This window comes from Elephas maximus, chromosome 13, assembly GCF_024166365.1.
Source record: "Elephas maximus indicus isolate mEleMax1 chromosome 13, mEleMax1 primary haplotype, whole genome shotgun sequence".
NCBI classification, from domain to species: Eukaryota; Metazoa; Chordata; class Mammalia; order Proboscidea; family Elephantidae; genus Elephas; species Elephas maximus.
In genome coordinates, this window is record NC_064831.1 from 59348250 (window position 1) to 59470145 (window position 121896).

Below are 121896 nucleotides of genomic sequence, written 5' to 3' on the forward strand. Positions count from 1 at the left end.
CTTTTGTTTTTGCGCCAAGGAAGTCTACAGGGGTGGATGACTCCTGGTCAGTAATAATGATTCAATATCGCTGTTCAATAAAACTTCTGAACGTTGCTAATGAACTCTCTGTTCCAGGTAGTTCTAGAGAAATGTCAGAAGAAGAGTAGTGGCTTCTGCAAGCGAAGCCTCAGAGGTGGAAGGTCAGCACAGAACTGGTGCTGGGCCTCAAACCTGCAGGCACAGAAATGCGATATCCACCCACTGCTATGGGCCTACTATTCTCACAAGGTTCTCTCCCTGCCCATTCCCCAGACTCCCGGTCCTCCTGGGGAAAAGCAGATGTCTTCTTCATCAAAGCTTAAAAGCTAGGCCAAAGTCCTGGCCTGTAGCTCCAGGGACCAGCTGGATCGCAAGCCATGAACCAGGCACCCCAAGGACTTTTGGAAGGTCTATTTGTGCTTTCTACTATGCTTTCCTTGCCCTGTTCATACTTTCCATTACACGGCATGTGTGGGCTCAGGGAGAAAAGAGCCAATTTGCTTGCCTGAAATAGAAACCAAGTCTTGATAAAATTATGAGGCTTGTTTCTTCTGTGCTTTTATTCCTTCCTACAAATATTTTTGTGCACGCACTATGGTATTCTCTCTGGTGCCTCCATTGTTCCTTTTGTGGACCCCTTTTCCCACTCTGTGACTTTGCTTCTTCCTGCTTTGGGTATCAGATACCCTCCTGCCCTTCACCTCTTCGTGACCTCAAAACCTGCTCTCAGGAAAGTTTGGCTGTCCATTGTTTGCACCTTAGTGCAAGTGTAATTTGCTGTGTTGCTTTTCCTAGAGAAACTGCCATTTGACATTTGATATCTCATTGTGGTATCAAATGATTCCCTGTTCAAAGAATTTTAGACATTAGTTTGCAAGCAGAGGAGATATTTTTGAAATAAGAGATCTTCTCTGAAACCTCAGGGTCACAGCATTCGGTGACCACCTACCTGAAACATCCATCAGGTTGGTCCCTTCCTTGGTTTATCCTTGGGAACTGAACTTGCATACAAAGTCTTCTCGGGAAGCCCAGCTGCCTCACAAAACCTGGAAGGGCAGGTATTGCTCCTCACGTGATCAAATTAGAGAATGAATTGCCTAGTCTCAGAAATAAATGCTAACATTGCGCTTAGGATAAACTCCCAAATCATTTCATGGCATACAAGACCCTGCATGATCTGCCCTTCTCTTTAGACTCTGTCTACACCAACTGGAGGAAAGCCACATTGGAATTTTATCAGATCTTTACTGGAAACCCTGGTGGCGTAGTGGCTAAGTGCTACGGCTGCTAACCAAGAGGTCAGCAGTTCAAATCCGCCGGGCTCTCCTTGGAAACTCTGTGGGGGCAGTTCTACTCTGTCCTATAGGGTCACTATGAGTTGATTTGACAGCAGTAGGTTTGGTTTTGGTTTTTTGATCAAACTGCTATCTCAGGATGCTTCTACTTAGAATGTTCTATTCTTTCACTCCCTTTACCATACTAACTCCTACCCCTGCTTCAGGTGTCATCTTAAATGTTACTTCTTCTGGAAGCCTTCTCTGACTCCCAGGGACCTGACCTCATAGCAAACAACAGTCTTTCACAGCCCGTATCATGACTGTGTTGTTTCATGGAAATATACATAGACTTTAGGTTTTATAGCTGTCTTGTCTATTATGTAGCAAACATCTAGCAGAGTACCGAGATGCTCAGAAAATATCTGTGGAATGCATACACGACCAATTTTAAGTACTGTCTTGCTAAGTCAAAACTTCATCAAGAACTCCCTTATTATTTGGCAATAAAAACTGATTAGTTCTGCCCTGCAGAAAGGTCGCCTACTGTTGAGGTGATCTCTCCTCAGACAGAATGTATATTTGGGTTCTGCCCTCATTGTCTCATGCCTAGACTTCCCGCCCATCAATCCAACCTGTGAGATTCTACTGGATTAATCTTCCTCTAATACCCTGGTTTAGTGGGGTTTTTTTTGATACCCTGGTGGAAACCCTGGTGGTGTAGTGGTTAAGTGCTATGCTGCTAACCAAAAGGCCAGCAGTTCAAATCTACCAGGTGCTCATTAGAAACTCTGTGGGGCAGTTCTACTCTGTCCTAGAGGGTTGCTATGAGTTGGAATTGACTCAATGGCAACGGGTTTGGTTTGGTTTTTTTTAATACCCTGGTGGTATAATGGTTAAGCACTTGGCTGCTAACTGAAAAGTCGTTGGTTCAAACCCACCAGTGGCTCCATGGGAGAAAGATGTGGCAGTCTGCTTCCATAAGGATTTACAGCCTTGGAAATACTGTGGGGCAATTCTACTCTGTTGCTATGAATCGGAATCCGACTAGATGGCATTAGGTTTGGAATACCGGTTTGACCAGGTCACACTTCTGCTTAAAGCTTCTGATAGATTGGAGTTAACTACAGAATAAAGTTCAGACTCCACTTGTCCTTCAAGTCCTTCTGTAATCTGAGCCTGACCTATATATCTGTATCTACTTACATTCCAATGTGAATTGTTTGTTCAACCAAACTTCTTTACTCACTGACTCTAGACTTTTGAATACATTAGTTACTCTGTCTGGAAAGTTCCCCCATTACCATCTTCTGCTTATCCAACTTCTACCCATCTTCAGAGTCTAGCTCATAACCCACTTTCTCTGTACAATAGTCCTTGGCCACTTGCGTTAGGTCTCTTTCGGTTAAAAGTGATGAGGATTATCTCAAATTGGCTTAAGTAAAAAAAGAATTTCTTGACTCATAATTGATACGTCTCAGGATTTAGGGAGGAAATCATCAGTAAGTTTTCTTTCTCTCCTTTATTTCTGATTTCCTGTTAATTTCTTTTTGAGTCACCTTTACCAGGAAGTAGGTGTCAATAAGGTTCATGCGGTAACCCTGAAAATGCAAGGATTACATCCTATCAGCTTAGCAACTTCAGGAAAAACTAACTTGTCTTTTTTAAAAGTTCCAGTGGGAGTCCCAGAGGAGGGTCTCGTTGGCCCAGCTTGGGTCACATGCCCATCCTGAACTCATTGCTATCACTAGGAAACATGGCGCTCTGATTGACTTAGTCTGAGTCATGTGTTCACTTCCGGAACCCATGGTGGGATCAGCCTCACAGAACTGTATGAACTGATAGAAGGGATTAAGTGACCCCCAAAGGAATACTGAGATACTATTACTAGAAGAAGAGGGAATGGGTGCCATGCAGGCAGAAACAACATATACCCATGTACCACTCCAAATGTAAGTGGTTGCTCTTGGCCCTGACTTTCTGTTGCTCTTTTTTTTTTTTTAATTTTATTTATTTTGTTGTTGTTGAGAATATACACAGCAAAGCCCACACCAATTCAAAAGTTTCTACGTATACCATTTAGTGACATTGGTTACATTCTTCCAGTTGTGCAACCATTCTCACTCTCCTTGTCTGAGTTGTTCCTCCCCCATTAACGTAAATTCACTGCCCCTAAGGTTTCTATCTAATCTTTACAGTTACTATTATCAATATGACCCCATATAGGTAGTTCTTAAAAGAAACAGAGGAGGAGAAAAATATAGAGCAAAAAAAAAAAAATCAAATTCACAGAAAAAAGACCAGACTTACTGGTCTGACAGAGACTCGAGGAATCCCTAAGACTATGGCCTTAAGACACCCTTTTGACCTGGAACTGAAGCCATTCCTGGAGACCACCTTCTAGCCAAACAATAGACAAGCCCATAAAATAGTAACACTCGAGAAGAATGTGCTCTTTAGAACAATCAATTATACAAGATCGAAAGGGCAATATTTGTCCAAAACCAAAGATGAGAAAGCAAGAAGGAGCAGAAATTAGGACCAAAGGAAATAGGGAACACAGGGTGGAAATGGGGAGAGTGCTGACACACTGTGGGGAATGAAACCAAGGCCATGAAACACTTTATGTATAAGCTATGGAATGGGAATCTAATTTGCTCTGTGAACTTTCATCTAATTCACAATTAAAAAAAAAAAAAAGAACATAATACTCAAAGGAGACATGTTTCATTAGTTAAGTTAAACTATCATTTGGTTTTAAAGAACTTCAGAGGATATTTTTGGCTTAAGATTTAAAGATTCTCAGGGCAGTAGTTTCAGGGGTTCATCTAATTTTCACAGCTCCAGGAAGTCTGAAGTCCATAAAAACTTGAAATTCTGTTCTGCATTTTTCCACTTTTGATCAGGATTCTTCTGTAGAATCTTTGGTCAAAATGTTCGGTATTGGTAGCTGGGCACCATTCAGTTCTTCTGGGTCTCATGACAAAAGAGACAGTTGTTCATGGAGGCAATTAGCCACACATTCATTCATCCCTCTATTCCTGGCTCTCCTTCTTCTGCTGCTGCTCCAGGCAAATAGAGAACAATTGTTGTGCATTGGCTGGCCACTTGAAAACTTTTAAGACCCCAGGCACTACACAACGAACCAGGAGGTAGTTCTGCTGCTCTTTTTGTCTATACTATTCTTTTATCACTTGCCATTAGTGGTCTATTTTCCCATGGTCATTAGATGGCTGACATAGCTCCAAACACCACATCTTTACGCACTATTCCAAGCAGAAGGAAGAAGGGTGCTGGTGGAAAGGAGATTTTCCCAAAGAAAGTGGCCCTAGAAGTCACCCAAAAAACTTGAATAACCCAGAGAAGAAGCAGGTAAGAATAAATATATGGCAAATGGAATGGAATAGCTGTGACTGGGTCAGTTCAAACAAGATTCATTCCTGGGACTGGGCACATTGCTGAACAAAATCAGGGTTCCGTTAGCAAAGAAGGGGGCGGGGGGGATTCTTGCTGTTGGCTAGGTAACCAAGAGTAACTGCCCTGTATGATTTTTCACCAACTCATTTGCTAGTGGTTGAAAACTTACTACATGCTAGGCACTGTACACTTATGATTTTCGTCTAGTCTCTAAAGCTTTTTTTACAGTAGGAATTATAACTTATACTTTGCATTCTTCACAATGCCTTATATTTAGTAGCCATCCAATAAGTATTTGCTGATTTTTTTTTTGAAACTTGCTGGTGAGACTGAGAGAAGGGTGTCAAATTCAGAGTTGCCCTGGGGTCTTGCGGCTCAAAGGCCTCATTTTTGCCCTCACTGCTAAGGGAAAAGGAAGACCAAAGTATGTGCGTTAGGAATGGCCACCTGAATCAGGGAGAGGCAAATATAACTCAAATGTATGTTCTTAGCTGGAAGCTATCTCTTGGTCAGCTTGTAAATTATTTGACTCTTTTTTATGTATGGCCTATCTAAAGGGTTCTTACATATATAAAATGAATTTCAACAGGCAATGAATGTAATTCAGCTAACTGGTCTCCTTTTTATGTGGCCCTTCTTCACTTTCGATTTAATACAGAATTCCTCCCCCACTGAATCTGAATTCACATTGTTAAGACTTCAGAAATATAGTATTATATTCAGAAAAAAAAAAAAATTCGACCTTCTTGCTGTCAAACACACACTGCTCTGATACGGGCACATTAAGTATCAGTATGTCGATTTTATTTTGACAGGACTCCTATAGAAGAAATTGTCAACTCTTATGCTTAATCTGGATGGAGAAGAGGATGTTTGAATTTTTTTCCTCTCTCTATTTTCATGGAAACACATACTTTCTTACAAGATTGGATCAAAGCAGTATGTTTGTAAAGCACTCTAAGCTTATGGTAGGGAAAGGCTCCCCTGCTGTTCAAGACCTACTATTAAAAAAAAAAAAATTTTTTTTTTTAAATTTTTATTTATTTATTTATTTATTTATTTATTTAACTGCCTCCAAATGACTCTACAGTTGTTATCTCCAATTGCTGTGATGCTGTTAACAGTCAAAGGCACTGGAATCCTTGTTCCCACCCTTCCCCTTTCTTTGGGGCATCACCATTCGAATTTGAGAGGTAGCAAGCTATGACTACAATCCATTGTGTGTGGCTCTGTAGATAATGCTAGAGCCTGCTCATCAGTAAGTTGTGAGTGTTTAAATGTTTGTCCAGCAGTGGGGGGTGGACTGAACCACTCTCGACACTCTTGTATTAGCGATCTATTACTGCATATCACAAGATCCCAAAATGAAGTAGCTTAAAATAACAGATGGGTATTGTCTTTCACAGTTTCCATGGGCAGGATACGGGAGAGGCTTAGGTGGGTGGTTCTGGCTCAGGATCTCTCATGAGGCTGCAGTCAAGATGTTGGTTTGGGGCTGCAGTCATCTGAAGGCTTGACTGGGGCTGTACTGGGGCTTCCAAGATGGCTCAGTCCCATAGCTGTTGGAATTTCTTACCATATGGACCTCTGTTTGAATGTCCTCATGGCATGGTAGCTGGTTTCCACCACAGTGAGTGATCAAAGAGAGAGACAAAGGAAGAACCTATAATACCTCTTCTACACTAGTATCAGAAGTCACATGTTGTCACCTCTGCCATGTTCTATTTTTTAGAACTGAGTCACTAGGTTCTGCCTACAACTTAAAAAAAAAAAAAAAAAAGAAGGGGAATTAAGCTCCACCTATTGAAGGGAGGAAGGAGCCCTGGTAGTGCAGTGGTTAAAGTGATTGACTGCTAACTGAAAGGTTGGTGGTTCAAACCCACCAGCAGCTCCGCAAGAGAAAGATGTGGCAGTCTGCTTGCATAGAGATTTATAGCCTTGGAAACCCTCTGGGGTCACTATGAGTCAGAATTGACTTGATGGCATTAGGTTTGGTATTGAAGGGAGGATTATCAAATAATTTGCAGTTATATTTTAAAACCACCACAGCTCTCTTAATGTGTCCCTTTTGTGACTGGGTGTCTACAAAAAGGAGTCCCAGGGTGGTGCAAATAGTTAATGTGCTCAGCCACTAACTGAAAGGTTGGCGGTTCTAGTCCACCCAGAGGTTCCTCAAAAGAAAGGCCTGGTGATCTGCTTCTGAAAAATCAGCCCCTGGGAACCTCATAGAGCACAGTTCTACTCCGACACCCGTGGGGTCACCACGAGTCAGAATCGATTCGATGGCAACTGGTTTTATCTGCAAAAAACAAAGTCAGGGGTCTAGTCTCCTCAGCAAGTGGGCGAATGGATTGCACCCTCCCCCAAATCTTGGGGCAATTCACATAGAATTTCAGCCTTCCACCCTAAACAAATAGGAGCTCCCAAGGACTCTAAAAGGATAGAGGGGAAGTTGGGTCTGAGATAGCCAGGTTTCCGCTTCCAGCTTTTCACGCAATACTTTCTTCTTCGATGGTCATGAATATGCAGGCCCCAGGAGGTACTTTTCCTAGGGTGTGCTCAGAGAGTAGGATGCCAATAAGAATGGGTTCTGAGCAGGAACAGGAGAGTTTGGTTGTTACTGACCTAGATTCATAGGTCAGAACATAGGCAGCAGATGGTAAGGCCTGAGTAAGGAATTAGCTGGTTCTGTTCTGCTGCTGGTTGGCAAGGACCAGTCACAGATGGTGAGAGTGAAGCTAGGACTAGACCCAGTTTTGGGATCAAGCAAGTGCCAGAGCCTGACACTAAAATCATCTGCAGCACCACTGAGGGATGTGCAGGACCCGCAGGCAGGATTCTAGGCTGGGGTCTCTAAAACAGAGATTATGGTGGCGCTGGGTCCTTTTTTTTTGGGTCCTTGGTGGCTTCTTAGCCTAAGACAGGAGGAAGGGAGAACTTGGTACCAGATGGAGAGGTTGCAAGAACAGAGTGTGACTGTCAGGCCATAGAGTGAAGCGTCGTGCCATGAAGACAGATGGTGAGAGGGATGCCCCCCGCCGTCTGCGGTGGCTTACTGCCTTTCAGTACTCTTCCTGCCCATGTGCCCTTCAGATGGGGCCTCTTCAAGAGTTTCTCCTTCCAAAGTACTTTTATTTAGAAGTCAAATGTAAGTGTTCCAACCTTTATTCCAGACTGAGAGCTCTTCATAGCTTTTCTATTTTCTCACATTTAGAAGCACCCAGCTTTCTGATACACTAATAAGAGAATCATGCCAAAAACAAAAACCAAGCCCGTTGCTATCGACTCGATTCTGACTCATAGCGACCCTATAGGACAGAGTAGAACTGCCCTGTACGGTTTCCAAGGAATGGCTGGTGGATTCGAGCTGCTGACCTTTTGGTTAGCAGCCCAGCTCTTAAGCACTGAGCCTCCAGGGCTCCAAGAGAATCACAGAACAATATGATTCATGATTTGGGGTATTTGAGAAGATGCCACATTAGAGGCAGGAATAGAATTTGCTGTCCTGTACATTCCTGCCATTAAGATACCAACGTGAGAGCAGAGGCATGGGAAACAGAAACACATATTGCCTATACACGTCATGGTCCTACTAAAGGAATTTAGTGGCTCTGCTAGTATCACCTTTAGACGCAGGCAGGCAGGGTCTATGCTTTAAAGGGTTCCACTCTGTCTGTTGCCAACCACACCCCAATGTATGGAGCAGGAATCCATGGAGCCAAAGAAATATGCCCACCTGAGCAGACTTTACCCCTCCAGACCTCACTTCAGGTACTCAGTAGGCAGAACTCTGTGCCCAAATGGCCCTGAGCCCATTTCTCAGGCCTGTGCTGGCCTTTCCTCTGGATCCTGAGATATGCACCCCTGGGCCTGAGGAGTGGCCAAGGGGTGATTGTTTATGGGGAGAAAGGCGGAATTGGAGCTTGGACATGTGGGCTGGAGTGTCCATGGAAGATGGTGAGGTACCTTGCAGTGTGGGCCTGTGACAAAAGAAATGGGAAGGGTGGGCTCTTGTTCCAGCAGGAAACTCTGAGAAGCCCTGGAATTCTAAATTTAAACCTGGTCTTCCAAGTTGTTATGAAAGTACATTTTTCAAGGTAAAAGGATATGATTTTTTTATTTCACACTTTGTTAGCTTGCTTTATACCTTTTATATATTTAGACACTTGATGTGTGAACTTCCATGCGTATGTAGCCTTTTCCTGGGCCCGACACATATAAAGGTCAGTCTTGGCCTTCCATTTGATACAGAATCAAGTTGAATCAGCTTGGTCCGGTCTTCAAGTCCTTTTGTTATATGGCTCCTCTGTAATCTTACTCCCCACTGCTCTTTCACAGGAATCTTCTGTGTACCAAAACTGGTCATCCCATAGCCAGGTTCAGCCCACATCCTTTCTTCTGTGCTTGGGCTCATATTATCTCCCCCACCCCCTACCCCAAGGCCTCAGCTTCTGCTCTGCACTTATATGGGTCCAACCTACCGTCTTAAGACCCAGCTCAAATCTCAGTCATTTCTCCTCCCTTTGGACTCCTCTAAAAGCTTTTGTCTGAGTCACTTATTATCACTCAAAGTGTGCAACTCCGTGTGGCTGTTTTTCTTATTCTGCACAAGGCGGCTATAAGATAAAGAGACATCAATACGCAACAGTTTTCAAACCAGGAAAGAGACCAAAAACAAAGAAGAAATCCATAAAGTGGGAAGAGAATCAGGAGAATGTAGGGCAGGTACCAAAGGAGGAGATGATCAGCATTGTTAAAAGGTGCAGAGAGGCTGATGGGAAAGATGCTCAAAAATAGAATCTCTGTCCATTAGGAAAAATGTCTTTTGTGACTGTTGAGAGAACAGTAGATTGTGTGGGCGAAAGCAACATTGTAGTGGGAAAATGAGAGATGAGAAAGTGGAGACAGCAAATATACTTTAATGTTTCTCTCAAGAAGTTTGATTTTGAGAAGAAAGGAGATAGGGTAGCTTGAGGGGGTAGAAGGTAAGGTGGTATTGTTCTGTTCAAAGGATGGGGGAGAATGAGCGTCTTTAGGGGGAAGAAGAAGCTAGGTTAGAAGGAGAAAGTGATAATGGGGAAAGAAGGAATAGTTAATTAAACAAAATCTGGGAACGGCTGGAATCCAGTGCACAAGTGGAGGAGTTAGCCTTCATGATGAGAAAGGCTACGTCTTGCTATATGGTTACAGGAGTGAGGGAGGGAAGATGAAGGCAACCTACAGGATAGGTATAATAATAAGAGACTGGATTTAAGCAAGAAGCAATTGGCTGTCATTATAGAAGAAGGGCCAGCAGAGCCCACGTTTTCTGGGGTGGGTCCAGATTTCATATATTTAAATATCATATTTACCATTCATTCCTTTTACCTTTATTCAATGCCCTACGTGTGCCAGACACTACTAGCCACCACAATCTACGGAGATAGAACTTTTCAAGTAATTTTGTAATTTGTTATGTTGTTGATTCAAGTGAGATTTACTTTTTATCCTTCTGGAAGGCTTAATCTGCAGAAATAAATGTACGAATCAGAAAAGAGTCCTTTGTCAGACCAGATGTCCCAAGTTGGGGTTTGGGAAACATGGCATCTTAACAATGGCCCCTTGTTTGAGGTGGAGAGCAGGCAGAGAGGTGGGGGGAAGGGGGGTCTGCATTAAACGGAGATTTAATTTAACGATATATTCTGGGAACCCCAGGCAGATGCGCCTTAAATCGAGAGAACCCCTTGCGTCATTTCAGGCCACGGTGTAACCAAAGGTAACAACGCCTCAGCCTATACCACCAGTGTGAAGACCGGCCTCTCTCCCAAACCAGGTGTATCTACGGCGGCTGAGCAGGACCAGAAACAGGCCAAGCCACGTTACCCAAGTTACCTTCCCGCGAAAGTCTACTTTCTGGGGCTACTACCTTTACCCTAGGTTTTTTGGTAAGGGGCGGGGGGAGTGGGGAAGCAGTGGGCGGGGCGACTCGCCTTTCCTTTTTTCAATTGGCCATAGTGGTCGCTGAGTCCCGCCTCTGGCGCCGCCTCCGACAGGCTGTCAGGGCCGTCACTCGAGGAGCCGCCGCTACCGCCCCCGGCCGTGGCCACGCCCCTCGCGGTGGCTGGGATCTCGCGGGAAGAGCGGCGCGCGCGGCTGTGGCTCGATCTCCTGGCTGCGCGCGGAGCGGGCGGGCTCGCCTCACACAAGCGCTTCTTCGCCGAGAGCTTGGAGCTGCGGCTGCCGCAGGCCTGGGCCGTCCCCTCTCTGCCGCCTCCTCGTCTTCCTCAGGGCTCCCCGGACCGCTCGCCCTCCGACGCTGCCCAGGTGAGGGAGCCCGGAGCGCCTCTCGGCTGAGGAGCGGCGTGGAGCGGGGACACCGGGCAGCCGGGGCAGGCGGGCTCCTGACGGGGGCGTCCCCGGGGGCGGCTCCGGGGGCGGCTGGGCTCTCCTGGTGGGCGCGAGGCTTGGTGGAGCTGGGGAGTGCGAGGGGCGAGGAGGCGGTCTGGCGGGGTCTCGGGGCGGGCGCCGGCGGGCGGCGTACAGGGTGCCGGGGCTCCTCGGGGCGAGCCGACGGTTTCTCGGGGTCCTGGGGATCTTCCGGCTGGGGGGTGGGGTGGGTGGCGGTTCGAGGGTCCTCGGGCTTCAGGCTCGGGGGAGGTTTACCAGCGCCCTGAGGTCCTCGAGGTGGTGTCGCGGGGTTCCGGGACTGGGGTCTGGGGTCTCGGGGCCCTTTGGGGGCAGAGGGCGCAGTTCAGCCAGATCCCGGGTCTCGGAGGGGGCAGATCGTTGGGATCTCGGGGATCCTTTGAGCGGGATGAGCGTGTTTCGCTTTCCTGGGATAAAGAAGCAACAGCTTCTCGGGGTTCCGGAAAGAGGGGTCTGTTCATCGGGGTCTCCGGGCGAGAGAGCCAGGTGTCTGCGTTCAGCCGGGGCCGGGGCCGCCGGGGCCGGTGTGCTGGGGGGCGGAAGGGTGCACGGCGGAGAGCGGCGTCTGTATGGGGGTTCTGCCTCGCCCAGCGGGGGGCGGGAACTTGGCAGGTCCCCAGTCTTCGGGAGCGGCTGGGCGAGTTCCCGGGGGGGTGGTCGTGGGGAGAGGGCGCGGCTCCGCGGGCGCCGGGTCTGCGGGGCCGGGAGGGGGCTTGGTGGCACCTTGTGCCGACTCGGGGGACAGTCTGCAGCTGGTGGGGAACCTGCAACCTTGCTGGTCATATCCCTCAAGGGATTTACTCATTGCTTAGAGGGCTGATCCGTGTCGTTGCCCGGTTGGAGGAATAGTGGGTTCGGTCTGCAGTTTTCTTTTCTCTGCCCCGGGATCCCCGTGGGGGCGTGATCTCGCTGGAGCTCCGGGAGCTAGAAAGTGGCCACATCAGAGGCAGGCGAGGCTAGCCTGTAGGTCCGTCGGGAGATGGGTGTCTGTAGGGTGAGCGTGGACCCAGCTCCTGAGCGTCTCGCAGCCGCGGAGGGTGGGGAAGGCTGTGCGGTTTGGCGTCCCTTCCTAGGTGGTCGGCCTTGCTGACCTGCCCTGAAGCCCTGCTTGAGTGTTAGGCAGAGTCCAGTACTGCTGCAAAGTGTGTCCCTGGCTTCTCTCTGTCCTTTGAAAAACATTTGTGGAGAGGGGTAACTTCCAGTTCAGTCTCCAAGTAACGTCTTTGAATTTGAAGTTCCAAAGCTAGAGCTCTGCAGAAGTGTAGTTTGAAACCCAGAAGGGTGGCTAATTGAGCTCTTTTAGAGAATCCTGCCTAGCACCTTCATTGTGAAGGTGTAGTTAGTCTTGGATCCTACACAAAGTTCTTGATAACTAACGCGGACTTTTGTGGAATTCAAATAAAATGGCCTGTGCGTGTGTGTATGTGGTTAAAAAAAAAAATGTGTAAGTCAGAAAGTCTCTGCGGGTGCCTGACAATTCTAGCTCAATACTCTTATCACAGAAGCCTGTAAATGAAGTCTAATATGGCAGGCAGTGGGGCCGGTATTCGTCGCAATTCTGTAAATCTGCAATTTTGGATAAACAAACAAATTTCAGTATGCCAAAGCAAAGGATTTTGCCTGCTTTGGTCTTTTTCTCTCTGAGCCCTGGTGGCGCTTTGGTTAAGGGATCTGCTGTTAACCTCAGCAACTGAAATCCAACTGTTCCTTGGAAGTTCTGTGGGGCAGCTGTACTCTATCCTATAGGGTCGCAATGAGTCGGAATCGACTGGAAGTCAATGGATTTAGGCTTTTGTGTTTGTTTGTTTGTTTTTTGGTTTAGTCTTTTTCTTACTGGCAGTTTTTTTTTTTTTTTTAAGATGACATTTCTTTTTAACTTAGAACCAGAAATATTACGGAGAATTAACTTAACCCTTGAATTTTACAATATTTTTTTTTTTTAAGGGACTCCTACATAGCAATATTGAACTTTTCGAGGAGCTTAAATTCAACACTTTCTCACGGGGTGGGGGGGGGGGTGGGGGGACACTTATCAGACAAATCAAAATGGCTGATCAGCTATTATAGTTATCAGAATTGATCAGTTGAACAGATATTTGGTTGCAACTACAGCCCAGAAAACCTAAGCAGACCTTTTTTTTTTCCTTTCTTGCTACTTTTAAGAGAAAGACAAGTGATAAATTAAGCAGGTTTTAGTAACTTTTTTTTATAAAGCAGCTTTCATAATTTCTAAGTAAGCCTAGATTGATCAGTGAGTGATAATTATCTGCTAGGTGTCACAGCACTGGTGATACAGTGATTTCAGTCCTCATGTAACCTACATCAGGAGAGGAGAAAGACAACAGGTAAAATAAACATGTAAAATCATTGTGATATTGCTGAGGGTGGGTTCTTGGGGCTCAGTTCACTTTTTTTTTTTAATAATTCCTGGATGATAGAATAATTGTCTGCCATGATAACAAGAAACCAAGCAAGATGATGAGCTACCTTGTTAATTACTAAAGAAAAATTATGATCAGTAGAGTTTGGGTGTTAAATGTATATTGCCCTTTTGAGGATTATTATTTTATGTATGTATGTTTGTGTATTCCTAAGGAGACACATCAGACTTACCAGTGTTTGGGGGCCCTTCAGGAGCGAGTTGCTGAGGCATGAAAGAGAGCTTCTACTTTACTCCTATACTTTTGTATTATTTCAGTCTATTGCAATGAGCAGACATTACTTTTTAAAAAGTGTAAATTAGAGAAGTCCAGAAATTAAAACATTTTGTTCATTATGCAAGTTTGTGAAATACACAGTATTTACAAGGTTTTTGTCAATGTTGCCACTTCTGTTTTGTGTGTACTAGTGAGAGAAAGGAGACCTCGTGGTGCAGTGGTTAAGAGCTCCGCTGCTAACCAGAAAGGTGGCAGTTCAAATCCACCAGCTGCTCCTTGGAAGCTCTGTGGGGCAGTTCTACTCTGCCCCTATAGGGTCGCTATGAGTCGGAACCAACTTGATGGCACCTAACAACAACAGCAAGTGAAGGAAAAAAGGTGTTCAAGTGTCTAAAAATTGTGGGGGCAGGGTGAGGTGGGGGGAGCATGACAAAATAAGAAAAAGACTTTAAGTAAAATGTTAAAACATACTTAGATATTGGGTATTTAATTATATAAAGATAAATGAACCTTAGGTCTTTCTTCTTTCAGATTTAATTGCTCCCTGAGTTTGAGAAAGGGAGTTTTTAGACTCCCTAGAGAAGAATAAGGAGTTCTGGTGGCACAACAGTTGAGTGCTCGGCGGTAACCTGAACCCATTCAGCCGCTCTGCTGGAGAAAGACCTGGTGATCTTCTTTTCCTAAAGATTACAGCGAAGAAGTCCTGTGAGCCAGTTCTGCTCTGTCACATGGGGTCATATTAAGTCAGAATCGACTCAATGGCACCCCACAACAAGAGAAGAACAGGATGTGTTTTTGTGGCAGAGCAGAAGCCGTTTTTATTGTAGCACAGACTTCAGGAAGATTTCTTTTTTCAAACATACACACCTCTAATAGATATGTTTTTCTTGTGAAAACAAAACAAAAAACCAAACCTGCTGCCGTTCAATCGATTCCGATTCATAGCGACTCTACAGAACAGAGTAGAACTGCCCTGTAGAGTTTCCAAAGAGTGCCTGGTGGATTCGAACTGCTGACCTCTTGGTTAGCAGCCATAGCACTTAACCACTACGCCACCAGGGTTTCTTGTGAGGCATGTAAAATATAAAGATTCTAGTTCTTTACTTTCACTGTTACACTGCCTTTTGGCTTATTCAGAATTCTAGAATCATAAACGTGATATGCTAAAGCAAGTTCTAGAAAAGATGACATAGATGTGAGCTTTAATCTTCCCTGTGCTACTGACCATGTGACTTGGTAATCCCTTAGTTTCTCAGGACCCCAGTTTCCATATGTATAACATTAGAGCAAGGGAAAAAAACAATAAATTCATTTGCTGTGGAATCAAGTCTGACTGATGGAAACCCAGTGTGTTGCAGGATAGAACTGCTCTTGATAGGATTTTAAAGGCTGTGAGCTTTTGGAAGCAGATCGCCAGGTCTTTCTTCCAAGGTGCCTCTGAGTGGGTTGAAAATGCCAACCTTTCAGTTATATGTACTGAAAAGAATAGCCGCCATAAGGAGTAGCCAGTTCTCAGGCTACAGCTGGTTACATATAATTTTTATATATCATACCAAATTTTAGAAGCCCCTTTTTAAGATGTATGAGAAATATTTAATTCTAGAATATACATGCATGGAGCTAAATGATTTCCTTTTGATAATCTAGCTTTATCTGTTTAAGCATTATTATTTTTTTTTGATCTGTGGTTCTGTAATAGAGTATCTGTATGAACATGTAATGTTCTTATTTAACTCTGGTTGTAGATTGGGATCTCTAGTGTATCCCTCCAGACTGGCCCCCTTTAATCCATCCTTCACACTACGGCCAAGGTGATCTTTCTGAAATGCAAATCTGTTCACTATTTCTTTTTCAGAACCTGTTCTTCTCCTTTACGTACAGTGTTTCTGTCGGTAGTTTCCACCATTGAGTTGATTCTGACTTGTGGCGACCCCATGTGTGCACAGTGGAACTGCTCCATAGTATTTAGTCCTAGCTCCTTTTTTTTCTGGCTTATCTAGTCTGGCCTATCTCCTGCATTTATTTCCCTCACCATAAATCCCAGTCTCTGTACTAATAGGAACAGTTTACAGAATGAGCCATGCTGTTTCCTCACTCAGAGTCACTGTATATATTCCCCCTCTGCTTAGAATACCTTTCATCTTGTCTTGCGGATAACCTACTGGTATTTCAAGGTACAACTCAAGCACTACCTGCTGCTTAAGTCTTCTGTGTCCCATAGTCCTCCTTCTTCCTAACCCTCTGCATCAGCCACCCTGTATCTTGTTCATTCATTATAATTAGTTATGTCTTTCTCTCTCTGCCTAGACTCAAAGGCAGGTTTATAGTTCTTGTTTTTTTGAATCCCTATCACGTAATTATACATAGTTGGCTCTCATTATGTGCTAGAACCTTAATGCTTTCATAATGTCTGAGATGAGTTAAACTGAAATCTCAGTATTGTCCTATTTTCCTGAAATTCTGGGCTTTCTAAATTATTTCCTTGCCCTTATGACCACAACTGATATTAGAATTGTAGTCCCTCTTTTCATATTTGAGAAGTGAGACTCCCAGCACTATAGGAGCTAAGGGTTGCTCTGCTGAATTTACGGAAAAGTCCTGTAGAATTCTCAGGCACCCACGAATCCCTATATCTAAAATCGCTAGGAGACGTACGAACTAGTTTGGATATTTTAAATCTCCTACATCAGTGTTGACTTGGTGGATATTTTACCCTGGCCGCTTCCTCTATGGGAAATAATTATTGCCAATATATGCAGGTTTTTATATTGGCTTGAAAATTCTTTACATACATTGCCTTTAATTTTCAGGACAAATCCTGAAGTTTATGGTATTTCTGTTATATGAGGAAACAGGCTCAAGGAGATATAAGTTGCTCAGGGTCATGTACCTAGTAAGAAGCAGACTGTTACTAGATCTAGGCCTGACTGTAGTGTTTGGGCTTTTGCATGATATTACATTGCTTTCTGACTGTGATTGCTTCTTCAGTGTGTTTAAAATAATTAAGGCATTTTATTCATTCTATAAACTGAAGAATTAGGTCATAAGGTTTTATCCATTCAGTTTTTCCAAAAAAAGTAATTAGAGACTTTGAGATTGATTGAACTTTAAACCTGTTGCCATTGAGTCAGTTCCAACTCATAGTGACCCTAAAGTAGAACTCAGTCAGAATAGAACTGCCCCATGGAATTTCCAAGGCTGTAATCTTTACAAAGAATCCCACCAGCTGCTCCGCAGGAAAAAGATATGGCTGTCTTCCTTAAGGAAACCTTGGTGGCGTAGTGGTTAAGTGCTACTACAGCTGCTAACCAAGAGGTTGGCAGTTCAAATCCGCCAGGTGCTCCTTGGAAACTATGGGGCAGTTCTACTCTGTCCTATAGGGTCGCTATGAGTCAGAATTGACTCGACGGCAGTGGGTTTGGGTTTTCTTTTGGGTCTTTTTTAAAGATTTACAGCTTTGGAACCCTGTGGGGGCAGTTCTGCTCTGACCTGTAGGGTTGGCATGAGTTGGAAACGACTCAGCAGCAATGGGTTTGGCTTTTGGGTTTTTAATCTTTACAGAAGCAGATTGCGACATCTTTCTCCCACATAGCAGCTGGTAGGTTCAAATCACTGACCTTTTGGTTAGCAACTGAGCACTTAACCAGTGCACCACCAAGGCTCTTTAATTGGACTTGGATGCCATCAAGTAGATTCCAGCTCACAGAGACCACATGTGACACAGTAGAACTGCCCCACAGGGTGTCTAAGGTTGTAATCTTTACGGGAGCAGGTAGCCAGGTCTTTCCCACAGAGCCATTGGTTTGAATGGACAACCTTTCAGTTAGCAGCCCAACGTATAACCATTGCACCGCAGGGCCCCTTTGAATTTTAGAGACCATTTAATCTCGCTCATTGCATATGAGAGTACGAAGAGTGGTTGAATTGCTTGTCCAAGATCACATAGTAAAGATTTTCTTTGTTAAGCTAGTTGTGAACATTGGTGATGTAAAACCATTTTTTGAAAGGAATACCAGATGCTTGATTTCCCCCCCAAGGAAAAAACACCTAGAGTGGCTTTGAGAAGAGTGATGTTGAGGATCTGGGCGTCTTAAGGGTATGGCTTAGAGAAAATCCTGACTTTGGAGCAATGACACATAGAGACGCCTCAGTGACTTTACTCATGTGGTTCCCTAGTCTTAATCTCTTTCCTTCCTCTTTTTCTTTTTTAAAAAATATCTTCCACAGCTTACTGATCTTCTGCCAGCTAACGTTGTTATTAACATCGGCCTTACCGGTGACCATTTAAGTGCCAACCATGGATGAATAAGGACGTAAAAGCCAAACCAAACTCTGCCATCAAGTCCACTCTGACTCATAGTGACCCTATAGGACAGAGTAGAACTGCCTCACCGGGTTTCCAAGGAGCGGCTGGTGGATTTGAACTACTGACCTTTTTTGGTTAGTAGTCCTAGCCCTTAACCACTGCATCATAAAATCTAGTCACCACCCTGAAGTGGCATGGTCTGTTTGGGAGTGGCAGACAGTGTATGCGTTGAAACCTGTGAGAACTGAAACTCGCTGGTGCTGCCTTGTTTTTCTGGGTCTTTCAGGTTTTCCGTGTTTGCAGTCTTATCCCTTTTCTAACACTTGTTTTAATGGAATACATTTGAGTTTTTCTTCTCTGACAAAGCTTCCACCTTACACAGGTTCTGGTTTTTGCAGGTTTTACTGTATTTAATTGTAGGGTAGTATATAAATGTGTGGCGCCCTGGTGATGCAGTTGTTATGAGCTTGGCTGCTAATCAAAAGGTCAGCAGTTTGAATCTACCAGCTGCTCCTTGAAAACCCAGTGAGGCAGTTCTACTCTGTCGGTTTGGGTTGCTGTGAGTCAGAATCAACTCAGTGACAATGAGTTTAGTTTGATTTTGGCTTATATAGAGATGCCATGAGTGTTGCAGCACTAGGAGCTCAGATTAAGTGTAGATTAGGCTGACAGTTCTAGAAGGTTTCTGTGTAGAAGAGGTTTGACTTAAGCTAGTCTCTTTTTTCTTTAGAGGTTGTTTTTTTTTTAATTGTGGTAAATATAACAAAACATCTGCTGTTTCAACATTTTTTACATATACATCTCAGTGGCATTAATTACATTCATCATGTTGTGCAGCCGTCACCACTGCGTCCAAGTTTTTCCATCAGCCTTAATAGAAGCTCAGTGCTCCCTAAGCAGAGACTCCCTCTTCCCTTCTCCCTTGGTAACCACTAGTAAACTTTGGTCTCTGTATATTTGCCTCTTCTAGATGCTTCATGTAAGTGGAATCATACAATGTTTGTCCTTTTACGTTTGATGTATTTCACTTAGCATAATGTTTTCAAGGTTCATCCACACTGGCACATGTGTCATTTTTCTTTATGGCTGCATAATATTCCATTGTATGTATATAGCACATTTTGTTTATCTGTTTGTCTTAGTCACCTTAGTGCTGCATAACAGGAATACCACAAGTGGATGGCTTTACCAAAGAGAAATTTATTCTCTCACAGTCTAGTAGGCTATAAGTCCAAATTCAGGGCACCCCAGCTCCAGGGGAAGGCTTTCTCTTTTTGTCAGGAAGGTCCTTGTCATCAGTCTTCCTTTGGTTTGGGAGCATCTCAGCACAGGAACCTCAGGTCCAAAGACGCACTTTGCTCCCAGCACTGCTTTCTTGGTGGCATGAGGTCCCCATGTCTCTCTGCTCGCTTCTCTCTTTTATATCTCAGAACAGACTGGCTTAAGACAATATCTAATCTTGTAGATCTCATCAATATAACTGCCAATCCATCTTATTACATCATCATAGTGATAGGATTTACAACACATAAGGGAATCACATCAGATGATAAAATGGTAGGCAGTCATACAATGCGGGGAATCATGACCTAGCCAAGTTGACAGATATTTTTAGGGGACACAATTCAATGCATGACAGCATTTATCTATTGATGGACATTTAGGTTGCTTCCACCTTTTGGCTATTGTGAATAGTGGTGCAGTGAACATCAGCATACAGTTCTCTGTTGGTGTTCCCGCTTTCATTGCTTTTGGGTCTGTACCTAGGTGTGGAATTGCTGGATGATGTGGTAATTCTGTTTAACTTTTTGAGGAACCTCCAAACTGTTTCCACAGTGCTGTACCATTTTACAGTGTCACCAGCAATAATCGAAGGTTCTAATTTCTCCACACCCTCACCAACACCTGTTTTCTTTTTTTAATCATAGCCATCTTAGTGGGTGTGAACTCCAACTCTTGGCAACCAATGTGTATCAGTGGAAATGTGCTCTTCAGTGTTCTCAGTAGCTGATTTTTTAGAAGTAAGTCGCCAGGGACTTCTGCCGAGACACCTCTGGGTGATCTCAAACCTCCAGCCTTTTAGTTGGCAGCCACATATGTTAACCATTTGTGTCACCCGGAGACTTCTAGTTGGGGGTAAAGCTTGTCTTTAGTGAAAAGCTGGATTGGTGTGGAAGGAGTAAGATTGGTCATCAGAAACCATTGAAATAATCTAGATATTAAATAACGAGGTCTTGGATAGACTGGTAGCAGAACAGAAAGGAAGACAGATTCTTTTGCCATGGTGAGTTAAGAAAGACCTGAAAACACTTTGGGGTGTTTATAGTATCTTTGGTTTGGGGAGAGGGAAAAGTTGAGGCTTATTCTAGAATTCTAATCATAGAAAACTTAGGAAAATGATGATACTCTTGATAGAAATTGGGAAGCCAGGATCTAAAGGCAAACATGAAGAATTATAAGTTTAGTCAAAAACTTCCTCTTTCCACAGTCTTTCTCAGCTCAGTCAGTGACAACCCCATTCTTTCACTTGGCTCAGCCCAGATTTCACGGAATCATCTTTGACTCCTCTTTCTTTCATACCCACATCTAATCTGTAGGCAAATCATACCATCTGCCTTCAGGATATACCCGGAACCCAACCACTTGCCGGAAGAGCCTGGTCCTACCACCACCACCTCCCGCTCGGCTATGAATTCAGTAGCCTTCCTGTTTCTCCACACCTGTCTCCCGCCAGCCTGTCTCAGTCCAGCACCTAGAGTGCTCCTGTTCATGCCATGCTGTTCCTCTATTCAGTCTTCCAATAGCTTCCTGCTTCATGTAGAGCAAAAACGGAAGTCCTTGTAATGCTCTGCTATACGTTACCTTCCCTCTCCCCTTTATTTTATTTTTAGATTTCGACTCTTACCACAGTACAGCCACTCTTCTTTCAGCCACACTGGTTTTCTTGCAGTTCCACGAAGCCTTTACTTCTGCTGTTTGTTCTCCCTAAAATGTTCTTCCAGATGTCCAGTGTCCCACTCTCTCACTTCCTTCAGGGCTTAATTAAAATGTCACCCTTTCTGTGAGACCTTTCGGCCCCCTTGTTTAAAATTACAACATTCCTTCCACTCGTAGTCTTTCTTTCTCTCTCTCTTCTCTGCTTTGTTTCTTTGTGCTTTTCACTAGCCTACATACTCTATATTTTTATTGTTTCTTTCCCCATTCTAATGTAAAGTTCCTGAGGACAGGGATTTTATATTTTATTCAGTGACATCCCCCCAGCACCTAGCACAGTACCTGGTACAGAGCAAGTGCTCAGGTATGTGCCGAACGGGTGAGTAAGATAATGGGATTTTACAGCAGGAGCCTGAAGCCCACCTGGTCCGATCATCTCTCTCTTTTCTGAGGTAGAGAAGAGGAACTTTCTCTTCATGTTTTATTTTGATAGGACTTTTCGAATCTGCCAGGCGCTCCTTGGAAACTCTATGGGGCAGTTCTACTCTGTCCTATAGGGTCGCTATGAGTCGGAATTGACTTGATGGCACTGGGTTTGGTTTTTTGGTTTGTTTAAAAAACTTACTGACAAATCATAAGCTCAATAAGTTTTTTTATATATGAACACGTAAGCCCCAAGCACATGAAGAAAGGGAATGTTTCCAGGGCTTCGGACACCTCACTCATGCTCTTTCCTAGTTGGTATTTTCCAACGATAGCCACTCTTCTAGCCTCCATACTGTAGATTAGTTTTATTTATTCCTGAAATTCATATAAAAGGAATCATTCCTTTATGTCAGTTTCCTTTGGTTCCTTTGTCTGTAAGATTTATCCATTTTGTTGAGTGTAGCAGTGGTTTATTCTTTTTCTATGAGTATGTATTCTATCGCTCATGGATGTTTGGGCTATTTCCAGTTTTTAGCTATTAGGAACAAAGTTGCTGTGAACATTTTGGTGGGCATAAGGATTCATTGCTTGGCTAAATAGGAGTTAACCTCATTAAAAATATGTGGGGGTGTGTGCATGTGCACACATACACACATACACATGGACGTAATTCTTAATCTCACATAGTTTTTAGCACATGTTAGATCGTTAAATGATTGAAGATGAGTTATTAACTAATCTTACACTGTCAGATTATCCTGCTGTCTGCTGCGGAGTAGATGCCGACTCTTAGCAGCCCTACAGGACAGAGAAGAACCGCCCCAGAGAGTTTCCTGGGTTATAATCTTTATGGGAATAGATCGCCAGGTCTTTTCTCCTGTGGAGTACCTGGTGGGTTTGAACCAACAACTCCTGGTTAGCAGCCAAGCACTTTAACCATTGCACAGGACTCCTTAAAATTATTCAGATTCATTACTTTCAAGGTAAATTTCAGATTGACTGTTTTCCTGTATTTTTTGCAGCAATAACAAAAGTCATTTCTTTCTGACACTTTGGTTTTACTGTACATTATACTTTTCTACTGCTCTATACAGTTTGAAATCACTTATACCAATGTATTCCTAGTACTGATAGAAAAGCCTTGAATCTGCTTCTGGTATCTGTCATGTTAATAACTTATGTTTGGGATATGTCAAGCTAAGGCTTTCTTTGATGGCCTTAAGTAACTTTAAAAATGGCTTTAGTTGGTGAAGAATGCAAATGAGAGCTCCTACAACTGGAAGAAATCCCCTTGAGAAATAGTTTTCTAGCTCTGGAAAAGTTTTCAGGTGCCTTTTGAAGTAATCTTTGAGCTAAGACTTGAAAGAGGAGCAGTAGTCGAGGTGGTGGGGGGACCCTGTAGGAAATGTGGTAAGAGAACACTATAGACAGGAAACTTCATGTTCCTTTAGAGAGAGAGCAGGGCAGATTTGGGGGCTCTGCAGGCAATTCAGTATGGCAAGGAGCCCTGGGGGCGCAATGGCTAAGTGCTTGGCTGCTAACCTAAGGGTTGGCACCTCGAACTCACCAGTTGTTCCGTGGGAGAAAAGACCTGACCATCTGCTTCTGTAAAGATTACAGCCTAGGAAACCCTATGGAGCAGTTTTACTCTGTCACACTGGGTCACTATGAGTCAGAGTGGACTTGGTGGCACATAACTACCTCAAAGAACAGTGGTTCTCAAACTGTAATGTGCATATGTGTCTCTTGGGGGGCCTGATAAAACAGTTTCCTGGTTATGTCGGTAGGGGTGGGATTCATGAATTTGGATTTCTAACATGTTCACAGGTGATAGAGATGCTGGATGGAGTACCAGGGACCACACTTTGCAAACCACTGGACTAGAGCATAGGAAGCAGGGAGGGAGGAGGGAGTGGACAGTGGAAAGCAAGGGCCAGATCATGAAGGATCTTATAACCAATGTAAGGAATTTGAAGTGAGGGCAGTGGTGACCTGTTGAAGGGTGCTAAGCAAAACAGTGATCTTGTCTGATTTGTGGTTTCTGAGTTAGCAGCAGTGGTAGAAATAATCTTTAGGGGTAAACTACATCTACAGTTGAAATTATATAGAGTAGTCACCTCGACAGCGCTGGGTAGGTAATCCTTGAGAAACAGTAATTTACCCATTTGTTAATAAGTAGTATTTTTCCCATGGCAGACCTAGTCCATTTAAAGGAAAATCTTGGTTATCCATATTAGTTTAGATGTTATATCTCTGTTAAAAACAGTTTCTTCTTGCAGGGATGTTATTTATCCTAAAAAGTATTATAATTTAACGCATAATTATATCATTAGCACTGTTTAATGGGATTTAATTTTTATCCAAATTGTACCATATGATAGCCTGAAGTTTCCTTTTTTATTGTACTGGTTTAAAATTAAGCTAGCTGCTAGTACTTATTGGATGGCAGGAATGATCTTAATGGTACATAGCAGTTTGGATTAGTTTTGGTTTATCGTCTGCTTCCATAAATGTTGTTAGAGCATTTTAATGTAATTTATTTTAGCTGTTCGTATACTACATCAGTTTGCAATGTTGTAAACTTAAAAAAACCGTTTGCACTTGACTACTAATCTAAAGATTGGCAGTTCAAACCCATCCAGTGATATACTGCAGAAGAAAAGGCCTGGCAATCTGCTTCTGTTAAGATTATAGCCAAGAAAACCCTATGGAGCAGTTCTTCTCTGTAAGACAGGAGTCAGGATCAACTCAACAGCAACTAACAACTATGTATGTGTATGTTTATATATATAAAACAAAAGACCAAACCTGTTGCCCGTTGCCATCAAGTTTATTCTGACTCAGTGACCCTATAGAACAGGATAGAGCTGCTCCAAGGAGAGGCTGGTGGATTCGGTCTACCAACCTTTTGGTGAGCAGCCAAGCCCTTAACCACTGCGCTGCCAGGGCTCTGTGTGGTGTGTGTGTGTATCTTGTATTTTTCACACTGGTTTTATAAGCTCTAGAAACTCATTTTAAAAACTTGGAAAATTTCAGAAAATAAAAATCTAATGCCTCAACCAGAACCTTGGTGGCATAGTGGTTAAGTGCTACGGCTGCTAACCAAAGGGTAGGCAGTTCTAATCCGCCAGATGCTCCTTGGAAACTCTATAGGGCAGTTCTACTCTGTCCTATAGGGTCGCTATGAGTCAGAATTGACTCTAAAAAACAAAAAACAAAAAACTCTAAGGCAGCAGATTTTTGTTTTTTTTTAATGCCTCAACCCAGTTATACCTCTATTAACATTGTGGTATACATTCCTTCTCCCACATGAGAATACTTATTCATTTGTATACTCTCCATCCCCATACCAAGCATTATATCATGAAGATTTTCCTCCTTTGTTGAAATATTTTTCAAAACGTAATTTTTAATAGCTGCATAATATTCTTTCGAATGGATGTATAATGATATGATTTCCTATTACTGAACATTTTTTTCTGTGCCAATAACTGATGAGAACCTTTATGCGTAAATCTATTTCTGCATACTTAATTATTTTTTAGGCTTAGAATAAAAAATGTTCAGTCTAAAGGCAAGACCTTTAAAATATTGTATATTGCCATATTGCTTTCTGTAAAGACTATGCCAATTTATTTGCCAATATTGAATGTTAGTTTCAAAACCCTTTTCTAGTTTGATAAGAAAAAATAGTCTTACTTTAATTTGTGTTTCTTTGCTTATAAGTGAAATAGAGCATTATAAATTGTTATAAAAATGATATTCAGTTTTTAAATGTTAAAATACGTATAAAACCAAAAAGCCCATTGCCATCAAGCCGATTCCGACTCTTAGCGACCCTATAGGACAGAGTAGAGCTGTTTCAAAGAGTTTCCAAGGAGCGGTTGGTGGATTCAGACTGCTGACATTTTGGCTAGCAGCCAAGCACTTAACCACGGTGCCACCAGGGCTCCAAAATACTTATTATAAAAAGATTTTTTAAAAGAACACCTCATGTGTTGTCATGTAAGGTAAAAGATACTTCAAGTAGAAATAATATTATTGTTTTTTTTTTCAATCAATCAATAAATTTTTTGGAATAGGTATTACAAAAACACATATTAAATTCAAAGACTCAAACAGACATTTAGTGAAAAATAAATACTCCTCCTTGCCCAGCCCGCCATGCCAGCCACCTGGTTGCCTTAGAGGCAACCACTGTCACCAGTTCCTTGTGTATATTTCCAGAGATACTGTAGATCATGCATACATACATATATAAATAAATGAGTGTATGCCTAATATATATGTGTTGTGTGCATATGGGTGTGAACACATGTGTCTGTATATACTAGTTCATCTAATGATGAATTGTGGAGAAACATTTACTAAAATACTGTCTGGTTCAGATGTAGTATTCTATATTATATTGTGTACTAAAAATTAGAAAGGGTCTAAAAATGATTTGTGTTTGGCTACTGGCCCAGAAGGAAGAAAAGCAGGGTCTGGCAGCATTTGGCAGTAATTTTCTATAAGACAAGTGGCCTTAGCTCTTTTTATTATTGGATCGATTCTTTGACAGTAGCACTTCTGTGTTCCAAAAGGCAAGCCAAGCTTTTTAAAATTAGACAGCTGATACCTGAAAGGAACTCTTTCAGTACAAAAGTACAAAAGCTAGTTAGGGGAAAGATACTTTATTCTTAGGGATTTTAAGATTTTTCTGCTCAACATTTACAGTTTTAGAAGAACTTTCATGACTTTGTTGCTTCACAGTGAAAGTTTGAGCTTGCGTAATTGCAAGTAAAAATCATTTTCCTAAACTCTTATTTACCTAATATAGAAGCAGTCAACCACAATATAAGCATTTAAAAAATATTGTACCTAAAATATATTTTTAAAAAGTTTATTTGAATAGTATAGTGGTAATTTGTCCCATACATCAAAGATCTATTTGAGCTTAGATTTGAATGCCACTGCTAAATAAGTGACTTGAGCAGTGAGTATCAGAGGTTTTAATTGGATTTTGCAGAGATTTAATGCTTTAGGGAAAAGATATTTACTTTTGGGGTAGATTTATTTAAGGCCCTTAATAAAATTTGGGATGGATATTTTTTATTGTTTACTGAATACTAATTCTTTGTGTGGCCCAGATAAATAGTGTTTTTTAAGAGTTCCTGTTTGCTCGAATTCATGCCTCATGTTCCAGGTAAATTATGAGACTGTAAAGGCTGCTGAAAGTATTTACACCTGATAATGGTTGGTAATACTTGGGGACTTTAAAGCAAGAGTTTGTCAGAGGTGAGAAAAGATCATCCTGGTTTCTTTTTTAATGTTTAATTCTGAAATAATTTTATATTTACGGAAGAATTACAAAGATACTAATTCCATGTACCCTTCACCCAGCTTCCCCTAATGTTAACATCTTATGTAATCATAATACATTTATCAAAAGTAAGAAATTCATTCTGATTTTTAAAAATTCATTACAAGTATAGTAGACATTCAGAAAATTGATTTCATTGGTGGTGGCACACACGGTTAAGTGCTCAACTATTATCTGAAAGGTTGGCGGTTTGAACCCACCCAGAGGTACCTCAGAAGACAGGCTTGGCAATCCGCTTTCGAAAGGTCATGGCCTTGATAACCATGTGGAGTAGCTCTCTGCACACATGGGGTCACCATGAGTGGGAATCAACTTGATGGCAACTATGTATAAAAGAGTGTTTTAGCTGCTAAAGTATATACAGTGTCGGCAAATAAGTAAAGGTTTCAGATAATAATAATATACAGGTGACTTTGGCATCATTCCTAATGAAATTCTCAAGTAGATTGTTGAACATATGCATTATTAGTACTTAAAAGAAGAAGGCACTGATCACTAGGAGCCAGCATGCAAACACAAAGAACAAGCCTACCACACTAGCCTCACTTCATTTTTTTATAGGGTAGGTAAACTGATAGTTTACCACCTGCCTGTCAGTTTGTCAAACTGTAGTGACTTACATGTTGCTGTATTACGGGAAGCTATGCCACCAGTATTTCAACTACTAGCAGGGCGACCCTTGGTGGACAGGTTTCAGTGGAGCTTCCAGACTAAGAAAGGCCTGGCAATCTGCTGCTAAAAATTAACCAATGAAAACCTTATGGATCACAACAGGCCATCATCCGGCTCTCTTGCTTAGTACATGTCATTAACCTAAAAAACGAACAAAAAAAACCCCCAAAACCTGCTGTTGAGTTGATTCCGACTCATAGCGACATGTCATGTCATTAGGAAGGATCAATTGCTGAAGCAGAACTTCATATTTGGTGAGGTAGAGGGTCAGTAAAGGCGAGGGAGACCCTCAGTGAGGTAGAATGGTACAATAGCCACAACGATGGACTCAAACATGCCGGCCATCGTGAGGATGACTCACGTTTGGGCAACATTTTGTTCGGTTGAACATAGGTTGCCAGGAGTTGGAGCTGACACGGTAGCAGTTCTCTCTCTCTAAGCTGGTAGGTGCATGAGGGGATACTGTGGTCATAGTATATGTAGAATTATAGTTACATCTAGTACATTTTTAATTATGTGCTGGGCACTGGATTAAATGCTTTATATAGATTGTCTAATTTAGTCCTTGTTTTACACATAAAGAAAGGGACCCTCAAGGTGTTACAGATAGTATTTGACAGCCTTTTATGTTATCTTTGTAGACAAGATAAATGTGATCTGAATAATTACTCAGGTAGGTGGGATTGTAATTGATTAAAAGGTCATACCCTAAGACTGATGATTACTGGGCTGATGTTAAAATTCAGTTGTGGTACACTCTTTGGTGTGCCTCCCGACCAGACCTTTCCCCATGTCCTGTTCAGTCGCTCTCAGCATCCTGAGAGGGAACGAGTGTGATATATAGCAGAATCAGGGTCTTCGCCTCACTTTCCTTGTTTTTAATAATCAACACAATAGGCTGTATCTAAGAAAATATTCCTTAGCAATAACATATTTTGTATTTGGTGTATCATACAAACTAAGATGAAGTAGAAAGAAAGGCACAGACCTGACAGTGTTTTGTTCCATTATGCACTGGTCAGTGGCAGCCAACTCAATGGCAGCCAACAACAACAACATTTTGTATGTAGATATTTGATAGGACAGAGTCTTATAATTGAATTTTTAAAAGTCTGCACACATACAGGGTAGAAGACTTGGAGAGCGTGGAGACCGGTAACAGCAGTAAAAACTCATTTCCGTCGAGTAGATTCCTGCCCGTGATGACACCATAGGACACAGTAGAACTGCCCCATAGGGTTTCCAAGACCGTAAATCTTTATGGAAGTAGACTGCCACATCTTTTTCTGGGGCTGGTAGGTTTGAACTACCAACTTTTTGGTTAGCAGCTGAGCACTTTAACCATTGCACCACCAGGGCTCCTTTAAAACAGCAGTTCGTGTTCAAAAAAAGAGAGAGATGTATGCCTGGATGTTTATATATCTCCTTATTTGTGTGAAATTCTTGAGTCAGTAGTTTATTGTAACTTCCTCAAAAGGCTACCGTCTACTTAAGTTACATTGTATTGAAGCATGTCAGACACACTTGATTATCCTTTTCTAGTCTGCATCTGGCCTAGTGTTTTCAGTTCTGTTTGCCACATTTTAAGGAGGAAGTTGATAAACAGTGTATCCAGAGGAGAGTAATCAGAATGAAACAGCCTCTTGAAACAGATACTTGCAAAGTAATTGAAATATTTGAGGTTGTTCAGCCTGGAAGAAAGAAGATGACTTCTTTTCAAATTGGGTAATTGGCTGATCTTTAATGTTCTTCCTGACTCAAATCTGTGATTCTGTGAATAGATGGCTTGTGGAAGAAGGATGAAACATACCTTTCACATCCCCAGAGAATTGAACTAGGAACAATGAATGAAAGCTAGAGGAAGGGAAATGTTGGTTCCTAATGAAGAAAACCTTTCTAATAATTACAGCTAAATGAAAATGGAGTGGAGGTTCTCTCACGGAGGCGTTAAAGTATGCATTGAGTAGAGTTTAATCAAGCTATCCTGTATGGACTTTTTTTCTTTAACTCCAAGCTTTATTTATTTCTTCATCGGATATAATTTCCCATGGCAAAACTTTCTCTTGGGCACATCACTTATTCTCAACACCTAAGGCCTTGTGTAGCATCAAATGGTAGGGAAAACTGTACTTTCTTGATTAGCAACCTCTGAAATAACCAACATTAGGATGTGGAACTAATTTTACTAGAGGATTTTTTTTTTTTAAGTTTATAATTTCCAAAGGAAACAGATTTTAATCAAGACAGCTTATAGAAATGTCACAGACTTATGAAGTTGCTCTTAAATATGATGGCATAAGTATCATTAAATTCAAATATTTACGTTGTGTTTATCCCTTTCACATTTCTAAAAAAAAAAAAGTGTTAGTATCAGGAACTAAAATCAAATGTTATTAACTTCTAAATGATTCAGTTATTTAAGTCTAAAATGAAACAGTAAACTATTTTATTCACTGTCCCTTGAACAAACCCAGTGCTTTTTCTACCTTTGTGTTGTTCATGTTTTTCATCCTAAGAATACCTCCTCCCTTTCTTTACCAAAAACCAAACCCAGTGCCCTCGAGTCGATTCTGACTCATAGCAACCCTATAGGACAGAGTAGAACGGCCCCATAGAGTTTCCAAGGAGCGCCTGGCAGATTCGAACTGCCAACCCTTTGGTTGGCAGCTGTAGCACTTAACCAGTGAGCCACCAGGGTTTACCTCCCTTTCTTTATGCCCATCTAAATTCTATTTTTTTTTTTTAAATTCTAATCTTCAGGACTTTCTTCCAGACCGTTAAAGTTATATCAGGTACCTCCAGTCAACACTGGTATTTTTCTTCCTTTTCTGATGACTTGGTATTTTATTAGCATTCTCTGTGTGTTATGTGCATACACATACACTGTTGTGAATTGTTTTGTAATTGTGTTGCATATGTAAGGTTTTTTTTTTTTTTTAATAGGATTATAAGCTCCTTGAGTTCCTCTTGACTGGGACTTCGAAACTATTGAATGAAATTAAAATTCAGAAACTTAGAGATTGTTTGAATTTCACCTAATATTGAAACAGTAGCAGAAATGCAAAGTCCGTGCACAACTTTTCATGTTTACTTTCTACTTTTATCTCCAGTATATAAATTTTTTTTTTACTTTTCCAATGTACTATGAAATTTATAAATAATAGCAATACATCCATTTAAAACCTGAAAAATAAGAAGAAAGAAAAAGTTTTTACTCATTCTGATATTCTAATCATCCGCCAAATTTTGGAGTTTCTCTCAAGTTCTTTTTCTATGCAAATACCAGTTTCTTTGTAATTAGTCCTCAAAAGTGGCAGGCAATTTAGAAATACTTCTTTCAAAATGAAATTTCTCATGAGAAACAAAGGAAAATTAGAAGATGTGTTCCAGTAAGCTGAAAAGTGCCAGTGGTGTGCTTTTTACTTTGTCATGTTGATATGAATATAAAAATGGTTAATGAAAAAAAGAGAATACATTTTAAAATGTTTATTCGGAAATATGGCAGTGGCAATGTCTGAGCTATAGATTAAATTACCTTATAATCATTAGCTTTATGTTTTTGTTCTCTGTTTTCCATTAAAATCTTTGTCATATCCATTGGTGTTCCAGACTTAGCACTTTTTAAAATTGAGCCAGCATGGTCATAGTTTGCTCTGATTGGCTTTTACCCCAGGGCAGCATGGGCCCATGTCAAAGATCTGTTTACATTCTTGATTGAAAGTAATGACCTCCCCTTTGATGACAGCCTTCCACTGTTTCTCCATCTGGGGGCCACTCTCCAGAATAAATTGTTATTTTTCAGTTACTATTTTACTTAAAAAAAAAAAAACTCAAGACACTTAGGAAACGTGTGAATTTATTGAGCATAACCTTAGGGCCTTTGAATAGCACAGCATCAAGGGACAGCTGGAAGAGTGGATCTCTGGCTGGGAAATCTTGTGTTGTGCAAAGAGTCATGTAGTATTGTGTTCCTCTGCTTGTTTTTAGAAGCTAAATATCCATTACATACTAATGCTACATTTCAAATAATTGTTCTAATGCAGGCTGGATAATTCATGGTCACTTTTTATTTGGCATAGGATGCAATTATATTTTCATTACCATATTTTACGGCCTAAAGAGACTTTAAATACTTATGTGTCCAGTAGTTTTCAGTGGAACCATTTAAATATATATATATATATATATGACATGTCCACATAGAATACAAATAAAAATAATATTTTGGTATAACAGTAAGAACAGATTTGTGACTTTAACTTACATAGCCAGTCAGTGACATTGAGAATAGACTGTCAAATTGCCTTTGTTTTCATAGAGTTATACTGCTTACCATTCTTGTGTGTGTGTGTGTGTGAAATAAGGTTTTAATATAGGTGAGATATTGCATGCCATTTTATCCCTAGCATTTGAAAGTGCCTGGTACATAGCAGGTTCCAAGTGTATCTTAGTGGAATAAGTGAACGAATGAGGCCATTTTGATGTACACAAGAGTTTGAAAATCGAGTAATAGATGATGGTTGTATCCTCTCAGCCTCTGAATTAAATTTATTTCTCTATATTATTTTGATTATACAATATCTACCAAACTGTGAAGTTGTTTTGATTGGTTTTTCAGGCTCAGCTTAGCATCAGGATACTCTGTTAAATTGAACCAGAACTTTGAAAGAGAAGAAGTGGGAAATATTTGTTTCAAAGCAGAATTGGTAATGATATTTCACGTTTGCCTGTGCTCTTCATGATAAATATAAATAAGGTCAAACACGAGTCACCACCATTTATGATGATTGCTAAAGCAGTTGTACAATACTATGATGCAATAAATTGAGTCTTTTTTTAAACAGCGTCATTGAGATATAATTGGCATACAATAAGCTGTACCTGTTTAAAGTATACAGTTTAGTAAGTTTTCACTATGTGTATACCTGTGAAACCATTACCACAATCATGATAGTGAACATATCCACCCCAAAGAGTTTTCTCATGCCCTTTTGTAATCTCTCTCTTATGTCCCTCCACATCCCCTCCATCTCAAAGTAACCGCTAATCTACTGGTTACTTACCTGGACGGATTGCTTGCATTTCTAGAGTTTTATATAAACAGAATCGTACAGTATGTCCTGGTTTTCTTGTCTGACTTCTTTCATTCAGCGTAATTATTTTGCGATCCATTCTTGTTGCGTGTATTAATAACTAATTCCTTTTAATTGCTGAGTAGTAATATTCCATTATATGGATATACCAAAATTTATCATTCATATGCTAATAAACATTTGGGTTTTTACAGTTTTGAGCTATTACAAATAATGCTTCTGTAAGCATTAGCGTATGAGTCTTTGAGTATACACATACATTCATTTCTCTGGGGTAAATACTTAGAGGTGGAATGGCTAGATCATATAACAGTTTATGGTTTAACTTTTGGGGGGGGAGTAACATGATAAAGGGCTAATTTTCTGTAATATACAAAAAGATCAAACAGAAAAATGGGCAGAGTACATGAGCAGGCAGCTCACACCAAAAGACGTACAGGTGGCTTCAAACATATGAAAAGATTTCTGGAAAGCTACACAAAAAAGTTAATATATTAAAATTTAGACCACTTGAGCCACATTGCTTGAGTTTTTATGTTCTCTCACTTAAAATCAGTGTAATCTTAAGTGTCAGGTTGCTTAGCTTCACCTTCCTGTGCTTCAGTTTCCTCATCAGTAAGACGGGGCTAATAATTACAATAATACCTACCTCAAGGGATCGTCGGGGGAATTAAATGAGTTAACATTGTATATGACACTCCTTAGCACAATGCCGGTCACACAGTACATGCTATATGAGAGTTGATTATTTTTATTATTATTATAAAAATGAAATCTAAACAACAGGAGCATTTTTTACTTGTCAGATTGGCAAAGATGAAAGCGTTCAATTATACATAGTGATGGCAAGGATGCACAGAGTCACTCATACACTGTCGGCAGGAAGGTAAATTTGGGCAGTTTCTCTGGAGGACAAGTTGACTTATTAACGTGATTAATGTTCATACTTTTTGACTCAGTAATTTTAAAGAATTTACCTTTGTTCATTGTAGTATTCATTACATTACCAAAAGCCCTGAATGAGTATTAACAGGGGTCTAGGCACTGGTTTTTTTTAGTTAAGTAAATGATGGTGCAGCCATACAACGAGAAGGCACAGAGCCATTAAAAAAAAAAGAAAAAAGGAGCACTTACACATGAACTCATCTCTAAGCTGCGTTATTGGGTAAAAAAAAAAGTTGCTGAACAGTGTTTGTGGTATGCTGGCATTGTTGTAAGAAAACAAGTTGTGTGTGTATGGGGGTGTATACACAGACATGTGCACAGTTTACAAACACCTTTATACTTCTATATGCAGAGACTTTTTCTAGAAGGATGTCTAAGAAAGGGAACAGTAATTGCTTCTGAAGAGGGAGTAAGGGATTGAAAGTCTGAGATCCAAATAAGACTTTGGTTCAGTTATATACATTTTTGTACTGCTTGAATTTTTTTTTTTAGTCAAGCTTGCATAAGACCTTTTATTCTGAAACAATCGTGGATTCACACGAAGTTGCAGAAATAGTGCAGAGAGGTCCCATGCACCCTTTACCCAGTTTCTCCCAGTGGCAACATCTTACATAACTATCAAAAACCAGGAAATTGGCATTGGTAAAATCCACAAGGCTTATTCACATTTCACCAGTTTTACATGTACTCATTTGTGTGTGTGTGTGTGATTCTTTGCAGTTCTACCAGGTGCGTAGATTTGTGTAATCACCATCACCATCAAGATTCAGAGCTGTTCTGTCACCATAAAGATCCCTTGTGCTGCTCCTTTGTAGTCACATCCATCCCCCTAACCCCTGGCAATGACTGATCTGTTCTTCTAGCTCTATAATTTTGTTATTTCCAGAATGTTCTATAAATGGAACCACACAGTTTGTAACCTTCGAGATTGGCTTTTTTCACTCAGCATAATTCCCTTGAAATCTGTCCAAGTTGTCCCAGGTGTCAGTAGTGCCTCTCCATTGCTGAGTGGTGTGCCACGTTATGGATATGCCACAGTTTGTGTAGTCATTCGCCCATTGAAGGACATGTGGGCTGTTTCCATTTCTGGCTATTACAAATAAAGCTGCCACGAACATTTGTGTACATGTTTTTGTATGGAAATCAGTTTTCATTTCTCTGGGATAAATGCCTAAGAGTGCGATTGCTGGGTCAAAGAAACAACCAAACTGTTTTCCAGAGTAACTGTACCATTTTATATGCCTGTCAACAATGTATGAGACATCAGTTTCTTTGCATCCTCCTCAATTTGGTATTATCACTGTTTTTTTTAGTTCTAGTAATTGTGTGGTGGTATCTTATCATGGTTTTAATTTGCATTTGCCTGATGGCTAATTGTGTTGAACATATATATTTGCCATCAGTCTTGGAGAAAGTACAGCGAGAATACTCCTTAGAAGTGAGGATGATGAGACTGTCTTGTTTACTTTAGACAGTGTCATCAGGAGGGGCCAATTGCTGGAGGACACCATGCTTGGTAAAGTAGAGGGTCAGTGAAAACGGGGAGACTGTCACTGAATTGGATTGATACAGTGGCTGCAACAGTGGGCTCAAACATAGCAATGATTGTGAGGTTGGCACAAGACCCGGCAACCTTTTATTGTGGTTACATATAAGTTTGCTATGAGACAGAGCCAGTAAGGGCACTTAACAATAACAACACTCCGCAAAGCAATCTAGAGACTCAGTGCAATTCCTATCAAAATCCCAACGGTCTTTTTTGCATAAATGGAAAAGGTGATCCCAAGAGCTTGAAGTCTATAGGGCAGGCATCCTGGAAGAGAAGATGAATATAAAGTGGGAAAAGCAACAACAAGCGGGAATCTACAAACATGAACTGGAGCTCACAGTAGATGGACTGAAACCTGAGTCCGTTTTTGATACCTCTGACCTTGATGGTATGGGTATCCTGTGGAAGCTGTGATCTACATATTCACATCTACCGGGGCCAGGGGCCAGAGAAGCCAAAGGAGCATCTAGGGGAAGGAAGAGCAGTTGCAGGCCTGGCTGCTGCCTCATGCCAACAAGGTGAGCCAGGCTACAAGCAACAACATGTGAACCAAACAACGGTCCTTGCTTCACTTCTGCCCCCCAGAGGGCAGATGATAATTGTCCTTCCTTTTCTAAACAGTATTAACATCTGTGATGCCATAATATTGACATATCTGTTGTTATGTAGAAAATATGGTATTGATATTAAACTATGATTCTATATCATTGAATTGCATGCTTTAGAGATTTTAATATTCTAGAAACAAGGTAAATCAACCTGCCATTTCTGTAAATCAATTTAGTTTTAAATGGAATGCTGTTATCAGTCATTTAATTATAAGAACTAAAAAAACTTAATTGTATTGAAAGTGTGTTCTAGATTCATTCATTGAATTTTTGAAAAGTACTGGTTCAGTTAGGACCACATTAGAAAACGATAGCCACAACTTTATTAGAAAACGATAGCCACAACTTTAGAGTGGTTTCCTGAAAAAGTTTGCTTACAATCCATTTCTTCCTAGGCTTCTTTGAGAATCTTTTACAAGTTGTGGCTCAGGAGGAAAATGTACATATACACAGTTTTTTCTATAATAATGAGATATTTACAGATTCCCCAAAAGCCTATCCGTGGACCTCAGGTTAAGAATTCATATTGTGGATTTTAGGAATATAACCTACGTATGAATATGGTCTGTTAAATCAGTCAGTCACTGTCTCTGGTTCTTGGGACTCAATGCTGACATAGCCGGAATGGAATAGTTTGCCTTCCAGCACTTGTTTTGATTTGGCTTTCATCCTTTTCTTGCCTGACTCTCACATATTTACTTCAACAAGTATTTCATCAAGTATTCTACTGAAAGGAAAGTACTGTGCTAAATCCTCAGGGTGTTAAAATCCCCAAGACTGAGTCCCTGGCTTTAAAGAGCATATAGTCTTACAGGGAGACAACAGAGAGGCAAACAATCGTGTACACAGAGCAGAGCCTGGCAGATGCCAGAAGGGCGGGACGTGCTTATTGCTCTGAGAATTCAGAGTGATCAGAAAGGTATGTATGTATAGTATTGGTCTAGTTCTGATCCTATATTGGTCAACTACTGACTGATGAACTGTGTAAAATTAAAAAGTTGAGAGAAATATTTCTCAGTGGTCCCTTTCAATATAATCTTTTTTTTCCCCCTAATAATATTTTATTGTGTGTTCAGTGAAAGCTTACACAGCCAAGTGGATTCACATCTGACAATTTCTACACAGATTGTTTGGTGACATTAGTTAGATTTTTCACAGTATATCAGCATTCTCTTTAATTGCGTTCTGGTTGTTCTGTATCCATTTCCCTTATCTTCTTATCTTTGCTTTAGAGTAATTATTGACCTTTTGGTCCTTTCAGTATAATCTTGATACTGAGGATAATTTGGCATCATCCTTGAAGGAGGGCTGTGATTTCATTCATTCAACATACATGTGTATGGCTGCTTTGTGCCAGGCACTGCTCTAGGCCCTGGGAACACATCAGTGAATAAAACAAATAAAAATCTCTCCCTGCATAGAACTTACTTTAGATGGGGGAGACAGACAGTAAGGAAGATAAATAAGTAAATATACCTGTAAACCCGTTGCTGTCGAGTCGATTCTGACTCATAGCGACCCTCCAGGACAGAGTAGAACTACCCCATACAGTTTCCAAGGAGCGCCTGGCAGATTTGAACTGCCGACCCTTAGGTTAGCAGCTGTAGCACTTAGCCACTACGCCACCAGGGTTTCCAGTAAATATACAGTGTGTTCAAAACCAAAACAGTTGCTGTTGAGTTGACTCTGACTTGTGTTGACCCCATGGGGTCGAAGTAGAACTGTGCCCCACAGGGTTTTCAGTGGCTGGTCTTTTAGAAACAGAGCATCAGGTCTTTCTTCCAAGGCGCCCCCAGGTAGACTCTGGCCAGCTGAGCGCTTAACCGTTTGTGTCACCGGGGGACTCCTGTGCTGTTAGGTAAAGGTACTAAGTAATAAATAGAGAAATAAAGCAAGGGAGGGGGGATTCGGAGCAGGGGAAGATAGTTTAGAAAAGATGGCCAGGAAACCCTATTAAAGAGGTGGCATTTAAATAACAACCTGAAAGCATTCAGGGAATGATCTATGCAGCAAATAAAGAAACATTCTACAACCAGGGAATAGCAAATGCCAAGTCCCCAAGGCTCGAACATGCCTGAGGAATTTAAAGAAGACTGTTAGGATTAGAGTGGAGTAAAGGGAAGAATAGTAGAGGATGAGGCCAGAAAGATAATTGGGGAGAGGTTGTTAGATTAAGCAGGGTCTTTTAGCTCATTTTGGTATCCCTGGGTGGTGCAAACAGTTAACAGTTAAAACACTTGGCTTCTAACTGAAGGATGGCAGTTCAAGTCTACCCAGAGGCATCTTGGAAGATGATCTACTTCTGAAAGACCAGCCATTGAGAGCCCTGTGAAGCATAGCTCTATTCTGACACACAGTGGGCTGCCATGATTCAGAATCGACATGATGGCAACTGGTTATTACTGGTTTAGGTCATTTTAAGGACTTCAGCTTTTAGTCTAAGTGATACGTGATATAGGAAGATATTGGATGGGTTTGAACAGAATAGTGATTGACAAAACCGGAGTTACCTTTTAAAGAATTATTTTGGCTGCTGTGTTGAGAAGACTGAAGGAGAATAAAGTCAGAAGCAGCAAGACCACTTAGGAGGCTGTGTCAGTAATCTAGGTGAGAGGCGTGACTTGGACCAAAGTGGTAGCAGTGGAGGCAGTAAGCAATTTGTATTTTTGAAGGTAGAGTCAACAGGATTTGTTGAGAGACAGGAGGGTATGGCTAAGAAAGAAAGGTCACGGATGACACGAAGTTTTTGGCCCGAGCAACAAGAAGGGTAGAGTTACCCATTTGCTGTGATGGGGAAAATTATGGGAGGAAAAGGTTTGGGGAGAGAGAGAGTTTGGTTTGGGGACAAGGTACATTTGAAATATGTATTAGGCATCTAAGTAAAAAGACTGCTGAATGTCTAACATTCAGGGGAGAGGTATGGGCTAGAGATTTAAATTTGAGAATCATCAATGTGTAGATGTTTTTTAAAGAAATCAGACCAAATGAATTCACAAAGGAGTAAGTGTAGAGAGAAGAGGTCCAAGGATTGAAACCTGGATCACTTCAATGTTTAGAGGTCAGGGAAATGAAGAACCAGCAAAGGAAACTTAGGAGTTCAATACCTATTATTGATTGAATTATGCCCCCCCCCCGCCCCCAATACTGTGTTGTAAATCCTAACTTCTATGCCTGTGATTATAATTCCATTTGGGAATGGGTTGTCTTTGCTATGTTAATAAGACAGGATTAGTGTAGCGTATGTCTTAAATCAATCTCTTGAGATACAAAAGAGATTAAACAAGCAAGCTAGAAAGCAGAGATGGGGTAAGATAGATGCCAAGACATGGAGATCTCCAAGGAACCAGGAAGCAAAAGCTAGAGACAAGGCCCTTCCTCCAAAGCCAACAGAGAGTGAAAGCCTTCCCTTAGAGTTGGCACCCTGAATTTAGACTTCTAGCCTCCTTCAGTCTGAGAAAATAAATTTCCGTTTTTTAAAGCGAGCAGCTAAAATCTTGAAGGAGTGAAGAGGAAGGCTTGCTGTATAACTGCAATAAGGAGAAATAATGAGTGGTTGTAGTCTGATGACAAGAGAGACCATCAGTTGGGTGTTTTTAGAGATGAATGAGAAAATGGTCTGGAAGAGACAGTGAGGAGAAAGGAGGATACTTACCCCCCTTTTCAGGCACAGTGGTATAAGTAGTTGGGAGAAAAAACACACAGCACTTGAGAAAGAAGCTTCAGGGAAAACTGTGGTCAGGGAGAGAGAGCCAAGTTGCAGTTAGATTACGAACTATTTTAACCAGTAGAGCTGGTGAAGAACATGCCAAGTAGAAAGAACACCATTAATAGAGACAAAGGAGGCACTGGCATTCGGGGAAGAGCAAAAATGGTGGTGCAGTTTGGAATTTTCAGTTTTACCCTCTCTGATGTCTTTGTAGCCTTATCCCTCCTTGGATCACTTAGAATTTATAAGCATTCACTCTATCTCAGCATCCAGAATATTTTCTTGAAAATAAATGCCAGCCGCAAGACCGAGATCAGTAGGGCATGGCTTAATATTTCCCAGGACAGATCCTGGACTGTTAATTATGATTTTTGTTACAGCTTCCCAACCACTTCCTCAATTTAGTTGTAGCTCTGGGCATGCAGTGTAGAATAATGACACCTCCCCTCCCTTACAAGCCCTTCCCCACAAGTCTCTCAGCAGTGTCCAAATCAGAGAAAAATATTAATTATAAAAAGTAAGCATAAAATCCAAACCAAATCCATTGCCTCTGAGTTGATACCGACTCATAGCGAGCCTATAAGACAGAGTAGAACTGCCCCATAGAGTTTCCAAGGAGCACCTGGTGGATTTGAACTGCCCACCGCTTGGTTAGCAGCAGTAGCACTTAACTAGTATGCCACCAGCATTTCCAAAAAAGGAAGCATAGGAGTAGTCTACTTCTTTCTCAAAGTTTGTTCTCTGATTTGTTTCATTTCTTTCAGGATGCTGCATCTGAATTGCTTCTAATGGTAAAACAGTGTTCTGAGCATTAAAAAAAAAAAAATTCAAGAGGGCATTGTGGTTCTTAGGTACCTTTTGTAGTCTGTCAGCTAGATGTGTTATCTCATTAATGTCTATATCATTAGGCCTATTTCAGTTTTAAGTATCAGAGAGCCCATTTCATACAGCCTTACACAATAAGGAAATTTATTAGTTTAATATGACTGAAAGTTTAGAAGAAAGGTAGACTTCGGGATTAGTTGGCCAGTAACTTAACGAAGACACCAAGGATTAAGAATCTTTTTGTTGCTTCACTCTGCTATTCAAAATACTGGCTTTATACCAAGGCAGGATTCTCTTCCTAGTTATACGATTGTTGCCAGTGACATGGAGCTACTCATGTGTTCTGCAAGGAAGAAAAAATCTGACTTCCTCCTGACAGAAAGGACAAAGTTAACCAGAAACCACTAGGAAACATCTTCTCATATCTCATTGGCAAGATTCCTCTTCATTTCTGAATCAATTTCTGGCAGTGAGAATGGGCCCACCCTTAAGTAGTAGTCAGTTCTCCAAGTTGCTGTCACTCAGAGTTATGGAATGGATATTGGAGAAGACAACCACAGTGTCTACTACAGTGGCTCCCTTGATTGTGTTCTGGTACTTTGAGGCTTATTAATCCATTCTTTTTCTGTTATATTTTTGTAATGAGTCAAAATACGCTTTGTCATACTTTATTGGCATAATTGTCCATGTTCAGAGCTTTCTATTACATAATCCACCCACTGCCATTGAGTCCACTCCGATTCATAGTGATCCCGTAGGGCTTCCAAGGCTAAGTCTCTAGGGAAGCAGACTGCCACATCTTTCTCCCACTGAGCTGCTGATGGTTTCAAACTGCCTACCTTTTGGTTAGCAGTCGATCGCACTTTAATCACTGCGCTACCAGGGCTCCTTCTCTGTTGCATAAAACCAAAAAAATCAAACCCGTTGCCGTCGAGTTGATTCTGACTCATAGTGACCCTATAGGACAGAGTAGAACTGTGCCATAGAGCTTCCAAGGAGTGCCTGGTTGATTCAAACTGCCAGCCTTTTGTTTAGCAGCTGTAGCGCTTAACCACTACACCACCAGGGTTTCCCTGTTACATAAAGTACCACCAAAAAACCCACTGCCATCATGTTGATTCTGTCTCATAGGAACCCTATAGGACAGAGTAGAGCTGTAATCTTTAAGGAAACAGACTGTAATCTTTACAGAAACTGTAATCCATAATCTTTAAGGAAACAGGCTGTAGTCTTTACGGAAACAGACTGCCACATCTTTCTCCCATAGAGCGGCTGGTGGGTTTGAACTGCTGACCTTTTGGTTAGCAGGCGAGTGCTTTAACTACTGTGCCACCAGGGCTCCTTTAAAGTAGTGCAGCAACTATTAAACATTCTTTTCTTGAAAAAGAGAAAAAAATGTTGGAGTAGTGAAAAGATTTGAAATAGTTGACAAATGTGAATCTGTACCTCCTTGTAACCAATAATGGTTAGCCTCCTTCACCTCTAGATAATTAATTTAGCTACCATTAATGGAGACTTTAGCGATTTGATTTGTGTTTCCTTTCCATCAGAAGTTGCCTGGAGCATTGTGGCAAAGTAGAAGGTGAAGTGGATTATGATTAATTCTAATTCTAGCTCCACTGCTTTCAAGAGTGCGTGATCACAAGCAAATCACTTAACCTCTCAGCCCTTCAACTTTCTTCTCCACACGCTGGAACTGATACTACCTACCTTCACACCAGGCGGTTTTTGTGGAAGTTAAATAAACTGATCTGAGTGACGTTTGAAAAGTATAGAGTAGCACACAGTTTAAAATTGCCTCAATTACTGTAGGGTGGGTTGTTAAAGGGAGGAAACTTAAATAATTTGGGAGATTCTAGTCCTAAAAAAGGAATAATTTAGATTCTGAGTACCTGAGGTACATCAGTAGAAGGTAGGGAAATAAGATGCTTGGTGAATAAAAGGAAGTTTTATAGTACAGCTATGTGAATGTTTAATTCTAGTAAGGGTATCCTAGTAGCTAATTTTCAAGCATTCCCCAGGATTTTTTTACCTCAAAATTTTGCCTGTTTTTTTTTTTTTTAATTAAAGCTGATTTTGACTGGAGTAGATTGCATGGCAAACTGTAGTGCTTTATGTGGCATACATGATAGGATAGATATATTATTTGTCTCAGTTATTGACTGTTTTCTCATATGTACTCTGTTCTTTTCTGTTTTGGGAACATTATTCTTTTGAACAACCCTGAAGGTTCATTCTGAAACTTGGGTGAAGTTTGGTTGTTACTAACAAGGGAGGTGTCACATTTTATTGCCGAGAGCTCTGCAGAGCAAAACTTAATATTTGGGTTTGAATGAAATTAATGTAGTTAAGGAGTTTTACTTCTTAATAACTATTAAATATATTCATTCAGGCCTTAGGTTAATGTTCATGTTGAATCTGGATATGTAAATAAACCGCAGGGCAGCTATTGTTTTCCCCAATATTGCCCACCTATTTGCTCTCGTGTCCCAGTGTTACGTACGTTAGACTGCTTCACGTTGTCCCACAGGTCACTGAGACTTCATTTTTTGAAGATACATATTTTTCTCTCTCTTTTTTTTTTTTTTTGGATAATTTTATTCCTGTGTCTTCAGATTTACTCTCTTTTCTTTTGTAGTGACTAATCTGTTGTTAACTCCATCCAGTGATATTTTTATTTCGGATATTTTCATCTTTAGAAGTTCCATTTGGTTCTTTTTTATATGTTTGCTTGCCTCCTCATTATGTTCAAGTTTTCTTTTATGCCATTGAGCATATCAAACATATTTATTATAGCTATTTTAATGTCCTCTGCTAATTCGATCGTCTCTTTCATTTTGGTTTTGTTAATATTGACTGTTTCTAGTTCATGGGTCACATTTTATTGCTTCTTCATAGGTCTGATACTTTTTTATTGGATGTTTATTATTGTGAGTTTTATATTGTTTACTGGAGTTTGTTTTATTATTTTATAAAGAATGCTGGACTTATTTCTGCTAAGTCACTAAATTACTTGCAGATAAGTTGAATTCTTTCATGACTTATTTTTAAGCTGTTTCAAGACAAATCTAGGGTAGCCTTTGCTCTAGCACTGATTAACCTCACTACAAAAAAATGAGGTTCCTAGGTGGTGCAAATAGTTTATGCTCGACTACTGACCTGAAAATGTTGGCAGTTTGTATCCACCCAGCAGTACCGCAGGAGAAAGGCCTGGTGATATGCTTCCATTAAGATTACAGCCAAGAAAGCTCTATGGGGGCAGTTCTACTCTGTAATGCGTGGGAGCACCAGGTATCGGAATTGACTTGATGGCAATAGGTATGGGTAACTAAGACATGGCCCTTTTGGAGTCACTATTGACAGCGCTATGTATTCAGCAAGATTTCTCCATTTTGAGTGGTTGGAAGCTTTAGCAATTCCTGGTCATTTGTGAGCTCTGACAATTATTCATTTTACAGCTTCCTGGTAATTTTCCCTAGAAGATGATATTGCCTGGCATCATGGGGTTTTACCCCCCATGTGTACAAATTGATATTTAGCCAAAGATCCAATGGGACCCCTATGCATTTTTCTGTATCTCTTTCTTTGGCATAGCTCTCTCATCTTAAATATTCTGTCTTCTACGTTCTAGCCATCTTGGGTCTCGCCAAACGCTGGTATGTATCTTTTCAATTTGGCCATATTGCTGGGTTCTTTGGGGGTTTGCCTTCCCTGTGCCAGATTACCTCCTTGTATGAAATTACCCCCAGACTGAAAGCTTGGGTGGTAGTAGAGCTGTCTCATTGCCCTTTTCTCTGGGGCTACAGTCTTGTGCTGCCTTTTGTTCATTGTCTGAAAATAGTTGCTTCTTATATTTTGCTCAGTTCCTAGTTGTTTAGGTAGGAAGATAACTGTAGACCCTCTTTGTTCCCATGCTCAGAAGTAGAAAACTTTTCAACCCTTCAGACTTTTCTCTTTATACTGTAAACTCCTCCTTTTTCTAAGGCAACCATCTTGTATGTGCAAAAATGTCACACCTCTCCTAATCTTCTCTTATTATGTTCAGAAGATAGCTATGATGAATGTGATCAGGGTCTCAGACTTCACATTCTGCTCAGGTATTTTATTGCTGCAGCCACAAAATCTCCTATGTCTATGATGAAAGGGGGAAAATATATATTTATATATAATAATAGTGAATCAGGACTTGAACTAGAATGAGGAAAATGGGCTCACCTAGGGTACAAAATTTAAGGAGGTACTCATTCTTAGGTGCCAACCCTACACTTATCTGAGAACAGGTGCCTCCTTAAATTTTGTGCTGTAGGTGTTTCAACTTCTCTTTACCCAGTGCCGTTGAGTCGATTCCGACTCTCAGCAACCCTATAGGACGGAGTAGAACTGCCCCATAGAGTTTCCAAGGAGCGCCTGGTGGATTCGAACTGCCGACCCTTTGGTTAGCAGCTGTAGCACTTAACCACTACACCACCAGGGTTTCCAATTTCTCTTTAGCCACCTATTTTGTGGAATGAGCTAGAACAGAGACTGCTGTAACATTCCAGTTCCTCAGTATTAGCTGAGAAAAGGAAGAAAGCAGAAAAGATTATCTGAAATAGCAGGTACTCTTCCACAGAGCCAAAACCATGTGTAATAAAGCCTTACCTGTTTTTAGGTTTGTCTGCCCTGGCCCTAGAAATGAACGGCTCTCCCCACCTAGGTAGATTCTATTCATTCCACATGGACTGTTTCCCATTGGCCTTGCGGCCATGTTTGCAGTTTGAATCTGAAGGAGGCCTGATTTGGCCTCATAAATGAATCTGTAGTTCTACTAGGAGGAATTTTAATATGGGTCAGAGACACGTAATTGAGCTCTGATGATGGGAAGAACAAAGCTTTGAATCTCACATGAAATGTACTCATTTTAAATTATTTTGGCTCTTGACCTAATTTTGAATTGCTTTAGGGTGTTCTCTCTTTGCTCCTCTTAGAATATTGAAGAAGACCATGAAGAAGGATAGATGATATGAGTCGTGGAGTTATATGCTCTGAATCTGAATTTAGGGAAGAAGGGCAAAAATAATTCATTTGTATTATTTTTCAGTCCAGTTTACTAAGATTGTTGAGACAGGAATCTAGGTATGAGTTTTAGCAGTAATAAAAAGTGGTTTTACTTAAAATGGTCTCTGTTAATATCATCCTCAGGCAATTGCAGCAGTATTAGGTATCTGGTTGATAGTTCAAAGGTTTTCAAACTTTGACCCTGTGTGCAGAGAAGCAGTTGTCAATCTCATGCTACTATTGCTTTAGATATTCAGTTTTCTTGACTCGGTTTTTATTGCCTTCTTGAGCTCCCCCCCCCTTTTTTTTTTAAATAAAAATAGCATATTTGTATCATTTGTAAACACTTAAATGGATTGGAATATGAACATCCCCAGTCCTGAAGGAAGAAGCTTATATAGTCAAATGTTTGTGGACATATGCAGTGGTGCCTTTCTTTAACCACTGGGTGAGGTAATACAGTGTAGTAGAAAAGAACTGTTATCATCCAGGTTGAACCCCTTATAGTTTAGTGGCCTTCAGTAAGTCTGTTAATTTCTTGAGAATCAGTTTTTTTCCATCTGCAAAGTATGTCCGTGTGTATGTGAGGGGGACTGTCTACCTATTCATTCTATGCCAAGATCATAATAGATGAAGAATTGAAATCACTTTGGAAAATTTGTAAAACGCTGTGTAAATACAACTGTAAAAGTGATATTTATAAAAATAGTTTATCTCAGTTTAATCAAGTCCTATTCTTTGGGAAACTGTAAATCTAGTTTCTCATATAAGTATCTTATATTTTCTATCACTAATGGTTTAGAAAAAGGTAAAGATTATATAGATTGGAAAATGTATGGAAAACACATTATCATAGGTAATTTATAACCTCTAAGATAAAAATTTTTTTTAGAGGTTATAAATTACCTACGAAAGAATTTAGAAAATCTCCTTAGAAGTTTATTTTTAAATAAAATTGAATTGAAATATTTACTTGTTTTCTACTACTAAAAAAAAAAAAAAAAACTCAGTGCTGTAGACTTGGCAAATCCTTAGGAGTTAGATTCTGTGAAATGTTGCATGTGGATTTTCCACTTTGGATTATTCATAGAAAATACTTTTTCTAAATCAATCTGGTTACTCTTTATTGCCTAGGATGCTTCTGAACTACTTTTCCTCTCCTAATTAGTATGTATTTGAATGCAAATTTAATATAAGCCCAGTATGAGTATAATTAGGGAGATAAATCTGTCAGAGTGTAAATCACAATGATTGAAATATGAATGTAATATTTTGGTATCTTAAATTATTCAAATTACTTCCGTGTATTAGAATATTGACAGAATCCCTTTGGTCGGTTCATTCATTCATTAAACAAATATTTATATAGTGTCTACTATTGACAGGAACTGTTGTATAATAATGTACAACAGTAAACAAAACAGAAATTCCTGCCTTTGTGGAGCTTAGATTTTAATGGAGGGAGACAAAAAAAATAACAGATAAAATATATGGTATGTCAGATGGCAATGAATACTGTAAAGAAAAATAAAGCAGAGGATGGCGTGGGGGGTGCTGGTAGGCATGGGAAGCACAGGCCTGAAAAAGAAGTTAACATTTGAACAAAGACTTGAAGGAACAGCCTATACAGATATTACAGGGAAGTGTGTTTCTAAGGAATAGCAAATGCAGAGGCCCTAAGGAAAGTGTGTGCACAGTGTGTTCAAGGAACAAGAATGAGGCCACTAAGACTGAAGTGGAGAGAGCCCGGAGGAGAGCAGTAGATGTGGTCACAGAGATAGTGGTGGCTAGTTGATGGAACATGTTGGGGACTTGGCCTTTTAATTTGAGAAAGGAGGTCACTGGAGAGTTTTGAGCAGAGTGACCACCTGATCTGACTTGTTCCTTAAAGCATCACCATTGGTGGGGAGGGGGAGTTCAGGGCAGGAATAGATCATTTAGGAAACTATTGCAGTAATCCAGGGGAGCTTGGTAGCTGTGGAGATAGTGAAAATGATTGGATTCTGTTTTCAAGATAAAGCCACAAGTTTTGCTGATAAGAGATACGAGAGAGGGGAGGCAGAGCCAACACAAGATTTTTGTCCTCAGCTACTGGAAGCTTAGAGATGCCATCTACTAAAATGGGGCAGACTGTGGGAGAGGAACAGATTTGTGGATGGGGTGGTGGTGGGGTTAATCAGGAGTTTGGTTTTGAACATGTTAAGAAATGAATATTAAATTTCCGCGAAAAAAAATATTGAATAGGTAGATGATTGTATTAGGAATTATGGAGAGAGAGGCAGCCTGTCTTATCTATGAATAATTTTGGGAGTTATCAATGTATAGATAGTATTTGAAGCTTTCGGACTGGAAGAGACCACCTAAGGAGTAAAGGTATGTGGAAGAAAGAAGAGGTTCAAGGTCTGAGCCCTAGAGCACTCTATTTGGACTGTAGAGAAACGAGGAGCTGGCAAAGGAGAGTAAGAAAAATGAAAACCAGGAGAGTAGAGTGTTCTGGGATCCACATATTTCAAAGAGGTAGCTACTGTCTGTCAGCTGCTGCTCGTATGTAAAGTAAGATGAAAACTGAAAATTGATGATTGTATTTAATACTATGGGAGTTATTGGTGACCTTAATAAGGCCAAGTTTGTCAGATTAAAAAAAAAAAAAAAACACCATTGCAGTCGAGTCGATTCCGATTCATAGCAACCTTATAGGACAGAGTAGAACTGCCCCATAGAGTTTCCATGGAGTGCCTAGTGGATTTGAACTGCCAGCCTTTTGGTTAGCGGCCATAATGCTTAACCACTACACCACCAGGGTTTCCAGTTTGTCACATAAAAAAAAATAGGTGGGGGAAAAGCATGACTGATGCGAATTCAAGGGAAAATGAGAGGAGGAGATACGGAGACAGTGAGCATAGATAATACTGTTGAGTTTTGTCAATTTTGCTGATCTTTTCACAGAACCAGCTTTTATTTTTTTTATTTTATGTATTGTTCTCCTGGTTTGAATTTCATTGACTTCTAATTCTTTTTTAGTATTTCTTTTATTCTGATTGTTTTCCTTGTTCTGAAGTTAATACAGTTATTCCATTTTTCTTATAATTAGTGTTAGCATGGTATATCTTTCTCCATTCCTTTACTTCTGATCTATCCGTGTCTTTATTTAAGGTGGGTTTCTTATAGACAACATACGGTTGAGACTTGTCTTTATTTATTTATTTATTTTTAAATTAACTTTTATTAAGCTTCAAGTGAACATTTACCATTCCAATCAGTCTGTCACATGTAGGTTTACATACATCTTACTCCCTTCTCCCACTTGCTCTCCCCCTATTGAGTCGGCCCTTTCAGTCTCTCGTTTCGTGCCAATTTTGCCATCTTCCCTCTCTCTCTATCTTCCCATCCCCCCTCCAGTCAAGAGTTGCCAACACACTCTCCAGTGTCCACCTGATTTAATTAGCTCACTCTTCATCGGCATCTCTCTCCCCCCCACTGACCAGTCCTTTTCATGCCTGATGATTTGTCTTCGGGGATGGTTCCTGTCCTGTGCCATCAGAAGTTCTGGGGAGCATTGTCTCTGGGATTCCTCTAGTCGCAGTCATACCATTAGGTATGGTCTTTTCATGAGAATTTGGGGTCTGTATCCCATTGGTCTCCTGCTCCCTCAGGAGTTGTCTGTTGTGCTCCCTGACAGGGCAGACATCGATTGTGGCCGGGCACCAACTAGTTCTTCTGGTCTCAGGATGATGTAGGTCCCTGGTTCGTGTGGCCCTTTCTGTCTCTTGGGTTCTTAGTTGTCGTGTGACCTTGGTGTTCTTCCTTTGCCTTTGCTCCAAGTGGGTTGAGACCAATTGGTGTATCTTAGATGACCGCTTGTTGGCATTTAGGACCCCAGGCGCCACAATTCAAAGTGGGATGCAGAATGTTTTCATAATAGAATTATTTTGCCCATTGACTTAGAAGTCCCCTCAAACCAAGTTCCCCAGACCCCAGCCCCTGCTCCGCTGACCTTTGAAGCTTTCATTTTATTCCGGAAACCTCTTTGCTTTTAGTCCAGTCCAATTAGGCTGACCTTCCTTGTATTGAGTGTTGTCTTTCCCTTCACCCAAAGCAGTTCTTACCTACAGATTGATCAATAAAAAGCCCTCTCCCTCCCTCCCTCCCTCCCCCCTTTGTAACCACAAAAGTATGTGTTCTTCTCCGTTTTTTCTATTTCTCAAGATCTTATAATAGTGGTCTTATACAGTATTTGTCCTTTTGCAACTGACTCATTTCGCTCAGCATAATGCCTTCCAGATTCCTCCATGTTATGAAATGTTTCACAGATTCGTCACTGTTCTTTATCGATGCGTAGTATTCCATTGTGTGAATATACCACAATTTATTTACCCATTCATCCGTTGACGGATATCTTGGTTGCTTCCAGCTTTTCGCTATTGTAAACAGAGCTGCAATAAACATGGGTGTGCATATATCTGTTTGTGTGAAGGCTCTTGTATCTCTAGGGTATATTCCGAGGAGTGGGATTTCTGGGTTGTATGGTAGTTCTATTTCTAACTGTTTAAGATAACGCCAGATGGATTTCCAAAGTGGTTGTACCATTTTACAATCCCACCAGCAGTGTATGAGAGTTCCAATCTCTCCGCAGCCTCTCCAACATTTATTATTTTGTGTTTTTTGGATTAATGCCAGTCTAGTTGGTGTGAGATGGAATCTCATCGTAGTTTTAATTTGCATTTCTCTAATGGCTAATGATCGGGAGCATTTTCTCATGTATCTGTTGGCTGCCTGAATATCTTTTTTAGTGAAATGTGTGTTCATATCCTTTGCCCACTTCTTGATTGGGTTGTTTTTCTTTTTGTGGTTGAGTTTTGACAGAATCATGTAGATTTTAGAGATCAGGCGCTGGTCTGAGATGTCATAGCTGAATATTCTTTCCCAGTCTGTAGGTGGTCTTTTTACTCTTTTGGTGAAGTCTTTAGATGAGCATAGGTGTTTGATTTTTAGGAGCTCCCAGTTATCTGGTTTCTCTTCATCATTTTTGGTAATGTTTTGTATTCTGTTTATGCCCTGTATTAGGGCTCCTGGGGTTGTCCCTATTTTTTCTTCCATGATCTTTATCGTTTTAGTCTTTATGTTTAGGTCTTTGATCCACTTGGAGTTAGTTTTTGTGCATGGTGTGAGGTATGGGTCCTGTTTCATTCTTTTGCAAATGGATATCCAGTTATGCCAGCACCATTTGTTAAAAAGACTATCTTTTCCCCAGTTGACTGACACTGGTCCTTTGTCAGCTGCTCATATGTGGATGGATTTATATCTGGGTTCTCAATTCTGTTCCATTGGTCTACGTGCCTGTTGTTGTACCAGTACCAGGCTGTTTTGACTACTGTAGCTGTATAATAGGTTCTGAAATCAGGTAGAGTGAGGCCTCCCACTTTCTCCTTCTTTTTCAGTAATGCTTTGCTTATCCGGGGGTTCTTTCCCTTCCATATGAAATTAGTGATTTGTTTCTCTATCCCCTTAAAGTATGACATTGGTATTTGGATTGGAAGTGCGTTATATGTATAGATGGCTTTTGGTAGAATAGACATTTTTACTATGTTAAGTCTTCCTATCCATGAGCAGGGTATGTTTTTCCACTTAAGTATGTCCTTTTGAATTTCTTGCAGCAGAGTTTTATAGTTTTCTTTGTATAGGTCTTTTACATCCTTGGTAAGATTTATTCCTAAGTATTTTATCTTCTTGGGGGCTACTGTGAATGGTATTGATTTGGTTATTTCCTCTTCGGTGTTCTTTTTGTTGATGTAGAGGAATCCAAGTGATTTTTGTATGTTTATTTTATAACCTGAGACTCTGCCAAACTATTCTATTAGTTTCAGTAGTTTTCTGGAGGATTCCTTAGGGTTTTCCATGTATACAATCATGTCATCTGCAAATAGTGATAGCTTTACTTCCTCCTTACCAATCTGGATACCCTTTATTTCTTTGTCTAGCCTAATTGCCCTGGCTAGGACTTCAAGTACAATGTTGAATAAGAGCGGTGATAAAGGGCAGTGATAAAGGGCATCCTTGTCTGGTTCCCGTTCTCAAGGGAAATGCTTTCAGGTTCTCTCCATTTAGAGTGATATTGGCTGTTGGCTTTGCATAGATGCCCTTTATTATGTTGAGGAATTTTCCTTCAATTCCTATTTTGGTAAGAGTTTTTATCATAAATGGGTGTTGAACTTTGTCAAATGCCTTTTCTGCATCTATTGATAAGATCATGTGGTTTTTATCTTTTGTTTTATTTATGTGATGGATTACATTAATGGTTTTTCTGATATTAAACCAGCCTTGCATACCTGGTATAAATCCCACTTGATCAGGGTGAATTATTTTTTTGATGTGTTGTTGGATTCTATTGACTAGAATTTTGTTGAGGATTTTTGCATCTATGTTCATGAGGGATATAGGTCTATAATTTTCTTTTTTTGTAATGTCTTTACCTGGTTTTGGTATCAGGGAGATGGTAGCTTCATAGAATGAGTTGGGTAGTATTCCGTCTTTTTCTATGCTTTGAAATACCTTCAATAGTAATGGTGTTAAGTCTTCTCTGAAGGTTTGGTAGAACTCTGCAGTGAAGCCGTCTGGGCCAGGACTTTTTTTTGTTGGAAGTTTTTTGATTACCGTTTCAATCTCTTTTTTTGTTATGGGTCTATTTAGTTGTTCTACTTCTGAATGTGTTAGTTTAGGTAGGTAGTATTGTTCCAAGAATTTATCCATTTCTTCTAGGTTTTCAAATTTGTTAGAGTACAATTTTACGTAGTAATCTGAAATGATTCTTTTAATTTCATTTGGCTCTGTTGTGATGTGGTCCTTCTCATTTCTTATTCGGGTTATTTGTTTCCTTTCCTGTTTTTCTTTAGTCAGTCTAGCCAATGGTTTATCAATTTTGTTAATTTTTTCAAAGAACCAGCTTTTGGCTTTGTTAATTCTTTCAATTGTTTTTCCGTTCTCTAATTCATTTAGTTCAGCTCTAATTTTTATTATTTGTTTTCTTCTGGTGCCTGATGGGTTCTTTTCTTGCTCACTTTCTATTTGTTCAAGTTGTCGGGACAGTTCTCTGATTCTGGCTCTTTCTTCTTTTTGTATGTGTGCATTTATCGATATAAATTGGCCTCTGAGCACTGCTTTTGCTGTGTCCCAGAGGTTTTGATAGGAAGTATTTTCATTTTCTTTGCTTTCTAAGAATTTCCTTATTCCCTCCTTGTTGTCTTCTATAACCTAGTCTTTTTTCAGGAGGGTATTGTTCATTTTCCAAGTATTTGATTTCTTTTCCCTAGTTTTTCTGTTATTGATTTCTAGCTTCATTGCCTTGTGGTCTGAGAAGATGCTTTGTAATATTTCGATGTTTTGGATTCTGCAAAGATTTGTTTTATGACCTAATATGTGGTCTATTCTAGAGAATGTTCCATGTGCACTAGAAAAAAAAGTATATTTTGCAGCAGTTGGGTGGAGAGTTCTGTATAAGTCAATGAGGTCAAGTTGGTTGATTGTTGTAAGTAGGTCTTCCGTGTCTCTATTGAGCTTCTTACTAGATGTCCTGTCCTTCTCCGAAAGTGGTGTGTTGAAGTCTCCTACTATAAATGTGGAGGTGTCTATCTCACTTTTCAATTCTGTTAAAATTGGATTTATGTATCTTGCAGCCCTGTCATTGGGTGCGTAAATATTTAATATGGTTATGTCTTCCTGATCAATTGTCTCTTTTATCATTATATAGTGTCCTTCTTTATCCTTTGTGGCGGATTTAAGTCTAAAGTCTATTTTGTCAGAAATTAATATTGCTACTCCTCTTCTTTTTTGCTTATTGTTTGCTTGATATATTTTTTTCCCTCCTTTGAGTTTTAGTTTGTTTGTGTCTCTAAGTCTAAGGTGTGTCTCTTGTAGGCAGCATATAGATGGATCGTGTTTCTTTATCCAGTCTGTGACTCTCTGTCTCTTTATTGGTGCATTTAGTCCATTTACATTCAGCGTAATTATAGATAAATAAGTTTTTAGTGCTGTCATTTTGATGCCTTTTCATGTGTGTTGTTGGCCATTTCCTTTTTCCACATGCTTTTTTGTGCTGAGACATTTTTCTTAGTAGCTTGTGAGATCCTCATTTTCATAATGTTTAACTTTGTGTTTGTTGAGTTGTTACTTTTTTCTTGGCTTTTTTCTTGAGTTATGGAATTGATATTCCTTTTTGTGGTTACCTTATTATTTACCCCTATTTTTCTAAGTAAAAACCTAACTTGTATCGTTCTATATTGCCTTGTATCACTCTCCATCTGGCAGTTCAACACCTCCTATATTTAGTCCCTCTTTTTGATTATTGTGATCGTTTATCTATTGATTTCCATGATTTCCTGTTATGTGTATTATTTTGTTTATTTATTTTTTAGAATTAGTCTTAATTTGTTTGTTTTTGTGCTTTCCCTATTTGAGTTGCGTTGATATCAGGACGTTCTGTTTTGTGACCTTGTATCGTGCTGGTACCTGATATTATTGGTCATCAGGCCAAACAATCTCCTTTAGTATTTCTTGCAGTGTTGGTTTAGTTTTTGCAAATTCTCTAAACTTGTGTTTATCTGTAAAATCTTAATTTCTCCTTCATATTTCAGAGGGAGTTTTGCTGGATATATGATCCTTGGTTGGCAGTTTTTCTCGTTCAGTGCTCTGTATACGTCGTCCCATTCCCTTCTTGCCTGCATGGTTTCTGCTGAGTAGTCTGAACTTATTCTTATTGATTCTCCCTTGAAGGAAACCTTTCTTTTCTCCCTGGCTGCTTTTAAAATTTTCTGTTTGTCTTTGGTTTTGGCAAGTTTGATGATAATATGTCTTGGTGTTTTTCTTTTTGGATCAGTATTAAATGGGGTTCGATGAGCATCTTGGATAGATATCCTTTCGTCTTTCATGATGTCAGGGAAGTTTTGTGTCAGGAGTTCTTCAACTATTTTCTCTGTGTTTTCTGTCCCCCCTCCCTGTTCTGGGACTCCAATCACTCGCGAGTTATCCTTCTTGATAGAGTCCCACATGATTCTTAGGGTTTCTTCATTGTTTTTAATTCTTTTATCTGATTTTTTTTTTTCAGCTATGTTGGTGTTGATTCCCTGGTCCTCCAGAAGTTCCAGTCTACATTCTAATTGCTCGAGTCTGCTCCTCTGACTTTCTATTGCGTTGTCTAATTCTGTAATTTTATTGTTAATCTTTTGGATTTCTACATGCTGTCTCTCTGTGGATTCTTGCAACTTATTAATTTTTCCACTATGTTCTTGAATAATCTTTTTCAGTTCTTCAACAGTTTTATCAGTGTGTTCCTTTGCTTTTTCTGCATTTATCCTAATTTCATTTGTGATATCTTTAAGCATTCTGTAAATTAGTTTTTTATATTCTGTATCTGATAATTCCAGGATTGTATCTTCATTTGGGAAAGATTTTGATTCTTTTGTTTGGGGGGTTGGAGAAGCTGTCATGGTCTGTTTCTTTATGTGGTTTGATATGGACTGCTGTCTCCGAGCCATCACTGGGAAACTAGATTTTCCAGGTAATCAGCTAAAAAAAATGCAGTCAGATCCCTATCTGAATTCTCCCTCTGGCTCCAGGTATTCGGATGTTAATGGAGCCGCCTGGGGAGGGTGGGGGAGGGACCAGAGAGCTAGGAGTTTAGCACCACAGAATATAGAGCTGATCACCGCGTTCACGCTCCGCCCCCGTCCGCCAAAATCCGGGCGGGACGGCTCCCCGGTTGGGACGCTACTCTCCCCGCTCCGAGACCTGTCTCTTCCTCCCGGGGACTTCTCCCTCCGGTGCGCGGCACCGCTCGCGCAAAATGGGTGGGCGTCTCCCACACGAACGGGTGGGCCCACCCCCAGGGTCTATTCAGGAGAATATAATTGGACCCCGCGCTCACGCCCTGCCCGCTTTTGCCAAAATCCCAGCGGGACGGCTCCCCGGCTGGGACGCTGCTTTCCCCGCTCCGAGACCAGTCACTTCCTCCCGGGGACTTCTCCCTCCGGTGCAGCGCACCGCTCGCACGAACTGGGTGGGCGTCCCCCCGCACGAATGTGTGGGCCCCGCCCCGGGGTCGCTTTAGGGAAATATAGCTGACCCCCCCCACTCGCGCCCCGCCCGCTTCCCGCCAAACTCCCGGCAGGACGGCTGCCCGGCTGGGACGCTGCTCTCCCCGCTCCAAAATCAGTCACTGCCTCCCCGGGGGCTTCTCCCTCTGGCTGCGCCGCTACGCCGCCCGCACAAACCAGCTAGACTCTCTCCTGGGATGGGTTCGGGGGGGTAGGGCTGGGCCCCTTGTCTGTGCCGTCTGCCCCCCTGGGCTCTGCCCCAGATCGGGCTCCAAAGGTCACCTCCCTGGTACGCTGGCTCCTAGTTCTGAAAACGGTCGCTGTCTGCCCGTATTTGTTCGTTTTTCGTCTCTAAGTCTGTGCTTGTTGTTCAGAGTTCGTAGGTTGTTATGTATGTGATCGATTCACTTGTTTTTCCGAGTCTTTGTTGCAAGAGGGATCCGCGGTAGCGTCCACCTAGTCCGCCATCTTGGCCCCGCCTCGAGTCTTGTCTTTTTAATCCACCCTGAGAGTCTCTGTCTTTTAATTGGCGAATCTGGGTCATTCACATTTAAAGTGATTATTGATAGAGTTAGGTTAATATCTATCGTTCGTATTTGTAGCTGCTTTCTATTCATTGCCGTGTTCTTTGTTACTTTTTTTTTGTTTGCTTGTTTTCCATTTTTTTTGCCTTCCGTGGTTTTAATTGAGTGTTTTATGTGATTCTATTTTCTCCTCTTTTTTAGCATATTGTTATTTCTTTAAAAAATATTTTAGTAGTTGCCCTGAGTTTATGCTATCCGTTTACATCTAACCTAAGTCCACTTTCAAATAGCACTGTACTACTCCATGGATAGTGTAGTGCCTTATAACTGAGTATGCCCAATTCCTTCCTCCTGTTACTTATTTTGTTGCTGTCATTCATTTCACTTACCCAGAAGCTATAATCACCTGATACATTATTGCTATTATTATTCTGAGCAAACTTATTTATCAAATATCTTAAAAATAAGAAAAACAAGTTTTTATTTTACCTTCATTTATTCCTTCTCTAATACTCTCCCTTTCCTTGCGTAGATTTGCGTTTCTGACCTATTTCATTTTTCTTCTCTCTGAAGAACTTCTTTTGATATTTGTGGCAAGGCAGGTCTACTGGTGACAAATTCTCTCAATTTTTGTTTGTCCGAAAAAGTCTGTTATTTACTTTTGATGGATAATTTTGCTGAATACAGAATTCTAGGTTGCTGGGTTTTATGTGTGTGTATGTGTGTGTGTGTGTTTCCCTTTCAGCCCATTGAGTATTTCACTCTGCTGTCTTCTTGTTTGCATGGTTTTTGAAGAGAAGTTTTATATAATCCTTATCCCAGTTCCTCTATTGGTAATGTGGTTCTTTTTCTCTGGCTTCTTTCAGGATTTTCTTTGCCTTTGATTTTCTGCTGTTTGAATATGATATGCCTAGGTTTACACTATTTCATATTTATCCTGTTTGGTATTCTCTGGTCTTCCTGGAAATGTGTTTTGGTGCCTGTCAACAATTTTGGAAGGTTCTCAGCCATTATTACTTCAAATATTTCTTTTGTTCCTTTCTGGTATTCCCAGTGTGCGTATGTTATACCTTTTGTAATTGTCCCACAGTTCTTGAATATTCTGTTCTTTTTTTCATTCTCTCTTTTCTCTTTGCTTTTCAATTTGGAAAGTTTCTCTTGGCATATCTTCTGGCTCACTGAAAACTTTCCTTGACTATGTCCAGCTACTGAGAAGCCCATCAAAGGCATACATTATTTCTGTCACAGTGTTTTTTGTTTTTAGCATTTCTTTTTGAATCTTAAGAGTTTTCTTTTCTCTGCTTACATTACTTACCTGCTTTTGTATGTTTTCCACTAGATCCCTTAGCATATTTATCATAAACAAAACAAGACAAAACAAATCCAAGCCCATTGCCATCGAGTCAATTCTGACTCATAGCGACCCTATGGAACAGATTAGAACTGCCCCATAGAGTTCCCAAGGCTGTAGATCTTTACAGACGCAGACTGCCACAGCTTCCTCTTGCAGAGCAGCTGGTGAGTTGGAACTGCCAACCCTTTGGTTAGCAGCCAAACGCTTAACCATGGCACCAGTAGGGCTCCTGTATCTACCATAGTCATTTTAAATGGAAACCCTGGTGGTGTAGTGGTTAGGAGTTTGACTGCTAACCAAAAGGTCTACAGTTCAAATCCACCAGGCACTCATTGGAAACCTTATGGAGCCATTCTACTCTGTTCTATAGGGTCGTTATGAATCAGAATCGACTCCATGGCAACGGGTTTCGTTCAGTTTGATTTTAATCTGATAGTTCCAAAATCTCTACTATATCTACTATATGTGAATCTGGTTCTGATGTTTTGTCTCTTCAGACTGAGCGTGTGTGTGTTCAGTATGTCTTGTAATTTTTTTGTTGAAAGCCAGGCATGATGTATCAGGTAAAATGAACCGAGGTATATAGGTATATAGCATGAGAGTTTTGTTGTTTGGCTATGTTTACTATTTGCTATAGCTGTGATGTCAGAGGCTAAAATTTCCTCTAATGTCCTTGTTTTTGTGTCCTCTGTAGTTTTTGAGTTTTCCTAGGCTACTTAAATAGAATCTTAAGCTTGCAGTTGTTATTTTAGCTGTAATTCCCTGCAATTATACAGGAGCCCTGTTGATGTGGTGATAAGCTGTGGGGTGGGGGAAACATTCTGTAGTCATTTGATTAGCTCTCAGTCTTTTAATGAGACTATGTGCCTGGGCTGTAACCTTCACAAGTGTGTCGCAGTATTTTATTTGTTTTTTTCCTTTCTTAGATGAGATAGGAAGGCTAGAAAGGCCTGGAGGTGAGCTTCTTCTTTCCCCCAGGTCGGTTAGGCTTTGGTAAAACTCATGTCAGGCATTGGTAAAAAAAAGTTTCTCTCGAAGTTAGGCCTTGCTCGGTAAGAAGAACAGAGAGCTTTAGGCGTATTTCAATATGATTATTGCACTTCCTCCCTCCCCCATGCTGGAAGCTAGAGGGAATTTTTTCTGATCTTCACTCTGAGAACCTGGTGGGGCTCCTGCAGGTAAAACTCACAAAAGTGTAGATGACCCCCTGTGATTGGAGCCTCCAGCAATTTATCAGTTGCCATTTAAAGTGTTCCTGTTGATAATGGCTTCACGTGTGAGCCTCTGCTCTTGGCCTTTTACTCCCTGTGAGCTCTGATTCCTTATAGTGTCCTGTCTGTCTCTCCTGTTTTGGGGGCAGCAGTTTGCTTTGTGACCTCAATTCTCTGGTGAATCTAAGAAGAGTTGTTGATTTTCCGTTTGTTTAGCTCTTTTCTTATCAGGACAGGCGTGAGGACTTCCAGGCTCTTTACGGGTCAGACGAGAAACCAGAAGTCCGTCCCATTGCTTGTGACATGTTCCTTTCTTAAGAAGCAAGTCACTAGGTCTGGCCCACATGGAGAGGGTGGGGTTACCCAGGCACATAAACACCAGGAGATGGAGATGGTTGGAGGACCATCTCAGAAGTCTGTCACCACTATGCGCAAACCCTGATGCTCTAAAATGCTCAACTTTTGAATGGATTCGCTTTTTTCAGACTCCTTCATAATTGGTAGCATATATTTGTAAGAGGGCTGGCCAAGAGTAAGGATTTAATTCGAGGCTGTCAAACAAGAGTAACTTGTTATTCAGGGATTCTTTCAACTCGTGTTCTTGGTTTCATTAATGATTTGCTTTTATGAAATGAGTTAATCTTAGTGAAAACTTCAAATGATTTCGGATCTAAAGAAAACTAGGAATGCTATTTTTAAAAGCCAGAATGCATGCTGTAAATAATTTAAGAGAAATTCAAGAAATGGTGTAATAGCAAGCTACGTTTTGCAATAATTCAAGCTTCCAGCCTTTCCCAGCATATATACCATTTTATGACTTGGATGGTGTTACTGATTGAATTGTGTCCCCCAAAAATATGTGTCAACTTGGCTACACCATGATTCCCAGTGTTGTGTGATTGTCCACAATTTTGTCATCTGATGTGATTTTCCTATGTGCTGTAAATCCTAACCTCTGTGATGCTAATGAGGCAGGATTACAGGCAGTTATGTCAGTGAGGCAGGACTCAAATCTATAGCATTAGGTTGTATCTTGAGTCAATCTCTTTTGAGATATGAGAGAGAGAAACAAGCAGAGAGACAGAGGGACCTCCTGTTGCCGAGAAAGCAGAGCTGGGAGTGGAACGCGTCCTTTGGACTCAGGGTCCCTGCTCTGAGATGCTCCTAGACCAGGGGGAGATTGGTGAGAAGGACCTTCCCCCAGAGCCAACAGAGAGAGAAAGCCTTTCCCAGGAACTAGTGCCCTTAATTTGGACTTCTGGCCTCCTAGACTGTGCAAGAGTAAATTTCTCTTTGTTAAAGCCATCCATTTGTGGTGTTCTGTTATAACAGCACTAGATAACTAAGGCATAATGATATATCAAGATTTGAGCAATTGAAGTATTGCTGAATTTGATCCCTTCTATAAAATAATTTTTTTCCTTATAAAAATAAGCTCTTAACAGGCTGTGAATTCCTTTTTTTTTTTTTTTAATTTTCATAATTTAAATATTGAGATAATATACTCTAGAAGAGAACTGGGGGATTTCATCCTAGACTGGATCTCAGAAATAAGTTGTCCAATCCCATCTTTTTTACAAATGATAAACTGACTTCCCAGTGATGTCCCTAAGCCGGCTAGTAGCAGAGTCAGTGACACATTCAGTGCTCTGTACCGTACCACATTGCTGATAATAAATCATATTGGAATGACTTCAGGATCTTTTAAAAAATTATGCATGCCTGGTCCTATCCCAAACTCTCTGATTTATTTGGTAGGGGGTGTAAGCTGGGTATTGGGATTTTTAAAACCTCCCCAGGTGATGCCAGTGTGCAGTAAAGTTTGAGAATTTCTGCTACAAATGGAATTAGTGTCTTTAAGGAATTGAAACTAGGAAGAAGTCCGTAGTGCAGGTTTCCATCCATTTTGATTCTTTAATCACATATTTGACTAGGTTTTATCTGAGAAGAAAAACCTTTACATCGAGTAATACCCATGATTTTTGCTGAACAAAGGCTTTTTTATTACAGCTATCTTTTCACTGGTTTGTATTTCATAAATGAGATAGTCTGCGATGAAATTGTTCTTAACCATGAAATTGGAGAACAGTTATTTGACACTGATCATGCCCGCAGAAGGTCTTCTGCCATCTGTGTTGTGGCATGCTCTGCTGTTGTTTTAACTAGCTAAAATTCTCATTACTGTTAAACAGATTGCTTATGTGGTTGTTTTAATATTTTAGAGGAAGTGTATAACTATAAAGAGGCAAAGAAGTGGTTCCAGATTTAAAAACAAAAGGCTTTTCCTTTAAAAGTAAGTTAATCGGTAATTTGACAAACAGAATTGTTTCGTAACATGGTTCTGTGTATGTCCTTGTTACTGCGTGTTGCAAGGAATGTGAAATTGCACTTTGGTTATAACCATTCTCTGTTGCTGTCATGTACTCTCTAGCATAATGCTCACCAAACATTTAACTACCCAACAACCCAGTGCCATCGAGCCGATTCCGACTCATTTAACTAAAAAAAAAAAAAAAAAAAAGAAAATACTAATTCATGATTGGTAAATGACATTTTGTTCCAAGATATTGATTATTTTAAATAAGCCTTTTCCTTCATAATGCCGAATGTGGGGAATGTGAAATAGGTGATTGTGATGAGATAGAAGCATTTCATAATTTTAGATCTTTTATTGAAATAGTGGCAGGTAGATGGCATGAGGCTCTGTATGAAGGTCACTAGAATAGAGTGAGGGAGATGGAATAAAGACTTTTCATTGCTCTGTTGCTGCCATCACAAATTAATACAAATTATCTTACAGTTCTATAGGTCAGAAGGCCAACATGGGTCTCACTGGGCTAAAACCAAGATGTCAACATGTCTGTGTTACCTCTTGGAGGCTCCCTAGGCAGGGCTTTGAACTGGTTCATTCCAGCAGTTCATTCTTGTTCAAACCGCTGCTGAGAATTTGCATTTGTGCTCCAGATATACTAAATCAGAATCTACAGTTTAACAAGATCCCCAGGTGATTCTTATGTATAACTCCTGTGAACTTGTTAGAAATGCAAATTCTCAGAAGGAAACTTTTTAGAAATGCAAATTATCAGTGGGGGTTCAAGCCAGAATAAACCAGTTGGAAGCCCTGACTCTAAGGGCAGACCTGTTTTCTTATTCATTCAGGTTTTTGCAGAATTCAATTCATTGTGGTTGTAGGACTGAGAGCCCCATTTCTTTGCTGGCTTTCAGATTACGGCTATTTCCAAGTTTTTGAGGCCACCTGCATTCTTTGATTCGTGGCCCCCTTTCCACCGTTTCAAAGCCAGCAATAACAGGTTATGTCTCGTACTTCCAGTATCTCCTCCTTCCATCCCATCTCTCTGACCTACTCTTCTGTCTTCCTCTTCCACTTTAAAGGACTCATGTGATCAGGTTGGGCCCACCTGGATAATCCAGGGTAATGTCCCCATATCAGGGTCCTTAACCTTAATCACAACTGCAAGTCCCTTTTGCCATAAAAGGTAACATTCACAGGGCATGGAATTCTTTAGAGGGCCACTATTCTGCAACCAAAAGGTCAGTGGCATCAAGGAAACTAAGTGTTGCTATTGACATAGTTGTTCAAAGTCTTTATCCAACAAATAATTTTTGATTGTTTACTGTATGCTAGGCATTGTACAAGTTTCAGAGTCTCCTGTGATATCCGTCTTGGTCTTTCCTGTCTTTTCAGTGACCTCTTGCTTTCTTCATGTATGATGTCCTTGGTGTCATTCCACAATTTGTCTGGTCTTTGGTCAGTAGTGTTCAGTGCATCAAATCTTTTCTTCGGATGATCTCTAAATTCAGGTGGGATATACTCAAGGTCATATTTTGGTTCTTGTGGACTTGCTCTGATTTTCTTCAGTTTCACCTTCAACATGCATATGAGCAATTGATGGTCTGTTCCACGGTCAGCCCCTGGCCTTGTTCTGACTGATGATACTGAGCTTTTCCATCGTTTCTTTCCACAGAAGTAGTCAATTTGATTTCTGTGTGTTCCATCTGGCGAGGTCCATGTGTATAGTCGCCATTTATGTTGGTGAAAGAAGGTATTTGCAATGAAGAAGTCGTTGGTCTTGCAAAATTCTATCATTCGATCTCCGGCATTGTTTCTGTCACCAAGGCCATATTTTTCAACTACTGATCCTTCTTCTTTGTTTCCAATTTTTGCATTCCAATCGCCAGTAATTATCAATGCATCTTGATTGCATGTTTGATCAATTTCAGACTGCAGCAGCTGATAAATATCTTGTATTTCTTAATCTTTGGCCCTAGTGGTTGATGCGTAAATTTGAATAATAGTCGTATTAACTCATCTTCCTTGTAGGCGTATGGGTATTATCCTATCACTGAAGCGTTGTACTTCAGGATAGATCTTGAAATGTTTTTTTTGACGATGAATGCAACACCATTCCCCTTCAAGTTGTCATTCCCAGCATAGTAGACTATATGATTGTCCTATTCAAAATGACCAATACCAGTCCATTTCAGCTCACTAATGCCTAGGATAGCGATATTTATGAAAAGAACTTAAAGCACTTACTAATGAAGATCAAAGACCACAGCCTTCAGTATGGATTGCACCTCAACATAAAGAAAACAAAAATCCTCACGACTGGACCAATAAGCAACATCATGATAAATGGAGAAAAGATTGAAGTTGTCAAGGATTTCATTTTACTTGGATCCACAATCAACAGCCATGGAAGCAATAGTCAGGAAATCAAGAGACGCATTGCATTGGGCAAATCTGCTGCAACAGACCTCTAATTTAAAGTATTGAAGAGCAAAGTTGTTACCTTGAAGACTAAGGTACGCCCGACCCAAGCAATGGTATTTTCAATCGCATCATATGCATGTGAAAGCTGGACAATGAATAAGGAAGCCTGAAGAAGAATTGACGCCTTTGAATTGTGGTGTTGGTGAAGAATATTGAATATACCGTGGACTGCCAAAAGAACGAACAGATCTGTCTTAGAAGTACAACCAGAATGCTCCTTAGAAGCAAGGATGGCGAGACTGTGTCTTACATATTTTGGACATGTTGTCAGGAGGGATCAGTCCCTGAAGAACGACATCACGCTTGGCAAAATACAGGGTCAGCGGAAAAGAGGAAGACCCTCAACGAGGTGGATTGACACAGTGGCTGCAACAATGAGCTCAAGCATAACGACGATTGTAAGGATGGCTCAGGACCGGGCAGTGTTTCATTCTGTTGTGCATAGGGTCGCTACGAGTCAGAAAGGACTCAACGGCACCTAGCAACAACAACAACAGGCATTGTACTAGGCACTGGGACTATCGAGGTGAACAAGACAGACAAGGTCCGTGTTCTTCTGTATATAATAATATACTTATAAAAACAAGGAAAACAGATTGAACATTCCTTTATTAAAGACCCTTTCATGTGTTTTATATTTGTGAGCTCTTAAAAAGCAGGAGTTAGTTTTCCCTTTTGGCCCTTTCCTCACCCCACGGTGTTTTTTATACTAGATGCTTGATAGTTATTGTTAACAAAGGCTTGCTTTGTTTTCCTTTGTATTGAGTTAAGAACCTGACTTATCTCTTTTCTACTATTTTCTACTCCAAAAGCAGTGAGGAATTTTGAGTTTGACAATCCAGACTCACATGATAATTTACTACTTAGTCAGATACACACTAAGGAATTTATAAAATGGCCTTAGGAATTATCATGCAGTCAGTTTTACCTTTCTTAGTCAAGACTCTGGAATGCCTAAAGGTAGCTCTACAAATGCTGTCATCTTATAAGTTGGCAGTCTTTGGCTTTCCCTCCCTGGGTTCAACAGCCTGAAAGCACTTACCCAATTAAAAACAAAATAAAACAAAACAAAAAAACAGCTGTTGCTTTAAACCAGTCAGTGTTCATCAATAGATAGTGAAGAATTGCTAACTCAGCACAGATTAAAATAAGCGTCTCAGCGTGGCTTTCCACAGAAGAGATTTACTTTCTGTTGTTTACTACCCTTAAGCTTGTCTTTTTCATATGCAGTTCCCTGTTGTGCTCCCACTATGGTGAACTAGGTCCATTCTTTATGGGAAAAATCACAGAATTCTTATCAGTTCTTCAAAGCCTCCTAAAGGCAGTTATTCTTAGTTTTCTCAGTGATAGTCAAGTTTACAATTCTGTGTTATGTAGTTTTCCAAAGCAGCAACGGGGAATCTCAGTAATATGGATTGGAGTAAACATAGGTATTTGAAGTTTTAGATAATTTACCCAGGCACTAATTTCAGACTTGACCATCACAGAGCTTTTTATCAAAACTGCTAGCAAGTGGCTGAATATACTTGTAACACAAGTTTGGGTTACAAAGTGTAAATGTTACATGGGGTTTTAGAGTACCTCCTTAATTTCAGTACATACCAAGCTCTCCATCCAAAATTCCTTTCTGATTCTTTGGCAGTTTAACATTATTTTTGGATAATCTCATCATCAGTCTTTTTATGTCTCTAAATAAATAGCCTAAATAGACTGTATGCAGAACTTCATTTCTGCAAGACTTAAGGAATAATGGATGGAAGTTTCATTTGTTTATATAGAGATGGATAATATTAATTTGAGTGAAAGAAGGTGATGGCTACTTTTATAGATGTAGGTGATTTAATGTACTGTAATCTTTGTTGCTATGAGTCGGAATTGACTACAAGGCAACGGGTTTGGTTTGGGTTTAATCTTTGAAATATTACTAGATAATGTTGATTTCTATAAACTTTTTTATTTGTTGTCTCAGTGTCTACAAGAGTGTAGTATTCTGTTGGTTTTAGTTCTTATATAAAAGTTCTTATTAAATGGAAACTTTTGAAGAAAGCTGGGAGTGTAACAGTGTTTTACTCATTACCTTGGATGAGGTGTGATAAGACCAAACACAGATCAAGATAAAGAGAGATCATGAAAGTTTTAAAGATTTTATTATACTCATAGTTCCCTGGGGAGAACACAGCAGGCCACGACACAGGGCCACGCGTGGTTGCACCTGGGGCTGGGGAAGGAACACGCTGGCATTTTAGGAGAGGGTTTTGTATGGCAAACAGGGTAGGGTTAGCTAGGCTTCTTGAGTTTCCTGGGGATTGGGTATTTTGAATAGTTCTGCAGGCTCCAGGGAGTAGGGGGCTGTCCTTAGTTGTTGGGTACTTGGTCCGGGAAAGATTAGGGCTGGTACATGTTGGCCCAGGAGTGTGAGAGCATGATAAGCGGGCAATTAAAGAGTGGACTTAATCAGCTGTTCAGAGGGGAACTGACCAGCCTCCAGCCAGGGCCTCCAGATTGGGTCAAGATAGCGTTTGTGAGCTATTATAAACAGTAAATGGTACAGTAATAAAAAAATGACCAAGGTTTTCTTGATTCTTTTAAAAAGAGAGGGGAAAAAAACACCCTGTGGTTATGTGGATGTAAAATACAAGACTGACTTAAATACATGCAAGGCCACAGAGAGACAGATGAAATTTACTGACTGACTGAAAACTTTGACAAATGCATTGCGTCTTTGCAAGTCAGATTTGAATCACTAAAGCAGCCTTTGTAAGTGGGATGTCTCCTGAGCAGATTCTGGGGAGCAGGAAGCATGGAGATTTGCAGTAGGCACAGTTTTAATGGGTGTCAAAACTAAACTGACCTTAGTGGACTGTTGCAGGGACTGCACACAAATGGCTTCAGTCAGAGAGGCCGTGGTACCAGAAGGAAGCCACACGTTTTTCCAAATGTGTTTCTGGGGAAAATAAACCGAAACTCTTGAAGCAGACCGTTTCACTTCTAATTGAATGTCATACTCGGGAAACAAAACCCTTATGGTAAAAGCTGTTCCTTACAGAGGCTCTTTGTTTTCCATTGGAAATTAGTGTAATCACAGGCTGGATTTTTTTCTCTCTCTGATTCTTTTAAATAAAGTATAGCAATGTGAAATTGTTGTAAAATTTACTAGCACATCTGAGAATGCCAGTATCCTTAAAAACAAGTAATCATTGAATTTAGCTTAAATAAAAATAGCTGGCTGAGTATAATTAAAAAAAAAAAACTAAGATTAATTTAGGAATCGAGTAGATTAAATCATATAATAAAGGCGTTCATAGCAGGCCTTGTACTTAGTTTTTATTTTATTTTTTCCTTTAATTCCTGTAGTATAGATTTTAACATTTTGTGACTTCATGTATATATAGTGTAATAATAATTCCCTGGAAGCTTGTAGTACCACTGTATTAGTTAATGTAAGATAAATAGAATCTTGGAGAAGAGTGTAATTTCTGTAATACTACGCTGTCTGATTTACATCCTTGCTTTATCTCATCCTACTTCCTTGAATAAGGCAATTCATTTTTTCCCTGAAAATAAAAATTGGAACAGATTATTATGTTTTCCTTTTTTTATTTTCAGATTGCTTTTTATGCTGTTGAAATAGAATTAATCACATTTTTTCCCTCCCTGCAATTCTCTAGTTTAAATCAGTATTTAAAAACAAACAAACAAAAAAATCTTTATTGAAAGCTCTGTCTTTTATGACGCCTCTAAGCAGATGTCAGGATTTACTCTTCCCTCCGGTGGGGTTGTGGTTGTTTGCAGATTAGACCCCTTTGCGGTTGATGCGCTGCCTAGAGGAACTGACGTTTAGGCTGGTGATCCCCCAGTGAGTCTCCACGTCAGGAAGTGAGCAGAGAAGTTTGTCACCTGCTCTACCTTAACAGTAGGCAAAATAAACAAAATAATTTTTACAGACTATAAAATCCAAACCTAAATATCCTGGAAAAGCCTTAACGACAAAGGTTTTTTAAGTATCAGAAATTTTACTTTTTATATGAACATGCAGTAAAATTGCCCTTTTTTGTGTGTACAGTTGATGAATTTTAACTTGTGTGTAGATTCATGTAATGACCACCACAGTCATGATCCAGAACAGTTCCGTTAGCTCAGAAAAAACCCCATGTGCCATCCCTTTGTTGTTGAACCCTTCCCCTACTCCTAGCCCCTAGGCAGTTCGAATCCATCAGCAGCTCCTGATAACCTTATGGAGCAGCTCTACTCCGTCCTGTAGGGTCACTATGAGTTGGAATCAACTCGAATGCAACGGTTTTTATTGTTACTATTATTTTGATTGGAAACCCTGCTGGCGTAGTGGTTAAGTGCTATGGCTGCTAACCAAAGTGTCGGCAGTTCGAATCCGCCAGGCGCTCCTTGGAAACTCTATGGGGCAGGTCTACTCTGTCCTATAGGGTCGCTATGAGCCGGAATCGACTCGACGACACTGGGTTATTATTTTGATAATTTTAAGCAGTACTGGTCAGGTATTTTCTCTACCCGTAGTATCAGCCATTTCTCTGTGGAGCCCTAGTTTCCTGTGTTGGAGAATTATTTTTAGAAACCAGTATCTGGGTGTCCTTTGAATGGAATGATACATAGTATTTTGAATCTTGCTTCTTTGACTTAGCAAAATGCATTTAAGATTTGTCCATGTCGTTGTGTGACTCAAATAGTATATTCCTTTTTGTTGTTGTTGTTGGATAGTATTGCATTCACCTGTTGAAGTTAACAAGAACATCTTGGTTGCTTCCAGTTTTTGATGATTATGAATAAAACTTTTCTGAACACTTGTGTGCAGGTTTTTTGTGGGAACATAAGTTTCAGTTCACTTGGGTAAGTATCTAGCGGTTCAGTTGCCGAGTTCATGGTGAGTGTGTATTTCACTTTCTCAGGAGCTGTCGAACTGCATTCCGGAGTGGCAGTTCTGCTTTGGATCTCCACCAGCAGTGGGAGAGTTCTTGTTGGTCTGCATCCTCAGAGGCACTTGTTTTGTGGATGTTAGCCATTCTGATAAGCGTGCTATTACTTATTTTTAAATTGGATTTTTTTTCTTTTACTCTTGGATTTTGAGAATTCTTTATATATTTTGGATACAGGTTTTTTGGTTGGGTATGTGATTTGCAGATATTATCTCCCCATCTGTAGCTTGTCTTTACATCATCTTAAAGGTGGGACAATTCTTCGGTGCATGCGTATGTGTGTGTGTTCCTTAGAATTTTCTGTGTAGACGGTCGTGTCGTTTACAAATAGGAAAAGTTATATGTCTTTCTTACCAATTTTTATGTTCTTTATTTCTTTGTCTTGCCTTGTTGTACTGGCTAGGACTTCCATTATAATGTTGAAGAGGAGGAGTAAGGGTGAACATCCTGGCCTTGTTCTCTATCTTAGGGGAAAGCATTCAGTCTTTGACCATTAAGAATGGTGTCAACTATAGGTGGGTTTTTTTTTTTTTTGGTAGATGCCCTTTCTCAATTTGAAGTTTCTTCTAGTCCTATTTGCTCACGGTTTTTTCTTCTTTAGACTATTAATATGGTGGATTACATTGATTGGTTTTCAAATATTAAACTAATCTTGCATTCTTGAAATAAAACTCACTTGGTTGTATTGTATTATTTGTGATATAACTGGATTTGACTTGGTAATAATTTGTTAATGAGCTTTGCATCTATGTTCATATGAGTTACTGTTTTATAGTTTTCTTGTACATGTAGCCCCTGACTTAGGACATATTCGAATTATGAAGTACCACATTTACAACTGTCTTTTTTTTTGGTACATCTTATTGTTAGTAATTGTACATGGAGGTGGAAATAAGCACAATAACAACATAGCAAATGGAATCAATGATTTGGTGGTTAAACTAGAGAGGTCCACCAGGATGTACAGGTAGTCCCCAATTTATGACGTATTCAAGTTACAACGAATAGCACTTACAACCTTTTTTTTGTTGTACATTTTATTGTCAGGAACATGTACTACATACATTGTTGCAGTATATAATTTACTGATGTTCAAAGATTGAATTTATAAAGATACTGACAATAAAAAGCAGTAATAATGAAAACTAAAAAAAAAAGTGTTCCACTTAAGTCAGAACTGGCTTATCACAGAGTCATTGGAACAGAACACTGTCATAAGTCAGAGACTACCTGCACTGTCTTTTTCTGGGTTTAGAGCTGGACTTGTAGAATAAGTTGGGAAAAGGCCCATCTCCTGCATTTTCTGGAAGAGATTGTGTACAATTAATGATATTTCTATCTTAGCAATTCCTTCAAAGTAGTTCTGCTGTCAACACATCCTCTTAGTTTTCCTTCACATGAGAATATCTTTACTTCACCTTTGATACTGCGAGGGTATTTTTGCTGCGTATAGAATTCCTTGGTTGACAGTTCTTTTCTTTCAGCACTTTAAAAATGTTCCATTTCCTTCTGGCCTCCATGGTTTCTGAAGAGAAATCTTCAATCATTTAAGTTCTTTTTCTGCTATGAGTGATGCATTGTCGTTGTTTTTTTCTGATTGCTTTAAAAAATTTTTCCTTGTCTTCAGTTTTCTAAATTTTTTATTAGGATGCGTTTGGATATGGATTTCTTTGTATTTATTCCGTTTGGGGATTTGCTGATCTTCTCGAATCTATGAATTTGTTTTCCACAAAATTTAGAAAACTTTTTCAAAAATTATTTTATCTACACCACAGTCTTTTTGTCTCCTGCTGGGGTTCTGGTGACACAAATATTAGACCTGAGACTCCCTCCTCCTCTTTTTTTTTTTCCCCCTTCAGTCTTTTTATCTTTTTTGTTCAGACTGGATAATGTCTGTTCATTTAAAGTTGACTTACTGTTTCTCTTGCCATCTCCATCCTACTATTGAGCTCATCTAGTGAGCCTTTAAATTTTGGCTGTTGATTTTTTTCATTTCCAAAATTGCATTTAGTTCTTTGTATATTCTCTCATTTTTCTGAGTTTTCCTGTCCTCCCATTCATTTCAAGAATGCTGTTACTTGCTGAAGCATTTTATGATAATGCCTTGAATATTTTTGTCATTTAATTCCAACAGTAGTGTTTTCCTGGTGTTGGTATCTGTTGATTGTCTCTTCCCATGCAAGCTGAGATTTTTTTGTTTCCTCCTATGCCAAGTAATTTTAGGTTGTATTCTGAACATTTTGAATATTATGTTATTAGACTTTGGGTCCATAAATGTTGATATATTTGTATTAGCAAACTATTGACCCAGTTAGGTTCACATTTCAAGCCATTTGTGGAATGTGGTTACAGCACCATTTCAATTGTCAAAAACTTCACAATGCTGTTTGAATCTGTACAATATGTGTGCCACGCAGTGGCAAGTCTGCAACTTGGATAGTAGTCTATCCCATGTTCAGTTCTCAAAGTCTGTATTTGCTTGCTTGTGTCAGCGTCACACATGTGCCACTCGGGAGTGAGCCCAGGGCTTCATAAACAACTTAGAGAAGTTGTTCTCCCAAGCTCCTGCTTCTCAGTGATCTCTCAGTAATTTCTGGTTCCCTGGGGTTTCCCGTTTTCCAAGCTGTGACCAGAAAGTTGAGGCTTGCTTTATCCCTTTCTAATGCACGCTCCCTGCAAATGTGCCCATATCTGGGGTCAAGCAGCAGAAAGAGAGCAAGAGAGAGAAAGAAAAAAAAAAAAAAGCAGTTTCCCCACCCTCAGAGTTTTAAGCTTCTACCTACCTTCCTTGCCGCTGCTGCCGCAGCTGCCATGACTGCCACAGGGGACTGGGTGTGAGAGAACAGTGAAGAAGAAAAAGAGAGGAAAAAAAGGACAACAAGAAAAGCCAGAACTAGAGGGCTTCTCCTGAAGCGTCCTCGGTCCATGCTAATGTCCACTCCTGAAGCCTGGCTGTGTCGGGTTCAGGCTGGACGATACCGGGCGGGGGGCGGGGGGGAAGATCTTTAAACTCATTGCTTGCTTCAGTGGTACTTTCAATTTTGATTCTCTTACCCAGTCCACCTGCTGCTGTCACTTTCCAGGGTCCTCAAGGAGCTGATCACGCGCTGCCCAGGGTTTATAGCTGTATTCCCTTGAAGAGACAAATTGGAATGAACTTACTCCTTCTTCTCTGGAACTGGAACCTGACTTAAAGGCTTTTAATTTGTTTCTCTAGGAATTTGACGAGAAACTGAAGTTTTGATTCAAATACATTTAGAGTGTGAAACCAGAGATGTACTAGAGTTTAGATTCTTTCATTTGAGTAAGATAAGACTGCTTAATAAAATTTAATTACACTGCTACTATTCATTTTCAAACTTATATTTTAATGTGCTTCTTTATTAACATGTTTTAATTTTCTAGTCCAACCTGAGGTTCTGACCTCAGAAGGTGTTTTAGTGAATCCATCACCATTTGAATGGTTAATGTTCCATGTAACAACTTGCAGATGCCTAGAAAGTCTATAAAATTTTTGCGTTGCTTCTCAGGAATCTCTTGCCTGGAGAAAAATGCCTATATTTTAAATATACCATGTGAATTAGAATTTCTAAGCAATATTGAGTAAAAGAATTTCTACATTTTAGGAACCAGAATCTGATTTAAAAAGTTTTTTTGCTACTACCTGCCAGATAATTTTAACAAAATAAAGTAGGTTTGGAAATCTTGATCTTATTATAAGGAACTATTTGATTTGAAACACAGCCTCTTTTATGTTATGTATAACCTGAGATGGATTTCCTAATAGACTTGTATGAGGTATCTTTGTTTGCTTGTGTTGTTATAAAGTGAATTTAAAAGTTTTTTCAAATTTCTTTTTAAAAAAGGGGAAACTGGACATTTATCTAAAAGCAAATACTTTGCATCTTTTTGTAGTGTAAAACCAAGCTGCCAGTTAGATTGAATTAGTAAGGGCAACAAGGAGTAAAAGTTTGAAAGAAAATCTCTTTCCTAACCAATTTTATCATTTCCCAATTGAAAAGTTTTTATTTCTGAATATTCCTTAGTGAATTGGCAGAAGTGTCTTGTTTAAAAAAGAGTATATTATATAAAACCTGTCAATTCTAAAGTGGTCAGCCTTTTTTTTTTTTTGAGTAACAACCTGACCTTGCCATTAACCATCCTTTGAAGACTGGGAACTAGAATTCAAAGGAGAAGAGTGCGTATTTTATGTGTGAAAGATCATCTCAACGTCATTCAATTAGTATTAACTTTCTGAATGTGATGTATTTAGGTGGCATAAATGGTGGAGGTTACCCTTGAAACAAAGAGTTTGAGAAAATAATAGAGTTTGTACCAGAAAATCTTATCTCCAGATTATTTTTTTTATACGTAGTAGAAATCAGTCTTCTTATATTGTTTAAAAAACTGCTTATGCATTTTTTTATTTAAATCAGTACGAGATTAGAATTAGAGTGCTTATACATTTGAATTATGAAAGTTGGATAAAATTAAGGTACAGAAAAATTGACAGGAATTTTCACAGGTTTAATGCCTTAATGAGGCCAACTTAGCATTACGTATGTTTTGCAACGGTCTAGACTGCACTGGGCTTGGAGAGTGCCTATTTGATTCATAGATGGAGACTTATGAGTGAGAGCTTCCTTTTAAATTATGGATTAAATGAATAATTTCTTTTATAAAGATCAGCACAATGCTGCTTCCTATATATGAGGGAAAGGTTAAAGATGTCCCAAATGTCCAACTTTTCCAAATTGCTGTACTATTCCTCATCTCTAGGATAACTACTCCCCCTCCCCTCAGTACTCTTCCTTCCACCTTTGGGTTCCATAATTCACTGCAGTGTCTGTCGCAGAACCATATCAAAGAAATGGCTCATGCAACTGTGGAGGTTGGCAAGTCCCAAATCCGTGGGTCAGGTGTAGGCTTCTCTCCACCTAACCCTGCAGGTGAGACCACAGGCTGCTGTCTTACAAGGCTGCAGAAGCTGTTCAATCAGATCAGATGATAGGCCACCAGCCCACAGGGCTGCATAAGCTGGCTAATGGCAGAATCAAGAGGTCAGATGGTAGGCTGCTGGCTCAGGTCCCAAGAACCAGAAGTCTTATAGTGACAAACTGGACGCAGGGTCCAGATGCAGAGAGAGAGCCCTGCCAAAGCACCCAAATGTATACCTTGGATATAGGCCACACCCCAGGGAAGGGCATAACTTGACTAAGGGTGAGACTGGAGTCACACCTTCCTGCAAGGCTAGTGACTCAAGATATACCCTACACTATCCCTGCCTTGTTAATGTATAGAGGTTAGGATTTGCAGCCCATAAAATAGAGGATAAAAACCAAACTGTTGCCATTGAGTCGATTCCAACTCATAGCGAAAATGGAGGATAATTACATCAGATCACAAAATGGAGGACCACCATACAATACTGGGAATCAAGTTGACACGTAACCCCAACCATCACAGGTTCCATATACCTTATTTGCATAGCCCCACTCAATCATTTTGTGTGGCTAGAAGGGCCACATTAAGTAATTCCTCGCACTGCATGGATGCTGTAGGAAAGTACTGCTAAAGTGTTTGCTGCCACAAAAATTACACCTCAAGACATCCTTTTTTTTTTTTAATTCTCCAAATTTATGTTTCACTTTATTTGATACTTTTCTTCTATATAACCTGAGTTAGATGTTTCTAGGTCTACAGAATAGATTTCATTTTAAAAATTAGAGACTGAGCCAATGCTGGCTTGACAGCATCATTGAAATCAGATGTATGCGTGTTGAAAACATGGCCAGAATTCCTTCCTTAAGTGGAACGTGCTCCTTGTCTTTCAGAGTGTATGTGGCTGGCTAAGACAGGGCTCGGGCTGACTTGTTTTAGAATGTTCTCTGTTAATGTCTTTGAAAGTGTTCAGACTAAAAGAGAATTTCAACTTTTTACTATGTAGATCCTGATCGATGTCGTTGTATAGCCTTGAGGTAGTAAAGAAACTAATTTGGAAATAAACCTCCAAGGTTTGTCCTCAAAGGAGATAATGTAAAAATATCTTACATTAATTGGCCACTGGGGGATTTTCTTAAAGAACTTCTAAATAATAACACTACTTTTTTTTTTTTTTTTACTACAGTCATTTTGTTTTCTACCAAATAATTTCTTTCTGAGAACAAACCATGTCATTGATGGAATTTGCTATTAAGGAAGGGAATCCACACATTTGAAAGAGAGGAATAATGTTTCTTTTATTTTTTAGCTTACTTTTTTAAAAACTTCATTTTGAAATAATTTTAAATATACTAGTTGTGAATACTGTACGAAGAGTTTATTTATATCCTTCATTCAGCTTCCTCTAATGTTAACATCTTACGTAACCTTGGGCCAATTATCAAAACTAACAAATCAGCATTGGTTTACTAAATTATAGACTTTATTCGAATTTCACCCACTTGTCCACTAGCGTCTTTTATCCAGGATCCTGTCTAGGACCCTACATTGACATTTAGTTGTCCTATATCCTGACTCTCTTACAATCTTTGACAGTTTCTCAGTTTTTCCTTGTCTTTCGTGACCTTCACACTTCAGAATACTGCTGATGAGATGTTTTGTAGAATGTCATTCAATATGGGCGTCCCTGATTTTTCCTCATCATCAGATTGAAGTCCACGAATTTTGGGAAAGAATACCACAGAGATGATTTGCCCTTTTCAGTGTACGATATCAAAGGGTGTACATGATGTCACATGATATCATGGGTAATGTTCACCATAATCACTTGGTTAAGATGGTGTCTGCCAGATTTCTCCCCTGTTAAGTTACTAAACTCATTGCCTTCAAATTGATCCCAACTCAAAGTGACCCTGTAGGACAGAGTGGAACTGCCCCATGGGATTTTCAAAGCCGTAAATCTTTACTGAAGCAGACTGCTGCATCTTTCTCCTGTGGAGCAGCTGGTAGGTTCAAACTGCCCGCCTTTTGGTTAGCAGCTAAGCACTTAACCACTGCACCACCAGGGCTCCTGGTAAAGTTACTACCTTTCCCTTAAATAATAAATATTTGGTCGGGAATACTTAGAGGCTACACAAATATCCTGTTCCTCCTTAAGTTTTTGGCCACTATGTTTAGCATTTATTGGTAGGTCTTACCTGCAGCAATTATTACTATGGTGTTCTAGCAGTAATTTAAAAAAGTGATTGTGTTTTTGATGAAGGTTTACAGAGCGAATTAGTTTCTCATTAAACAATACATATATTGTTTTGTGACATTGGTTGCCAACCCCACCACATGTCAACACTCTCCCCTTCTTGACCTTAGGTTTCCCGTTACCAGCTTTCCTGTCCCCTCCTGCCTTCTCGTTCTTACCCCTAGGCTAGAGTGCCCATAGAGTCTTGTTTTGTTTTATGGGCCTGTCTAATCTTTGACTGAAGGGTGAACCTCAGGAGTGACTTCAGCACTGAGTTAAGAGTACCAGGGGCCATACTCTCAGGGTTTCTCCAGTCTCTTGTCAGACCAGTGAGTCTGGTGGGTGTGTGGGTGTGTGAGAGAGAGAGAGTTAGTATTTTGTTATACATTTTTCTCCAGCTCTGTCCAGGATCCTCTATTATGATCCCTGTCAGAGTATTTGGTTAGTAGTAGTCAGGCACCACCTATTTGTGCTGAATTCAGTCTAGTGGAGGCTGTGGTAGTTGTGCCCCAGTAGTTCTTTGGGCTAATCTTTTTCTTGTGTCTTTAGTTTTCTTCATTCTCCCTTGCTCCGGAGAGGGTGGGACCATTGGAGCTAGATTGATGAGCACTGACAAGCTTTTAAGACCCCAGACGCTACTCACAAAAGTAGGATATAGATCATTTTCTTTAAAAACTGTTATGCCAGTTGAGCTAGATGTCCCCGACCGTGGTCCCCAGCCCTCAGCTCAGTAATTTGGTCCCTCAGGGAGTTTGGGTGTGTCTATGAAGCTTCCATGACCTTGCTTTGGTCAAGTTGTGCTGACTTTTTCCCAGAATTATGCACTGTCTTACCCTTCACCAAAATTGCTACTTATCTTTTGTCTGGTTAATGTTTTTCCCTCTCCATCCCTCCCATCCCTCATAACCATCAAAGATTGTTTCTTTTTGTACGTAAACCTTTTCATGAGTTTTTATAATAGTCTCATATGTTATTTGTCTTTTTATGATTGACTTCACTCAGCATAATGCCCTCCAGATTCATCCATTGCGAGATGTTTCACAAATTCATCATTGTTGCTTATGGTTACATAGTATCCGTTGTGTGTTTGTTTTCCATTCATCTGTTGATGGGCTTAGGTTGTTCCTGTCTTTTTGCTCTTGTGAACAAATGCTGCAGTGAACACAGATGTGTGTATGTCTATTCGTGTGACGGCTCTTCTCTAGGATATATTCCTTGGAGTGAGTGGGATTGCTAGATTGTATAGTATTTCTAACTTTTTAAGGAAGCACCGTATCGTTTTCCAAAATGGTTGTACCATTTTGCATTCCCACCAGCAGTGCATAAGAATTTCAGTCCCCCTGGAGCCTCTTCACATTTGTTATTTTCTGCTTTTTTGATTCAATCCGGTAATATTGGGTTGAGATGATATCTCATTGTAGTTTTGGTTTACATTTCTCTAATGGCTAGTGATCGCAAGCATTCTTCCTGTGTCTCTTAGCCACCTTAATGTCTTCTTTGGTGAAGTGTATGTTCATATCCTTTGCCCATTTTTTAATTGGATTATTTGTCTTTTTGTTGTAAAGGTGTTGGATTTTCCTATAGATTTTAGAAATTAGACCTGTTGATTTGTCATATCCAAAAATTTTTCCCAGTCTGTAGGCTATCTTTTTACTCTTTTGGTGAAGTCTTTTGATGAGCTTAAGTGTTTAATATTTAGAAGATTCCAGCTATCCAGCTTATCTTCTGGTGTTTGTGTATTGTTAGTTATGGTTTGTATCCTGTTTATGCCGTGTATTAGGGCCTCTAGCGTTGACCCTATTTTTTCTTCTATATCTTTTTAGTTTTTGGTTTTATATTTAGGTCTTTGATCCATTTTGAATTAGTCTTTGTGTACGGTGTGAGGTATGGGCCCTGTTTCATTTTTTTACAGATAGACATCCAGTTTTTCCAGTACCATTTGTTTAAAAAGTCTTTTCCCTCATTTAATGGACTTTGGGCCTCTCTAACAGTAATTTTCTGTTCTGCTCATTCTTCTACATTTGTAAGAGTTTTTTGTAAAAAAAAAAAAAAAAAGTTACCCCTTTTCTCCCTCCCATTTATTTATTCAGTCTTTCATTTACATAAGTGTATACTTGTAACTATCTGATCCTGTGGATTGTAATCCAGTACTATTATTATTTATTTTGTTGCTCAAATTGTCCGAACTTTGGCCATTGAGTCCTTTCAGGTTTGTGTCTGTCTTTTTTTTTTTTTCTTTTTAAGCAATTCCTCACTTTCTGGGTTAACAAGATGCTCTAGACTCATCTTGTATTTTCTTTGTCCCAGCCCTAGAATCACGCACTTCACCGAGGAACCCAGGTCCACTTTATTGGAGAATGACAGAAACCAACAACTGGGTGTAAGGTGTGCTCATTGCTACTGAGGTATCACTGCTTCTAGGCTCTTTTAGAAGCAGAGCTAGGAAATGTGTGCATGTATGCTAACCCACATATACATACACATCTATGTTTATTTGTGTATCTGCTGTCTGTGTGTACATTTAAAAAAGGAAAAAAAAATATTAGTTCATATCTCTGACTCCAATCCAGCACCACAGGGATCATTCTAGCATTTCTCTTCTGCTTATTTGTAACCTCTTTCTCTGACAAGGAGAAGCCTGATTCTTGTTACCTACAATTTATTTACTTATGTGTTACCTATAGAGTAGTTTCAGAATTGCTAACCCATATCCCTGTGAGGAACATATTTACCAACTAGAGTATAATATTTGTGTACCGTTCTTTTTATCTTTTTGTCTCACAGTATCCAGCCAAAATCTTAAGTTTCTCAGTCAGAGTCTTTCTTCATATCCCTTTCAGTCTGCTATGTCATTCATTTATAATACAGTTTACATTCATTTGTCACAGTTTACATTCCATCTTGGGTTTCCCTGACATCCTGGGTTTGGAACAGTTTGTAGTCAACCCTAGTCTCCGCCCTTTAACTCTAGCAACCACTGATCTGTTTTCCATTCCTTTAGTTTTGCCGTTTTCAGAATCTTGTATGAAAGAAATCGTACAATATGCAGGCTTTGGGATCTGGCTTCTTTCACTTAGCAAAAGACATTTAAGATTTATCCATGTTGATGTATAAATCGTAGTTTGTCCCTTTTTATTGCTGAGTAGTATTCCATTTTATGTACTACAGTTTGTTTATTCATTTACTTGTGGAAGGACCTCTGGGTTGGTTCCATTTTGGGACAATTATGAATAAAGATACTACAAACACTTATATAAAATTTTCGTGTGTGTGTGTTTTTGTTTCACTTGCATAAATAGCTTGGAGTGGATTTACTGGTGAAGGAGCCCTGGTGGTGCAGTGGTTAAGAACTTGGCTGCTAAAAGGTTTAAACACAGAAGAAAGCATTCTTTGATGGTTTTGAGGGTGGGGAGGCCAGGGGAGGGAAATCTACTAACTAGATAGTAGACAAGGATCATCTTTGGTGAAGGGAAGGACAACACACAGTATAGGGGAAGTCAGCACAAGTGGACCAAAGCAAAAGCTAAGAAGTTTTCTGAACACATCCAAGCACTTTGAGGGACAGAGTAGCTGGGACTGGGGCCTGGGGACATCTAGGTCAATTGGCATACAAAGTTTATTAAGAAAATGTTCTGCATCCCACTTTGGTGAGTGTCATCTGGGGGCTTAAAAGCTTGTGAGTGGCCATCTAAGATACATCATTTGGTCCCAGCCTGCTTGGAGCAAAGGAAATGAAGAACACCAAAGACACAAGGAATAGCCTGAGAGACTAAAGGTCCACAAAAACCAGAGAGTCTACCAGCCTGAGGCCAGAAGAACTAGATGGTGCCCGTCTACCACCAATGACTGCCCTGTCAGGGAATACAACAGAGAGTGCCAGATGGAGCAGGAGAAAAGCGTGGAGCAGAACTTAAATTCACATAAAAAGACCAGACTTAATGGTCTGACAGACTGGAGGAACCCCAGGGAATGGCCCACAGACACTGTGTTAACCCAGAACTAAAATCATTCCCAAAGCCCACTCTTCAGACAAAGATTATACAGGAGTAAAAACAAAAAATGATACACGTGAACAGTGTGCTTCTTAGTTCAATCAGATACATGAGACCAAATGGGCATCTCCTGTCTGGAGGCAGGATGAGAAGACAGGAAGGGACAGGAACTGGTTGAATGGACACAGGGGACCTGGGGTGGAAAGGGGGAGTGTGCTGTCACCTTGCAGGGATTACAACCAATGTCACAAAACAATATGTGTGTAAGTTTTTGAGCTGTAAACTTTGACCTAAAGCATACTTAAAAAAAAAAAATTTGGCAGCTAATCAAAATGGTGGTTTGAACCCATCAGCGGCTCCACAGGGGAAAAGACCTGGCAATCTGCTCCCAATAAGATTTCAGCCTAGGAAACCCTATGGGGCAGTTCTACTCTGCCCTGTAGGGTCACTATGAGTCAGTATCAAGTGGATGGCACACAACAACAATAATGTATATGTAGTGCTATCTCATTGTAGTTTTAATTTGCATTTCCCTTAGTAGCTATGAGTTTGAATTGACTCCACAGCAACGGGCAATGGGTACTACTGATGCTGGGTACCTTTTTATACGCCATTCATATATGTTTGTGAAGGGGTCGCTGCTCTCTTTTTTCTCTTATTTTCTTCTTTTATAATCAACCAGGTGAAGAGAGTCTTTTTCAATTTATAATAAAATATGCATTCTCACATGTGATTTTTGGTTATGAGTGTTTGTTATGGGACACTGAATGTGTAGTTTTATATAGCTGAGTGTTTGAATGCTCCGATGATAATTTCATAGTTTTCTGAATCCAGATTCCTTTGCAGGAATCTATTCAAAGATAGCATGTATGGCTGAAAAGACATGCAAGACTCCACTCACTGGCAGTACTGGAGGTTGGCATTGGGTTGACAAATGTTACTTTAGAACAAAGAAATTTTAGGGTCTTAGGTGAGATCTTTTCCCTTTGACTATCAAACAAACCTGATACTTTCTTGGGATGACTGTCAGTATATGCAACTAACCAGTAAGTTAATATTAGGCGAAATAGATTAGAAATGAGTGTTTTTAAACTTGGGCCACTTTATATAAACATTTAAGCTGACCAACACCTTTACAAAAATTTCATATGTTGCTATGGTAGCTGAATTAATAAAAATGTATGGAATATTCATCACCTACTTTCAAAGACTACTGCTAAAAATCTGTAATTCAACAACTAATTGAATTCTTAGCTTACCTTTAATTTTATCAGAATGGAATAGGCATAAAAAAAATTGGTGACTGATTTTTACCTTATTTGAGCCTTGTATTTACTTTTTCTTTTTTGTAAATACATGTATATATATAAATCTATTAAAATATGTGCAGGGACACCATATTGTTTAAATAGGCTTTTCTGATTTTTTACAAAGTATTTCTAAGAATTTACACATAAAGTGTGTGCTGAAATTGGGAAAATACAGTGTGTATTAAGAATAGCATTCCTGTCACATCATTTGGGCAGTGTGATTGGTTTCATTGGTGCAGATTCTAGTTAACAAAGCAAGTGTCCCCTAGTAGGAGAGAGCCAGCCTAAGCAGTATTGTATCTGCATATTCAGATTCTGAAAATGTTAGCACTAGAGGTGATTACAAATGGGAATTTGACTTCTCTCGTCTGCTTTTAGAATGAGCATGTTTTTTTTAACGTCCTGTTTGACGGTGTGGTTATAACACTGATATAACTAATGGCTAAACACAGGGTTGTTATGATGGTGGTGATGACAGCCTTCGAATTCAAACTGGCAAGTTTTAAATTGGAAAATGGCTACTCTAGTCACTGTACATAACTTATATTGTCTTACAATCTCAAGCTCTATTTGTAAATGAGATATAAATAAGACAACCAGTGTTTTCCCAGCCTTGTGAAAGAAGAAAAATACTATGTATACGTATATGATAAATGTATTTTTTCCTCCTTCCCTTCTCCTGAACAACAGAAAAAAGAGGGAAGACGGTGGATTCGTTTGTTTTTTTTAAGGTCTTGATATCAGCCTGTTGCTGTTGTGTGCTGTCGAGTCGATTCTAAGACAGAGTACAACTGCCCATAGGGTTTCGTAGGCCGAAAGTTTTACAGGAGCAGACCAGCACGTCTTTTCTCCTGCAGAGCCACTAAACCCAAAAACCAAACCTGTTGCTGTCAAGCTGATTTCGCCTATAGCAACCATATAGGACAGAATAGAACTGCCCCATAGGGTTTCCAAGGAGCGGCTGGTGGGTTGAACTGCCAGCCTTTTGGTTAGCAGCCAAGCACTTAACCATTGGGCCACTAGTGCTCCTGGTGGCAGCCTACTTCCTTACTTATAGGAGCCCTGGCGGCACAGCAGTTAAATGATGGGCTGCTAACTGAAAGGTTGGCAGTTCAAATCCACTCAGCAGCTCACCTCCGTAAGAGAGAGACCTGGCTATCTGCTTGCCTAAAGATTACAGCCTAAAAAACTGTATGGGGCAGTTCTACTTCATCACATGGGGTGGCTATGAGTCAGAATCAACTCAGTGGCATCTAATAACAAAAACAACAGGAAGGTGAACTTTGTGGCTTTAGTTGCTGTGGTTTAGAGCCCAAGGCTAATAAATGGCAGCTGCAAAGCAGATGTCTATGCATGACAATTGACGGTATAAGTTTTACCTTCCAGTGTTGAAATCAGCATTTCTGAAACTGGGGACTGAGGGGAAGGCGGGGGTTTAACTTCTTTTGAGCAGCTGGTATTTGGTAACTCCAAGTCAGGAGCTTTTTTTTCTGTGTTATTCCATTTGATCCTCACAGTTAGCCTACAAGGTGTAAAATTATCCACATTTTACAAATAAAGCAAACTTACCCAAGGAAACACAGCCAGTGGTGGCAGTCTTAGGAAATAAAAGTCCATGCTTTCATCCACTATGCTATACTGCTCCTTTTAAGATTAGAAAGTAATGGAAATTATAGAAAATTGATCTAAATATGTAAGTCCCATAAAGGGAAATTAATAATTAGACAAGGCTAAGATTTTCTCTTTTTTTTTTTTTTTTTGAGTGATTTCTTCAACCTTAAGGGGCTTCATTTTTGAAAACCTAAAACATAACATGTTACATGAGAGAACGACCAGCATAATACTCATTAATGCTAATTACATGATTAAATCTCCAACTGATGTGTTAGAAAGGATTTTCTAATGACATTGGTGATAATTAATAGTTTCCTTGAAAATCATTTATGAAATCATAAATAATACTACATGTCTGCACTACTGCTTATTTCAAAAGAAAGGTGACCCAACAGAATGCAGAAATTATCAAACTATATCATTAATATCACACACAAATAAAATTTTGCTGAAGAAAATTCAATAATGGTATAGCAGTACACACACAGGGAACTGCCCGAAGTTCAAAGTGGATTCAGAAGAGGACATGGAACAAGGGACATCATTGCTGATGTCAGATGGATCTTGGCCAAGCTAAGAATACCAGAAAGATGTTTAAACAAACAAAAACCCATTGCCATGGATTCCAACTCATAGCAACCCTACAGGACAGAGTAGAGCTGCCCCATAAGGTTTCCAAGGAGCACCTGGTAGATTCAAACTGCCGACCTTTTGGTTGGCAGCTGAACTCTTAACTGCTATGCTACCAGGGTTTCCAGAAAGTTGTTTACCTGTGTTTTCTTGACTATGCAAAGGCATTCTACTGTGTGGATCATAACAAATTATGGATAACATTGCGAAGAATGGGAATTCCAGAACACTTAATTGTGCTCATGTGGAACCCATACATAGACTAAGAGGAAGTTGTTCAAACAGAACAAGAGAATAATATGTGGTTTAAAATTAGGAAAGGTGTGCGTCACCATTCTTATTCAATCTATAAGCTGAGCAAATAATCCAAGAAGCTTGACTATATGAAGAAGAATGCGGCATCGGTATTGGTGGAAGATTCATTAACAGCCTGCCATATGCAGATGACACAACCGTACTTGCTGAAAGCCAAGAAGACTTGAAGCACTTTCTTATGAAGATCAAAGATTACAGCCTTCAGTATGGCTTACACCTCAACATAAAGAAAGCAAAAATCCTCACAACTGGACCAATAAGCATCATGATAAATGGAGAAAATACTGAAATTGTCAACGATTTCATTTTACTTGGATCCACAGTCAATGTCCATGGAAGCAGCAGGCAGGAAATCAAACAAGGTAATGCACTGGACAAATCTGCTGCAAAGATGTCTTTGAAGTGTTAAAAAGCAAAAATGTCAGTTTGAGGACTAAGATGCTCCTGACCCAAGCCATGGTATTTTCAGCCACCTTATATGCATGCCAAAGTTGGACAATGAATAAGGAAGACCAAAGAAGAATTGATGCCTTTGAATTAATGGCGTTGGCAAAGGATATTGAATATACCATAGGCTGCCAGAACAGCGAACAAATCTGTCCTGGAAGAAGTACAGCCAGAATGCTCCTTAGAAGCGAGAATGGCGAGACTTCATCTTACTCACTTTGGACATATTATCAGAAGGGACCATTCCCTGGAGAAGGATGTCATGCTTGGTAAAGTAGAGGGTCAGTGAAAAAGAGGAACACCTTCAACAAGATGGATTGACACAGTGGCTACAACAGTTGGCTGAAACATAGCAACTATTGTGAGGATGGCACAGGCCTAGGCAGCGTCTCGCTCTGTTGTAGGGTTGCTCATAGGGTTGCTATGAGTTGGAACTGACTCAGCAGCACCTAACAACAGCATTGCTTCAAGCCCTGAAGGATTCATCTCAAAAATATGCTTTATAGTAACTAATAGTCTAATTTTAATTAAACTCTTAGAAGTGATACTTAGTATAATATTTGTGAAATAAAATGTTGTGTAGCTGCAAATAATGTTTTAAACTGTTTTGTCAATAAACTCATTTTATGATAGATCAATGAATTCCATTTGCAGAGCGATTAAATGGTCTGTCGTGATGGTATTTTATTCTGTAGTAATGTTATGCTGTCAGGATTAATTACTGTATGTAGAATTGTCAGTTGTAACGGTTTTTCTTAACATTTTCGTTATATTAGTGGTCTTATTGTATACTTAATATAAATATATCTATAGACCAGTCAATGGTTATTTAGTATTTATGTCCAGAGTATTACAATTCTCCTATCAATAAATGTAGATAATATTTTAAATATGAAATTTTATGGGAAATTGTTGCAGTATATATTAACAGTCAAACTATAGACCTTTTGTTTAAAAAGCTCTACATCTTAGTTGATATTTGGTAAGGGAAAAGTCCAGGAGTTCAGTATTTCCTCTGTAATGATCCGTGGTAAGGTATTTTGCAATACTGAGTGGAATGGCATAAAAAGGCACACCCGAGTCTGTTTATCTACCTATTTATTTTGATGTTGCAGATGTATTACCAAAGGCAATTAGTTGGTTGCAATGAAGAAGCTAGCCTTGGGAATCAGCAGGGCTGGGTTCTGTCTGGTGCCGGTGTACCAATGCTGGGTATGTGAAGTTGGGCAGGTCCGGAACATCCCTAAAACAATTTTTTTTGGTCTGTAATTGAAGTGGTTAGAATGTGCTAAGATTATTTCCAGGTCTGTGATTCTTCTGCCAGAAATTATGTCAGTAGTAAACCCAATATGAAGGTACAGTTCATTTCTGGTGCTTAACCAGTAAACCAGTGTTTTGTTTTGTTTTTTAGAATGGGCAACCCAAATCAACTATGCTGGTGATTTTAAGTACTTATAGTACTATATAAGGAGCCCTGGTGGCACAGTGGTTAAGAGCTTGGCTGCTAACCAAAGGTCAGCAGTTTCAATCCCCCAGCCGCTCCTTGGAAACCCTATGGGGCAGTTCTTCTCTGTCCTATAGGGTCACCATAAGTCAGAATCAACTCGAGGGCAACAGGTTTGTTTTTGGTATAGTACTATATAAGGAGCCTGGTGGCACAGTGGTTAAGGTGCTGGACTGCTAATCGAAAGCTCAGCAGTTTGAAACCACCAGTGGCTCTGCGTGAGAAAGATGTGGCAGCCTGCTTCCATAGAGATTAACAGCCTTGGAAGCTCTATGGGGTCACTGTGAGTCAGAATCAACTTGACGGCAGTGGGTAGATATAGTACTATATAGGAGTCCTGGTGGCTCAGTGGTTAAGTGCTTGGCTGCTGATCGAAAGGTCGGCTGTTTGAACCCACCAACCACTTCGCATGAGAGATGAAGCAGTTGGCTTCTGTAAAGATTTGCAACCTTGGAAGCACTAGGGGGCAGTTCTACTATGTCCTCTAGGGTCATTATGAGTCAGAATCGACTTGATGGCAATAGTTTTGGTTTCAGTTTTACGTGTAGGTATATATATACACCTATGTGTATATGTACATATATATATGTTTTATATATATATATACACACATACACTTATAGTAACGTAAATCCATTGCCTACAGAAGGGAAGAGCACCCTTGGCATTTCTCAAGCTAAAAGAACTGAAGAAAAAATTGGAACAAAAAACTGTTCTTTGTTTAATGAATAAAATCCCCTCATTTCATCTCTGCATTCAGGCTGTGTAATTTCACAACAAGAATCTTTTAGAAGTGTTTAATTTTAAGTCAAAAAGTAGACATCGGTAACGTACTTGAACACCGTCTGTCTCTCCACCACAGGTGGGGAGGAGGTAGAAAACATTGGTATCAGGTCTTCAGGTTCTGTATATAATGTTAAGCCTCTTTTTTTTTTTTTTTTTATGTATGTACTCTGCTTCCTAGAGATGGAATTTTAGGACAAACATGTCCATATTACAGACATGTATCACGGGGCATGATAAGAATAGTTGCTTTGTGGAAGGCTTAAAGTAGAGAAGGGAAGATTTGTGTGTGTCGTCTTTATTTTTTATTTTTTGATCACTGTTGGCATATTTTGAAACTTAAACCTTATGAGATGTGAAATCCTTTAAATAACAAATAGCATCATATAGCTATATGGTCAGGCTGGTAGTCAGGAAGAAAAGATATGTGTGTGTGTGTGTGAGAGAGAGAGAGAGAAATGATATGTGTATACATACATGAAGAAAAGGATTTTGATTTGGGACAAAAACTACAATAAAATTTTCTGTTTGCCAGATATTTGCAATTCAGGTCTCACCTTTGTAAATAGTCCCGGTGCCAAGAGCTTAGACTGCTTATAAATGTTGTTAAAAACTTAGTTTTAATCCTTAGAAAATGTTTGAAAATGTATAGGAAATGTATTTCTGTACATTAAGAAATACAGTTTTGGATAAATTTCATTTCTTCTTCTGCCACCTCATTTATTGTTGTTGTTAGGTACCATCGAGTCAGTTCTAATTCATCGCAACCCTGCGTACAACAGAACGAAACACTGCCCAATCCTGCACCACCTTCACAGTCGTCGTTACGCTTGAATCCATTGTTACAGCCACCGCGTCAGTCCGTCTCATTGAGGGTCTTTCTCTTTTTCGCTGACCCTTTGCTTTACCAAACATGATGCCCTTCTCCAGGGACTGGTCCCTCCTGATAACACGTCTGAAGTAAGTGAGACGGAGTGTCGCCATTCTCACTTCTAAGGAGCATTCTGGCTGTACTTTTTCCAAGGCATATTTGTTCATTCTTCTGACAGCCCGTGGTATATTCAATATTCTTCGTCAACACCATAAGTCAAAGGTATCAATTCTTCCTTTGGTTTTCCTTATTGTCCAGTTTTCACATGCATATCAGGCGATTGAAAATACATGGCTTGGGTCAGGTGCGTCTTAGTCCTCAGAGTGACACATCTTTCCTTTTTAACACTTTAAAGAGGTCTTTTGCAGCAGATTTGTCCAATGCAGTAAGTCGTTTGATTTCTTGACTGCGGCTTCTGTGGATGTTGACTGTGAATCCAAGTAAAATGAAATTCTTGACAACTTTAGTATTTTCTCCATTCATCATGATGTTGCTTATTGGTTCGTTTGTGAGGATTTTTGTTTCCTTATGTTGGGGTGTAATCTATACTGAAGGCTGTAGTCTTTGATCTTCATCAGAAAGTGCTTCAAGCCCTCTTGGCATATCGCAGGTTGTTAATGAGTCTTCCTCCAATCCTGATGCGCCTTTCTTTTTCACGTAGTCCAGTTTCTCAGATTAGTTGCTCAGCATACAGATTGAGTAAGTGTGGTGAAAGGATATAACCCTGATACACACCTTTCCTGATTTTAAACCACGCAGCATCCCCTTGTTCTATTTGAACAACTGCCTCTTGGTCTGTGTACGGGTTCCACAGGAGCACAATTAAGTGTTCTGGAATTCTCGTTACTTGCAGCGTTATCCATAATTTGTTGTGATCCACACAGTCGAATGCCTTTGACTAGTCAATAAAACACAGGTAAACATCTTTTTGGTATTCTCGCTTTCAGCCAAGATCCCATCTGACATAAAAAAAAAAAAAAAAAAGCAATAATATTCCTCCTTCCAAGTCCTGTTCTGACTCTGACTTGAATTTCTGGCAGTTCTCTATTGATGTACTGGTGCAGCTATTTTTGAACTATCTTCAGCAAAATGTTACTTGCATGTGATACTAATGACAATATGTTTGATAATGTCCGCATTCCGTTGGATCACCTTTCTTTTGAATGGGCACAAATGATGGATCTCTTCCAGTAGGTTCACCATGTAACTCTCTTCCAAATTTCTTGGCATAGACAAATGAGCGCTTCCAGTGTTGCGTCCATTTGTTGAAATACCTCGATATCCATCAATTTCTGGAGCTTAATTTTTTGCCAGTGCCTTCAGTGCAGCTTGGGCTTCTTCCTTCAGTACCCATCCGTTCTTGATCCTATGCTACCTCCTGAGATGTATGAACGTTGATCAATTCCTTTCGGTACGGCGCCTCTGTGTATTCCTTCCATCTTCTTTTGATGCTTGCTGGATCGTTCAGTATTTTCCCTGTAGAATCCTTCAGTATTGCAACTCAAGGCTTGAATTTTTTCTTCACTCCTTTCAGCTTGAGAAATGTCAGATATGTTCTTCCCTTTTGGCTGTCTATCTCCAGGTCTTTGCACATTGCATTATAATACTTTGTCTTCTTCAGCCGCCCTTCGAAATCTTTTGTTCAGCCCTGTTACTGCATCATTTCTTATTTAGGTAAATGGAATTTCTGTGTTGCAATTTGCATTCACCTCAAATTTAAAAATCAATGGAAAGCATCTATAGCCTTTGCTCACCACACAGTAAGGCCTTAAGTAGGAGGTAAATTAAAGCTCCTACAGTGCTGAAGTTAATTCAATCTGGTAACCTTCCTGTTTGTTTAGAAAATTGTACGTCTGGGAAATCTTAGCTTAAATCTTATTTAATTCACATTTATTGCTGATAAAATTTATATTCCTTGCCAATATATCATTTTGCAGAAAGGCAGATTGTATTTGCTTATTGATTGCTGTTCCTATCAATTTTTATGAAACAATCAAAATTATAGCACATACAGAATGGTGTTCGTTTCAGGAGGACTTGTACTTCTCTGTTTTCAGATTGCTTATTTGCAAAAATGTTAGCATACCTTATAATAGATGTTTAACAAGTATTTGTTGATTAATTGAATTGATATAAATAGATGAACCAAACCAAAACCAAACCCACTGCTGTTGAGTCAGTTCTGACTCATAGTGACCGTACAGGACAGAGTAGAAGTGCCCGTAGAGTTTCCAAGGAGCGCCTGGCAGATTTGAACTGCCGATCTCTTGGTTAGCAGCCGTAGCACTTAACCACTACGCCACCAGGGTTTCCATAAATAGATGAAGGTTACTCTTATTGACTTACAAAAGCGACATAAATTCATCTATAAACATTTTACTTTGCCCACTGTGAGTGCCTAGTATGTGCCAGACAGTGACATAAATGCTCACTTAATATTACAACTACCTTGTGAAGTAGAAGGTTTTATCTCAGTTTTACAGACAAGAAAACTGGGGCTTGGAAAGGTGACCTAACTGCCCAAGATCATCCAGCTCACCGGGATGCAAGTTTAGGCCTCAGACTGAAAAGCTCAGGTTCTTTCCGAAGTGTAGTATACTGTCTCCCTTTGCTTACTGACCAATTCCATTCATTTCTTTTGTTTTTCGGTAGCATTTATTACTTAAAAAATATATAAGTTGATTTTACCAGTTGTTATGTTTAGAAGTCAGCCTTATTGAGGTATAATTTGAGTATTTCACACACTATAAAACGTACCCCTTTTTAAATGTGCGGTTTGATGAGGTTTGACGGATGTATACAGCCGTGTAATCAGTACCACAACATTCAAGATCTGGGGCATTTCCAGTCCCCCCCAGAAGTCCGTCATGCTCCTTTATACTCAATCCTTTCTTGTCACTACTGACCTAAACTCTTTTCCTACAGTTTTGCCTTTTCCAAAATGCCATGTAAATGAAATCATACAGTACCCTTTAGCGACTGGCATCCTTCACTTAGCATAATGCTTTTCACATTCACCCATGGTGTTGCGGGTATCAGTAGTCCATTCCCTTTTATTGCCGAATTGCATTTAATTGTGTGGATATACCGCAGTGTATTTATCCCTTCCACATCTGGGTTGTTTCCAGTTTAGGATTATTATGAATAAACTGCAGTAAATATTTGTGTTCATGACTTGTTTAGTCTCAGAATTTCAGAGTTATTGTGGCATTATCTTGAGTGACATGTATTCTCTCGAGTGACTAGTATGTAGATCCCTTCCCATTGCCATCAAGTCCATTCCAACTCATAGCGACCCTATAGAACAGAGTAGACCTGCCCCATCGGATTTCCATAAAGACACAGACTGCCACATCTTTCTCCCACGGAGGGGGTGATGGGTTTGGACCACTGACCTTTTTGGGTTAGCAGCTGAGCACTTAACCACTGCAGAGTCTTAGATAATTTAAAATATGAGATACTTCATTGAAGACTTGGAGCCCTCTGTTAGAAATTGGGAATGAAGAAACTTGGCTTTTTTCAAAATTTGGAGGGTAATATGTAACATTTGAGACTTTTTTTTTTTTAACTCTTGTTTGCCATAGTAGTAGAAAGATAAATGATACAAAATGAAGTATAGCCAAAATGTAGTGTAATGGTGAACCTGGACTAAGAATTAGAAAATCTATTCTAATCCTATAATTGGTTTTCGTTCCAGCTGTATTGCTTTTTAGATTTGTGACTAGACAAATTAGTAACCTCTCTGAAAGAAGAATAAAACTAACATTTTTTCCAGGCTTTTAATGTATATGCATTATCTCATTTAGTCCTCAAGACAACCCGATGAGGTACCTGTAAGGTAGATAGTGTTACTCCTGTTTTACTGATGAGGAAACTGTAGCTTAGAGAGGTGAAGTAACTGCAGTGGTAGCAAAGCTAGTGGGTGGTTGAGTCAAGAGTTGACTCCAAACCAGTTCTCTTGTTTGTAAAATGGAGACAACGCCCACTTTGTAGTTATGAGAATTAAGTGTGATTATATTGATAAGAACTCAAAACTGTTACTTTCTTCCTTTCTACCCCTTTTTATAAAGATCCCCACTTCCTGTCTCCTGTCTTACTATTTCATTAAGTATTTATTAGGAGAATTTTAAAATGTGGGTTTTAACCTTATGGGTATTTTTTTGTTTGGTTTTGGTTTTTGCAAAAGATTACACAGTGTCAGTTGCTGGTGGGAACGTAAAATGGTGCAACCGCTACGGAAAACAATATGGTACCTCCTTAAAAAGCTAGAAATAGGAATACCATACGATCCAGCAATCTCTCTCCTAGGAATATATCCTACAGAAATAAGAGCCGTCACATGAATAGACATATGCACACTCATATTCATTGCAGCATTATTCTCAATAGCAAAAAATGGAAACAACCTAAGCGCCCATCAATAGATGAGTGCATGAACAAGTTATGGTACATATACACAATGGAATGCTACCGCCATAATAAAGAACAATGATGAATCTGTGAAACATCTCATAACATGGATTAATCTGGAGGGCATTATGCTAAGTGAAATAAGTCAATCACAAAAGGAAAATATTGTATGCGACCACTATTATACAAACTCAAGAAAAGATTTACACACAGAGAGAAACAAGCTTTGATGGTTACATGGAGGGGAGGAATGAGGAGGGGAAATCACTAACTCGATAGCAGACAACTGTTAACTTTGATAAAGGGAAAGACGATACACAGTATAGGGGAAGTAAGCACAACTTAACCAAGGCAAAGTCACAGAAGCTTCCTAGACAAATCCAAACACCTCAAGGGACCAAGTTGCTGGGGCTGAAGGGTGGTCTCAGGAGACATCTAGGTCAACTGGCATAACATAGTCCATAAAGAATATGTTCTGCATCCTACTTTGGTGAGTAGTAAATCTGGGATCTTTAAAAGCTTGCGAGTGGCCATCTAAGATACATCTATTGGTCCCATCCTGTCCAGAAAAAAGGAGAACGAAGAAAACCAAAGACACAAGGAAAATAAATATTAGTCCAGAGGACTAAAGGACCTCATGAACCACAGCCTCCACAGGCCTGAGCCCAGAAGAACTAGTTGGTGCCTGGCTATGACCGCTGACCACTCTGACAGGGATCACAATAGAGGGTCCCAGATAAAGCATATGAAAAATGTAGAACAAAATTCAAATTCGTAGAAAAAGACCAGACTTACTGGTCTCACAGAGACTGGAGGAACCCTCAAGACTATGGCCCCTGGACACCCTGCTAACTCAGAACTGAAGCCACTCCCAAAGCCCGCTTTTCACCCAAAGATTACACAGACCTGCAAAACAAACATAACACATGTGAGGAACATGCTGCTTTGTTCAATCAAATATATGACACCATTGGGCAACTCCTGCCCAAAAGCATGACAAGAAGGCAGGAAGGGACAGGAAAACTGGGTGAATGGACACAGGGAACACGGGGGTGGGAAGGGGAAGAGTGCTGACACATTGCGAGAATTGCGACCAATGTTACAATTGGTGTATAAAATTTTGAATGAGAAATTTGCACTGTAAACTTTCACCTAAAGTGCAATAAAATTAAAATTAAAAAAAGATTACACAGTGTCAGAATGCTGGTATATTAGTGTGTGTGTGTTTTAATCATAAACATTAGGAAAAAAGCACTGAGCCAAATAGAATTCATAGTATAGTCTGGCAATCTGGCAGGTGATTCTCACTTGATTCCTCTTAGCACATCCTCCTAATCGTGATTTCCGATGTGCTACTTCCTGAATTGCTTCGTGCAGTACCTCAGAACTGCATTCTACTACTTTTGTATCAAAAACTAGCACCATAATTACTCGCATTTAAAAATAAGCCTGATTTCTTCCATATACAGCTTCTTCCGCATTGCCAAGACTCTATGCCTTACGATTTTTCTAATTACTGTAAGCAAGCAAGCCGATGAACCTTTCACCTTTTCTCATTCCTGTTGTTTTGCAGGATGGCACCAAACTTGATAAAGACAATGCATAACAACTTATTATCAGCAGCCCTTCTGTAGAACTTCTTAGGCTGGTTCTGCCGGCTTGTACTGTGAAGTCCTCGTCTGCCCAACCATGCCGAGTAAACACATCATTAGGTTTTCTGTCTCTTGGCTTTCCTAATGAGTTGAGAAATCTTACACAGCTGGAGAAGCCTGGGGCTCCTTTCTGAACCGATGTATTTATATAGGATATGCTTAGTTTGACACGTTGCTTAGAGGAGAGTGGGGAGCTTTTTTAGTTAAGTACTGTACATACTTGAAAGAACATGTTAGCTATACTGTAACTGTTCAGCTCCTCTAGACACAAAGCAACTCTTGGCTCTTTGCAAACATTCCTGTCCTAGTTCTTTGTGTTACTGCTTTCCGTGTTAGAGAGAATTAAGCTGAATACATTTAGAGGCTCTTCTGAGAGACAAATTTGTTTCAGAAGCTGCTGCATGATGCTAGTAGTTTAGAATTGTGTCTGCAAAAACTAAGGGCAAGTCAGTCTGCTCTTCTCTGTTTGAGGAGCAAGTAAATGTTGATTTGGAGCTAGATAACATGTCATTGTGATCTGAAGTAAAAAATCTATACTTTGAAGGCTGGTAAATCCAAGTTAAAATCCCACTATGTGCTTGCTAACAATTTTTCTTCAGCGGAGTTAAAAGCCAGTCAGCCTCCTCATCTGTATGCGGGTGATGATCAGAGCTCCTTTACAGAATTTGATTTCAGTAGCTGAGAGCATGTATACCAAAAACCGAACTCATTCCCACAGAAGCAGTTCCGACTCAGAACTGCCCCATAGCGTTTCCAAGACTGTCATCTTTACGGAAGCAGACTGCCACATCTTTCTTCCACCGAGTGGCTGGTCGATTCGAACCATGGACCTTTCAGTTGGCAAGTGAGCGCTTAACCACTGTGCCACGAGGACTCCTTAAAAGTGCATATTAAAAAAAGCCAAACCAGGTGCCGTCAAGTCGATTCCGACCCATAGCAACCCTATGGGACAGAGTAGAACTGCTCCATAGGGTTTACAAGGAGCAGCTGGTAGATATGAACTGTTGATCTTTTCATTAGCAGCCAAACGCTGTGCCATCAGGGCTGCTGAAAGTATATATAGCACCTGGCATATGGTAAAAATATTCATTAAATGTTTCCTTTCTTTGTATTTCCCCCTTCTTCTCGCCACCAAAAAGAACAACTTCCTTTTTCACTCGAATGACTATCTCCATTTTACAGCTTCTAAGGAAACAAACTATGGATAACATTGTGAAGAGTGGAAATTCCAGAACACTTAATTATGCTCAGGAGGAACCTTTACATAGATCAAGAGGCAGTTGTTCGGACAGAACAAGGGGATACTGATTGGTTTAAAGTCAGGAAAGGTATGCGTTAGGGTTGTATTCTCTCACCATACCTATTCAATCTGTATGCTGAGCAAATAATACAGGAAGCTGGACTATGTGAAGAAGAACAGGGCATCAGGATTGGAGGAGGACTCATTAACAACCTGCGTTATGCAGATGACACAACCTTCCTTGCTGAAAGTGAAGAGGACTTGAAGCACTTACTAGTGAAGATCAAAGACCACAGCCTTCAGTATGGATTGCACCTCAACATAAAGAAAACAAAAATCCTCACAACTGGACCAATACGCAACATCATGATAAATGGAGAAAAGATTAAAGTTGTTGAGGGTTTCATTGTACTTGGATCCACAATCAACAGCCATGGAGGCAGCAGTCAAGAAATCAAAAGATGCGTTGCATTGGGTAAATCTGCTGCAAAGGACCTTTTTAAAGTGTTGAAGAGCAAAGATGTCACCCTGAAGACTAAGGTGCGCCTGACCCAAGCCATGGTATTTTCAATGACATCATATGCATGGGAAAGCTGGACAATGAATAAGGAAGCCTGAAGAAGAATTGACGCCTTTGAATTGTGGTGTTGGCGAAGAATATTGAATATACCATGGACTGCCAAAAGAGCGAACAAATCTGTCTTGGAAGAAGTGCGGCCAGAATGCTCCTTAGAGGCAAGGATGGTGAGACTGCGTCTTACACGCTTTGGACATGTTGTCAGGAGGGATGAGTCCCTGGAGAAGGACATCATGCTTGGCAAAGTACGGGGTCAGTGGAAAAGAGGAAGACCCTCAACGAGGTGGATTGACACAGTAGCGGAAAAGAGGAAGACTGTCAATGAGGTAGATTGACACAGTGGCTGCAACAATGACCTTAAGCATAACAACGATTGTAAGGATGGCTCAGGACTGGGCAGTGTTTCGTTCTTTTGTGCATGGGGTCACTATGAGTCGGAACCGACTCTTGACAGCACCTAACAACAACAACAGCAACAAGGAAACAATCATCAGTAGGTGCCAAAAACATTAGGAACTTCTAATGGAGAGCTTTGTAATGGCTGGATCAGGCTGACAACACCTGAACGTACTGATTAATCTTAACATCACAAAAAGGGAGACAGTCAGATATTTTATACCTCCTGATCAAAGATCACACCTCTATCATGAAATAGTCTTTCTAAAAAAATCAAATACTACTCTTATCAAGCTTCTCAATCTGCCTACTGGTTTATAGGAAACAAAGTGGGGTATGGGGGAGGAATCTGAGATAAGATTCTACAATCATAAAAAAAATAGGAATGTATCATTCAATACACATCATTCAATACAGAGCATAAGCATACTGTTACTAGAAGGTTACTTCAATAAGGACACTTTAGAAAGCAGGTTTTAATGCTTACAGATTTAAAAACTCGTGGAGTCAGTGGAGTGGGAAGTGGAAGGTAAGTTCACAGGACAGTAGGCCAAAAAGAAAAGCTAAAGGGAGGCATATACTGGGTAGCACAAGGAACAATAGAGTGAAAATTAAAAATGCAGTATCCACATTAAACTATGCACCAGAGCAGCAATAGAGAGCAGATTAGAAGTTTCAGGAAATTGAATCAGTAATATGAAATACAAGCTTGAGAAGCTCTCTCAGAATGCATAGGAAAGGAGAAGAAGAGATGGAAAAAGATAATAGGCATGAATGATACAATAATACGTATAGATAATTGTCATTTCTTGAAGAGACTAGAACAAATTGAACAGGAGCAATTATTAAACACACTACAGATGAAAAGTTCTGACCAGGAGGATGACCTGAGCCTGCAATTCAAACAGGCTTACTGCCAAATATCAGGAAAATTTAGTGAAAAGAGACCAAACAACTGAACCTATCCTGGTGAAATTTTGTACTTTCCTGGAGTTAAAAAAAAAAGTCATCCGGCGTCTACCCGTTGCCGTTGAGTCAGTTCCAACTCATAGTGACCCTATAGGACAGAGTAGAACTGCCCCATAGGGTTTCCAAGGAGCGCCTGGTGGATTTGAACTGCCAGCCTTTTGGTTAGCAGCCGTAACACTTAACCACTGTGCCACCAGGGTTTCCATCAGGCATCTAGGCAGGGGTAAAACAAGCATATAGAAGTTATTTACAAAGGAAGAGAAGGCAGGTTACCCTTACGTTGTTCCTACAATTAAACCGCAGGAGACAGCTGCACAGTGTACAGAGTTCTGAGGAGGAACAATTTAAAAAAAAAAAAATTTTTTTTCTTTTTTTTTTTTTTGCAGTGTATAGAGTTCTGAGGAGGAACAATTTGGACCCCCAAAATTCTTTGTCCAGCCGTGTTGCTTGCCTAAAAAACAAGACACATTTTCAATGCTGCATGTGTTCAAAGTATATAGCACTCACTTCCAAAAGGTTGGCAGTTTGAATCCACCAGCCATTCCTTGGAAACCCTACGGGGCTGTTCTACTCTGTCCTATAGGGTTGCTTTGAGTCAGAATCGACTTGACAGCAATGGGTTTGGTTTTTGGTTTTCCCTTTCTAGAAGAATTACTTGAAAACATACTCCAGCTGACTGAGAGATTCTTCAGTATACAGGCAAAAGCCAGAACTTGAAATTTTTCCCCAGATATTAGTGCTTGACTGCTAACCAAAAGGTCAGTGGTTCGAACCCACCAGCTGCTCTGTGAGAGAAAAGACCTGGCAATCAGCTCCAGTAAACATTATAGCTTAGGAAACCCTATGGGGCAGTTCTCCTCCCTTCTGTAGGGGTGCTGTGAGTTGGAATCAGCTTGACAGCACTGATAATTTTCATTCTGAGGATAATTATAGATAATCTGTGTCCAAAATTCTATGTCCTTGCCAGAAATTTAAGTAGAAAAAAAAAGTTAAAACCTTTCTATTCCCCCTTTTTTGGCATAGATAGTAAAAAGATAATCATTGAACAAAAATATTTTTATCTTAAAATGTCTTTGTTTTTTTACACCCTAACTTGTCATACTTGTATGTTAGTCACTCTCCTTGTGTATACTGCCACCTTGGGGTTTTTAGGATGTCAGTACCTTATTTTCAGAGCCTCAAATTAACATGGACTGGTGAAACTGTTGAGCTCCATTTCTATCTCTGGAGAAAGGTTTTTGTCAACAAGCTATACCAGATCATAATCATTATTAGCAGAAATAAAGGATTGTGATACATTTGTAAGCCATTACTGGATTTGCACCAATGGAGGAGGGTTATCCTATTTTCAAAGCTTAATTACCCTAAATTACCTGGAGACCAGGTAAATTTATTGGATTAAATTTATTGGATTATGTATACATAAATTATGATTCATTTCTACTCCTTTCTAATACAGCAAAACCTGTGAGAGCCGGAAATCAATGGGACTGCCTTGTTTTTCCAGGTCTCGCAAGTTTTCCGCCTCTGACAGGGTCCAGTCCTACCACTTTTCTGTCACTCTCTATTAGTGGAAAATGTCTGCATTTTCTATCTCTGACAGGTTTCCACCTTACATAGTCTCTGGCTTTCACAGGTTTTACTGTATTAATATGGCATGTAACTAGAATGTTGCATTTGAAGAAAACTAAAAAATCTCAACAGCTTCAGAAATGCTAATAAACATTTAGAGCAACTAGGTGACTTCTCCTAAAATTGTATTTTATCTGTGTGAACTTTTAATTCAAGATCAAAATTTTACGTTGTCTGAAACAAGACCTGTTAATGTCTAAATTCAGCTCACAATCTGTAACCTGTTCTAAATTAAAATCTCTCTGGGGAGGGGCAGTATTCAGCTTCTGAAATAGAGTATTTATCTGCCCATTCAAAGGTACCTTCTGACGTGTTAATCAGAGCACATGGGAGTCACACTAAAAAACTTGAATTTAAATCCCTTTCTTAACACTAGGTATGTGAACCATCGACCAATCATATGACCTATGGTAAATTACTTAACATCACTAAACCTCAGTTTAGTTGTTTAGGTTCTCGTCTTGGCTTTGTCCCTGTCCACTCTTCTCGACCGAATCTCTAGAAGGCTGTTACCCCTTAGTCTCCTCGTCTGTAAAATGTGAATAATGTAATATACTATAGATCCCCACCTCAGTTTCTTTGGGATGTTTGCCTAGAAATGTAATCTAATTGAAGCATGTTAAGCCACTTGTCTCAAGGATGATTTTAACATTGTTATTAAAAATAAAATGGACTAGCAAAATTGCCTTCCCGTTTTGACTTGTCATTAGTGTGAGTCAAAAGAATTCCACTTTTACATTCCTCGAAGGGTCCTGAGCACCAAAAATATTAGGCAGTTCTCCTTTGAGTTGGCTCTATCGCTGAATGCTTAACCCTGTGTCTGTAAAATATAAATCTTGGTCTATCAAGAAGTAAACAGGCAGAGAATTACTCACAGCAGTAACTAAACTGTAAACCTGTTTTAAAGAGTTGGCCAACATACAGCATCACAAGCCATATTCTCTTGTGTCAGCTATGTTCATTTTTATTTGGATTGTGATTTCAGAATACCCAAATTTGGGAAAGAAAACAAATTTGTCTAGTTCAAATGTCTGTTGTTTAAAAAATTGCATACTTACCAACATTCTTTCATCCTATTTCATTCAACAAATCCTTATTGAATGCTTACTGTGAGCCAGGCACACTTCCAGGCACTTGGAGTCCAGTAGTGATCCAGGAGAAGCAAAATCCCAGCCCTTGTGAAATCAATTCTCGTGGATGGAGATAGATAGTAGTCTAACTTGGTACTATATCAGATGGTGATGAATGCTATGAGGAAAAGTAAAGCCGAGGAAGGGCCTCGAAAGTGATGGGCTGAGAATTGCTATTTTAAATCAGGTGGTCAAGGAAGGCTTCTCTGATAAATGGACGTTTAAGCAGAGATCTGAATGAAGGAAGGGGGCAAGCCATGGAGGTATCTGGAGAAATAGAGTTCCAGGCTGAGGGAGTGGCAAGTTCAAATACCCTAATAAGGGAACATGTTTGCCTGTCAGTCTCCTACCCATTCTACCTTGAAGCCTTCCTTAACACCTCTTCCCTACAATGGGAGAGTTAAGGGCTTGCCTCTCTGTGTTGAATAGCATATTCTGCATACCGTTATTATGCTTCTTGTCCTGCGGCATTATGGTATTTTATGCCTTTGTCTCCAACTAAACTGTCCTATATGGACACAGATAGTGCCTCACTTGCCACATAGTAGTTGCTGAATTAATGCTTGTTGAATCAATCATTTTGACTATTTATTGAACAATGACTATTCCTTCTTTTTAGTTGTTGTTGTTAGTTGCTTTCAGTAGTTTCTGACTCACCGTGACCCTGTGTACAACAGAATGAAACGCTGCCCGGTCCTGCGCTATCCTCACAATCGGCCCATTGTTGTAGCCACTGTATCAATCCATCTCGTCAAGGGCCTTTTTGCTGACCCTCTACTTTACCAAGCATGATGTCCTTCTCCAGGGACTGGTCCCTTCTGATAACATGTCCAAAGTATATATGATGAAGTGTTGCCATCCTTGCTTCTAAGGAGCATCCTGACTGTACTTCTTCCTAGACAGATTTGTTCCTTCTTCTGGCAGTCAATACTCATCACTAACACCATAATTCAAATGGATCAGCTCTTCTTCAGTCTTCCTTATTCATTGCCCAGCTTTCACGTGCATATGATGCGATTGAAAACACCATGGCTTGGGTCAGGCACATCTTAGTGCTCAAAGTGACATCTTTGGTTTTTAACACCTTAAAGAAGTCTTTGCAGCAGATTTGCCTAATGCAATACAGTGTTTGATTTCTTGACTGTTGCTTCCATGGGCATTTAGTTATTACCAAAGGATTTTAAGAAACATTAATTATTAGATATGTAAATAGAGGAAATAATGATCAAACAAGCCTTGGTCTACACTATTCAGAGGAAAGAAATATGTTCATAATCAAATATTGGGGCTATTTTCAGTTTTCTACATTACTGACTTACCAAAAGGACTACTAACAAAGTTGTCTAAAATCAAATTTAGAGCCATGGTCAGAATGAAGCTAGTATGCCTGAGAAGAAATACCGTATGTTTAATGTAAATAATCAGGACTTAGACATTATATTTAATGTTTCTGCCATTAAATATAAGGGTTAGAAATGATTTTAAAAATTATCCCTGTTTAAAAGAATCATTTTGAAGAACAAGTTGTATAAAACTTAAGTACCGTAGATCCCTGTTAGGTTATGTACTGGGTGGGTGGCGTCAGGAAGTCAGTGCTGTGGTGGAACGCTACTGAGGAGGCGCGTTGCCGTGTTAGACAGGACGTTAGACCAGGAATGGGAGGCTCGGGCTCTGCCCCCTGCTCTGCTGCCTATTAGCTTCGGTGAGTTAAACGGAACTGCTTAGCCTTGGTTTTCAGACCTATAAAATAGGGATAATATCTCCATCGTCTCCATTGTAAGGTTGTTTTGTAGGTTAGAGTAAATAATATTAAAAATAGTTTCAAAACTAAAACATTGCATACAATGGAATATTATAAAAGAGATATGAAGCACTGAGACTTGCTGTAGTACAACATGGATGATACATATAAAAGAGAATGAAGTATTGATAATTGCTTCAACATGGGTGAACCTCAGAAACACGCTAAGTGAAAGAAGCTAGTCGCAAAAGAGCATATGTTGTATGATACCATTTGAAACAGGCAAATCTGTACAGAAATAGTAGATTAGTGGCTTCTTGGGCTGAGGAGTAGGAGAGAGGACCTTGCGGGGGTGGGAGATGGGGAGTGACTGCTAATGGGTACACGTTTCTTTTTAGGGTGCTGAAACTGTTCTTAGATTATGGTTGTACAACTCCGTAAATACACTAAAAACCATTGAACAGTGTAATTTGAATGGTTGAATTTTTTCGTACATAAATTATATCTTAATTGTTGTGAGGTGAGGTCGAGTCAGTTCCGGCTCATAGCGACCCTGTGTACCACAGAACGAAACACTGCCCAGTCCTGCTCTGTGCTCACAATCATTATGCTTGAGCCAGTTGTTGCAGCCACTGTGTCAATCAATCTTGTTGAGGGTCTTCCTCTTTTCCGCTGATCCTGTACATCACCAAGCGTAACGTCCTTCTCCAGGGACTAATCCCTCCTGACAACATATCCAAAGTATGTAAGACGCAGCCTCACCATTCTTGCTTCTAAGAAGCAGTCTGGTTGTACTTCTTCCAAGACAAATTTGTTGGTTCTTTTGGCAGTCCATGGTATATTCAATATTCTTCATCAATACCATAATTCAAAGGTGTCAGTTCTTCTTTGGTCTTCCTTATTTATTGTCCAGCTTTTACATGCATGTGATGTGATTGAAAATATCATGGCTTGGTCAGGCACACCTTACTCTTCAAGGTGACATCTTTTCAGCACTTTAAAGAGGTTTGTTGCAGCAGATTTGCCCAATGCAATGCATCTTTTCATTTCTTGACGGCCGCTTCCATGGGTGTTGATTGTGAATCCAAGTACAATGAAATCCTTAACAACTTCAGCCTTTCTCTGTTTATCATGATGTTGCTCATTGGTCCAGTTGTGAGGATTTTCGTTTTCTTCATGTCGAGGTGTAATCCATACTGAAGGCTGTCGTCTTTGATCTTCATCAGCAAGTGCTTCAAGTTCTCTTCACTTTTAGCAAGCGAGGTTGTGTCATCTGCATAATGCAGGTTGTTAATGAGTCTTCCTCCAAACCTAATGCCCCTTTCTTCATATAGTCCAGTTTCCCATATTATTTGCTCAGCATACAGATTAAACAGGCATGGTGAAAGGATACAACCCTGACGTACACCTTTCCTGAATTTAAACCATGCAGTATCCCCTTATTCTGTTTGAATCGACTGTCTCTTGATCTATGTTCAGGTTCCTCATGAGCACAATTAAGTGTCCTGGAATTCCCATTCTTCTCAATGTATATCTTAATAAAACTGTTTAAAAAACAAAACTAAAGCACTATAGAAATGTATGCACTATTCATGTTACAGTTGTTATTTTATACAAAGGTTCATATCAGAATCAGTTCGCTCTATGCCCACCGGAATAAAATTAGACCTGAGACTCTGACCTCTTAATTTTTTTAAGTCCTTTTGCTTGCTATTTCTCTTCACGGCCTCTTCCACCCCCAACTAGGGATTCATAATGAATAGCCCAGCATTGTCTTCTACCATTAGATATACTAGGAATGACAGTGCATCATAAGAAAGTCATTTTCCTTTTTAGATACTGTGTATTCTCTCTCAGCAAACACTTCATTCCCTCCCTCACTATAGTCATTGTGCAGGGTTCTAGGAATACACAAATGTACACTGGCTCTTGCCATCATGAAGCCCCTAGTCTAGTTGTGGACAGTAGGAAAAGAACACTCAAGGTTACATGCAGGGTCTAGATACAAGTCTGTCTGATCCCAATTTCTCCACTGTTGCTCTTGTCTCCATACTTTTTAATACAGAAAATAGATGAAAGCAAAATTTATCTGGCTGAAGAGGGCCTCAGAGGCCTGGGGCTCCATTCACTACATTTCTCTCCTTCCCTTTGAAAGACCCTAGGATTCTGTTGGAACACAATTTGAAAACCTGTGATCTAAATCAATAGCTAAGGAACCAGAGGGCTAGGCCAGGGGTTCTCAAATTATGGTCCTCAATTAACATCTTCAGTATGACTTGAGAAGTCATTAAAAGTGAAAATTCTGGGGTCACTACTCCAGACCTACTGAATCAGAAATTCCATTGGTGGGGCCTAGTAATCTGCTGTAGTAAGCCTTCAGTGGGATTCTCATGCTGAGCTTGAGAACCACTGAGCTGAAGTATTTAATTGAATAACTTGTCTAAGATCATAATTTAGAGCCATGATTCCCAAACTGTGTGCTGGGATGTCCCAAGGTTTTACAGAGAACTCAGAGGGGTGCTACCAACACATTTACATTTTGGAAGGAAACACAGTGATACTTGACACCTCTTGAACATCAGCATCGAACACCAACATTGCGTGAACTACTGGCTGGGGGTAGTTAACAGTTTCAGTATTAGCTTCATGATACTGTATCGTTGCAAATCTGGGTTTTCTGCGGTTGCTATGAGAAGAAGCAAGTACCAGTGTGGAATAGGAAATGAGGTTAGTGGTGACCAATCTGAGTCCAGAGTTTGAGAAGTTACGCAGTGCCCAACACATTCCATTAATAATTAAGAATGTAATGAAAACATTTTTTTTATTTCAGTTTGTGTATTATTTTTTGAAAACAGCTACTAAATTGTTACTTGTTGTTTGCCACCAACTACTTAGTAATTGTAACTATTAGGTATTCTTTTGGCTAGAGATATCATGAAAAATTACTGAGACACCAAGGGGGTTACCAGCCCAGAAAGTTTGGGAAGCTCTGCTTTAGAGGATTATGCTAAGTAAGCATTTTACCGAAGGTTGTAAGACAACCGCTTATCTTTTCTTTGTCTGTGTTGAGAAGTTTGAATTAGTCATTTTAAATCTGATTAGATTATATACAATTAATAAAATTGTCTTAGCATGGTTGTTCAACATAAAAAATAAAAAACTTTATCCTATGAAATTTCAACAATACATCTTTCTTCTTGCCTCCATAGGTATGGTCTGAATATGCGTTGCTTGGCAGCTCGAGTCAACTATAAGACTTTGATTATCATCTGTGCACTCTTCACTTTGGTCACAGTACTTCTGTGGAATAAGTGTTCCAGCGACAAAGCAATCCAGTTTCCACGACACTTGAGTAGTGGCTTCAGAGATGGATTAGAGAAAAGAGCAGCAGCATCTGAGAGTAACAACTATGTGAACCACATGGCCAAACAGTCTGAGGAAGCTTTCCCTCAGGAACAGCAGAAAGCGCCCCCTGTTGTGGGGGGCTTCAATGGCAATGGGGGAAGCAAGGTGTTAGGGCTCAAGTATGAGGAAATTGACTGTCTCATAAATGACGAGCATACAATTAAAGGGAGACGTGAGGGGAATGAAGTCTTTCTTCCATTCACTTGGGTAGAAAAATACTTTGACGTTTATGGAAAGGTGGTTCAGTATGATGGCTACGATCGGTTTGAGTTCTCTCATAGCTATTCCAAAGTCTATGCACAGAGAGCCCCTTATCACCCTGATGGTGTGTTTATGTCCTTTGAAGGCTACAACGTGGAAGTCCGAGACAGAGTCAAGTGCATAAGTGGGGTTGAAGGTTGGTATCTGTCTGATTATGTTGAAGAATAAGAAAATGTTTGTTTTAATTATACAGCAAGTACATAGCTTACTGTCAAGAGGCCTTTCGTCACTCTAATGTAGCAGGGAGGAACGGGTTAAATCTGAGCCTAGGGCTTCTCTGTAGATGGTGTGGTTGAAGGCCTGCAATAAGGTCATACTTGATCAAGTAGGATTATTCAGTTAACCTGCCTCAGAATCTAAAATTCTCACCAGCAAGGTCAAGACACAGCATTCCCAGAAATTTCATGTTAAAAATAAACAGTTATTATCCTCTGAGAAGAGACGGGAAAGGGAAAGAGACCATTCAATGAGCCCATCAATATACCAAAGCAGTCTTTTTACTAGATTAGCCAGGTTCCATCCCTGGAGGGAGATTTAAAGTCCTACAGGACAAGAAAATATATAGCTACCATCTACTGTGAACCAATGACTGAACCCATATAGTCCATTACAGACTGTCTTGCCGTGTATGCCATTCTTTCATGGTCTTTAAAACCTGGGGCAGAGGGGATTTCTTATGGGCATTATCAGTACATTTTGGAATTAGCATTTCAGACCTCGGGTTGATCAGAAAGCCAACTTGAATTTGACTTTCAAGTACATCATTTAAAATGGGGAAATAACTTAGGTGTGTGTTGATAAGTACAAATGTTACATAAAATTTCAGAGTTTTATTTTCTAGATAGACCAAAGCTCTGTGGTAACATTATCTGTGTATCTAAATTTGTAAAATTTGAGGGTATAAAACAGGATTACAAAACATGGCATCTGTAGCTATGATCAAAAGTAACACACACATAAAAAGTCAGTCCTTAAAAATATTTTATAGCAGTGCATTGCTGTCTATAAACAAATAATGAATGAGTGAATGAATACTTAATTTTGTTTTCTATATCTGGTTAATTTGGTAGTGGTTTTTAGTAATTATGAAAACAATGTGAAAGGGAAACATTCCCCAGAAGTAAAACAGTGGGGAGTGGTGTTCAGAATAGGCTTGTAAATGTCTTTGCATGATTATTCATTTTGTTTCTCTATTTTACAGGTGTACCATTATCTACGCAATGGGGACCTCAAGGCTATTTCTACCCAATCCAGATTGCACAGTATGGGTTAAGTCATTACAGCAAGAATCTAACTGAGAAACCCCCTCACATAGAGGTATATGAAACAGCAGAAGACAAGGACAAGAACAGCAAGCCAAACGACTGGGCTGTGCCAAAGGGCTGCTTTATGGCTAGCGTGGTTGATAGGTCTAGATTCACCAACGTTAAACAGTTTATTGCTCCCGGTGAGTTACGTATTTTATGTGTCTGCTAATTTTATGTTGATTTATAGCACTTGATACTCCTTTGAAATTTTTAATATGGTTTTTAAAAAACACGTTAGCAGACCTTTTATATTAAGCGTATAGAGAAACAAATGGTGTCAACCAAGCAAAATCCCTAAAGAAGGAACAGGTAAAAAACTCAAGGTTATAAAGAAGGAACAGGTAAAAAACTCAAGGTTATAAAAAAGGAATATTTACTGTGTGAAGAGCCAAGCCATAGATTGAACGTTAAGATCCGGGTGAACGCATGGTGTATACTGGTGTCCCCCTCCAAGGATCTCTATCCCCCAGGAATGAAATCCCTCAATTTAATATTTCAGTTCAATATTTATTCTTTAATTTTTAAACAATTCTGCGTTAAGGCAGAAATTTTTCTTTCTGGAGGAAGCCATCCTTTCCTTTGCCTATTTTTTACTAGTAGCTTTTGTTTTTTCAGGATAAAATAGCATTACCAAAACTAAGTCTGTTTCCCATATTGAATTTGGTTAATGTACAAGATTGTCTCAAACTTCATATAAAACCATTTTCATTAATAAAATCATTTATAAAATCAAATTAACTTTATGCAACATTTCCTCTTTTACTAAGACAGTCTCATTAATTAGGATGTAATGCATTTTTCTCCTCTAATCAATATCCATGAGAATTAATGAGGCCATTACTTAAAAAGACAATGAAATGATTTCAGTTAGCACCTTGGGCGTAATTCTCTATGGAGAGATGTTGTCAAGAACAGAACCCGGTCCTCCTCCCATCAACCTTGCAGTTGGTATATAAAAAGAGTAGAAAGGTTATAAGACCTCTTCTGTATTCTCCCCTTGTCCTTTATTGATGACTGTGTAACTCACAGACCTTGAAAGCCACAATACAAATCTAGTCATGCTAGATGGCCTTAAGTAATGGATTTACGAGTGCTTAATGCAGTGCAAATAATGGGTGACCTTTAGTTTTTATTCTGTGGCTAGAACTTCTTTGCTCCCATGGCATTCTGTGATATTCCAGTACACAGAACATCTCTGCTTATTGTAAAACTGTAGGCTTGCTGGGTGAGAAGGTACATGTGTACATTTAGGAATATTTAGCTTGTCATACCTGAGTAGTTACTGCAGCAGGAGATGGTTACACTAATTAAGCAAAAGAACATTTGATTTTGGGTGTACTCAAGGAGCTTATTTTTATACTAATTAATAATATTGTCTGGATTAAGGCAGAAAACAGCAGCCCTCATCTTGATCTCAAGTACCTGGAAAGTATTCTAGAATAACCTTTTGATCTCTATCCTATTTAGAGCAACAGATTTTATTGTGTACTTTGGGTGCCCCAAGTAATATAAAAATAGGTGTGGACATACCGATAGGGGAATCCTTGCCTTAGCTCTTCATTCTGCAGCTAGTAGCTAGAGGTAAGGCAACCTCTGAGGTGGTTTTCAGCACATGGAAAACTTTGGCTGTGACAGTGACTCTGCAGTGTGACCTTAGCTACTCGGGGTCGAGACTCCCTGTTGGTAGGCACGGCCGTGCTGGCTGTGAATGGGTGCTTACGTTTGTATGCTGAATGTGCCTGGGGCTGCATCTGATAAACAAAGAGCAGAGAGGGTAAGCTAGAGTTGTTGCTAGAAGAGCGTTGTTTTTATTGAAGCATAGGTATGGGAGATGGGGCTGTTTTTTAGAGGATTTGGGCCTCATGGTGGATAAATTGAGAGAATCATTGTTGTGAAGAAGGAATTGGGACGTAGCCATAAGCGAGGTGAGGCTCAGGAGAACCAGGACCTGAATGCTGTTGACCTTGAATTTTCTGCCTGAAGGGAACAAAATTGTCTAGGGACAAGAACACAACGTGGGTCTGTAGCATATTTTTTACTGTATTATTTGTTGGGTAATGTTTTGTTTCTTCTGCTAATTTTAAAATTGAATGCATTGGAACTTTATACCTGTCCTCTTAAATTAACTTTCACTTTCCTGAAGCACCCTCTTCTCTTGGTTTCCATGTCCTTACCTTCTCCTATCTCTGTGGCTATTCTTTCTCAGGCTTCTTGTGAGCCTGTCTTCCTCAGCTTGACCCTTATCTTTCAGTGTACTGCAAGGATGTGATTAGAGTCTCTTCTCATTCCACACAGTAAGTTTGTTGATTAAATGAATGAATGCAAATACTTTGTATTATGTGTAAAAACACTGATTTAAAGGTTGTTCTTAAATGTTTATCACCTTTTCTTCCCTAAAGTACATATACCAAAAATAAACAGATAACAGCCACTCCTGGGAATAACTGCTTAGAGAGAGGAGGGGGTCCTAGATTTCAAACAATAGAAAACCCACAACTTTCTGTTAGTAGATTTAAAATAGCAGTCTCCAGGTAACTTAAGACCTTCCAGTAGAGCTCAGCACCTTGCCTGCTATATTTCCAGACTGGTTGCTACAACTGTAATCGCATCCATTTGCCACTGTTCACATCCTCGTGAGTGATGCTGGCAGCTATCGACCCTCTCTGTACATCTATAAAATAGGAGTTAAGAGGCCTGTCTCATAAGACCGTTGTGAAGACTATGATTGTTGGTTGGTTAATTTAAATTGGGGATTATGGCTTCCCTGTCGCTTCTCCTGTATGGCTCAGTAACCCCCTGGTGATGTTAAGGTTTTAGGAAAATTAGTAGTTTTGAAAAAAGGCTACATCTCATGGTATCATCCATTACTGATTTCTTTGAACTGATCTGTTTTATTGATGATATACAAGGTGATTGATTGGACCATATAGTTTCATCAGATTTATATACGTAAGGTGAAAATTAGAATGGAATTCTGGAAGGAAAATGGGTACTTCTTCAGCATCCTCTAATTTGGATTTCTAAAGATGGATCACTGTTATCCAGGTTGGTGAGAATTGGTGTCATAGTTAATAATATTGTCTGATAAATGAGGCATTACCCTACGAATAAAAAAATAAGTAGCACTCAGTCTGCTCTGCTGAATATAATTTAATCTTGGGCGATTCCTAAGTCAGTTCACAGTCCTGCAGTGTTTCAGGGATGTTGTACTGAACATCAGCTTCCACGTTTCTCAAAGATGCAGAGGAATGGCTGGTTTACGGAGAGCTTGCATATTGACATTTTGCCAGATAAAATGGGTTTTTCCTGTATTGGAAGTATACTTCTGAAATCATTTTTAAAAAGTCATCTGAAGCATCATTTGATGAATAAGTCTATCAAAGACGTTCTCATTCTTGATTCAGTTTCCATAACTGTTCTGTCAATGAAGTAATTAAGAGCCTTGGGCCAAATAATACACACAGTGGTACAATCCAGTGTTACAAGAGTTAAACTCCAAGCTGATCACACTATATAGACTATCATCAGTTCACATTTCCTGTCAAGCTCCTGGTGGCACACTAAGTATTTCCTCAACGGCTCCTCAAAGCAGCTCTGTTTGATTATTCTCATGGGGATTCCATTTCCAGTATCATTTATCTTTTTCGCAGTCTTTGAACTTGGGTCCAGGAAACGTGGCTTTTGGCCATGGGCGAATGATTGAACTTTGCAACACCTCTATTTCCTTAGCTCTAGAATGGAAATGGTGATTTCCCCCCCAGCCTCAGAGGGTTGCTGTGAGAATCAAATGAGATGATGCATGTGAATGTATTTTGAAAATTTAAGCTCTGTGAAGATGAAGATATTCCTATTGACCTTTAGTATTTTAAAATGTGTACCACATGTATTTTTGTTGTTGCTGCTGGTGCTGTTTGCGTTTAATATGCTCAGTTTCTTTTCTTGGTAGATCTAAACTAGCAGTGTTCAGGAAGTCGTCTTTATGAGAGTCAGTCATCATCGCACTGTGGATACGCAAGAGAAATAAGAGAAATTTCGTATTTGATCATTTCCCAGATAAAATTAGCTTTTACTGTTTTATCAGCCTCCAAAGCCAGTGACTTCAGAATAATAATAATAATCACTACCATTCTGTACTATATGCCAGGTTATTACTTTTTTTTTTTTTTTTTACCCTTATGATTACCTTGCCAGATATTCTTTCTCCTTAATATATGAAGAAACTGAGGCTCGAAGAGGTAACTCTTGCTGGAGACCTCAGAGCTAATAAGTGGTAGAGCAAGAATTCAAATCTAACTTTTTTTTTTTACTCTAAAGCGTATGCTTTGTCCTCTAGTATCCCTAGCTTTTTGTTTAATGCATAAGCTCATTGCTTAATTTCTAGAAATTTTATTCCTAACTTCATGAATATCTAAACTTATCATTTTCAGCATCAAATAGTGATTAAGAGCATGGACTCTGGAACCAGGCTACACAACCTGGGTCCAGATATCAGCTCCACCACTTACTCTCTTTGTACATTAGGCAAGTTGTTTAACTTCTCCTTGTCTCAGCAACTCACCCATAAAATGGGAATAATAATAGCACCTTCCTCTTATAATTGATAGGAGGATTACATGGGTTAATACGTGTGAAACACTTAGAACAGTGCCTTGTTAGTTGGCGTGGAGTTGGCTCTGCCTCGTGGAGACCTTATGTATAACAGAAGGAAACCTTGCCTGGTCCTGTGCCGTCTTCATGATCGTTGGTATGTTTGAGTCTGTTTTTGCGGCTACTATGTCATTCCATTTCATTGAGGATTTCCCTCCTTTTCATTAGCACTCTACTTTACAAATGTGATGTCATTTTCTAGCAATTGGTCTTTTCTAATGACATTTCCAAAGTAAGCCATTCAAAGTCTCACCATCCTCACCTCTAAGGAACATTCTGATTGTATTTCTTCTAAGACTGATTTGTTCGTTCTTTTGGCAGCCTGTGGTATGTATATTCAGTAATCTTTGCTAACACCACAGTTCGAATGCATCAATTATCCTTCTGTATTCCTTTTCCTTATCCAACTTTCTCATGCATATGAAGCCATTAAAAAGACCATGGCTTGGGTCAGGCACACCTTAGTCATCAAAGTGGCGTCTTTGCTCTTAAAAACTTTGCAGAAGTCTTTTGTAGCAATTTGCCCAATGTATTATTACATCATTTGGTTTCTCAGCTGCTGCTTCCATGGATGCTGATTGTTAATCCAAGTAGAATGAAATCAGTGACAGCTTCAGCTTCAATTATGATCATGTCCTGGGTCCAGTTGTGAGAATTTCCACTTCTTTGATGTTCAGGTATAACCCATACTAAAGGTTTTAGTCTTTGACCTTCATCAGTAAGTGCTTCAAGTCGTTTTCATTTTCTGCAAGCAAGGTTCTGTCATCCAAATATTGCAGGTTGCTAATGAGTCTTTCTCCAGTCCTGATGCCACGTTCTTCTTAATTCTGACTTCTTAGATTTTTTTTTTTAGATTATTTGTTCGGCATGCAGATTAAATAAGTAAGGTGAAAGGATACAACCCTGCCACACACCCTTCCAATTTTAAACCACGCCGTATCCCTTCATCCTGTTCAACAACTGCCTTTTGATCCATGTTTTGGTTCTGTATGAGCACAGTTAAGTGTTCTAGAATCCCCATTCTTCATAATGTTAATCTGTAATTTGTTATGATCCACACAGTTGAATGCATTCACATAGTCGATAAAACACAGGTAAACATCTCTGGTATCCTCTGCTTTCAGAAAAATGCATCTAATGTCGGCAGTGATATCCCATATTCCACATAATCCAGCTTGAATTTCTGGCCGTTCCCTGCCAATGTATGGCTGCATACACTGGATTATCTTCAGCAAAATTTTGCCAGCACGTGATGTTAATGATAATGTTTGATCATTTCTACATTCCGTTTCATCACCTTTCTTTGGAACAGGCACAGATATGGATCTCTTCCAGTCGGTTGGCCAGGTAGCTATCTTCCGAATTTCTTGACATAAAAGAGTAAGTGCTACCAGTGTTGCCTCTGTTTGTTGAAGCATCTCAGGTGGTATTCAGCCGACTCCTGGAGCCTTGTTTTTCATCAACGCCTTCAGTGCAGTTTGGATTTCGTCCTTCAGTACCAGGGATTCTTGATTATACGCTACTTCCTGAAATGGGTAAATATCAATCAGATCTTTTTGGTTCTGTGACTGCGTTCCTTTCATCATCTTTTGATGCTTCCTGCATCACTCAATTTTTTTGCCCCTAGAGTCCTTCAGTATTGCAACTCAAGGCTTGAATTTTCAGTTCTTTCAACTTGAGAAATGCTGAGCGTGTTCTTCTCTTGTGGTTTTCTAACTCCAGGTCTTCGCATATTTCATTATAATGCTTTACTTGTCTCCTCAAGCCACCTTTGAAATCTTCTATTCAGTACTTTTACTTCATCACTTCTTCCAATCGCTTTAGTTACTCTGTGCTTAAGAGCAATTGTCAGAGTCTTTTCTGACATCCATTTTGGTCTTTTCCTTATTTCCTGTCTTTTTAATGACTTCATGTATGATGTCTTTGATTTCTTCCCACAACTCTTCTGGTCTTTGGCCATTACTGTTCAGTGTATCAAGTCTGTTTTTGAGATGGTCTCTAAATCCAGATGGAATGATTCAAGATCGTACTTTGGCTCTCATGTACTTGCTTTGATTTTCTTCAGCTTCAGCTTGATCTTGCACATGAGCAATTGATAGTCTATTCCACAGTCAGCCCCTGGCTTTATCTTGACTGATAATATTGAGCTTCTCTATCGTCTCTTTCCACAGATGTAGTCAGTTTGATTTCCTGTCTAATCCATCCAGCGAGATCCACATTGTCATGGATTGAATTGTGTCCCCCCAATATATGTGTCAACTTGGTTAGGCCATGAATCCCAGTATTGTGTGGTTGTCCTCCATTTTGTGATTGCAATTTTCCTATGTGTTGTAAATCCTAATCTCTGCCTGTGGTTAACAAGGCAAGATTAGATTATGTTAAAGAGGATTAAGGTGGGATTGTAACACCCTTACTAAAGTCACATCCCTGATCCAATGTAGTTTCCCTGGGGTGTGGCCCGCACCACCTTTTATCTTAGAAGAGATAAAAGGAAAGGGAAGTGAGCAGAGAGTGGGGGACCTCATACCACTAAGAAAGCAGCACTGGGAGCAGAGCGCATCCTTTGGACCCAGGGTTCCTGTGCAGAGAAGCTCCTAGTCAGGGGAAGGTTGATGAGAAGGACCTTCCTCCAGAGCCGACAGAGAGAGAAAGCCTTACCCTGGAGCTAACACTCTGAATTTGGACTTACTAGCCTACTAGACTGTGAGAAAATAGATTTCTGTTAAAGCCATCCATTTATGGTATTTCCGCTATAGCAGCACTAAATGACTAAGACACACATGTATAGTCATTGTTTATGTTGAAGAAAATATATTTCTGGTAAGTCATTGGTCTTGCAGTGTTCTGTCATGCGATCTCCAGCATTGTTCCTATCACCAAGGCTGTATTTTCCAACTACGGATCCTTCATTTTTGTTTCCAGCTTTTGCATTCCAATCACCAGTAATGATCAAAGCACATTTGATCAATTTCAGATCTCAGCAGTTCATGAAAATTTTCTATTTCTTCATCTTTGGCTTTCATGGTTTGTGCATAAATATGAATAATCATTGTATTAACTGGTCTTGTTTGTAGGCATTTGCACTTTACTGACAGAGTAGTGCTTCAGGATAGCTCTTGAGGTGTTCTTTTTCATGATGAATACAACACCGTTTCTCTTCAGTTTGTCGTTCCCGGCATAGTAGACCATGGGGCTTTTGGATTCAGAATGGCCAATGTCAGTCCATTCCAGCTTGCTTATGCCTAAGGATATCAGTCTTCAAGTGTTACATTTCATTTTTGGTGGCTTCCAATTTTCCTCGGTTCATGCTTTGTATATTCCTTGTTCCAATGACTGATGGGTGTTTGCAGCTGATACTTCTCATTCTGAGTCATGCCACATCAGCAGGGGAAAGTCCTGATGGCTTTACTCTACGTGATCATTAAGGCGCTCTTCCCACCCGTATTTTGAGTGCCTTCCGATCTGGGGGCACAGCTTCCGGCGCTCTATCGAGCCATATGCTGTTCTATCCATAGAGCTTTCATTGGTTAGTTTTAGGAAGTAGGTCACCAGGCCTTTCTTCCTGTTCTGCCTTAGTATGGAATTTCTACTGAAACCCATCCACCATGGGTGACCCTGTTAGGATTTGAAATACCAGTAGTGTAGCTTACGGCATAGTAACAACACTCAAGCCACCACAGCACAGCATACTGACAGAAGGGTGGTGGAGAACAGTGCCTAACACACAGTAAATGCAGATTGAATGTTAACTAAATAATCAATTTAAAATCCATGAGTAACCAGTCTTTCCTTCTAACCTTTCTCTTGTAATAGTATGTGTTAAGCCAGCTGTTAGGTTTTTTGTTTTTTGTTTTTTTTGCAGAGTGAATATACTAGAACAGTCATTGACTGTTGATCAGCCAGCATTAGATCTAGAAAAGGCAGTTTGGTTAACAATCTCTTAGCCATTTGCTCTTAACCCAGGCAAGGCAAAAGGTAAGAGCCTCGGCCTAATGCTCACAGGCCATCATGAACTCACCAAGTCTGTCATTTGTTTATGGTTAATTTAATTATATAATAATAGTAATGATCTGACATGCAGAAAACTGAAGTGTTAACTTTGGATAGTCAGTGGTTATCAAGGATGAATTAGAATTCAATTTTATACATGAAAGAGCTTCTATTCTAACTGGTGTTTTCTTGCTGTATTTCCCCTACAGAAACCAGTGATGGTGTGTCTCTGCAACTGGGGAACACGAAAGATTTTATTATCTCATTTGATCTCAAGTTCTTGACAAATGGGAGTGTGTCTGTGGTTCTAGAGACCACAGAAAAGAATCAGCTCTTCACTGTACATTATGTCTCAAATACCCAGCTAATTGCTTTTAAAGAAAGAGACATATACTATGGCATTGGACCCAGAACTTCATGGAGCACAGTTACCAGGGACTTGGTTACTGACCTCAGGAAAGGTGTGGGCCTTTCCAACACAAAAGCTGTCAAGCCAACCAAAATAATGCCCAGGAAGGTGGTTAGGTTGATTGCAAAAGGAAAAGGATTCCTGGACAACATTACCATCTCTACCACAGCACACATGGCCGCATTTTTCGCTGCCAGTGATTGGCTGGTGAGGAACCAGGATGAGAAAGGTGGCTGGCCAATTATGGTAACCCGGAAGTTAGGGGAAGGTTTCAAGTCTTTAGAGCCAGGGTGGTACTCTGCGATGGCCCAAGGGCAAGCCATTTCCACATTAGTCAGGGCCTACCTGTTAACAAAAGACCATGTATTCCTTAATTCAGCTTTAAGGGCAACAGCCCCTTACAAGTTTCTGTCAGAGCAGCATGGAGTTAAAGCTGTGTTTATGAATAAACATGACTGGTATGAAGAATATCCAACCACACCTAGCTCTTTTGTTTTAAATGGCTTTATGTATTCTTTAATTGGGTTGTATGACTTAAAGGAAACCGCAGGGGAAAAACTGGGGCAAGAAGCGAGGGCCTTGTATGAGCGCGGCATGGAATCCCTTAAAGCCATGCTGCCCTTGTACGACACTGGCTCAGGAACCATCTACGACCTCCGTCACTTCATGCTCGGCATTGCTCCCAACCTGGCCCGCTGGGACTATCATACCACCCACATCAATCAGCTGCAGCTACTCAGTACCATTGACGAGTCCCCAGTCTTCAAAGAATTTGTCAAGAGGTGGAAAAGCTACCTGAAAGGCAGCAGGGCAAAGCACAACTAGAGCTCACAACCAAAGTCCTCTCTCAGCCTCTGCTGCCCCAGAAGCCTCGGGGCTTTCTCTCAGCAAAGCATTGTTGCGTTTTAAACAGTTGTATGCTGGGGTTTTGTGGATTACATCAAAGTGATAAGTGATCCTTAAATCCATTCTTCTGAGATAATTGCATTCCATGGTTTGGGGGTTTAGAAATGTAGGTGGCATTTAGAGCAGAAAAGTGGTCAGTCAATTGGCCGAACAAAGGTGTTTTCCTTTACCTTGCTTCTCACTCTCTGTGATTCCGCAGCTAGTCCAGTCACTCTCAGTGGAAAGATAATGGCGAGTAGCCATACTGGCCAACTGTCTAGCCCGTACCTGACAACTTAGTACGGAGCCCTTTTAAAATGTGACTATTTATGTTGCAGACTTTAAAAAAGTAATGTGCTGTGATACAGTAAATATGTACTTGTAGCCTGGATAGTGGACTGTGCAACTTTTTAAAAAGACGTTTCTTTTCTATAGATTAGTTTCTTGGGGACAAATGAGCATTTGTGGCATTTGTTCAATTTGTTATATATATGGAGAGTATTTTGAATTTATGGTTTTTTTAAAATGTTGTGTAAGTTAAAAACACAACCAGTGTTCAGGCTTTGCGATCATGTAACGTAAGCACAACTAAAACGAAACGTGTGAGACTGCACAAGGAATTACAAAGATGTTGTCTGTTTTATGAAACTTGACCTACAATCAGTAAAGGGTCGATACTCATCCTGCCCTTTCCCCACCCTGTTGTGATGGCTTGTTTTTGTCATCGTCTAGAATTCTGTATTTCCTCTCAGACTACACTTGAGAGCCCTGTCCACTGCGGTGTGCCATTATTTGGTAGGGTTTATTACAAGCCAAAATGCGGGAAGGAGCTAATAATTTTGATAAACCCTTTACCGCTGCCCTTTGATGATTTTTTTTTCCCTTTTAAAGAAAAATACTAAGTCAGATATTACACACAAAAATCATAGCAGGGTTTTTTCCTGCTTTGATTGTTCTTGGTCATCAGCTTTCCAAACCCTTGACCCTGTGTGTTGTTTTTCCTTTGCAGCTGTGATTTTCAGTTGTTCCAGCTACTGGATAGAAGGGACGCTACTGCAGCGGCTGTGTGTGTGTGATCAGACCATTGTGTAGGTCACACATCCTACTATACCTCACGGAAATAGGGTTCATAGCCCTCATACCATGGGCAGTGTCTGCAGTAGGGCTTCGGGCATTGAGTTAAAACTGAGGGGATTGGTTTTGCTCTGGCTTTTGCTTTAATGTATGACAGTGTGGTAAACCCACACTATGACTTCTACAGATTAACTTCTACGTGAGATCCCACACTTAGGGCACTGAGTCTGACACACACAACGCAGTTACCTTTGACCTGTATCAGTGCACACCTGGAGCCAGGGGCTTGCTTGCCTGCACACGATTTAGAATCAGAAGGGGGAAAAACAAGGGACAGGAGCAAAGAAGATATGAATCTATACTGAAGACACTATTAAACTAGCCATAGAAAAGTAAGCTTCAGCTCCCAATTTCTGTGACCACAACTTTTTATTTGCCCACAACAAAATAGTTGTGAATTATAGATTCTTCCCTCACTTTTGCCCTATGTAGCTCTTGTACATTAGATGGCTCATCAGGAGTATCAAGACTCCCTTTTTTTCATAAAATTTCAAGGCCAACATTCAAAGATAAACTTTCTCCAGTCTGAGAATCCTTTTTCTTCATTGTAATTGTTTTGTTGTTGTTTCAGTGGTCCATTCTTCTGCTTTGTGTTTGCACACTGGTACTCGGATTAGGGGGCTCAGTGAGAAGAGTCTGGTACTGCTTCTGTGACAAATACCAGTGCCTTAACAATGCGGCCGTCCCTGTCCGCTGAAGCCGGAGCGGCAGGGTGGTCTAGAAACGGCATTGCTCTTTCACCGTTGATGGTGTCGCACTGCCTGCCACATTGCAGCAGCGACTTGACTTTTCTCATGACCCTGGAATTTTCTAGAGGGTGAGATGAGCCTAGAGCAGCATTGTCAGTACAAACCAGTGGTTCTCGAACTTTAGGGTGCCTCAGAATCACCTGGGGAGCTTATGGAAATGCAGATCCCGGATACCAGGTGTGTCTGGCCCGAGCCCTGATGACCCGTCCTTTCCAGGTGCCTCAGGTGTTTCTGCTGCAGAGGGTCTAGGCAGGGTGGCAGGGCGGGGGGGGGGGGGGCTGTGGGTGAGCCTGGAGGAACGCTGCCCTAGACTGCCCATTGCATTTTTGCTCCTAAACACCTACGGCTTTCTTAGGTTTTAAATCATAAAATGTTTACTTATTCTGAGCTTAGAATGGGGACGGTATTTTACATTTTTATTGTTTTTTCCACATTTTTCTTTGTTTCAAGATTATAAGTTTTAGGCATTTTTGTTTGTTTTCTCCACCTACCTTGACTTAGCTTTGATGTTAAGTCTATTGCCACTTCAGTTGTAAAACCAGCCAGAAGTTTCTGGATAAAGGTTAAGTTTGATCCTTGAGGAGTTATTGTACATAAAGGCTTCATCCAAGAACCATCCAGTGCACGTCAGCACACGCAGTGTGGCACCCAAGCACAACTCTCCAGACGTGGCCGTCCTTTTTCTTGGTCAGCGTGAAAACTTTCACTGAAAGCTGCTATTTTTATCCTCCTTGTAATTGTTTCTCTTGTTCTCCTCCATTGTACATGTGGGTTTTATACCATGTGTTAAATATGCAATAAAGTGTTTACTGGATGCCCTTCTGAAGGGTAGTCCTTTGTAAAGCTGAACAGACTTTGCAGTTTAAGCACAATGTGCACATGTTAGTTTTATATACAGCAAAACTTGATTTTTTGCAGATGGAAAGGTATTTTGTTTCTATTCAAAGTAAATGGATTGTTTGTGCTTAAAGTAAAGCTGCTTTATAAAATTGTAAAATAAAATTTTTATCTTGAAAGGAATATACCTGGACATTTCTCTTTCTTCTCTCATCGTTCTAAGATTATTTGAGCCTAGCAAGGACATTTCTTCCTGTCCAACCTCTAACAACTAATGAGGCAACAGATGTTAATAAAGGCCTGACAGGCCCTCTAGGATACAGTGGGCCTTCACCCTAAGGAGCTCTGATCCACAGGGGGGAACACGGTGTACACCAAGGCCTGACAGGCCCTCTACGATACAGTGGGCCTTCACCCTAAGGAGCTCTGATCCACAGGGGGGAACACGGTGTACACTAAACACTGTCAGAAAAATAAAATGCTGAAGTGTGTGATGGGTTCTATATTTGCCTCTTTAGCAGAACAATAAACATTATGTAATCTTTATTTAATCTTTCTTCCCCCTAAGAAGCTTCTCAGAGAGTAATGATTTAGGCTCCCAAATACATGTAAACCCAGCGAACAATGTGGCTTCATGTTATGTTTTGTTGCACATGAATTTATGGGTTATAAACATTCTACAACATTTGTGTAGTGGGATTCCAATTGATCACCTGTCAAGTTCTTGCATCTGATGAGTGCACAGATTTTGACAGGCACTGGATTCTTGGCAGCTAATCCTTCCCCACTGTCTTCAGTTAGGAAACAGCTAGAAGGTTGCAAGCAGTCCTGGTCAGGATGAGGTCTTGCTTTGATTTTGCTGTTTGTAGCCAAGCTGTTAATACATTGGTCATTCTGTTTTAACACACTGAACATCACATATTTGGGTCCCCATTAACTTTGAGAGGCAACAGACCCCCTTGCTACTACAAGAGGACTAAATTCAATCATCTGATGAGTTCCCCCTTCCTGAGAATCCCTGTTCGTATCCACAGGGCTCTGACAATACACCACATCAATACCATAACTTCTACAGATTGGAAACGTGAGAACTCATACTTTCAGGACACCATCTGTGGGCTATGTGACCTTGCCTCCTCTGGTCATGCGTGATTACACCAGGCCTGAGTCATTCAAGCTGGGCCAATCAGTTTCTTCCCCCCGGAACCCAAAATTGAGTTGAATTTTTAAAAAAGAAGAAGCAAATACACGGTAAAAAGCAGATATGAGAGAATTTTGACAGTGCTCCAGGCCCTGGAGCCGGTGCATTTCTGAGGCCAGTTGCATTCCTTTCGGGTTCCCTGAGATACCACTGTATCCTTAGGATAAATCCCCTATTTGTGCTTAAATTGGCTGAATTTAGTATCTGTTACTTGGAAGCAATGAGCTGTAATTAATAACACAATGTCTCCATTACAGAGAAAAACACAGTATAAATTCTACATTTTCCTCCAACCTGGACCACTCTTCATCCTAAGTGCACAGAAACTGAACTAGCTAGAGTTGCATTTAATTTGATGATAATCAGCCAAAGTCAAAGCTTGGAGATCATTAGGGGACATTATTAGTTGGGTAGAAATCTAGATGTGGAACTCAGGAAACAGGGCCCCCCAGCTCTGTCATTACTATCATCAGTATTCTTCATCCCATGGTCTTCAATTGCCTCATAATACAGTCCAATAAATCATTAGAGAACTAACTGATCTTAAAGTTTTTTTAAATAAACTAACAAAAGGTTACCACTAAAACAGCAGTGTTAAAAAATATAGACACCCCATACCTCACACCATACATGAAAATAAACTGTGTCAATGACCTAAACGTAAGAACTAAAACCATAAAACTCTTAGAAGACAACATAGGGGTAATACTTTGGGATCTAGTTTTTGACAGTGGGTTCTTAGATATGACACCAATAACACAAGCAACAAAGGCAAAAGAAATCAAATGGACTACATGAAAATTAGGAAATTTTGTGCACCAAAGGACTTCACCAAGCAAGTGAAGAGGCAGCCTACAGAATGAGAGAAAATATTTGCTAACCATATATCTGATAAGGGTTTAATATCTGGAATATATAAGGAATTTGTACAACTCAACAATAAAAAAGAACCCAACTAAAATATGGGCAAAGGGCTTAAATAGGCATTTCTCAAAGCTTTACAAATGGCCAATAAGCACATGAAAAGATGCTCAATGTCATTCACCATTACGAAAATGAAAATCAAAACCACAATGAAATGCCGCTTAACATCCACTAGGATAACTGTTAGGAAAAACAGAAAAATAACAAGTGTGAAGAAGCCGTGAAGAAATTGGAACCTTCATCCATTGCTCGTGGGAATTTAAAATGGTGCAGTTGCTGTGGAAAAACGGTTTGGTGGCTCCTCATAAAATTAAACAGTTACTATGTTTTGTGGTTGTTAGGCACCTTCCAGTCAATTCCAACTCATAGCCACCCAATGTGACAGGGTAAAACCGCCCTATACGGTTTCCTAGGCTGTAGTTTTACAGAAGCAGATTGGTACGTCTTTCTCCCATGGATCGGCTGGTGAGTTTGAACCTTTTGGTTAATATCTGAGCACTTAATCATATGAATTGGCAATTCCACTCCTAGGCATACACCGAAAGGCTTGAAAGCAGGGACTTGTACTGTGAATAATGTTCACTGCAGCACTGTTCACAATAGCCAAAAGGTGGCAACAACCCAAGTGTCCATCCACAGATGAGTAGATAAAATGCAGTGCACACATACAATGGAATATCATTCACCCATAAAGAGAAATACTACGATGTTGATGAACCTTGAAAACATTATGCTGAGTGAATGAAATAAGTCAGACACGAAAGCACAAATACTGTCTGATTTCACTCATGAAAGATTTCCTAGAATAGGAAGTGCATAGGGACAAAGTTTATCACCGGTTTAGACAGGCCCGTAAAACAAAACGAGACTAAAGGGGCACGCCAGCCCAAAGGCAAGGACTACAAGGCAGGAGGGGACAGGAAAGCTGGTAATAGGGAACTCAAGGTCAAGAAGGGAGAGTGTTGACATGTCGTGGGGTTCTTAACCAATGTCATGAAACAATTTGTACGCTAACTGTAATGAGAAGCTAGTTTGTTCTGTAAACCTTCATCTAAAGAACAATAAAAAAAAAAAAAAAGTTTATCAGTGCTTACTAGGGGATGGAGGAAAGGGGGAATGGGGTTTCTATTTGGGGTGATAAATTTTTTTTTTTTGGAAATGGATAGTGGCAATGGTTGTACAGCATGACAAATGTAACTAATGTCACTGAATTGTACACTTAAGACTCATTGAAACAGCAATTTTTTTGTGATACATATTTTACCACAATTAAAAAAAGAAAATGCTAAGTTGGGAGAGATGTATACACACCAACACCAGCTGCTAGATTTTTATTCCCATGTGCCATTTCCAGCAGCGCATTCTGAATGGAGAACTAAATGTTGTCTCAGTTATCCACTGCTGCTAAGAAATACCACAAGTGGATGGCTTTAACAAACAAATTCATTTTCTCACAGTTTAGGAGACTAGAAGCCCAACTTCAGGGCGCTGGCTCTAGGGGAAGGCTTTCTCTCTCTGTCAGCTCTGGAGGAAGGCCCTTGTCTCTTCTGAGCTTCTGCTCCTGGATGGCCTTCATGTGGCTTGGCATCTCTCTTCCTCCATCTC

The 121896-nt window shown here is 39.9% G+C and overlaps 1 protein-coding gene across 1 annotated transcript; it reads left to right on the plus strand.

Moving 5' to 3' along the window:
- Positions 1 to 10828: 10828 nt before the first annotated feature.
- GLCE (glucuronic acid epimerase) lies at positions 10829 to 116805 on the plus strand. Its single transcript, XM_049905816.1, has 4 exons — positions 10829 to 11015; positions 103752 to 104344; positions 105410 to 105655; positions 114362 to 116805. Exons 2-4 carry the CDS (start codon positions 103765 to 103767, stop codon positions 115384 to 115386), a joined length of 1851 nt encoding a protein of 616 aa, XP_049761773.1. The 5' UTR covers positions 10829 to 11015; positions 103752 to 103764; the 3' UTR covers positions 115387 to 116805.
- The last annotated feature ends 5091 nt before the right edge of the window (positions 116806 to 121896 follow it).

What these genes read in the sequence shown, in the direction of transcription:
- GLCE (XM_049905816.1), top strand. Translation starts at nt 103,765, where the DNA reads ATGCGTTGCTTGGCAGCTCGAGTCAACTATAAGACTTTGATTATCATC. An exon ending in GTGCATAAGTGGGGTTGAAG is followed by an intron (nt 104,345 to 105,409) that starts GTTGGTATCTGT and finishes TCTATTTTACAG; the next exon opens with GTGTACCATTATCTACGCAA. An exon ending in TAAACAGTTTATTGCTCCCG is followed by an intron (nt 105,656 to 114,361) that starts GTGAGTTACGTA and finishes TTTCCCCTACAG; the next exon opens with AAACCAGTGATGGTGTGTCT.